The 126,335-nt window shown below is 51.6% G+C and overlaps 1 protein-coding gene across 3 annotated transcripts; it reads right to left on the bottom strand.

The window, feature by feature from the left end:
• Positions 1-5,120: 5,120 nt before the first annotated feature.
• CDH22 (cadherin 22) lies at positions 5,121-76,170 on the bottom strand. Of its 3 annotated transcripts, none has more exons than XM_059896437.1 (11): positions 75,858-76,170; positions 65,916-66,210; positions 53,028-53,147; positions 43,315-43,482; positions 38,719-38,912; positions 35,908-36,161; positions 27,006-27,142; positions 15,583-15,704; positions 15,347-15,464; positions 9,321-9,575; positions 5,121-6,393 (listed from the first exon to the last, which is right to left on the bottom strand). In XM_059896437.1, exons 1-11 carry the CDS (start codon positions 76,110-76,112, stop codon positions 5,837-5,839), a joined length of 2,475 nt encoding a protein of 824 aa, XP_059752420.1. In that variant the 5' UTR covers positions 76,113-76,170; the 3' UTR covers positions 5,121-5,836. The 3 variants fall into 3 exon arrangements, with proteins under 3 accessions (XP_059752420.1, XP_059752421.1, XP_059752422.1); XM_059896438.1 differs by having other exon boundaries at positions 9,321-9,572; XM_059896439.1 differs by having other exon boundaries at positions 9,321-9,572; positions 75,871-75,912.
• Between the last annotated feature and the right edge of the window lie 50,165 nt (positions 76,171-126,335).

Raw genomic sequence — 126,335 nt, 5'->3', positions numbered from 1 at the left:
CAAGGCTACCCAGCAAATGAGGGGCAAGTTTGCAGCGGCTACCTGGACTCTTGACTCCCTCCCAGTGCTCTCTGCACCCAGCTGGCTCATGTGGGCCCAACGCTGGGATCTCTGTCTCCGGGGCCTTCATTTTCCACAAGCCCACGTCGGAGCGCAATGTCCCCAGCACACAGGGGGTTAAGCCAGCCTTGGAGATGGGAGCTGGAGCCCATGGAGTCCTTTCTGACAATAAAGCTAATGAATCCCTCCTTGCCGTTTTCTCTTGCACAATAACATTTAATCATCGTTTGCACAGCAGATGAGAAGTTTGCGGCAGATGCAGTTCTGCGTGAGTGGCGATTTCTGTGAGTGGGCACCTTTCCTGCTGTCCCCAGCACACCTGACAATCTGGGGCTGGGACATGCTGCTTCCCAGAGGGGGTGTGTGTGCTCCCACGTGCCAGGGCTCTGACCCCACACACGTGTGGGAGACGGGCTTCGGAGGCACGTGTCTGTCTGTGTGCATGCTTGGGTGTGGAGTTAGGCACATGTGGCATGGCCGTGGGTGAACCACGGTGGGCCAGCCTGAAGGCGCGTGTGAACAGAGGTGGTTAGGTACCTGAGGACAGGTGGTGTGAAAGTGGAGGTACACACATGTAGGCAGGCAGACGTGCGGGGGTATATACCATTGCATGTGTGTGTGTCCTTGGTGTAGATCCAAGCGCTTGCTGGAGAATGCCTGTGTGTTTAGATGCTTGTGAGTGATCGTGTATATTATGTACACACAGACCTACGTGCTCACACGTGCATACACATCTCCGGGCATCATGCAGTTGAATTTAGATTGTAACCAACAGTTCCCGAGGCTATGTACGCATGCTTTCCTGTGCAAGCATACAAATGCGCATTTGCATTATGAATGCACGCATGGAGCTATGAGTTCATGGGACCAGGCACATGTGAGGGGATACGCATATGTGTACCATGTACCTGCCTGGGAGTGTCTGGAGATACGCATATGTTCATGAATGTGTATATGTGCATGCCTGAATGAGGAAATGTGTTGGCTCCTGGAAGGGTAACAGTGGACACACATGTACGTGCATGTAAGAGAACACAGCTATGGAAGGCTGTGGACAAATTTTGTGTACAAGTGTCAGTGCATACGTGAGAGTGTGCCTCTAGTACGTGCGTGGAGTGCAGGCACGTGACCACGTTTGCAGACCTGCAGGGGAATGCTCTATGTGCATGGCTGCGAGCATGCGTGTGCCTGCAACGCGCCCCCAGCTAGCAACATGTCTGAAGGTACACACGTGCCTGCGTCGTGTGCTGGCATGAGTATGTGGGCGTGCTCATCCCCCCTTGTGCACGCACTGAAGCGTGAACCCTCTTGCCTCTGAGTGAGGGCTGACAGGGTTACATTTTCCAGAGGCTCAGCGGCCAGTGACAGAGCTGGCCTGAGAGCGCTGGCTGGCAGGAGGTAAGTGGAGCTGCTGATTCGTGACCCGGGGGTGGGCAGTCATGACGGCTGGCTGACAGATGCAGCGCTTAGCCGCCCCCACGACAGCAGCCAGCTCTCCGAGCCGCCTGAAGCAGGAGGTGGGAGGTTAGTTCTTGACCTGTGTGCTCGGCGCTGCCTTCCCACTTCTCCGGTGCGTGCCCACATCCACGTGCAGACACACACAGCTTGGGACATACCAGTGACGCAGACCCGGGCTTGGACTCCACCTTGCTGCCCAGCTCTGCCATCTGTCTCAAGTGCCTCCCCTTCTCACCACCTGCTTCTCTCCCCGCCCCACACTCTCCCAGAAACTGCACTCAGAATCCGAGCTGTCCTGGTTCTGCTCAGAATCGTGGTGGGGTGCGTGCGAAACGGTCCCGGCCCTTATAAGCCCTGTATCCCAGAGCTAGCCCCTCCCCAACTGTGAGCCCTGGGTTCCTCATCTATAAAACGGGGCTAATGACGTACCTGTTTAAAATTAAACAAGGCCACTTAAATAAAGCGCTAAACACAGTAAACAAAGAGTCCACCCTCCATGGGTTTTACCTGTATTCGTAATAATTACATACAGGGCTTAGAACAGTGCCTGGCGTGCAGCAAGCGCCATGTACGGGCGCTCTCGTCATCCTCATTACCATCATTGTCATTGTCATTAATATCCCTGGTTCTAAAACTCTTGGCCAATTATATATCAATTCTTGCTCATGACCCTGACTGCTCTTTTATCCCGTGCTGACGACAGTGACGGAGATGATGACGATAAAAGGGAAATTTTTTTCTTTTCATTTTCTCAGATGCCTTGAAAGGGGGGCAGACATGGGAAAAGGAAGGCCCTTTGTTTTCTGAGCTCCGTGATAGAGTCGGGTGTGCCCAGTTAGAGCCTGGAGCTGGGGTGGCTGTGCTCTCTGCGTAACACAGGGAGAGGAAATGGAGCTCGTGGGGGAAATTGGTGGCAACCAATGAGGGCGATGGTTAAAGGCTGTGTACGCCACAACCAGGCCCTTGTCTGTGACCCCAAACCATCAGAAAAGTGTACAAAGCTCACGAAATGCTTGGCATTAGTGGACACCTTGTGGAACCCAGAGAAGGGGCCGGACTCACGTATTTCACTCCTGGGTTGGCTCAGGGCCCAGTGGAGAAGGCAAATGCAGGTGCAGGAGCTGGAAGCAGAGGGGATTAAGGGAACGTGATCTATCCCTCCATCCCCACCCCAGTATTAGCAGAAATCACGGGGAGGCTTGAGGACTCCCACAGGCTGTAGAATGTGGCGGTGAGTGAAGTTCTCCCAGGGCACAGACGGGGGGCATCAGATACTCCCAGGCCACATGCCCAATGCTTCCTGTGTGCCAGGCACTGTGAGTGCTGCAGATGGTGTAGGTTCTGGGGGCCAGAGCGCTCCCATTAAATCTTGGCATCTCCATTTATTAGCTGTTTGATCTTGGCAAGTTACTTAACCTCTCTGTGCCTCACTTTCTGACCTATAAAATGAGAGTTACCTCACTGGGCTGGTGAGGGATTAAAAGAGTTAATTCACGTGAAGTGCTTAGAGCAGTGCCTGGCGTGTGGGAAATGCTCGGTAAGTGTCAGTGGTTATTTCTGCATTTTATCTTCGCTGCAACCCTATGGAGTAGGTGTTCCAGTGGGTGCACTTTTTGGATAAGAAAACGGAGCCCCAGAGAGGGTAAAACGCTTGTCCGAAGTCACACAGCTGGAAAACGGAAGAGCCAGAGGCTCAGAAGGTGACTCTGGATGAATAATGTTTTTTATTTCTGTAAGCTCTTTAACCCTGTGTGACCTTGAGAAAGTCATTCCCCATGTATGGGGTTTGGACAAGATGTTCAGGGGTTTTTGTGACTCTGTATTTGTTCGTCCCTCTGGACACATAACCTGCCTGTAATCTCCTTCTCAGCAGAGTCAGAGTCTGTCAAGGCAACAGTCATATGTGGAAGGAACAGAGACTTGGTATCAGAGGTCCTGTGTTGTCCCAGCTCTGTCCCCTACCAGCTGGGTGACCTTGAGCCCATCACTTTACTCCTCTGGGTCTGGGTCTCAGTTTCCCTCTCTACAATGGAGATGGCAATAACCAACCTGAGAATAGTTGGGATTCTGTACGTGAGAGCTGGCACACATGGGTGAGAGAGGGGATCACACATCACCCCAGTGGTCCCCAAATTACAATACCCATTCATATCATGAGCTACAGGAACCGTTGGTTAAGGCTCCTATATGGATGAGGGTATTGATATGTCCCCACTTGGGCTAACCACACTAACCCCCTATCCCTCAGTGGACTTTAGGAGACATGGTCAAGTTGAACAAAGCATCCTTTCTTAGCCTGGCCTTAAAGGTCTTTTCGCAACCCGCCTCCAACCAGCCTTCCCTGCTCACATCTCACTATTCCTCCTCCCAGTGGTCCAGCTCTGGGGACCACACACCACTCCTGAAGCTGCCACATGCTTCCTGCTGCCCCCCTGCCCCCAGCCTTTGAGGATGCTCTTCTTCTTTCTGCCTGGAATGTCTTGCTTGCTTGGCCATCTCGTACCTCTCATACTCATTCTTCAAGATTCAGTTGGAGTCACCTCCTCTGAAAATTATTCAATCTTTCTTCGGTGTTTCCAGGATCTTTTTCTGTTAATTCTGCTACAACTCTTACCCAGTGCATTGTTATTGGCTGCTTCTGGTCCCCTGCCTCCTGCCCCCACCCAGGTTGTAAGTTACTGGAAGGCAGAACTACTCATGCTCTGTGTAACCTTGCACAGGTTACTAGTTTCTGAACCTCAGTTTCCTCACCTGTGAACTGGGGCTGACAGTATCTAACTTAGGTGAGATAACACAGGCAAGGCACTCAGGACATAATGACTATCTCCGGATCTGTCACACTGGACCTTGGCAAATGTGGAGGGAATGAATGAATGCTCCCTGGGAGGGTAAAAGAATAAGGCAAATGAGCATTTATTTATTGAGCACTTTCAATGTGGCAGGAAGGCACTGGGATCAGAGCTTAACATTCTTTATCCCCTTTAAGCCTCTTAACATCCTTTAAGGTAGGGGCTATCATTAACCCCATTTTACAGATGAGGAAACTGAGGCTTCAGCAGTTGAGAACCTTGATGAAGGATGCCCACCTAGCAGGAGCTGGAATTCACAGCCAGTCAATGTAGAATGAATTAATCACTTGGGTGTGGGGCAGGAGGACAAATAACCTATATCTTATAATCAAATGCTTTCAGAGCTGGAGGCTCTTAGAGGTGACTTAGCCCGGGGGTTCTTAACTTGGGTCCATGGATGGGGAAACTGCTGGGTCCCCAGAACAAACAGATAAGGTCCCCATCACACTCAGTGGCTTCTGACCCTTCCATCTCCCATCAACCCTCCCACTTCATCCAAGTCCTGGAGCTGCCCACCTTGTCCTCTTTTGGCACGCCTGCCAGGTGTCCTATTCCAGTGTCGCCTGAGACACCGGAAGGCTCTCCAATTTCTGGGAACGTCCCTATCCCCGACTCAGAGCAGGAGCAACACCAACAGTCAGGTTTTCTATTTCCTTGGAGATGTTGGGAAAAGGCGGAGAGAGCTCAGATCTGCGAGGCAGACACGCTAGGCTTCTAATAATGACAAAGATAATAACAGTATTAAAGGCTAACATTTATTGAACACCTACTATGTGCCAGGCACTGTCCCAACCACTTGACACATATGAAGCCTTTTAATCCTCAAGACTCTTCGAGGTAGGTTCTGCTATTTGCCTCGTTTGACACAGGAGGAAACAGGCCCAGAGAAGAGAGGTAACTTGGCCAAGGCCAGGTAGCCAGTAAGTGCTGTGGCTCCACGGTACAGTGGCAAGGTGTCCTTGGACAGGTCCCAGCCACTTCTCTGGGTGCCTTTCTCCAACTGTTACCTGCAGGGCCCCACCTCGAGGTTTGTGTGATGACTAAGATGGTCTTTGTACAGGCCCAGCACACAGTAGGTGCTTAGTAAATGAACAGCCCTTCTTTCCTCTTAACTCTGATGGGGCATTCCTGGGGGGGCACTTCTGCAGCGTCCTCCCCCCAGCTTCTCCCCTAAGCCAGGAGGGATCCACGCCACCCTCTCTTCCTGTCTAACCCCAGAGTCACGCAGTGCCCGTTCTCGCTGCAGTTTTAATGATGTTGGTCATAATTCCCGCACTTCTGGGCAAAAGCTGCCTAACCTCCACGCCCCCCCTCCCCCACCCCAGGGGAGGGATGCCGTCGGGGAGTCCGCTGCCCGAACAAGGTCCCCCTCCTGTCCGGCCGCCCTGGGAGGGTTGGGGGAAGGGGGTGAGCAGGGGACGTGCTTTGTCCTGGGGTCCAGTTGGGTCCTGGGCTGCAGGGAGGGCGGGCTAGGAGGCCGGGGCCTCGCCTTCTGGGCGGTGGCCGGCGTAGAGGGCGGCCAGGGGCCGGAACCGGGGGCCCCAGCTGCTGAGATAGGCAAAGTCCTGCTCGGAGCCCGACGAGCCGCTGTGCAGCGAGCTCAGCGAGGCGGCTGGCGAGTCCGCGCCCTCGAAGGCGTAGGTCTGGAAGGCGTCGTAGGGCGGCACCGACAGGTCCCCGTCCGCCAGCGCCACCTTGCGGCTGATGAAGTCCCTGAACACCGAGAAGTCCGGCTCGGGGCTCGGCGGCCCCTGCGGCAGGGAGTGGCGCTCCGAAGGCAGGCGGGCCTGCGGGGGGCTCCCCGCGCCCCCGCCAGGGCCCACGCCGCCGCTGCCGTCGCCGCCGCCCTTGAGCTCGCCGAAGTCGTAGAGGCTTCGCAGCGCCGACATGTCGTAGGCTTCGGTGTCCTGCTCGCCGCCCCCCTCGTCGTTGTATTTGATGACGTTGTCGCGCATGTCCTCGTCCTCGTCCGAGCTCAGGTGGCTCTTGTGGTGGCGCCTGAGGGTGAGGATCAGCAACACCAGCACTGCGCAGGAGACAGAAGGGGGCGCGTGAGGGCCGAGCCCCACCCAGGGCAGTCCGGGGACCACCCCTCCCCTCCTCCCCAGCAGAGCTGGCTCAGCCTAAATGGTCATGCAAATTTCCTAGATTTCTGTGCAACAGTACCTTTCTCACAGTCAGACCGTAGCTGGCTATCTGGATAGGTAGTGAGCTGCCCATCTTAGGAGGTGTGCAAATCAAGCCTATGCCACCACTGGGGGTGGGGTGGGGACAGAGAGCAGTGTTAAGAGATTTCATGGGTGTTGAGGGCTGAACCCAACCTCTGAGGTCTCCATCCTTAACTCTATGAAGAGATACATCCCCCTGAGGTCTCTGGGTGCTGGGGTGGGGTGGGGGGCGATGGGAATGGGGCAGCTGAGGTCTGGGGGGAGTGAAATGTCCTTGACCCTGACCTCTCTTTCACCCTTGCCCTCCTCTGTCCACTCCAGAAGCCCTGATCACCCTATTCACCCTTTGGGTCTCTGGTCCAGTTATCTCCTGCAGGAGCCCTTCCCTGAGAGCTCAAGGCCGGGTTCAGGATATCACCTCCAAGCTCCCCTGATGAGGGGTTCCTCTCTATCACCCTGGTTTGGACCCTGGACCAGCATCAGCATCTCCTGGGAACTTGTTAGAAATCCAGATTCTTAGGTCCTGTCCTAGATCTACTGGGTGGGGCCCAGCAGTCTGTTTCAATAAGGCCTGCAGGTAATGCCCAGGCAGCTCAGGTTTGAAAGTCACTGCTCATTCATAGCACAGACCCTGCCATGTTAACATGTCAGTCTCACCCCACCTCAAAATACACACTCTGAACTGCCCTCGAGGACCTGGGGAACGTTCCCCTAGAGTGGTGCCTGGCATGCAGTAAGCAAGAGAACCATGCTTGTTGAATGAATGACTGAATGAAGAATTGGACGGAGACCTAGGTGATGCAAGGATGAGATTTTTTTGGCTTTCTTCACTTGCCTTCCAGGACTCTGCATACTCTTCCTCCTCCCACCTCACTGATAACTCGTTCTCAACCTTATAAGCAAGCTTCTCTTCTCCTCTCCTCTCTGACTTCTTAACATCAGATGTCCCAGGACTCAGTCCTTGGTCTTTTTTCCACACCCTCTCTCTTGTCGCTTTCCTTGTCTCGTGGCTTTAAATTCCATTTAGAGGCTGACAACTCCCATATTGCAGCCTCCAGCCTGGACTTCTCCCCTGAAATCTAGATTGTACATCCAGTTTCCTCTCCAGCAAGTCCTTGGGGTTGACCAGGAGAATCGCAAACTTAATGTGTCCAAATTTGAAAGAATAATCTTTCCCCCTTCCCACCCTCAGTCTCCCAGTCTCAGTGATGGCAACCCCAACTTTCCAGTTACTCAGGGCTTTTTGTCTCTTTCATTCACTGATGAATCCCAGTGCCTAGAATAATTCAGCACATGGGTGGGGGTACTCACTGGATGGATAAATTAGGAACCGATGAGCAAATGAGAGGATTAAATGGATAGGTGGGTTGATGGATGGACAGACATGTGTTGGGTAGGTATCCTATCAGGCACTGGATTCTTCTTGCAGCTCCAAACAGCTCAGGCCAGGCCAGTGGCCAGAACCAGCTGCGAGGGCCATGGAGCAGGGTGCTGGCTCACGACCTAACAAGGTGGATCATGACAGGGAAGGAGGTGGGATCCAGGGACAGGTTGGGAGGGAGGAAAGGTGTCAGGAGAGAAGTGGGAAAGATGGATGGACAGCTTCTGAAGCTGGAGGCCGGGAGCTGCGGAGGGGGATGCCCGTGAGAGCAGATGGTGGGGAGTGCGGGCAGCAGGCGACAGATGTGCCAGGCCTGATCAGTGATTCCGCCCGTCACCTTTAGAGCACTGATGTGCACTTTCTTCGTTTGTGGGCAATTAGGCAGAAATTTGTTTGCACTGCCTCAGAAAATGAAACCGCTGTAAAGTGCATCCTCTGGAAAAAGGGTTTCTGAGCCATGGGCTGGGGAGCGGAGAGGAGGGGGGGCCTCCCAGCTAGGAGGGGCCTGCCCAGGACCTCTTCAGGTCCCAGGGGTGGGCGGTGAGGCGTGGGAGGCAGCTGAATCTCCCAGGGAACTGAGCAAACCTGGGATCTGCCATCTGGCCCTTCCTTGAGTTCCTCCAGCTCTGGCTGTTCCATGAAGTCCAGTAGTCAGGACTGAGGTGAGCCCTTTCTGCTTTAACAGTGAGAGGTGGCATTGTGGCCACCTGAATCCAGTTTAGCTCCTGAAAATTGACCTCTTCCCTGGGGACACTTTGGGGGTTCAACTGGCTGCTGGTGGAACTGATACCCGAGTAGACTTTGCCCCATCCCCAAGTGTCTTAAGATTTTACTCCAGCTGCCCCAAAGTTTTGCCCCCAGTTTAGATTCCTAGCAGGTGGGGTAGTTAAAGGAGCAGGGAACACAGGGTGAAAAGACCTGATTTCAAGTCAGAAGATTAACTGAGTCCCCTTTTGCAAGCCACTTAATGACTCTGAGCCTCAGTTTTGTCATCTCAAAAATGGGGATGATATATCTGGCTGAGGGGTTGTGAGGTTCACAAGAGCCCTTTTTTTTACTAAAAATACTACATAAAGACTAACATAGGACAATAGACATGAGAGAATTTTTAAAAATAGGCTTGGTTTTTAAAAATTAGAGAGACTTTGGGCCATGTAGAGGGTGGGCCAGCATGAACTTAGTCTCAGCTGGGGGCTGACACCTTCTGGAGTTGGTGGTAGGGCTTGTCTGTACTTAGGAGACTTCTCGTAGGAGCTGCAGCTTAGAACTCGGACATCAATCAAGCCAGCCCTTCCTAGGACGGGGAGGGCAAGTGAGATCCCCATGGGGGCACCTCAGGAAGGAAATCCAGGGCCCAAGGATGGGGACCAGTCGGGCAGGGGGGCTGGCTTTTGGCGGACTCACCGATCAGGATGAGGACACAGACCAAGAGGGCGATGAGAGCTCCGGGGCTGAGGGAGGCGGCCATGACAAAGGCCGTGGTGTTGCAGGACTGGATGGTGCCGGAGCTGTCGCAGCCACAGATGCGGATGGTGAGCGTCCCCGTGCTGCTCAGCGTGGGCGGCCCGCTGTCCACCACCAGGATGGGCAGGAAGAACACGTCCTGCTCCTGCCGGTTGAAGCCCATGTGCTGCGTGTGCACCGCGGCTGTATTGTCTGCTTCGAAGAAAGGGAGTGGTGTGTGACTTGGGTTCAGCCTCCCCCGTCCCAGCCACCTCCCGATTCCACCTCGGGATTTGCCTCGCTCTGCCCCCAGCTACTGTTTCCCAGCTGACCCATGGGTCTATTCCCTGATCTCCCAAAATTCTGTTACCGGCTCTCCCCAAATTCTGCCCCCAGCTGCCTGAAGGTCCTGTCCCCAGCCATAGAGCCCTCAGTTCTGTCCTTAGCTGTCCTAAGCTTCTATTCCCAGCTGTCTCAAAATTCTGTTTTCAGCTATTCCAAGATTTTGTCCCCAGTGGTGCCAAGGTCCTGTCCCCAGCTCTTCCAAGATTCTGTCCCCAGCTGGGCCAAGGTCCTGTCCCTGGCTATGTCAAAAAAATATTTTTTTTGCCTTTTGTCTCAACAGCCTTTTTTTCTTTCGGATTCCACCCCAGCTGTCCAATGCATCCTGACCCTGGGGTCCTGTGGTCCTTGGGTTGTGGCTTCCTGGGCACTGACAAGTTCTGGGTCATCAGAGAAGACTGGGAACAGGGGCTGGCACCTGCCTTTGGCTGAGGCATCTTTCTGTCAGGAGTCTCTTTAAGAGCTGAGCCTGGAGGGCCGGGGGCATGCCCCCTGGGGCCTGATGAGGACACCCCAGGGTACCCAGGTCACCTCACCCGTCTCCTTCCTTTTGATGCATAATGGCCAGAGGGGACAGTGAACTCACATGAGTCATACTCATCGCACTGCTTCGGCCTCGTGCTGGGAGTGCCAGTCAGGACTCGGGGGGTGGGTGTAGAACACGGGCTGAGGTGTAGGCGAGCCCACTTCCCCCCCGCCTCGTGACTCCTCCACACCTCTCCTGCATGGGCCAGGCCATCACTGACCCTCTGTCATTTTGGTGGCTGCCGATGTGGTAGTGGAGAAGTACTCAGAGCCCAGCTGCCTGCCGCTCCCATCCTTGACAGCCAGCTCCACAAAAGGGGTCCTGCTTCCTGCTGGGGGCCCAGGCCTCCCTCCTGAGGCCTTCTCTCTGCCCTCGCAGGCTTCAGGCTGGTCTCCCTGACCTCAGACTTTGACAGCCTGGGTCCCTTCCCCAGCTTTGCGGTCCCAGTTAACTCAGCCTCTTCCCCGCAGCCCCCAAATCAGTGCGCCTGCCTGGCCTTCCCCATCATGAACACAATGCAGGAAAAAGAGCCCTTGGAAGGGCTGACTTGTGACCTTGGGCACACCTGAGAAGTGGACCGGAGGTCCAGCTGAAACAAGACTGGTCACGGGTTAAAGCTCATGTGATGGGCACATATGAGTTCATTGTGTTATTTTATCTACTTTTATACATCTTTGAAAATTTCCATTAAAATGTTAATAACTAATGCTGAGTTGGTCATTTACTAGCTTGGGAAACTCATTTAGCTTCCCTGGATCTCAGTTTCCTCATCCGAAACGGAGGAAAATAGCATCACGTAGGTTTGAGGATTAAACAGTGTAATTCGCACATAACCCTTAGAACAGTTCCTAACACGGAGAAATGCTCCATGAATGCTGGTTGTTAATTTTTTCACGCCCCACCCCCACGTGCTACACCCCACGCCCGCTCTCTGTCTAGGCTGCCCTGCCTTTATTCACTAAGTTCCCGCTAGCTGGAACACCCTCTCCACTTTCTTGCCTGGGCAAATTCCTCATCCGTCATGCTCCAGCTAAATGTCACCTCTTTTCTGTGGCCTCCTTTCTACGCTTCCCTGGGAAGGAAGGATTTATGGCTTCCCCCTCCCTGCTCTGACTGTGCAGGCGCCACGCACACTTCTGTTACAGCACTTGTCATGCTGTGTTAAGGTAGCGTGTGCCTGTCTCTTCCCTGGCACTGAGCCAGCCTTGAAGAATGATGCTTGAATGAACCACATCTTTTAGGGTAACTGGTGGTCCTGGGTCAGCTCCTCAAGCTCTGGCTTGAACGCTAGCCCTCCTGCCAAAGGGTGAGTCAACCCCAGCTGTGACAACATCTGCCTTCCCCTGGGAAGGAAAGAAAGGCTCAAGAGCAAGATGAGGAAAAGAAGGAATGGTGTGGGACTCCTTTGCATTGGCTGCATACTTCTTATGTATCAAGGACCTGGGTAGATACTTTAAATACATAGAAATGTTTAATCCTCACAACCACCAAGAGTTGTAACATTATTCCCATTTTATATACGTGGAAGTTGAGGCTCAGAGAGAAGGGACTTGTCTGAATTTATCCTGTGAATTGGTGGCATAGCTATCTTTTCCAACCATCCATCGAATCATCCATCCATCCATCCATCCAATAAATCTTTATTGAGTAACTACTCTGTGCTTGGCACCATGCTAGTCATGGGGGGTGGGGAATAATGGGGAGCTAAATCAACCATAGTCCTGGATCTGGCCTTATATTCTGATGCGAGAGACAAAGGTTAATCAAATAAATTCACAATTTAGTCTACAATTGCAAACCATGGTGAGTGCTAAGAAGGAAAAGTATAGGAAGAGCACCTAACAGAGGATCTGACCAGTCTGGGAGATCAGGGAGAACTTTTTGGAAGAAATGATATTATTGTGAGCCCTGAACAATGAATTCTAGGAGAGGGAATAGTCCATGCAAAGGTCCTGAGGTTAGAAGAGGCATAGGAACTCAAGGAACTGAGAGCAGTCCTTGGCGGCTGGAGGGATGAGGGTGATGACTAGAGCTAGTCAAGAAGAGGCTGGAGGGGGAGGCAGGGGTTCATAATAGAAAGTCTTAGAGGCCATGGTAAGGAATTGGGTTATTTTCTTAAAGGCAATAGGAGGCCATCGATTGATGGGCAAAGAAGCGACCTAGTGACATATCATCCATCTATTCAATAGCAAATACTAATTAAACACCCTCTATAGGTCAGGATTATTCTAGCCCCTGAGGATACAGCAATGAACAAGACAGACATGGTCCCTGCCTTTGCTAAGCCTACCTTCTAAGCAAGGGAGCCTCTAATCTAAAATACAGCAGTGGATGTGGAAGACCAGTTAGGAAGCTATTGTGTGTTTTAGATGTGAAATAGCAGTGGTAGTGGAGGCACAGAGAAGTGGACAGATTTGAAAAATGAGTGGCTGGCTCTGACTCAGCCTCTAATTCCCAAAAGCAAGAACAGAGGAGAGGAGAGGACATATTTGTTTCTCAGGGTTGCTGTCTTTGGCCATGGAACCATATGTTTGGAGAGCTCTGGTCCCTGCTACTCTTTCACCCCATAAGAGGAAATCCCTCAGCATCATGCCTTTACCTCTTAGCTGCCCTCCTGGGCAGCAGCTGGCTTCATTTGGGGAAGCCAGTGGCCACCCCAGGCCCCTACCCCACCCTTCTAGGCAGGATCTGCGCCCAGCACTGCATCCATCCATCTGGCCTGACATACATCAGTGTCAATCCTGGCTGCAAAAGCAATATTTATAAATCACGTTTCCAAACTGGCTACAGATTTGTACAAAGAAACAGATGGCTTGGGGTAGCCGTTTGTCAACTGGGATATTTATATGGTGAGGAGGAGGGGGCTTGGCACACCGTGGGAAGGGGCCGGGGCACTGGAGGAGGAGCCCTTTCCGGGCTGTGCTGGCCTCAGCACGCTGCTGCCAGCCTTGCTCCCAGGGCTCGTACGCAGGTGGTCACACTGGATGGGAGCCCTGGTGGCCAACCCAGCCCCCAGCCCCCAGCCCCCGTCAGAGAGAGGCAGTTGGGGCAGAACCTCAGGCTCCTTGGGTTGGAAAGATTGTGAACTTGGCGAGGTCAATCCAGGGCTATTTGTGTCTCCGGCGCTCAGCTCGGGGTACCACTGCCATAATGAGCAATCAAGGCAGCACTAGTTGTTAAAGTTGTTAAAATATTGAACTACTTCCAAAAAGGTTTAAATAGCCATGACTCTTGAGTCCCCCAAGTCCTTCCCTGCTGCCTCAGCCTCTCCCTCAAGCACACCCCCAACTTTAACACGATCAAGTCACTAAGGGGTTAAAGCCTGGCTCAGCAGAGGCTCCATGGTCCTACTCCAGATTACTTATGATCAGGGTCCTTTCTGATGGATTATCTGAGCTGCACTGGTTGTTAAATATTTTTAATATTACTCCTGGAAATACAGATGGGTCTGGCTTCAGAAGCCACTGAGGGAAGGGGTGTCAAGGTCTTGGGGGTGATCCCAGACCTGGAACAGGATCAGAAGGAACCCACATGATCTGGCCCCTAGTACCTCTCTGACTACATCTCCTCCAGTACCATCACTCACTCACCCCAACTATGCAGGTCTTGAACATCCCAAACCTTTTCCCACCTCAGGGTCTTTGCACTTGCTGTTTCTTGCACTTGGATCATTCCTTGCCCAGCTATCTGCATGGCTCACCCCCTCACTTCCTTTAGATCCCTACTCACTATTGATTCCTTCAGAGAGGCCTTCCTAGATCACCTTATTTAAAATAGCTTCTACTCTTGCCTTGCTTTATTTCCTCCTGTTTTGTCTAACACATGTTCTTGTTTTTATGTTTTTCTTTGGCCACGCCGCGTGGCTTGAGGAATCTTAGTTCCCCGATCAGGGATCAAACCCGTGCCCCCTGCAGTGGAAGCTTGGAGTCCTAACCACTGGACTGCCAGGGAATTCCCTAACACATATTTTTGAATACCTACTATGTGCCAGGCACCCAGGGTCCAGCACTGAATAGAACAAAGTCCAGACTCGTGAAGATTGCATTATTCCTCCCTGCCAGCCACTTATCAACCCCATCATAATATTTATTTGTTTAATTTCTGTTTCCCCTCTCTAGAATATAAACTCCACGAAGGCAGGGATTTTGTCTTGCATGCCGCTGCATTTTCAGGACCTAGAACAGTGCCTGACATGTAGGGACTGTGTTTCAATAAATGGTCAACAAATAATTGCTGAATGAAGGAAATGCCATGTGCTAGGTACTGACAATATACCTCGGTAACCCACATCTCACTGGGACCACCTAGCTGCCTGGCCGGCATCTTCGGCCCCATTTTACAGATGATGAAACTGAGGCAGGCATTAGGGTTGCATAGAAAGCTTTCAACTGAGCCTGGGCTGGGACCCAGGTCCCTCACTCCCAGTCCATTGACCACCCCGTCCCCCAGTCTACTCCTCAAAGGTTCAGACTTCAACTTCTCACTGAAGGGGAACTTGCAGGGGTGGGTCTCACAATGGGATCAGCTCAGGATGGGAGGGGCGGTTTGCTTTCAAGGTAGCGAGCAGGAAGCACATTGGAACTGAGATAGGTGTGGGTTTGAGTCCCAGTCCCGCCACTGACCCCGTATATGACCCTGGGTAGGTCCCTTATCCTCTTAGAGTCTCATCACCTGCAAAATGGGGGGAGGGGTAAGAAAGCCACCTCCCAAGGTGACCGTGAGGATGCAAAGAGAAATGCGAGTGGGATAAAGCACTTTTTAAACGGAGGGGTGGGCGTGTGTGCGTGTGGCTCATTCCAATCCTCACTTAGATCAGGGGCTCTTTCCACCCTGGGTGCTGGGCCACCCTCCCACTCCTCATGTATTCCCTCTCTATGTCTTTCCATCTACCATTCTCTATCCTTGGGCAGCCCTCCTCCACTCAGCCAACCCACCTCCTGCTTGTTCTTCAGGGTCTGGCTAGCAGGCCGGGTAACATCTCCAGCTTGGCTCAGACTTTCTGTGTGATCTTGGACCCACCACTGGCCCTCTGGGCGCCTCTATAATATGGGAAGGGGTTGGGGAGGCTAAGCCCCTCCCTCCATGCATCCTAGGATTTGGTTGTTCTGAGATAACTCACCTTGGATGTTGAGCAGAGAGAAATGAGGGTTGCTGGGAGCTTCAGGCACCAGGCGGAAATAGAAGCGGTGCCCGCTCTGGGGCTCGTCTCTGTCTACCACACTGATGGTCTGGATGAGCTGAAGGGTGAGGAGGGGGCAGGGAGCTGATGTGAGGCCAAGCCCACTCCGGGCTGGAGTAGAGGGTGTCCTGGCCAGTCCTGGCAGCGACCCCCAGTCCCCAACCCTTCCGTGCTACCTGGCCTGGCTCGGCATCCTCACACACAGCTGCCTCGTAGGGTGTGGCCAGCTCTGGGGGATTGTCGTTCACATCCAGGATTCGGATCCTTAGGGATGCCCGGGATAGCTGGGCATGATTGTCTGTAACAAGAGCACAGCCGTAGGGTGGGAGGCATCAAGCGTGAGATTTAGACGACCCCCCCATCTACTGCTAGGACAAGAGTAGGCAGTGAGGTCACACTGAGAGATCTGTGGGTTGATCAAGCTCATATTAGGACCAGGACCAAGGATGTCTGGCTAACTGGGTCATCACCACCACCACCATTGCTATCATCATCACCACCATTAGATCATCACTGTAACCATCGCCATTACTGTCACTATTGCCACCACCACCACTGCCATTAGCACTGGTACCACTAGCATCATCACCACAACCTCCATCACCATAATCATCAGTACCACCCCATCACCATCACCATCACCGTCACCATCTCCACCATTACTACCTTCACCATCACCATTACTAGTACCACTACCACCATTAAACCATCACCACCATTAGCATTATTATTGCCACCTCTACCAACATAACTATCAGTACCACCATCACCATCCTCACCACTATCACCACCATCACCAATGCCATCACCACTCCTTTGTTACCATCACCATTAGATTATCAATACCATCACCATTAGAATTATCACTGCCGCCACCACCACTGCATTGCCTAATACCACCTTCCTCATCTCTACCATCATCACAAACACTAAGGCCATCACTCTCACCACCCTTACCACCACCATCACCCCCCTGTGGCCACCATCATCAATATTACCACCATCATCATCACCAATCATTCACTATCTCCACCATCTCCACCACAACTTCCATTACCAGCCCCACCAATACTACCATGACCCCCGCCATCATCACCCACATCACTATCACATCACCACCCCCCACTCCCACCTCCAACAACACTACAATCAACATTGCCATCTCCATTCCATCACCGTGGAGTGCACAGATTTCTCCTGGAGTATCCATATCCGTTATTTCAGGTATCCTTGCAGAAATCCTATGGTTTGGTACAATTTCTATCCCCATATTGCATAAGGGAAACTAAAACATGCGAAAGTTTAAAGAATTGGTCAGCTGACAACTGAAGTCCCAAACCTCTGCTCTTTTAAGACCAGATCATGAGAGGGCAAGACAAGTCCACTGGAGAGGGGTCTTCGCCAATGTCCTCAGCAAAGCCACGAAGTCCCCACTCCTCCAACTGCAATGTCTTGAGGTCAAGGCCTCTGTTGTATTAATCCCTGGGTCCCCAGCATTGTGGGATGTGGCACAGAGTTGGTTCTAATAGATTTGTTGAATGAATGAATGAAGCCTGGAAACATTCAGACAGAAAGAGTCTTGAATTTCAGGCATGGCTCTGTCTCTGACATAGTGTTTGACCTTGGGTAAAACTTTTCCTGCTCTGTTATCAGTTTCCACACCTGGAAAATGAACAGAGCATAGTGATTAAGAGCAAGGACTTGGGAGCCAAGTGGTTCCAATCTCAACTCTGTCACTTAGTAGCTGTGTGATCCATGCCATGGCACTTGACCTCTCTGTGCCTCAGTTTTCTTACCTACAAAATGGGGCTACTAGTAACAGGTTGGTTAAGAGGACAAACTGAGTTAATAGGTGCGAAGCACTTAAAACTGTGTACATAGCACATAAGTGTTACATAAGGATTTGTTAAATCAGCAGATATCCTTGAAGGCTCCTTTCAGCAATGACATTCAGTGACTCTAGGCTGTTGGGATACCTCATCCGAGCCTGTCCTCTCCGAGAAGCACCCTGAATGTTGGCCCTTTATAGCCCCCCACTCAGACCCCCGAGTGCTCACTGGTGCCCTGTCCTTAGCTATCTCAGCCATGAGTTCATTACTGACGTTCTACCCGCCAGTGAAATCAAGGACATCCCCTGGGAGAGGAAACTACCCCCTTCCGAGCAGTGACTTGATGGCTGGGTCTCTGACCCGGCTGACAGGGAGCTATTTTGGGGGCAGCCTGGAAGCTTCCAGGCAGCCAGGAACCCCATGAGTTTTGGGGGCAAGTGGGGGCTGGTCGGCTGCTTCCTTCTCTGAACTCAGGGCCCCACTGGATGCCGACTGCAGCTGCTCCTGTGTTGATAAGAAGAGAAATGGCGATTGGAGGCAGGTGCGGCCACCTCCTGGGGGGGGGGGGGTCAGGGAAAGGAAGCGGGGGGAGGGGGGAGTCTTTAATTAACTCAGACCCCGACTCCTCTCTGGAGCTCCCCTTAGGCAGGGGTGCCTTATCTTCTCAGCTCACCCAGATCTGCTGCTTCAGCGATTAGAGGGGGCCTTTCCGGGGGCGGGAGATGGGAGTCGTGACTGGGAATGTCGGGTGAGGTGTTATTTTTAAGAGTGTTTTGCCAGAGAACTTAAACAGCCAGCCGGTGGGTGCTTAGGAGGGGAGGAGGGGAGGAGGGGAGGAGGGGAGGAGGGGAGGTTGAGGTCCGCTGCCTGGATCAGGCACCTCTCTCCCCACTGAGGCAGAAGGAGGGTACGGGGTGGCCAGGGCCCCCTCCCCTGCAGTGGGTGCGGTGTGCAGGGCTGGAGGGAGAGACAGGGTCCTATGGGGCCATGCAGAAGGGGGACCTCAGAGTAGGATAAGATCCTCAGCGGGCAGACACCCTGCTGGAGGGCTGGATCCACTGCTGGTGAGACCCCCATTATTGTACCATTCCTCTGGGTTCTGTTGGGCCTCTCCTACCTCTTTTTTCCCCCAGCTTTATTGAGATGTAATTGACATATAACATTGTGTAAGTTTAAGGTGTAAAATACACGTAGATATTGCAATGTTTGTCACAATAAGATTAGTTAGAACATCCTTACCTTACCGTCTTGTTGTTGTCCTATCTCCTCCTTTCAAATGTCATGGGTCACCTCTTGGGAAGGCCCTGAATCCTTTTTGGCATGAGGATTTGGCAGATCTGAGAGGCAGGGCAGCCGAGAGGTGTGCCTCTACGCCTCCAAAGTTGCCACCCACAGAGCTTATCCCAGAGACCCCTGAATTGGGGGCTTGCCTGGACCCCCCAGAGCTTGTGGTCCAGCCCTAAGTCAGCATCCTGTGCTCTTGACATGGCAGTCTTCAGCTTGGCTATTAGAATCACCTGGGAAGCCTTTAAAACGTTCTAAGCCCAAGGCTTGGTCATTGATGTTTTTTTTAACAGCTCCAGGTGAATCTAATATGTATCAATAGCAAGTGTTGCAAACTACTGCCTGGGGGTGACTGGCAGGTGCTGGGGGAGGTCCAACCTGGCATCTCGCCTCTGATTGGCTTCCTCCAAACCCCTCCCCATCACAGGTAGCATCATTTGTAATAACTGATGATAATGCATAATTTTTACCAACTTAAATGTTTCTGGTATAAAATAAGAAATCCATCAATTAATTAACCTTCCTCTTAGTGCAGGACTTTCCAATTTATAACAAACTTTCTTATCTATGACATCATTGGATCCTCAAAACAACCCATAATGGAGGTCTTGTTAAACCCATTTTTTTTTTTAATTTAATTTTTGGCCATGCCACATGGCTTGCAGGATCTTAGTTCCCCAACCAGGGATCGAACCTGGGCCCTGGCAGTGAAAGCACTGAGTCCTAACCACTGGACTGCCAGGGAATTCCCTAAACCCATTTTGTAGATGGAGAAACTGAGGCCCAGAAAGGGGCAAGACTTTGTCCAAAGCCACAGGCAAGTCAGTGGCAGAACTGAGGTTGGGTCCTATGTCTCCTGACTCTAAGTCCAGTGCGTGGTCTAGATGCAATTCCAGTGGGCCCTCCTGCTGCCTGAATATTTGTCCATCCAGACGCAGCTACGGCTCAGACCGAGGCCCAGGCTGACCTCACCCAATGCCCAGTGGCAGGTGCTGTCTCCGGGGGCTGGATCCCCCATGGAGCCCACGCCCCTCCCTTGGCATTTCAGTTCAGCTGACTGACATGCAAATTAGTTTAATTATTTCTTCTTCTGAAGTAAATTATATTTTGCAGTAGCTGCAATATGTTGTGTCAGGCAAAATTACATTCAATATTTTTAAACTAATTGATGCAGCCTTGAGGAAGGCTGATTGACAACCCAGAGCTGAGCAGGCCCGCAGTCTTAACCGATTCCTAAATTAAAATTAAACGTGCTTCAGCCTGGTGCTTCCTCTCTGAGCTGGCTCACCATTAATCCGAGGAGGAGTCAGGTATAGCCCTGGGGGGCCGAGGGGCAGAGGAGGGAGGGCAATTCCTTGGGTGCCTTGGGAAGAGAGCAGGCTTGGGCGGGAGAGCTGCCGTGCAGTGTGCGCAGGCCCCTTACCTTCTTCGGGCCTCAGCGTCCCTTATGTATAACAGACGGGGGATTGGATCAGGCAATTTGAAACTGAGACTTCTGGTTTTTGCTGACTGTTACAGTTTGAGCGCCTCCTTTGTACCAAGAACACAACATTGAACAAGACCAACACGGCCTCTTGGTCTAGTGGCAGGGACAGATATCACTCTAGACTGTGATAAAAGTAGAGAGAAAAAAGTCCAGGACTGTGAGAGTATGAGGCAGGGGTTCCTAGGTTCCTACCCTGGTGAGGTGCAGGGATATTTGCCCTAGCGTAGGTGACGTTTAGGCTGAGATCCAACTAGGAAGTAATCAGATGAAGGGGATGGGAAGGAAAGTGTGCTCCAGGCAGTAGGAACAGCATGTGCAAAGGTCCTGGGGTGGGAGGGGAGGCTGTAGATAGTAAGATTCTGGATTCCTTCTAAGGAAGACCCCCACCCCCTAGCAGTTCTTAACCTGGTGTCTGGACCAAACTGGACTTGGAGGGCTAGAGGCCAGTAGGAAGTGTAGAGGTGATGGGTCCTGGCCTGGTGACCCTGTTAGGGAACTCCTAGGGATATGCTACTGCCAGAAGGACACAAGCAAACACATATTGAGCATCTGCCATGGGCCAGGGTCTGTGCTGCCTCATTTCATCCTGTCAACCATCGTGGGAGGTAGGGATTTGAATTATTGCCGTTTTGCTGATGAGGAAACTGGCTCAGAGAGGGTAAAGAACTTGCCCGAAGTCTCACAGGGAACCATCAACGGAACCTGGGTCTGGGTCCAAAAGGGGAGTCTTAACCATCAAATGGTACTGCCTTTCTGACCATCTTCAGCTGCCAGAATCCGACTTGCCTCAAGGCCCCAAACAAATGTCTCTGCCTGCTCCCGGAAGCTTTCCTTGACTGCCCTAGTCCTGGGCAATCAGACTATAAGCCCAAGACCTACATGCCCATAAGGCCCTTGTGATCTTCCTCCCTGGCCTCGTCCCTCACCTGGCTCTGCCTTTTCCTCTGCTCCAGGTTTCCTCCTTTCCCTCCTTCAGATCTTTGCCCAGATGTCTTCCCAGAGAGACCTCCCCTGATGACCTTATTTAAATTTGTTCCTTGTCATCCCACCAGCTACCCACTTCCCTGCTCTACTTTTCTCCACAGCACTTATCCAACACCCGCTATATTTTTACTCACTTAACTTGCCCATCATCTATCTCCCTCACCAGAAAGTAAGCAGAATTTTGGTCTCTTGTGTTTGCTGCTGTATCCCCAGCCCCTCTGTGCATGGCACACAGTAGGTGCTTAATAAAGATTTAGCGAATGAATGGATTTCACCGTCTGTGGCATCCCTGACTATGCTGGGGTGCTGTGGAGGTGACAGGGAGAGACTGAGACCTCTGGATGGACTAATTCTGTGAGGGTTTCACGCCCCCCCGCCACCCAGATCCCACCATCTAGGGAGCAGTCAAGCTGTGTGACCCTCTTCCTGCCTCTCTCTCTGGACCAAGCTTTTCTCATCCGTAAAGCAAATGGAGCTGGACTCTGAAGTTCTCCTTGGCTGTCACAGAGAAAGTCAGAAGCCCACAGAGAAAGAGAGAAGTGGGGTCGCAAGAGTGGGAGTGGGAAGGAGAGTGAGAAGTGGGGAGAGGGGGGAGGAAGGGAGGCAGAGAGGTGGGGGGCAGCTGGAAGGTACCTCCTTGCAGTGCTGCAAGGGTGGGAGGAGCAGAGCCTGGACCCTCTTCTCCACCGTCCCCTCAGCGCCTCCCTCCTCTCGAGGGAATTAAATTGCATCCAAACACCAGGCTCTGATTAGCGCTGGCCAGCTGGGCAGGAAGATTTATCATCCCAATTACAAGCTGGCCAAGACAAGCAGGCAGGACGGCGAGGGGGGCTGGGTGAGCAGGCGGGAGTGCTCCAGGGGAGGGGCCTCAGGGCTGCCAGGGGCGGTCGCCTCGCACTCCCTGCCCCGTCCCCACTCACCTCCAGTGGGAGCATGAGGTTAGGGTGCCCTTCTCTGTTTCTCTGATTATCTGTTTGGCTTCCACGTGGAGACTGGAGGTTTGACCTTGTTGGGGTGGGGATGTTTGGTCCTCTGAAGGGTCCTCTCAGGAGGACTTCTGGGTAAAAAAGCGGCCCTGGAATTGGGGGGTGGGGTGGGAGAAAGTTTTCGTCCCTAGGGCTGAGTTGGTCCTGATACTCTGGGCTGTCTTATGAGACTCCATGGACATCACAAAAATCTTTGTTCCTGGTGGCATCTGTTAAGTACCTAGGTGGCACAGGATCTCGGGAGTTACCCAATCCAAGAGGAACCCAGGCCTCATTTACACACCTCTGGTGACGGGGAGCTCACTGCCTTCTGAAGCAACCCCTTCCATGCAGGGCTGTGCCAGGCCTCTTCCCCAGATGGCACCACAGTCAGCCTCCCTGGCACTTCCTCCTGCCCGTCCCCACCCTGCCCTGCGCTCTCAGCACACGTCCAAGCCCGAGTCTTCCTGACAGCCTCCATCTGTTGCCTGCTCCGGGCTGCCCCGCTCCTGTCCGCCCTCCCCCACCAACCCGAGTGAACGCTGGAGACTGCACATCTGACCATCTTCCTCTTCTGCTCTAAAGCCTGCACTGGCTCCCTGTCGTCTCCAGGAGATGTCCGGCTGCTCACAGGACATCTGAGGTTCTTCCTGTAGAGGCCCAGTGAGCTTCTGCACACTCACCTCACCCCACCTACTCCAGCCATTCTCTGGCTCCAGCCTCTGGCCACACCAGTCTCTCCATTCTCAGAATGGACAGGGGTCTTTCTGCCGGCCAAGGCTCCAGGCCTGAGCATGTGGGGCTCTTTCTGCTGGGAGCTCCCAAACCCCCTTTCCTTAGCCTTTGAGACCCAACTCAGATGTCCCCTCCTCTGGGAAAGTCTCTTGCCTTCTCCTCTAGGGGGGCAAGTCCCTGGCTACACCTCCTGAATGCCCACCGCCCCCTTCCTTGCACTCTGCGTTGCCACTGACAGTTGATGTGTCTCTCTCTGCCCACCTGTGAACTCCTGAGGTCAGTGGCCAAGACTTTTTATCACCAGATCCCAGTGCCCGGAGCAGGTGGGTGACAAGAGGCCCTCAGCAGACACTTTATATAAAGCATTAAGCACAATATCTGGTATATTGTGAGCTTCAAATAAATAGAAGCCACTGTTATTAATAGTTAACAATAGAGTTATTATCCTTATAGCTATCCAAGACGGTATCATTTAATAGATGAGAAAACTAAAGCAAGAAGAGGGGAAACGACTGCCCAAACTCACAGCTGGGAGCCATGCCACTAGAAGCAGTTTTTCTCCATCATGTTGCCCTGCCTTCCTAACTGGGCGGGCAAGCCCATTTATCCATCCATTCAGGAAATGTTTATACACACCTACTGAGTGCCAGGCCCGGTGTGAAGGCTACAGATACAGATGAGACCCTGCCCTCATGGAAGGTATTGTTTCCCGGGGAAGAGAGATTAACTAAGCACGCACACGAATGCATATATAAATCATAAAGCGTGCTCTGTGGTATGAAGGAAAAAATCAGGGGGCTGTAAAACCGTGACTTGGCCTGGGGTGACCCAGATGGGGAAGCTCTAGCTAATCTGGTTAACTCTTTGCTGTCCGGGGCAGCTAGAGACCACCCCTCCAGACCTGGAAGAGGGGGCCGGATGCAGCCCCCTGACACCGCCCACTCCAGCACTGGCTTTCCAAGTCTCCCCCCTCCACCCCGCCATCTCTTTGAAGACTGTCCCTTTACAACTGCCCTTTCCACTGAAGGATTCAGACACAAATTGTACTTTAAATTCAATATCGGTCATTAATATTTCATGATTACAAAACGTTAAAGATAATGTCAGTGGAAGGAGCGTCTGCATGGGCAGAATGGATGACTCAGAAGTTTGGGGAGGGGGGAGCCGGCATTCTAAGTGGTTCGGGAGTCTTTGAGGTAATCCGGTGTGACAGGTGGCTGCTCCCGGCTGAGTGCCGCATCCTCCAAGGTGCTGGCAAAGCTCAGCTGCTGTGTATAAATATTTCCCCTCTGATTCTTGTCACCTCATGTTTGTTACACCCGGAGCAGGCGGGGCACCGTGACCCCACCACCATCCCCTGTTTCTGAGGAAGCCAAATGGATGCTTCAGCAGGAAGGCACGGGTGTTGCACTTGGGGTCCCGGCTGGCTGCTGGGAGCCCTGGCCCTGCATGGACTTGCTCTGTGACTTCGGGGCCATCGCTGTTCCTTCCTGAGCCTCTATTTCCTTGGCTGTAAAGTGGGGATAATAATTTGTCCTTGTCTCACAGAGATGGCAAGAAGCCGGAGTGGGTGGATTATTTGCGACACTCCTGGCTTCGTGCCTGGCACCAAAGACATATGACTTGAGGGGCATCTGGGTGACAGCGGGCTGTGCAGTCAGACAGGCTTGCGCCGGGAATTTGGACAAATGACTTCACCTCTCTGAGTCTTAGTTTCCTCATCCACACACTGGGGATAACGGCAGAATCAACACCTGATAGGTGGGACGATTCAATGAGCACAGCATTGTAAAGTGCCTGGCACAGAGCTGGTGCTTAAGCCAAGTGCACAGAGTCAAGATCGATAGATACCATTAACTGAGAGCTAAGTACTAGGCTAAGTTCTTTCCATGTATTATCCTATTTAATCCTCCCACCAGCACTGTGAAGTGGGAACCTTTCATTTTCCCATTGATTAATATCCTCGGTGAGGGTTGGGCAGGGGTTGTGAATTGCAGCTCAGAGGGGAGTGATCTCTAGCCCAGTGACCAGTCCCTTCCTTGCAGAGACTCATCTCCTTCCCCAGCTCAGTTGCTGGGGAGGGTTGGGGCTTGGGGTGGGGTCCCGAGAGCAGAGTACCAGGAAAAGGGAGGCCACGTAGCAAAGCTGTGGAGGAAACCGGGAACACTTGGTCCAAATCCCGGTTCTGCCACCGCATGTCCTTGGACAAATCTCCTAATGATCTGAGCCTCGATTTTCCCATCAGTAAAATGGGTGCTGCTCTGTAACAGATCATGATCAATAAAGTACGTGCTAGAAAGCATGGAGCTCAGTAGCTATTAGGTAAACATTGTAAAATGTTTGTGGGGGACAGTCCCCCGGACACGCTCTCTCCTGTGAAACGGCAGCACTGCAGACTTCGTATGTGGCTCTAGCTGCTTTCTGAAAGAGACTCGCTGGGTAGAAGCACAATGCTTAACCCCAGAACGGCCTTGCTAGTGGTGGGCCTTTGGGTGGTGTGACAGCTGGTAGAGGAGATGTATCTGGGGGTAGGGAGAGGAGGCATCTCTGCCCAGCAGCTGGGCCAGTCCCCATGGTTGCCCAAGGGGCAGGTTCAGGGAGGTAAGGAGGGGGAGCTGTCTTCTTTCCAGTCCAGCCACCACTTCCTCTCCAGCCACCTTTGTTATCTCCCTTTCATGCGGTGGAGAAGTGGATTCAAAGGCTCGGGAGCTGCAGGCCCTGAGGTTTGAGCCAGCTTTGTATTTTCTTTTAAACCGAATTTGAAAGAGACGAAGGGAACTTCAGCCTAGGGACTTCCTTGGCTGGAATGGGCTGGTGGGGCCTGGGAAGTGGGAGGCACCAGCAGGAGGAGGAGGAGGAGGAGGAGGAGGAGGAGGAAGGCCACCAGGAGGCCTCGAAGGGGCAGGAGGGGCTTGGGGCTGAGGTATGCAGAGGGGAGTTTGAATGGCGCCCACCCCACCCAAGGCTCAGAGACTCTGAGTATTCCTATTGTCACCACTGCTTCCTGGAGGTTTGCTGGCTCCTGAGACCTGGAGAGCTGACAGGGCGGGGGAGCTTGCAGAGCAGGTCCAGGCAGGGGCAGCGGCAGCATTGCTTTGGTTGTGGAGGAGGCCTAGAACTGCCCTCTCCCCACTCCCGGGGTGCCGTGACCCTCCACGCTCTTAGCTCCTCACCTCCACGGCCTGACTTGTCTGGACCCCATGTCCGAGGGCCCCCTCTTTCTCTCTCAGCTCACACTCCTCCCCAGCTGCGCCAAATTGCATGTCTCTCTCTCTCTCACACACACACACACACACACACACACTTCCAGAAACTCAGGCCAAGCACCTTGGAGTCATCCTTGACCCCTCTCTATCTCTCCTCTGTACCATCCCATCAGCAGGTCCTGTGGGCTCTGTCTTCAGCCTGTCTCCCAAAGCTGACCACGTCTCACCATTAACATGGCTAATCATCCTGGGCCAGGCCACTGTCTCATCTTCTGGGCACTGTCGCATGTAACTTCTGGCTGAGCCCCTGTTCCCCCTCCACGCCCCCGCCCCTCCTCAGAGCTCCCAGTCTATTCGCAATGCAGCAGCCAGAGGTATCACGTCAAGCAACCTCCCTCCTCTACTCAACACCCCCCAGTGACTCCCACCTCATTTGGAGTCAAGTCCAAAAACCTTGCAATGGCTGACCACTTTGCCCCTCACCAACCACACTGTTCTCCTTGCTGTTCCTCCAACGCTAGGCAAACTACTACCTCAGGCCCTTTGCACTGGCTGTTCCCTCTCCTTGGAACACTCTTCCCTCTGACGGCGGCATGACTCCCTCACTTTACTGAGCTCTCTGTTGAAATGTCTCCTTTTCAGAGAGGCCTTCCCCTAAGAGAAACAATCCCCTCCCGATCCCCTTCCTCTGCTTTCTTCTTTCCCAGTTTCTTGTTAGCACTTAGCATCAGCTGACATGCGTACACCCTTTCTCTCAGTTTGTTGATGGTCTAGCTCTACCCCATGGAGAAAGGAGTTTTTCTATCTTGTTCAGGGCTGTATCCCCAGCCTCTAAAAAAGGGATTGGTGTGTAGCAGGTGCTCAATAAATGCTGAGGTAAGAAAGCCAGACCCGAGACTGGCCCTGATTTTTTGGCTTGGGAACCTTCCCAGATCTTTGTTCCTGCGGGTCAGCTTCTGCTGACCACTGCCCCACCCCAGCTTTGCCCAGTTTCTTACTCTTTGTCCCGCCCCCAGCCTTTGGCCCCTCCTCCCTGGGCTTTGCCCCGCCCCAGCTCCACCCCTCAGTCATCGCCCCTCCCTCCCATATTCACCCCGCCCCCTGGCTCACCCGCCTCCATGGCCAGCACAGTGATGTTGTGCCAGCCGGCAGTCTCTCGGTCCAGACCCTTGCCGGTTACGATGGCGCCCGTGTCCGCATCGATATCAAAAATCTGGTCCAGATCCGAGTCGCGGTCAATGGCGTACCTGAGGGAGGCAGGGCGGGGCTGATTGAAGGTGCCCTGGCGCCAGTGGAGCCTGTGCCCATGTCCCTCCACCCTACCCGCAAAGAGGAACCACCTGCCTGGGAGACACAAGAAGCAGAGGAGTGGAAATGGATCTGAGTTTGCATCTCAGCTGCACTGGGTACCTGCCATGTGACCATGGGCAACCCTCAAGCTTTCTGAGCCTCAGTTTCCTCAGCTGGGTAATGGGGCTAATGATTTGCGTCCCACGGTCTTTGTGAGGGCTGGAAGAAGGCAAAGGGCCCAGCATAGAGTTAGCACTCGCGGGATATTTGATTCTTATCTTTCTGTAAGAGGTGACCCTAGAGCTGGGCTTGAGAAAGGGCCAGGACGGCATTCCAGGCAGGGGGAACAGAAGCTGCAAAGGGCGGGTGAGAACCGTACGGGTGAGAATTACTTAGGGAATGGCAAATGGTGCAAAAACGGCCAGAACTGGGAAGTGGGGAGGAGGAGGCATCACAACAGGCAGAGTGCAGAATTCAGGGGGCTGAGTGTCCTGGGGCGCCAAGGGGGATTTTGAGCAGGAGAGAGTGGGTCGGCTCTGTAGCTCTGAGGCTCTCCGGAGGCCCCAGACAGGGCACACGGGCTGAGCGGAGGCGGCGGGAAGGGATCTGGGGGGATGGCCGCCGGCCCCTCCCCGCCAGCGTAGCACGCCCGTGCTAATCTGCGGCTTTTTAGTTGCCGCGTGAAAAAGCCCTTTGTTCCGCCTTCTTCCCCGGCCTTTGTGCGGCTGCTCCAGGCCTGAAAGGCCCGTGTCCAACACATGTCTCGGGCGGCGGCGGCCCAGAGAGGCCCCGCCAGCTCTGCCCGCCGCTTCCCGACGCTGATAGTGCGGGAGGGGGTTGCCGCCAGGCTGCGCGGCCGACGAAGGCCCCTAATGCCTAGCAAGGGCTCTTTGTGAAGCGGGGACAAAGGAGCGTGGTGGGGCGGGGCGCCCCTCCCCGCTTCCACCAGCAGAAGGAAAGGGGCCCTTCCCCCATCTTCCAGAGCAGGGAAATTGAGGATACCAGAAACACCCTCCGTGGGAACCCGAAGCCCTGAGATGACCCTTCAGTGGGGCCTTGGCTGCATTACCAAACCTCTCTGGGCCTCAGTTTCCTCATCTGTTGAATGGGGATAATGATGTCCAGTGGGACTGCACAGATCTGGGAGCAGCTGGAGCTGGCTTTGAATCCTCTGCTTCTTATTCCACCTGTGTGACCCTGGACAAGTCACTGGACCTCTTTGGCCTCTGTTTGGTTGTCTGGAAAATAGGGTGATTCATACTCACCTCACACTGGTGTGGGTTAGAGGAGGTAATTCATGGAACTGGGCAGAGGTGACAGCCCTTATTCTTTTCATATTCACTGTTGTAGTGGAAGTGGAGGCTCGTGTCAAACTGAAAAGGCCTGGGCACGTGGGTGTAGTGGGCATTACAGCCCATCTCCTGAGTCCCTAGTTTATTGCCCCTTCCTGTCCCTAAGCTGCTAAGCCTATATTCTCCTTGGCCCTGATCAGCCTGGGTCCTCCTGACCTGGGTGAAAGTGTGTGGGGAGGTTCAGATCCAAGATGACAATTCCTCTCACCGGTATAGCACTTAGCAGTTTGTAGCTTACTTTTCCTCCAGCCATCCCTCCCTTCGTTCCTTTATGCCTAAACATTAACTGAGTGCCTTCTCTGTGCTGCTGTGTGCTAAGCCCTGGGGATAAAATGGCAAACAAGACAGACGACGTCCCTCCCTGCCTGGCATCTTGTGAGGCTGATGTGATCTCATTTTGCAGATGGAGACACTGAGGCTCAGAGAGGAAACTTGCCAAGCTTAGGGCTGCCAAGTATGGTTGTGCAGGTTGTGTCCTGCACAGAGTTACCAGGCTGAAGAGGGGAAGTGGGGGTGAAGTCCAGCCAGTGTTCTGCTTGCCCAGCCATGTGTCCTAGCCCAGGGAGCATCTTCTCAAAAGGCGACTTTTTTCTTATTTACGAAAGGTGCCATACGGGCTAGTGATAACCCTGCCCAAGGTTGCACAGGGACTGTCACAGAATTGGAATCTGTACCCCAATATGGGCCTCTACACCCAGAGTTCTTTCTAGCGCATTGAACCATCCAAAGTGGCAATGCATGGAGTCTCAGGTTGCCTTTGCCCCAAGCCTGGCCTGTAGGATGTTTGGGTCCAAAGGAGGTAGAACCAGACTCTGAGTAGTGTCAGCTCAGCTGGAAGGAACCGTGGAGACCTCCTCCTGATTTTACAGGTGGGAGAAGTGAGTCTAGAAGAGAGCCAGGGGCATGACATAGCCTGGGGCTCCTGATCACCTCGTCAGGGCTGGGCGTGAGGCCGGGCTGGTGGGAGGATGCCCACCGCCTTCTTGTTTCTCTTCCCCTCTCGGCTCAGACCTGTTTGCTCTCTTCTCCCTCCTCCTCGTCCTCCTCCTCCCACTTATTCTTTTTTGTTCCCTCCTGGAGGGGAAGGGGGGGCTGGAATCTAAGTGGAGGCAGCTGTTCCCAAGGCCATGGGGCGGGAGCCGCGGGGAGCCTCCATTAACCAGCTAAAGACTTGGGGCTGCAGGTCAGTGTGGCTGCCGAGCCCAGGTGGCTTTGTTCCAGCTCAGGGAGCCAGTGAGTGACTGGGAGGGAGGGGTAGAGGGCATGGTGTGTGGCAAGGAGTGTGGCCTGGCAGACGTGGGGGCAGCGGGGGATGCTCGTGTACCCCTCACGTGTAGGTGCAAGAGTTGTGTGTCTGTGTTGTGGGTGGAAACTGTGTGTGACACTGTGTTGCAGTTGGAAGGTACAACAGGCAGCCGCTCAGCCCTGGGTCTGGCTCCTCGATGTCCCCGGACAAGTCACTTCATCTTTGAGCCTTAATTTTCAGCAAAATGGAACCGATTTTACTCCCACCTTGCAAGTGGTTGGGAGGATTAAGTGCCTAGCTAGGGGATAGGTGCCTAGTTGGGTTCCAGGAAAATGACTCCCTGAGTGAGAACTATTGTTATTCTAATGAGCGTTCCGAAATGTCTGGTAAGGGGGACACAGGTGACCCTTCAACCAACCCAGTGTGTGGTCTGCGTGCCTGGGGGTGGGAGGCACCATGTATGGACATGGCAGCATTGCCAGCGGTCTGAGAAGGACAGGAGGCATCTGTGGTCTAGAAGGTTCTGCTCAGTTCTCACTGTCCTACTTCTCATTTGGTCAGCCAGGATCTGGAGGGCAGGAAGGGGAACAGCAGCAGGTGTGGGTAGAAGAGTGCAGTGACAGAGTGTGGGTATGTGTCTGCTAGTGTGTGTGTGCGTGTGCACATGTGCAAAGAAAGCCTGGGAATGACAGTCAGGAGTGCAGATCTGGTGGCCATCTGGCTAGGTTTGAAACCTAGCTGTGTGACCCTGAGCAAGTCACTCAACCTCTCTGGTCTTTGGTTCCCTCTTAGAAATGGCGCTAATAATAATACCTACCTCACAGGGTGGTTGTGAGGATTAGACAAGTACTACCAATAAAACACCAATAAAACACTTTTAACAGCGCTGGGCACCTACCACATGACGTATGAATTAGCTCTTATTTTCATTTGCTCAGCAAGACTTTGTGACAGGCCTGTGTAAGGGCTTCACATGCACGAGCTCCTCCAGTCCTTGCAGATAACCGTCATCACTGCCGCTGCCATTTTACACATGAGGAAACTGAGGCTCAGAGAAGCCAGGTGCCTTGCCTTGGGTCAAAAGGGCTGGTTAGTGGCAGAGCCAAATTCCCAAGCCACGTCTGTCTGTCCAGATTTCCAGATCTAACTAAGAGCACCCTCCTCAGGACCAGCCAGGTATACCTGTGGGTGCTCCCACACCCTGGGAACAGCACAAAACACTGCTGTTGTCAAGGTCAGGGTGAGAGAAGTGGGGAGGGTACTTCTTCCTGCCTTGAGTGCCCATGTGGGTTTTCTCCACATAAATATGTGCATATATAGCTCACACAGGCATGGTAAATATGAAAGTCTGCAGATTCATGTGTATCCAGGCTGCCCGGTGCTCCTGTGTCCGGGCTCGTGTACGTACACGTGTACACGCAGCAGGCTGAATGATGCGGCCCCCACCTGAGCTACTAGTGGGGGAAACTCTTCAGATGCAAAAGGGGCTGCTCCCCTGACCCAGGGATTCTTCTCTGCTCACCCCATTCTGTCTTCGACTCTTTCCCCTCCCCCTAACCCTTTTAAAGCACACACTCAAAGCCTGCACATGACACCTAGAAATTTGTGTGTGGTTAGTTCTGGTTGCAGAATGAAGGGGAGAAACAGGTGTACAGAGCACCGAGGAAAATGGTAATGTTCATTTCCTGAGGACCTGTTATGTACCAAACACTTAATCCTCCCTCCAATCCCAGGACCACCGAGCATAGAACCTGGTCCATGATAGACATTTAGTACCTATTTTTTTGAATAAATGAATGAGGCAAGAACTACCATGACACCCATTTTAGAGATGGGAAAACTGAGGCTTGGAGTGGGTGCAGTGATTTTCCCACAATTCTACAACTGAGCTAGGATTCATGATTCTAAAGTGCATGTACTTTCTGCTGCACCCCACTGTGGACTGCTGGGAGGAAATGAAGTGTTCGCTCTCTCTCTGGTCCGGTGTGGGCTTTCCTGTTTTTGGCATTCAAGGAAGACTCATGAGGGGGTTGGGGCTGGTAGGGCTGGGGCTGGGCTGATAAACAGCTGGTCTATCTGCAAGGCTGCCTAATCCAGACATGGGCCCATCTGAGCCCTCTCCTCCTCCTCTCAAAAGCCTTCCAAGACTTCCCACTGCCTAGGGATAAAGTCCCACACCTTCATCTGACATTCAAGGCCCTTCACAGCTTGTCCCCAAGTGCCCCCATGACCTCATCTCCAGCCCACCCCCCTCACGTGAGCTCATCCAGCTGACCTCCCTGCCCCTGAACTTAACCTCCTGGCTCCAGGATTCTGTTCCTGCCACCAGGCCCTCACTATCACTCCACCCTGGAGTGCTGTCCTCCCATTCCAACCTCGTCCTCTTCATCCTTGCTCGGGGGCCATCCCTCCTTGGTGCCCAGAGTCCTTGCCCCTGCTTGGAGCTCCTTAGTCCTTAGCCCCTGCCTCAGCCCACTCAGGCTTAGGTCTGTCACTAGATTCACTCACACGGGGCCCCAGCCTTCCCATCGCCCCCATCTGACTCTCTGGGCCTCACGCACAGGGAAGGGCACAGTGTAAGGTTGGAAATAGTTCTAACTAAAAAGAGAGTCAGAAGCGGGAGTGAAATGGCAGGAGGCTGGACTCAAGAAGCAGACAATCATGGGTTAAATCTCATCCCTTCCCCTTTCAGGCTGAGTGACACTGGGAGAGTCACTTCTCCTCTCAGACCCTCAGTTTCTTCATCTGTAGAATGAGTTAACATTCTGAGGGCCAAACGCCACAGTATGAGGCATCTTCCACTCTCTCCAGTGCAGCGACTCAGAAAAATCACTCTGTACATCTGTATTTCTGTATTTCCCAGGTGCCTACTATGCTAGGCAAAATCTCCCAGGATACCACTTCATTTCCAGGAACGCACTAAGCTTGTTCCTGCCTCTGGACCTTTGCACTTGCTGTTCCTTCTACCTGGAAAGCACTTCCCCACATCTTTGTTTGGTTGGCTCTCTCCTGATCATTCTGATGTGAACTCATTTGCCAGCTCCTTGACAACTTAAGCCAAAGTAGCCCCCTGTGGCCCCAATCCTCCTTATCCCATTACACAGTAGTCTATTTTCTTCATAGCTCTTATCAGCAATGATCCCTTTTAACCATTTGTTGATGTGTCTCAACAGCTACTTGTTGACTGTCTGCCCCCGGCCCCAACCGCCCGCAAACTCCATGAGGGGAGGGACTGGGTCTTATCACCGTTGCCCCATTTCCTGGATCAGTGGCTGACATGACATGACTCAATGCGTAGGTGCTGACTGAGTCTAGGACCTTTGGAACTGAGGGAGCTGGAATATAAGCCGGGCTCTGGGCCGCACATGTGGCCTGTGAGGACCCCTTCTCTGGCCTCCCATTTCCAAGTCTGTCCCCTATGGACTGGGTGCTCCTCTCCAGCTCTGCCCTTGGCTGAGTCATCTCAGGCCTGGCTCAGGGCTGGGCATGGAGGAGTTGGGTAAATGTTTGTCGTATGAAATTGGACCTGTCTGAAGCTCCTCACCGCCCCCACATCTGAGGGGCCCCAGGGAAGAGGCAGCAAAGAGAGATGAAAGGAGGTGAGAGCAGGTTTCCAAGTTGGCCCTTTCAGTGCAGATAAAAGCAGGGGGGGAAGGGAAGTCAACGGAGGGCGGGAGGGAGAGGACTGAGAGGGGGTGTGGAGAGCGGTACTGGAGAGGAGGGGGCCAGGCAGACTGAAGCAGGGACCTGGGGGGCAAGGGTGAGGCTCCTACTGCTGGTTCTTAACTCCTCCCCTCCCTGGGCCTGAGTTTCCTGCCAAACATGGGTGATAATGCCCTCCTGGGAGAGGTCTGGGCTGAGCCAAAGGCTGATGGGGATGTTTAAAGACTGTACCTACCAGTAGCAGGGATGGGAGGGCAGTGGAGGAGTTCAGAGGCAGTGGAGGGCAGTTTTGGCCTTGAGAAGGGTGGAGGCAACCCAGGAGGCATTCTGGACCTCTGGACCAGTCTGAGCCCCTTGGCCTACCTTTGAGGCCTGCCAGACTTCTCTCACTAGCTCATCTCCCTCCGCCTCCTGTAGCTATCACAGTCTACTCTTTTCCAGGCACACCTACCACTCCCCTGCCTCCATACGCCTGCACCCGGGAATGGCCTTCTCTTCATAGTTATACCTGACCAGGCTCAGGTACCCAGCTTAGTTCAATTCCTGCCTCCTCTAAGAAGTCTTTCTAGACCCCTGAGGGTAGCTCCTAGTCTGGAAGCGCATGGGTAGTTAAGCAGGATGGCATCTTTGTGTCCTCACCTCGGGTTGCCATGTAAGGTTGCACAGCCTGTGCACTGCACAAATCTGAGCCATTCACACGGATGATGGTGGGAATGTTACGCATCTGGAGTTATGTGATGCAGAGATCCTCAAAGCAACATCCCTTCCCTCTTTCTCCAATGCTCAGCACAGAGCTAGGTACATTGTTGCCTGAGGGATCATTCACTGACTATATAACAGGGGTTTTAGGGAATAAGCAGGAAGCTCCAGGCTCTTTTTCCCATCCATCCAACAATGGCCATCCGCCCCACCCCGACCTTCTCCTCTGGATCACTTTCTATCTGACATTCTTCCAACCTGGGCCACGGTCGGGGACTCCCTAACCGCTGCAGCTCTCAAACCCTTCCTGGGACACCGACAGTACCGCAGCATCCCCTCCCCTCCACCCACCTGCCCCGCTCCCTGCTCTGCCTCTCTCTCTGTGTCTGATTCTATTTCTTCCCCTTTCTGGCTTTCTCTCCAAGTCTCCTCTCTCTGTTCCTACAGTGCCAGGTAGGTCCCTCTGTCCTTTAGTTACTCCTGCCCTCTTTCCACCGGCTCTCCTCCTTCTCTGGTCACTTCCTCTCATTGTTGGTCTCGCTACCCCTCCATGAGTCTCTTTTCTCAGTCTCTCTCTGATTTTACATGTCATTCATTCACCATGCGTCAGGGAGTGTCCACCAAGCACTAGGCAGTGGGTGAGGTGCTGAGGATACAGCCGTGAACACAGACATGCATCCCTACCCTCCTGGTGCTTATCTTCTAGGGGGAGGGACAAACGAAGTCATCAGGAAAATGGGTAGCAGGTTAGCTGGTGATGAAGGACAAAGGAAAATGGATACGAAGTGTGGGGACAGGTTGAGGTGGGGTTGACATTTTAGAAAGAGTGGTTGGGGAAGGTTGCACTGAGAAGGTGATGCTTGAGGAAAGTCCTGGAGGAAGTGAGAGGACCAACCATGGGGATATTAAGGGGGAGAACATTCCAGGCAAAGCGATCAGGAGCTGCCAAGGCCCTGGGGTAGAGGCAGGCTGGGTGTATCTGTGGAGCTGGGCGGAGGCCAGTGTGGCTTAGCAGAGTGAACCAGGGAAGGAGGGTAGTGGGAGGTGGTGTCTGAGAGGTTACAGTGAGGCCACACCGCATAGGGTCTGGGGGGCATTGTGAGGGTCTGGGCTTTTATCCTGAGCCTGAGAGGTGCCTTTGTTGGGCTTTAAGCAGAGGAGGGCCACGCTCTGATTTACATTTGGATGGGATCAGTCTAGCTCCTGTGCCCATTCTAGATTGAAGAGGGGTGAGGACAGAAGCAGGGAGTCCAGCGAGGAGGCAGTAATCCAGGCAGGAGAAAGAGGTGGCTTGGACCAGGGCGGCGGAGGAGGTGAGAAATGGCCCGATTCTGCTGATGTTTTTAAAGCAGAGATGACAGGGGTTGCTGATGGAGGGAGATGTGAGAGAAAAACAGAACTTGAGGATGGTTTTCAACATTTTTGACCTGAAAAGCTGAAAGGATGAAATTATCTTTTTTTTTTTTGGTGGAGGACTGAGCTTGAGCCCAGGTCACTGTGCTGTGTCTGTCACACCTGGTTCTCTCTCCTTATCCTGGGTCCCTTGTCTCTCTGCGACTGTTCTCTAACCTGTTTGCTTTGTCTCCTTGGCTCCCAGCCTGTTTCTCTCCATCTCTGTGTCCATCTCTCTCTCTCCCCTCCCCCCACACCATTTTTTCCCCCTCCCCTCCCCGCCCTGCCCCCTCCCCCTCTGCCCGCCGTCTGTCCGAGGGCGCTGGCGGGGTAGCAGGCAGCAGGCGTCGGCCCCGGGCGGGGGTCTCACCGGACGGGCCGGTTGGCGGCGTCGGGGTCCCGCGCCGTCACCACGCCGACCAGGGAGCCCACCTGCGCGTCCTCCTGTACCTCCAGGAGGCCGGAGGGCTGCTGGAACTCGGGGGGCTCGTCCACGTCGGTCACGGCCACGCGCACGATCGCCTGGTCGCGGAACGTGCCCAGGTCAGCGAAGCGGGGGTCCACGAACTTGTTGAGCGCCTCCAGGACCACGGTGTGCACGGGCTGGGACTCGAAGTCCAGGCGCTGGTAGGGAGGAAGCAGAGGGCCGGTGAGTGGGTTGGGGTCTGCTCAACACCTCCAGGCGGACAGATCCCAAGTCAGGGGGGATGGGCCCCGAGAGGGCAGAGCTGGCCCAAGGTGACAGTTGACTCAGCAGGGGCTCCGGAGTATCAGGCTGCGCCGCGGAACCGGCTGTCCAAGACCCAGACCAACCCTCTCTGGTTACAGGTGGAGAAAGTAAGGCCCAGCTGGGGACAGTCTTGTCCAGGGACACAGGGTCAAGTACTGACACCCAGACTTCCTGCTACAGGGCACAGTAGGTTGGGGCATTAATTTATTAATTTACAAAGCACTATGTGCCAGTGTTCTAAACATAGCGGCTCATCTATTTTACAACATCCCAAAGAGGCTTGTATTATTATTATCATCACATTTTACATATAAGGAAATCGAGGCCCAGAAGGCTCTGTAACTTGCCCAAGGTCGGCTCCCAAGTCCCAGGCCCATGAGAGGAAAGGCACTGGATCTGCTGCTCACTGGCTCTGTGTCTGCGGGCAATCTATTTGGCCTCTCTGGGCCTCAGGTGGGAGGGTTAAATGACACGTTCCTGGTATATACCGGTGGCAGCTGCTAATGTGAGTTGAGCCTGATAAGCCTGGCTGCCTTAGAGCTTTCCTCAGAGATCTGGCTAAAGCCATGCTGAGCCCTGCTTCTCATCAGAGAGTGCTGGTGGGTGACCCGCTGATGGACAAGCTCCATGGCTGTATGGGCGCTGGCCTCCTAAGGACAATGCCTTAGAGCAAAGAGAAATTGCACTGGTGGAACCACAGGCGCCTCCGTTACATGGTGGGGGAGCTATCTGAGCAGCAGGGGCCACCTTCCTGGAGACCTGCCCTGTGTGTAGGGACCCTCCTTTCCTCTCAGAACCTCCCATCCCCTGCCCCCTTCTCCAGCAGAAAAAAAAAAAAAAGAAGGGCTACCTCCTACCTCCTTCCTCCATCCTGTTGCCTGGGAAATCAGGATGCAGGGGGGCAGGCGCGGGCCTGGCCTGGGAGTAAGCGATGGGCTCTGGAGCCAGGTCGTCAATCAGGCGGGGGCTCTGCTCCCTGAGCCACCACTGACTCCACAGAGGCACCTCGGGCACCACTGCTGGAGCAGGCGGGAGGGGGGCCCAAGAGCCAGGGAGGAGAGGGGGGGCAGGATAGGGGCAGCACTGTGGATGAGAGCAAATGCTGTGCTGGGGTCCCCAGGCTGGGCTTGGGGCCTGATTCTGTTGCTGTGTGATGCTGGGCTTCTCTGGGCCTCCAGTTCCCCACCTGTGAAATGGGCTCATCTTACAGTGAGGACAAATGGATGTCAGAAGACTGAAAACCACTTAATGCTTAAAAGGGTGGATCCTGGAGCCAGACTGCCCGGACCCATAGCCCTACAACTGCTCTGTAAGATGCACGACCTTGGATGCAAATGTCTGAAGTTCTCAGGGCCTCAGTTTCTCATCTATAAAATGGGCAATAATAGTACTTCAGAGGGTCGTTGTAGGGATTAAATGAGTTAATACACAGAAAGCAGTGGAAGGACTCCTGGCACACTGTAAACACTCATTATAAGTATTAGTATTATATTATTATCCTTGTTGAAGAAACTGGGAGTTTTCTCTATCCTCAAGCCCTCAGGCCAGGTAGAGAGTTTGCTTATTGAGTGAATGAAGGGCCCTCGGGGGGCTGTTTCTGCGGGTCCCAGAGGGCAGAACCTGGGCTGATAGGAGCAGATTTAAGGAGACAGATTCTGGCTGAGTGGGAGGAGGAAGAGCTGGACAACGGTAGGGAGTGAGCATTCCATCCCCGGGCATGTACAAAGGCCTGTGACCATTTGTGGGCTAGGGCAGGGGACTTAGACCTCCCATGGGACAGCAGAGTTGGGGCAGACAGGCTCAAAGGCCTGCGCAGCCCTGAGTTGCCAAGCCCGTGACCAAGTCCTGGAAGATGGATTTTTGCTTTTTTATTTGACCTCCGTCCGCTTTCCCTAGGGGTTGCTGACTTTGCTGTTTTAGCTTCTGGTTCCCAGGCTGGCCAGTGGCTGAGGAGGCTGTTAGACGCAGGAAGGAAAGCACTCTGGGCTCACCAGACCTGGGTTCAAATCCCACTCTACCCTTTACAGGTGTGCTCTGGGGCAAGCCCTTTTACCTCTCTGAGCCTCTGTTTTCTCACTTGTAAAAACGGGCATAATATATTTCCTTCAGAGGGGAACATGAGGATTAAAGGAAACAATGAGTGTGAAGGGCCTGGTATGAACTTGAAGTAGCTCAGCCTAGTGTTGAAGAGCACAGATTCAAATCTGGATTGAATCCTGGCTCTTGACAACTAGCTGTGCAACCTTGGACAAGTCACTTAACCTCTCTGTGCTTCATTTTTCCCATTTGTAAAATGGGAATGACACCATCAGCGTCTTCCCAGGTTGGTCCAGAGTTTCCGGAGAGACATAATCCCTGGAGTGGAGTGGGGTGATTTGGCTACTCAACGGCCCCCCTGACCCTGCTGTCCTGGGGCCTGCCTCCCCCATCCCTCCTGGGGCAGCCCCGCACCTTCTGCACTACGATGATGGCCTCCTGAGTGTCGCTGTCTGTGGTGACCTTGAACACTTGGCCGCCGCTGCCGCTCTCCTCCCTGAGGTGGTAAGTCATGTCTGTGTTTTCACCCACGTCCGAGTCCTCGGCCTTCACACGTCCCACGGCTGTGCCGATGGGGGCCGACTCCTGAATGCTGAACTGGTACATCTCTGTAGGGGATACAGCTGTGAGCAGGGATGGAGTGGCAGCCCCTCCCCCAGCTCCCACCAGCGCTAGGGGAGAGGAGGGGGTGTCTCAGATGGGCTCCTTGGAGGGCAGTGTCTTAAAGGCGCTCCCTGCTTGGCCAGGACTGATGCTGGGAGAGGCGCGTCCTCTGCAGAAACGTGGGACACAGTGCAAAGAGGAGGGTTTTAATTCTCACCCTGGCTTTATTCTCTGATTGATTTGGGAAAATGCCTGCAGTTCTTTGGGACTCAGTGTCCACATCTGCCCAGTGAAGGGACAGAGGAGCACAGTGATCAAGGCTAAGGCTCTAGAGTCAGTCCCAGCTGTGTAATCCCAAGCTTTGGTTTTCCTCATCTGTAGAATGGGAATAATAACAGTGCCTTCCTAACAGCACTGTTCATCCTGCAATTAACTCAGATGATGATGCATGTTAATTGCTTAGCATAGGGCCTAGCACCTGGTGGCTACCCAATAAATGGAACAAATTGCATTAGAACAGTGGGGCTTTGTGCTGATTTTTTTGTTGCTGTTGATGTTAATGATATTGGTTCCTTCATTTCCACATATTTATTTAGTATCTATGATGTCCCAGATGCACCTCTATGCACTGGGGTTCCAGCAACAAGCAAAACAGACCCAAATCCCAGGGCTCACAGTGCTTTCCTCTTAATGGAAGGAAAAAGACACTAAACAATCACATCAGTGAAACAGTACGTCAAGTGGTACTTTGGAGAAAAATAAAGCTGGGGAGGGAAATGGGAGTAATGATGAAGGTGTGTGTGGAGTTTTAAATAGGGCAATCGAGGAAAAGATGACATTTCTGCAAAAGTCTGAGGGAGGTGAGGGAGTGAGTCAAGCAGATATTTCAGAAGGAGCATTCTAGACAGAGGGAACAGCAGGTGCAAAGGCCCTGAGGTGGGTGCAATGCCTGGCATGTTTGAAGAATGGCACAAGATGACCATTGTGGCCAGAGGAGGTGGGGAAGCAGGGGTAAACCGGAAGGAATGAGGGTCAGGTGGGACACAAAGAGTTCCCTGCTCTTCTCCCAGAGCCGAGATGAAGGTGAGGGTGATTTGCTAAATGATGGGCCAGCAGGGGTTGTGGAGATGGGGATGTGTCTCTTGGGACCCCCTCTGGTCTGGATACCCTTGTGTGGAGTGGCTGCCTCTGATTCACTGTCACATAAACAGCCGGGGTGGGGGTGGGGGCTTTAACACAAGCTGACCTCGCCGCTCCCCTGCGTTAACCCTTGCCATAGCTCCCCGCTGCCCTTGGGATGGAGTTGTACAAGCCCCTTGGCCTGCCCTGCAAGATGCTTGCTGCCTGGCCCCTGCTGACTTCTGCAGCCTCATGCCCCCAACCGCCTACCCTAACTTGAGCTTCAATCCAGCTGAAGTTCTTGTAATTCCTTAAGGATGACTTGCTCTGTCCCACCTCTAGACATTCCCTCTCTTTATTCTCCTCTCTGCCTTCACCTCCCCCGTTCCCACTCTTTTTAAGTCTCACTGAATATTACCTCCAACAGGGAAGCTTCCCAGACCTCCAGGCTCTGCTCCTGTGTGTCCAGGGCCCCCAGGCTCATCCCATTGTAAGGATTACTGCATTTCCCTATCATTTTCTGTTTATTCTCTCTCTCTCTCCCCCTCCCTCCCTCAGGGGTGTGAGCTCCTGCAAGGCAGGGACCACATCCCTTATTCATCAGGCATTCACGGTGCCTGGCAGAACACCAGGCTGTCATATAAACGAAATGTGTGAGTGACTAGTGAGTGAATGAATGAAAAGCAGCATGAGATACTAGTATACACTCACCAGATTAACACAAATGAAAGAATGTGACAGTACCAACTGTTGGTGAGGATATGGTACGATGGACACATGCCTTTCTTCGTGGGGGAAAACAATTTGGCTTTATTTAGTAAAATTGAAGATGAGTTTATTCTGCTCCTCTGTACACTAGAGAAATGTATGCAAAATGGCACTAGGACACATGCAACAATGTTCAAAGCAGTATCCTCCATAATAGCCTCAAACTGGAAACAACCCAAATGTCCACTGACAGGAGAATAGATAAATCATGGAATACTATACAGCAGTGAAAATGAATAAATTATAGCTACAAGCAACAACATGTGAATTCACAAACATAATTTTGAGAGACAAAAAAGCAAGACACAAATAATTTGTATTGTGTGGCTCCATTTAGATAAGGTTAAAAAACATGAAATTAAACTATAATGTTAGGCAATGCCTACATGGGTGAATCAACCCTAAAGGAATGGATAGAGAAGATGTGGTATATATATACACAATGAAATACTACTCAGCCATAAAAAAGAATGAAATTTTGCCATCTGCAGCAACATGGATGGACTTACAGGGCATTATGCTAAGTGAAATAAGTCAGACAGAAAAAGAAAAATACTGTATGATATCGCTTATATGTGGAATCTAAAAAATATAACGAACTAGTGAATATAACAAAAAAGAAGCAGACTCACAGATATAGAGAACAAACCAGTGGTTACCAGGGGGGAGAGGGAAGGAGGAAGGGGCAAGATAGGAGGAGGGGATTAAGAGGTACAAATTATTAGGTTTAAAATAAGCTACACGGATATATTGTACAACACTGGGAATATAGCAAATAATTTGTAATAACTATAAATGGAGTATAACCTTTAAAAATTGCAAATCACCATATTGTGCACCTATGATTTATATAATATTATACATCAACTATACTTCAAGAAAAAAGAAAAGACAAAAGAAAAGCAAGGAGGTGATCACAAAAGCAGATGGAAGTTAACTCCGGAGGAGGGTTTGGTGGGAGAAGTTATGATCAAGAAAGGGCTTGAGAGTGGCATGGACATATACACACTACCAAATGTAAAAGAGAGAGCTAGTGGGAAGCAGCCGCATAGCACAGGGAGATCAGCTCGGTGCTTTGCGACCACCTAGAGGGGTGGGTTAGGGAAGGTGAGAGGGAAACACAAGAGGGAGGGGATGTGAGGATGTATGTATAGGTATAGCTGATTCACTTTGTGATACAGCAGAAACTAACACATCATTGTAAAGCAATTGTACTCCAATAAAGATGTCAAAAAAATAAAGGAATAGCTGGATGGGAAAAAAAAAAGAAAGGGCTTTTGGGGGCTTCTGGGGTCCTGGTTGGTAGTTACAGGAGTGTTTGCTTTGTAATTATTTGTCAAACTGGACATTTCTATTTTACATACTTCTGTTTGTATTTCACAATAAAGAAAGAAAGAAGGAGTACATGAATGAATAAACAGGAGTCTTCTGGGGGACCCTGGCCCCTCCGCTCTGCCCTACCCCTTCCGGCTCAGGGCTGGCACAGAGCATCACACAACTGGGCAGAAGACTGGGTGGTCCCCGCCCCTCCACACGGTGCTTTGAAGCTTCCCATCGGTGAGTGGGGCTGGGCTGGAGGAGTGGCTGGGGGCGACTGCGGTACCAGGCTCCCTGGCAACGATGTGGCGCTGGCTGGCGGGCTCTGCCCACCCCGCTGTGCGTCTGGACTGAGGCGCTTAGGCTGCGATGTGTTCTCAGCTAAGGGATTGGATTCCCTTATCTCTTGGGGGTCAGTCCCCTGTGGCGAGGCCTAATGTGAGAGCAGCAGACCTCAAGTAATGACTCGCCCGACAGGAATCAGCCCAGCTCCCCACCGCATTTAGTCTCTGCCAGCTTCGGCGGCTTCTCCTGTGCAGCTCAGCCTGAACCTGGGACAGAGGGGCTGGCTGGGCTGATGGGGAGGTGGGGGACTGAGTGAGAGAAGCCGCCTCCACCCTGTTGTGCCTGGGGAGGCAGAGAGTGGAAAGGCCTCCTAATTCAGGAGCACGGAATCCTGCCCTCCAGGCTCAGAGGAAAAGGGTAAGACCTGTCACTCCAGACCTTGGCACCTCCGTGCACAATTATAGGTGTCACTCGGCTTGGGCATGGCTGCAGCCTCCGTCTATATCCCTAAGGTATCCTTGTATCTGTCCTCCCACCTCCAATGTCCCTTTGCAAGCTTGGGTCAGTAGCAGATCACACACACAATAAGCAGGACAGGGGTGTGTGCAAGGGCCAGTAGGGGTGGGTGGACAGACAGGGGCTCACTCTTGGCAGGAAGCAAGGTGAGGGGTGGGAAGGTAACCGCGTTACTTGGATGTACGGAAAATCAGACAACTTTGAGGCCGTCCCCTGCAAGAAGCGTGGTTGGAGAGGGGGGCAGGGGGTAAGTGCGTGACTTGGATGGATGGACACAGACAGATGCGGGAGTCCCTCTATGGCGGGAAGCCTACAAGGCAGCTTGGGGTCAGTGGGTGGCTTGGAGGGATGATCAGACAGACACACGGATCTGCCTCCTCCCTCTGGGAAGGCCTCACTCACTCTGCGGGAACCGGGGCGGGTTGTCGTTGACGTCGGTGACCACGATGGTGACGGTTGTGGAGCCGGAGAGGCCGCCCAGCTGGCCCGCCATGTCGGTGGCCTGGATCACCACCTCGTAGCGCTCCTGGCTCTCGCGGTCAAGGTCAGGCACAGCCGTCCGGATCACGCCTGTGGATGAGGGAGGGTGAGGCCAGGGATGCCCCCCTGCCAGCTGCCAGCTGATATGGAGACCCCTCCCCAGTCAGAGGCCAGGCTCGTTCAAGTTCAGGAGGGGAGCAGCTGATGCAGAAGACACGGATATGGCCACTGTGCAGGTGTGGGGCCCAGCAGCCACGACACACAGACACACCCACCCCACACACACACGTGCTTCTATAGATATGCTCACAGATAACTCAGATTCTATGGTACACACACACACACACACACACACTCACACACTCACACACTCACACACGTGCTTCTATAGATATGCTCACAGATAACTCAGATTCTATGGTACACACACACACACACACACACACTCACACACTCACACACGTGCTTCTATAGATATGCTCACAGATAACTCAGATTCTATGGTACACACACACACACACACACACACTCACACTCACACACGTGCTTCTATAGATATGCTCACAGATAACTCAGATTCTATGGTACACACACACACACACACACACTCACACTCACACACGTGCTTCTATAGATATGCTCACAGATAACTCAGATTCTATGGTACACACACACACACACACACTCACACACTCACACACGTGCTTCTATAGATATGCTCACAGATAACTCAGATTCTATGGTACACACACACACACACACACACACACACACACTCACACACGTGCTTCTATAGATATGCTCACAGATAACTCACACAGATTCTATGCTACACACACACTCACACTACTCTTTCACACATACACATACACACAACTATCAGATTCACACATACACACTTTAAAACACACCCTCCCACACACTTGTACACATACACACACATTTATATACACACATACTAACACACACTCTCAAACACACACTCACACGCAACACAAAGGCGGTAGAATATAGACTATTGGGTTTACTAAAAAGAGGCGTAGGGACTAGAACACCAGGCACTGTGTGACCCCCCTGGGCTACCGATCCCACCCTTGGGGCTTCGGTTTCCCCATGTGACGGGGAACCTGCGATAACTCTCTGCATGAGCCTGGCCCGTGTCTGATTTGTCTCTGGGTCAGTGGCGCTCAGCCCAGAGCCAGGCCCGGAGTGGCAGCTCAGTGAGTGTTTAACAAAATGAACTGGACTCACACCCACCCTCAGACACACTCACTATGGAGTCACACTTACGTGCACACAAACACTGATATGTCTCACACACGTACTACATATGTAACACACATGAGGTCACTCGCACATGCACAGCTACTGCACACACTTATTCCCCCCTGCACACCCCTCCACAATTAAATCATCCCCCTGCCCTGGGGGTCCCAGCCCCTTCCTCTCAAGCCTGGCCCTAGATTCTCTGTCCAGGCACCAGCTAATCGCTGATCAGACAATCCTGCAAGCTGTTAATGGAAGCAGGGGGAGGGGCGGCAGGAGTTGGGGTGGCCACAAGATTGATTCTGTGCAGGGGAAGGCTGGGCTTCTTGTCTCCCTGCCAGTGGGAGACCAGGGGGGAGGGGGAAGTGGATGAGCCATTCAGAGCCTCCCCCTCCCACCCCCCACCCCGCGACCCACTTCAACCTGCGAGCACCAGGTGGTGACAGGTGGTGCCCAGGCCCTGAGCGCCAGGTGGAGTCACGCACCAGCAGCCCCATGATGCGCCCCATAATACCCGATCTCTCACTCCTGATGTCCCCATACAGCCCCTAGATGCCAATAAAGGCAACGGAATGCGAGGAGAGGCTGGAGTGTGTGTGTGTGTGTGTGTGTGTGTGTGTGTATGTGTGTATGTGTGTGTAGCTGGGGGAGCCAGGGGTGGGCACCTAGGGGGTGACCCTGCTTTTGAGGGATCCCATGGAGATATGGAAAGTGTAGTCTGTCTAATCAGGGGTCATACAGACTCTCTATCAGAAGCCTTCAAGACTCCTCAGTAAGCTCCCTCTTGACCCCTCCTCAGCCGGGACTGGTCTTTCCAAGGGCAGGGGAGACTTGGAAGCAGACGAACTTGGGATAAATCCCAGATCTGCCGTTTGTTGACCATGTGATCTTGAGCAAATCCCTTCACCTCTCTGAACCTGTTTCCTTATCTGTAAAATGGGATAATCACAATACCTCCCTAAAGAACAAGATTCTCCAACTTGGCACCATGGACATTTTGGGCGGGATAATTCCATCCACTAGATGCTGGTAGCAGCACCCTCCCTGCCCAACCCTAGTTCCAGACACTGTCAAATGGTCCCTGGGGACAAAATCGGTTGAGAACCACTGGTTCAGAGTTTCATCTCATGAGGATTGCATGTGACAATAACAACAATAACTGACACTGATGTGCATCTGAGTGAACTGCCTCATTTGATCTTCTCAACACCCCTAGGAGGAAGGTGCTGTGATTATACCCAGTTTACAGATGAGGAGATGGAGGCACAGAGAGGTTAGGTACTGGTCCAAGGTCACACATGTAGAAAGCGCCCAGTCAGGATTCCAGCAGGCACTCTGGGGCCAGAGTCCATGCTGTGGACTGCTCTGCTGGACCACTGTAAGGACAGAGGGTCCCCGCCCAGCCCGCCTGGTATCCCCCCACCCCCCCACCACCAGGTACAAGGGGAGAGCGCAGGCCTCTGACAGAGCAATGCTGTTTATGTGGTCCTGTCTCAGCTCATGAGATAGCCCCCGTGCTCGTCTCAGTCCTAATCAGGCAAGACATGCTTCCAATCACGCAGCAGGCCCCTTGTCCCTTCTCCCTGGTGCTGTACCTCAACACTGGGATTGTCAGAGGGATGCCCTTCTAGGGATGAGGATGGGGCCCAAGGCCTTGGCTGGTCTCTTAGTTGAGTGTTTGCAGTCCTGGACAGCAGGGGCTGTACTGGGAAGGTGGGCCTGTCATGTCCTCTCCCCTGGGGGGCTGGAAGGAGAGAAAGAGCAGAAAGGGAAAAGAGAGGAGAGGAAGAAGGATGAAGGTGGCAGAGAGGGAAGAAGAGAGAGAGAAGAAAGAGACAGACAGAGGGCAATCTAGTGAGCGTTAGAGGGGAAAGAGACAGAGAGCCACGCGCTCAGAGGCAAAGAGGAAGGGAAAGGAGGGGAGGAGAGGGAAAGGGAGACCCACAGAGACAGAAAAAGAGAGAAGGAAAGAGGGGAGCAGTAAAGCCAGAGAGGAATACACACACGCAGGAGGAGGCAGTAAGACAGAGATCCACAGAGAGACAGAGACCTGGAGAGAAACAGAGAGAGAGAAAGAGGGGGAGAAAGCAAGACGAAGAACAGCAAGGGCAGCGTGAACAGAGCTTCTCAGGGACACCAGAGAGGCAGACGGACAGCAAGGGGTGGAGAAAGAGGGTGGGAGGGAGCAAGGAGAGGGCAGACAGATGGACTGATGGGGGAGTGGTCACCGGGCCAGAGACGTGGTAGAGGGCTCCCGGTGTGAGCCAGGCAGAAAGGCAGGAGGGGTGTGGGCCAGTTGAACACCTACTACGTGCTAAGCTTTGTGCGTGTCATTTACACCTAGGATCTCACTGATGCGGAGGCTGGTGATGGGATCGGGGCCGCTGTACATCTATGAGCTTGTGGACCAAAAGCTCAGCGACCCTCACTCTGAGTGGGGCTCGGAGCAGGGGTCTGGCTGAGGTGTACCCCTGTGGTTGAGGAGCCATACTTATGTGGCCGGCCTCCTTGCTGCCCTGTCACTTCCAGCTCCAGGGGAACTGGGGACACTGAAGTCTTCTTACCTGGAAACAGGTCATGAAGCCGTATTGAGTGTGTGATTAGATGCCATCTCTGGGCAAATAGGAGGTTGGTACCCTGAGGCCATGCTGCCTCTGGACCCTGTTCCTGGAGTCACACCCAGTGATAGGTTGCTATGGTGATAGCTCCTGATGAACTAAGCCTGCTGGGATCCACATCCTTGGGTCATCCCCTCCCACACTGACTCTGGCCTTGGCCGTGGGACTTGCTTTGGCTAATGGGACATTAGCAAATGTGACAAAAGCAGAGGCTTGATAAGCCCTTGTGCACTGGGGCTTGTCCTCTTGGAACCCTGAGACCACTGTGCTGTGAAGAAGGCCAGGATGAAAAGTCACGTGGTAGGCCCAGCCATACCAGCTGTCCTAGCTGACCTGCCAGCTGACTGTTGCCATGGGAGTGACCCCCGCAAAAGAACTGCCCATCCATCCCACAGAATTGTGACACATAATAAATCGGTGCTGTTTAAGCCACCATGTTTGGGGACGGTTTGTCATATAGCGGTAGATAGGTTAACAGAGAAATCGAGCTCCCCAGGCCGTCCCTCTTTGGGGCTCACTCACACAGCTGCGTTTCACTGCAGGGTCATCTGGCTGGAAGGTCCAAGATGGCCTCATGTACATGCCTGACAGTTGACCCTGGCTATTGGCCAGACCTTCTCTCATCCTCCAGTGAGCTGGGCTGGCTTCCTTACATGGTAGTCTCAGGCCCATGTTCCAGGAGAGAAGAGTGAAAGCTGCAAGGTCTCTTAAGGCCTAATCTGGGAATTTGCAGAACATCACTTCTGCTACATTCTATTGGCCCGAAGCAAGTCATAAGGCGGCCCAGATTCAGAGGGCAGGGAAATAGATGCCTCCTCTCCCACTTGATGGGAAGAGTGGCACAGTCACTTTACTAAGAGGCCAGTTCAGGGATGCGAGGAACTGATGGCACATTTTGCTATCTACTCTGTTCCACTTCCCACTCCTGATGCTGGGAGAAGCATATTGGAGGCTGGTGCCCTCCTGGGGGGCCTGGGGGAAAATTCCCAAATCAGCTGATGAAGTTGTTCTTAAACCATCTGGCTCTGAAAATTCATTCACTGACCCATTTATTCGACCCTTACTGAGGGCCTACTGTGTGCCAGGGCTACACAGAGTCAGTCATATAAGAGGCACTTTGGGATTTTGAAGGACTTTGGAGTCAGACAGGTATGGGTTCAAGCCTTCTTTCCACCATTTATACGTTATCTGACCTCGGGCAAGTTCCTAACTCTCTCTGAGCCTCAGTTTCCTATTCTGTCAAATGGGGATACCCAGTTGGAAGGGCTGTTAAGAGGGTTAAATGAGACAAAGCTTACAGCAGCAGGTCCCACATTTTGGAGATGCCTTGATGATTCCCCCTCCTCAAGTCCTGGGTTGAGGACCTCATACGTCAGTTCCACAAGGGCTGAGATTCATGTTGGTCTTGTCCATCCATCATCTTATCTATAGGGTCCGGCATATAGTAGGTGTTCGATAAGCATTTTGACTTACTGACCTACAACCATAGACCCTCTGCCCGCCTCTCGCAGCCTGGGTGTAGTTGTCTCTTTGTATTTGGCTTCTCTGTTGGAACAAAAGCACCATGAAGGCAGAAACCAGATCTAGTACATCATCCTGATCAGGATGTGGCACTTACAAAGGTTAGTTTCATTCCCTCCCAGGAAAGCAGACGTTTCTGGCTCAATTGAGAATTTTCAGCAGCTATCTTGAAGTCTCTGAGAGAGAGAGGCTTTCTATTCTTGCTGGGGCGGTGGTGAGCGGGGGCTGGTAATGAGAGCCTGGCCCCGGCTCCCCACAGCCTCATCCTCACCAGTCGCCCCCAGTTCCACTGTTGTCCTCCCCGCCCCCGCCGTCCCCTCCAAACGCTGCAGAAGGGGCCCTGGAGCCCAAGTGACGCCTCATTAGCCCGCAAATGCCATCCCTGTTTTCCCTGTTGGGGGGTCTACGGGCAGGCCTGGCCTTTAAAACACACAAGTTAATTCTTCCTCTGGCACGAGCCTCGTGGCGCCCCGCCTCCTCCCTTCCCTCACACCTTCCTCACAGGCCCCGTTCCGGCTCTGCTCCCTGCTATCTGCACAGCGAGAACAGACTGTACCTCGCAGCAGCTGCTAAATATAGACCCGCATGAGCGGAATATTCCTGGCTGGGGAAATGGAGCTGGGGCTGGAAATGGCATCAGGGTGGCTCCAACCATGGGGCCGAAGGAAAGGGGAGGAAAAATCGGGTCCTTCCTGGGCAATGTCTACAGAGACCCTTCCAAACAGAGAAAGCTGAAGGACCCTAGAAACAAGGACACTGTTTGTGTTTCTTCACTTGCCTTGCCTGGTGCCCACTTTCTGGCTTCTTGAGAACTGTTTCTGCCCTCCCAGGCTCCATGGCCTCCCACTTGCCACCCTCCCCCCGACTCTCTGCAGTGGGGGATGTTCTTTCTTAGAACCTGGCCGTCCTCCTCACTCTGGAGTCTGATGCTTCACCTGCCCACCCCTGCCACCTCCCAGACTCAGTCCTGGCCCTTCCCTTATTTCTGTGTTCTGTCTTTTCCTCCCCACCTTAAAGCTGATCAACTCTAAGGACCTCACCTCCTCAGGTTGAATGGATGAAGGCTTCATCATCATCATCATCATCATCCCCATCATCCCCCTGGTTTACGTTTATGTACCAGGTATTGCACTGAGCATGTCAGTATCTCTCCTAGATACGAAGTGGCTCACACCCTCACTTCATTCAGGACTCAGTCCCAATGTCACCTCCCCAGAAAGGCCTGTCCTGACTTCTTCATCTAAGTCTACTCTCTTACCCTGTTTATGTGTCTTCCTAGCACTTCCTGCTACTCCACATTATGTTGTATGTTTATGTGCTTATTTTCTGTATTTCCTACTTAAATAAAAGCTCCGTGAGGGTAGGGTGTTGGGTTTCCCTGCTGCTGCCTTCCTAGAGCCTAGAGCAGAGCTGGGCAGGTACAGGACTCAATAAAGAGTTGTATTGAATGAATGAATGAACTGTCCCATTTGATCCTCACAACAATCATGTGAGATGAGTATTATTATCTCTGTTGTGTACATGGGGAAACCAAAGCTTAAAGAGCCTCAATCATTCTTGAAGCTTTAGGCCCATATTTCAGGCAGCCCATTCTAGATGTTTCTTTCCTCCTCTTCTCTCATCTTAAAGCCAATATAGTTAAAATTGAATTAATTAGCTCTATATCAGAACCTGGAACACATTCAGTAATTCCTCTGTCCCTAGACAGTTTTCTTAATCCACGTTCCTCCTTCTGTTTCTGTAGGTGGTACCCCTTCCCATCTTAGGTTCCAAAGTTAGGAACCCCCAGATTCCTCCCTGAATATAGTCCCGTACATTCATCCAGGCCTCCAAGGTTTGCCCTTTGCAGAATCTCACTGTCATCCCTCATTCTCCCTCCTCAGTATCTCAACTAACCCTCTCTACCAATCCCGTATCACCTCTGGCTCCCTAACTAGATGAAGCAGGTTAAGGAGTCTGGGTGGGTGCTGAGAAAGGGTGCAGGCTTTGGCTTTTGTCTTTCGGGGCTCTCTGCTGGGCACTCCAGGCTCCTGGGTCTCCCTGAATTCAATTCCTGCCTCTGAGCCACGCTATACAGTGGCAGCCCGAGGGATCTTGTTAAAATGAAAACCTGAGCATGTCACTTCCCTGCTTAAAAGTCATCAGTAAATCCACAGTGTTGGTGAGGGGGAAGGGAAACAGGCTCTCTTGTAATCGGGTCTTCAGGAGTGTAATCTGGTACATTTCCTCATTATCTATCCAGATTCCAAATGCACTACACTCTTTGACCCAGCTTTTCCACTTCCTGAAAATTATCCTGCAGATACATTCACACAAGCACAAAATGATATATGTATGAGGTTATGCACTGTAACACTGTTCGTCGTAGAAAAAGATTGGAAACAGTGTAAGTGTCCATCAATAGGGGACTGGTGAAATAAATTTTAGTGTATCCACAACAGCTGTTAAATAAAAGAATGATGAAGCTCTTTATGTACTGATATGGAATAATCTGCAAGATGTATTGTTAAGCAAAAAAGGCAAGCAGTGTGTATAGTGTGTGTTTATAGCTACCATTTGTGTAAAAAAAACCCAAATACATGTACCTATTTTCTTGTACATGCATAGAATAGCTCTGGAAAGATACACAAGAAAATTACATTGGTTGCCTTGGGGATACAGATTGGGTGGCTGGGGGACTAGAGGGGGTGAAGAATTTCTACTAAATACAAATTTGGACTTTTTGAATTTTGAACCTTGAACTGTATTATCTATTTTTAAAAAAAAACCTCAATATTTTTCAAGTGAATGAGTTCAAGGTCTCATAGGATATATACACCAAGTGGCTACCTTTGGGGTTGCAATTACTGGGGATGAGGGTGGGAAGCCCTTTCTTCCCTCCTTCCTTCGTCTCTTTTAAAAAACATTTCTTTAATGTTTGAATGTTTTCTAAAACGTATTAGTTTCACAAGGAGGAAAAAATAATGCGGATATTATGTGTAAGAGAATGCAATTATAGACTGGAATTCTCAACCCCTTCCCCTAAACAAAACAAACACAAACAAAAACCCCAAACCCAAATCCATCAAACACCCTCCCACTCCACTACCCTTAGAATAAAATAAGTGCTTCAGCCCGCTTCAGACGGGGCAGTCCGGCCCCTGCCAGCCTCTCTACATTACCTCTCAACAAGCCTCTTCTCCAGTCCTGAGTTGCTTACAATTCCCCCCATGCCTCAGGCTGTTCTCTTCCTCCCAGTTTTGCCTGCACCATGCCCTCTGCCTGGAATGCCCTTCTCTGAATCTCGGTCTGGCCAACACTTTCTTATCTTTTGGAGATGGCTGCTCCCGCCTCCAGGAAACTTGCATCCTAATTGCCCACACAGATGCCTGTCCCCCTGCCCCCACTGGACCGCGAGCCCCATGACGGCATTTGATAAACATTCTGTGGTGTCTGATGTCTCATCCCCTGCCTTCTCCTGTCCCAGGGACAGTGAGAGCACTGCCCTTGTCATCGGCAGCCGCTCCCAGCTGTGGGACCTTGAGCGAACCACTTCATCTCTCTGTTCTCCCTGCCACTCTTACGAGGCCCCTCGGAGATGTACTCAGGTTCTAGCCTCAGAGCGAGTGACGTGGGGGACGGTGCGTGGGAGCGCTGCACCATTGCTTGGTGATGGGGGGGGAGGGCAAGGAAGTCAAGAAGCCATCCTTCCCTAACGGTCTCGGCCTCCATCTTCCCATCAGATCCTTAACAACTGCCACCTGAACAGCTTTCACAACTGCCGAAAAGGTGCCTTTCACCGGCCGACGGCCGTCCCCCCTTACCTCCGGCCCCCAGCGACACTTATGACCATGACCGACCCCGTCTGGGCTGCGGACACGCCTGCCTCAGTTTAGCTCCAACGGCAAGAGGGGCCACTGAGTTCAGACCTCCGAAGTCCTTTCAGGGGGCCCATAGTGATAGCCTCCTGCCTTTTTGTTTCCGCACCAGTCTTGCAGGCGCCCCCCACTCTATTTTTTTTTTTTTTCTGTTCCTCGGTCCTTCTCTCTTCCTGCCTGGCCGCCCTCCCTCTCCGCGACCCTGGGGTCTCCTGGAGCCAGAAAGATGCCTCAGTGTCCTCTGTCCTAACCTCAGCACTGTTGGTTGGAACGCTGAGAGAAGACTTCCGCCCGCCCCCTCCGGCCCCGCCCCTTGCGCCACGCCTCTGGTTCCGCCCCGGCTCCGCCCCTTTGGCCTGGCCCCGCCCCTCACCGGTCTTGGGGTCCACGGTGAAGTGGTGCTCGCCATCCAGCACGCTGTACACCAGTCGAGCGCTGCTGCCGTACGTGGGGTCATCCGCATCTGAGGCCATCACCTGCATCACCGACGTGCCTGGGTCCGGGGGACCAAGCGAGACAGGGGTCAGCTGGGGCCGCTGTGCTCGTCCTCCCCATCGCTCCCCATCCCCAGAGAAGCTGGGAAAGGAGACCTAGGCCAGAGGTCACTGAAGCCAATCCCCTCACAGTCCTCATCCCCACATTAAGCCCCAACCCGCTTCCAGACCTGGGGCCTTCCCAGTGGCACGACCATGGAGTCAGATCTGGATTCAAATCTCCCTTCGGTGGTTCCCAGCTGTAAAACTCTGGCAAGGGAAGACAGCCTCTCTGCATCTCAGTTTCCTCACCAGCAAAATGGGGACAGTCCTAGTCCTTGGTTCATGAGGGAACACATTTTAAACTCCCAGTGCAGAACTCAGAGCAGTATCTCAGTGGGTGGTGGAAATGGTTATTTTCACCAATTAAGGTCATCACAGAGTTAGAGCTAACACTGGAAACCAGGCACTTTACTCCCAAAGCAGGGGTCCTTCTACCCATCCCAGCCCCTCCTGATTTCTCAAGGGAATTCTGCCTCCTTCCTCCCACATCCTAATCCCCCCCCATCCCACCATGGGGGTGTGTGGGCATCCCAGAAGGACAACCAAGTTCACTGGGGCTCAGGGGCCAGTGTCTCTTGGGCCCCAGGCAGAAGAGCAGCAGCCAGCTTTCCCTTTGGAGGTAGCTGGCTGTGGGTCCTGGTGCCCTCCTCGCCCCTCCTCCCGGGTGCCCAGACAGTTCCCGCCCCCGACACACACACTTCTCCTCATGCTCTGCACGTAGGCTGCTGGGGAGAGTATAAATTGGATAAAAGTCCATCAAACAGCGGCAATTAAGTTATTGATTTTTGACGCTGCCTCATTAAACTGGGAGCTCCTCTCGGCCTGTCGCAGAGATGGCTCTAATTTGACATCATGTTCAATTTGACGAAAGCAGGGCTTGGGATGTGAGGCTGGACAGGGTGGGGGTGATGGAAGGGGTGGGGGAGGGGCTGAATGGAAGGATGGGCAAAGCTGTGTGGTCCATCCAAACCTTTCCAGATAGGAGGGCATGAGATGCAAGCCCCAAGAGGGAGTCTTGGGGGCTCAGGATAGGACCCAAGGGGGATGAGACTCAGACCTCACCTCAAGGAGATGCCCTCTTCTGGGTGCCCTGATGGTGAGGGGATGGGGCCCAGGCCTCCTGAGGTTCTGGGTAGGATCCTCCTGGTGGGTTGGGCTCCCTGGGCCAGCGGGGCGGCATGCTGGGGGGTGAGGCCAGTTCACTGCCTGGCTAATGAGTGAGGCTCTGGAAGTGCTACTGCAGCAATTCTGCTAAGCCCAGCCGGCCACCCACCTCTCCCGCCTCCAGCCTGGGGCCCTCCATCACTCCAGACAGACACATGTATTTATTTTTCACTCTTTTGCATTTCTCATTTCCCTCTCCGTGTCCCCCCTCCCAGCCTCCTAAACCGGTCCTGCAATGCACCTCTCTCTTTGGTGGCTCCGGCTCTCCATCAACCATGTCAGAGTTGCCTGGAGAAGCTGGGGAAGAGGTTTGGGCAAGCCCCCTCCTTCTTGATGCGTGGTACTCAGGGGTCTCCTATTCAGGGCAAGGGCATGATCACAGGCGCCTCCTCTTAAACAGAGAGAGGAGAAAGAAATAAACCCTATTCAGCACTCACTACATGCCTAGCTTCCCAGCCACTTAAATCCATCATCTCTAATTCTCATAGCATCTCTGAGAGGCAGAGTGGGCCCCTCTAAATTACAGGTGAGGAAAGAGGTCAAACAGGGGGAAAGACTCGACTGAGGGCACAGACTGAGGAAGTGGTGGGATCTGAACCCAGGACTCTCTAAGGCCAAAGTCCTCTGGGAGCCAGAGTCAGCACACACACACACACAGTGACTCTGGATGGTGGCCTGTTGTACTGAATCACAATCAGTGACTCTGCCGCTTATTAGCAGTTTGGCCTTGGGCCTGTCATGAACCCCATTTTTGCCTCAATTTCCTCATTTGTGAAATGAGGGTGAGAGTACCACCAAACTCCTGGGATTGGTTTCAGAATTCAAATAGGTTTCTGTATTCAGCACCGAGGACAGCGCCTATCCCATACTAAGAACTCAATAAACGCAGGTTGTTGCTGTCCTCTCAGCAGACGCTGCATGCCTGTATACACTGGCACAATCAAGCCTCCCTCACAGACAGACTGAAATGAGAGACGATACATAAAGCATCAGGCTCATGGTGGGTGCTCAATAAATAGTAGCTGTTGTAACAGTTATGAGAGAGGGTCTCCCTGTCACTCTCCTCTGCACGTTCCCCTCACCCCCTGGGCAAGGCACAGTGCTGGGCTGAGTGATTCCCCAGGGACAAGGATGAGCGCGCGCTCTCTCTCTCTCTCTCTATCCCTGGCTGCATCCCAGGGACTCCCGCGGGGATGATGGAATCATTTCCCCGATCTGGGATTCTTTATTGCAGCCATTACAGTTAATGCCGACACGTGGGGATGGCAAAGGGTCAGTGATTCACCACTCATTCCCCAAGGCCCCACGCGCCCTCCCACCTTCTTCACAAGTCAGCAGCTCCCCAGAATCGGCAGACAAAAGGGTGCCAGGCTTGTGGCTGCTGTAGGACCACCTTGTGCCATCCCCCTAAGTTCAGCAGATTGCATTTTGCAATGTGCCATCACGGCCATTCTCTCCTTCAGTCCTCACACCAATTCTCTGATGTAGATGCAGTGGTATGCTGGCAAATGTTTAACCATTGGCTCTGGGGGATGGAGGGGTAGGGAGGAATTCCCTGCTTTGTAGTGTTTGCTGATTTCTACGGTGTAAATACTCTCACCATGGCCAATTTCAAGCTATGAATGTGGTATCAAGTGGCTCATAAAACTCCTGAAAATCAATATTTGGCTCTCATGAGCTGATACGAGCCGACTCCAGAACAATCCTGCATCACTTTCATTTTACAGATGAGGAAACTGCTATGCACAGTGAAGGGTGACAATGTAAATTAATAATGAATAATAATGAAACCCATTATTATATACCCTTATTCAATGATAATGATAGATTAGGTTTATTAACTAACTTCTTTGTGCTACATACTATAATAAGCCCTTTATGTATAGTATCTCATGGAATTCATATAATAGAGCCTTGAAGTAAGCTCTATTAAGATTTCCACTTTGCAGATGAGGAAATGGAGGCTGAGTGAAGTTTAGTAATGAACCCCTTTTGCCTCAATTGCATCATTTGTGAAATGGGGGTAATATTACTACCAAGCTCTCAGGATCGCTGTGAGAACTCAAATAGATTTCCTTGTTCAGCAGCAAGGACAGCCCCTGGCTAAATTCATCTGGCAAGGAAATAGGAGAGGCAGGATTCAAACCCAGGTAGATCTAATGTCAAAACACACATGTATCTTGCCTTATAAGGTTGTAGGAGAGGGAATCAGTAGGAGCAGAAGTAGACAGGCAAATGAGAGAAGATTCAAAGAAAGGAGAGGGAGGGAAGGGCAGGGGAATAGCAAGGAACTGGGTTCAGGATTCTCGCTCTCTGCCAGCTGGTTCAAGCCCAGACTTCCAGAAGCAGGGACGGGATTGGCTAGAATGAGCCATTTGCTGTCCATGGTGCTGCCACCCAGTCCTGCTACGCGGGATTAAGGGCCTAATTCCAGGCTGGCATAGGAAGGGCTGCCCAAAGGATTCTCGGGTAAACAGTATCTCAGAGCCCAGGGCTCCATGTGGAATGCTGGCTATGAAAAGGCTGGTCCTTGGAGAGCACAGAAACCAGTGGTTCTCAACCTGACTGCACATTAGAATCTCTTAGGAGCTTTAAAGTAAAACTGATGCTGAGCCCCCATCCCAGACCAATTTAATAGCGCTCTCTTGGGGTGGAGCACAGGCAAGGGGATTTAAAAAGCTCCTGCAGTGATTCTAAAGTGCATTCCAGACTGAGAACTGATGCCCTAGACCCAGCCTTTGATTGAACTGATGAGCAAACTGAGTCACAGAGAGGCTCAGTGACTTTCCCAAGATTAGGTTATTAGTAAGTGGTAGGAAAAGATTCAAACCCACAACACTGTAGCCAGCATGTCACCCTCCTGGACTCACTGTGCCTGTACTGAGACTGGCACCCAGAAGGAAGCAGCAAGGATGACACAAGCCACCAAATCAGCATGAGAAGTTGGACACTCCTACAAAGAGATGCCCCTAACAACTTCATGGAGACTGGGTGGACTTTGGCATCAGAGAGTCCTGGGTTCAAATCCCACCACTTCCTCACTCTGTGCCCTCAATCAAGTCTTTCCCCCTGTTTGACCTGTTTCCTCACTGGTAATTTAGAGGGGCCCACTCTGTCTCTCAGAGGTGCTATGGGAATTAGAGGTGATGGATTTAAGTGGCTGGTGAAGCCAGGCATGTAGTAGGTGCTCAATAAAAGTTTATTCCTTTCTCCTCTCTCTGTATGGTCAGAAGATCTCTGGGTCTGTGTCCTTGGCCCTGAGCAGGAGACCCGTGGGTACCAGTATCAGGAGGGAGGGGGCTTGCCCACTCCTCATTTCTAGTTTACCTGGTTTCTGACATGGTTTGTCATGGGGCCAGAACTGGAATCCATGCTCTGGCTCCCAGGCCAGAATTCTTTCCCTTCTTGTCCCTTTAACCCTTGCTGTCTGTGAAATCCAACGGAAGCCCAAAATTGGGCCCCAGGACCTCCAGCTGCTCAGGGAGAAGGTGGTGTCATGTGGAGTGGATGTCAGGGATTGAAGACAAATTCTCATTCCAGCCCTCTACTTGGCTCTCTGTGTGGTGGTGGGAAAACTACTCGGCCTGACTGGGCCTCAGTTCCCCTTCCATAAAATGGAGACAACACTTTACCCTTCCTGCCTCCTGGGTGAGGGATACCCCTTAATAAGACGAAGGAGATGAAACGCTCTGGAAAAGAATAGAGTCCTCAACTGAGGTGACCAAGTGTCATGATTATGAAGATGTTTGTAATTATTATCATCCTGCCTCTTCCTTACCTCCCCTTGCCGCCCTGCTGGGCCTGGGGAAACCCTTGGCTCCCATTTAGCTTCTCAAACATTTATGAAACATGAGTCCCACCCCCTGCTGCTGCCGGAACTGCATGGAATGCTTTCTATTAAAAATTAAAAACCACTTGTCGAGTCCCTGGGAACATTCAGATTACACAGGAAACAAGCCCCTTCTCAAACTCCCCCCTCACCACGCCCCTCCCAACTCCCTCTTTGCTCATCGCTTACAATGCCAGCTCACTGGACTGGCCTCAACCGCACTTCCGGCTGCCCACCCAAGGCAGCCTAATGCAGATGAATGATACACAGGAGATTCAGGAAAGTGGCTGCACGGGAAGGGGAGGTCGGAGGATAGAGGGGGAGGAGGCAGGTCCAGAGACAAGTGACAGAGAAGGAGGCACAGAGACATGGAGCAAGAAAGTGGGTCAGAGACAGAGAAACAAGGGACAGAGGGACAGAGATGCAGAGAGATGGACAGAGAGAAAGTGAGAAAAACAGAGGTACCCAGACACACAGGGAGAAATTAGGACAGAGACAGAGAGATGAGGGTAAGAGAGGCAGAGATATATAGAGAGACAAAGAGAGAGAGAGAGTGGGACAGGAAGAGGTAGCCACAGACTCACCCAGGCAGGCAACACTTGCGTGTGTGTGTGGATCTCATCTGTCCCCCTGAGAGAAGGGACTCCCCTACTATCCCTAACTGAGTCCCAGAGGCTCTTCTATCCTCTCCACGTTTAATGGGACCCTCTGTGGAGTAGTCCGGTCACCCTGTTTGTTCGGGACAGCAACGTTCTAAGTTCCTGCAGTAGCATTCCTCTGCCAGTTGCAGAAAGCAAACAGTTTTTGGCTTATAATTCAGTTCCATTCAGTCACCCAATATCTACGGAGCACCTACTACGTGCTAGACCCTTGAGGGCAGGATGGTAGATTTGTCACCTTTGTACCCACTGCCACGTGGGCACAGGGCCTAGCATAGCGAGGGTGCTCATGTTTGCTGAGTGATTTGTTGATGGAAAAGACAAAGAAAGACATGGGGCCGACTCCTGAGGGCCAGGGCCTCTGTTCTTCTCTGCCACCTCTCTCCACCAGAAACCTCCTGTCCCATTTCTCCCCATCCTGGGTGGTGAGAGCCAGTGCCGTTGCTAGGCAAGGAGATATTGCACATATAGATCTTCCTGGACTTTAATTAAAAACATCTTTAGAAGTTGTCTCTGCAGAGGCCAGCGATTGATTCCTGGCTTGGGCCTGAGGGCTGTTGAGCCATACTCTCTCCAGCTGCAGAGGGACAATCAGAGGCTCCCAGCCAGCCACTGCCCTCCCCAGATGAGACCCTTGGGGAGCACACTGCCTCCTGCCTCCCTCCTTTCCTCTCTGCCACCATCCTCCCAAGCACGGGACCTGGGAATCAGATAGTGTGCCCTCCCAATTTTATTTCCCCTCCCCTCTTGAGCCTCAGTTTCCTCAGCTGTAAAATGGGGGTGTCAACATTTAACCTAAGAGAGTTCCCGGGAGGATGAAATGAGATTAGGGATATGAAAGTGCTTTGCAAGCTGTAAAGTCCTGTGCACACTAAAGAGATGGTTGTGACTGTTTCCCATGTACACAGAGCCAAGTAGTTTAGGTTCTGGTTCCAGGTTCTGGGTCTGGTTCCGTCTCCAGCTCTTAGTATGGAACCTCAGGCCTAAGTTACTTTATCTCTCTCTGCATTTATCTCCTCATTGGTAAAATGAGGATAGAAATACCTGCCCTGCTTATTCCCCAGGACTGTGAGAATAAAGGGAAATAGCTTTGTGAAAGCAGTGTTGGCCGATAGCTATTATTTAGTGAATGTCCCAAGAAGTGCAGACTGTACTACAAAAGTCTTTTTCCATCTATTAAAGATGCTGCTCACAGAAGGGACTGGAATACATGGGAAAGCAGCTGTGGCAGGGCCCCTGCCCATTTCGACAGTCTGTTGAGCCCCAATCCCATGGCCCAGTAATGCCCATCCTATGGTATATGTGCCACCACATACACGTTGTCCTTCACCACGTTCTCCTTCCTTTGCTCCCAGCAGACATCACTAATCGACTGTGGCATTCTTTTCTGCTGAGCCCAAATGAGACCTCAGACTCCTCAACACAGCCCTACAGTCACTACCAGTTGATCAGAGTTGGCACCACAGATGAAACTGATCTGCTACCACTTTGAGGTCAGTGGCAGTATCTTGCTTATCTTTGTATCCCCACATACCTAGCGAAGTGACGTGTACAGAAAAAAAAGAAAAAAAAAGTGACATGTACACAGTAGGAACTATTATGTATTTACTGAATTAAACCAACTGCTTATTTTTCTATCCCCTTGGGGCTATATATATATAAAGTAGGTGCTAATAAATGTTTGCTTAGTTGGGTGACTCATCTTTGCAACCCCTCCAGAGCCAAGTACACTGGAGGCCTTGTATATAATGGGTGCTAATAAACATTTGTGGATTTAATTCAATTACTTATCTTTATATCCCCTGCAGTGCCCAGAATAAAGTAGTGGCTAATAGATGTGTGTTGGATTGAACTTCTCATTTCTGTATCCTCAACAGTGCCAAGTATTTTGTCTTATACATAGTTGGCATTAATAAATAGGTGGAGTTGAAGTGGGCACAGGAGCTCTGTGAAATTCTCTTGTGGTCCACTGGTCGGGTTGCGACAGCCTAGGGAAGGGGGTCTAGCCCCCTAACATCAGGAGATTATCTAGTCTAACTCTTCTCTACCAAAACTCACTCCCTTGTTGATTTCACCCAGCCTCAAGCTTTAAATTCTCTCTCTGCTGATGACTTCCGAAGTTGTAACTCCAGCCCTGATCTTGCTCCTGACCTCCAGACTCAGAGATCCAACTGTCCCCTTGAGAACTCCACGTGGACTTCTAGTAGACATCTCAATCTTAATGTGTCCAATGATGAATTCTTAATTTTGTGCTGCAAACTTGCTCTTCCTGGATCATTCCCCATCTCAGCAACAGCAGCTCCATCCATATAGTTGCTCAGGTCAAAAACTTCAGCATCATCCTTGTCTTCTCTCTCTCTCACTTCCCACATCCAATCCCTCACAAACCCTGTTGGTTCTACCTTCAGCATACATCCAGAATCCAAGTCACCATCACCTCTTGCCCCCAAGACTGCAGTTGTCTCCTCGTTGATCTCCCTCTTCTATCCTTGACCCCTACAGTCTATTTTCAACATGGCGGCCAGCAAATCATCTTTTAAAAATCTGCGTTAGATCATATAACTCCTCTGCTCCCGATCTCACTCACAGTACAACCAAAGCTTTCAATGGCTACAAAGTCCTATGTGGTCCAGCTTCCGGTACCTCTTCTGACCTCCTTGGATCCTCTCCCCCTCATTTACTCTTCTCTTCAGCCACACTGACTTCCTTGCTATTCCTCAAACATGACCAAACACGTTATTCCTCAGGACGTTTGCACTCGCTCTTCCCTCTGCCTGGAACATTCTTCCTCTAGCTTAGTGGTTCTCCAAGTGTGGTCCCTGAACCTGTAGCATGAGCATCACCTTTGACAGCATCTTTGTTAAAAATGCAAACATTTCTAATAGCCCAGACCTACTGAATCAGAAACCCTGGGGCGGAGAGGGGAGCCATCCGTGTTTTAACAAGCCCTCCAAGTAACTTGGATGCACAATAAACTTTGAAAACCACTGTTTCACATAGCTCCTTTGTCCATTCCCTTGGTTCCTTCAGATCTTTGTTCAAGGGTTCTCTTATAAAAAAGAAAGGCCTTCCCTGACCCCTCTAAAATAGCACTCCCCCAATATAACTCCCAATTCCCTTATTCTTCACAGCACTTACACCACAGGGTGCATTTATATGTTGACTTGTTTATTTCTTTCCTGTCTCTCTCCTTGCTCTAGATGTAGGCTTTCTAAGAATCCCCAGTGCCTGGAACAGTGCCTGGCACAGAGCAGGCACTCAGTAAACATCTGGGCGTGAATGAGCCCCCTCCGTGCTCAGAAGGGAATTTGGGGCCCAGAGAGGGGCAGGGACTTTCCCAAGGTCACGCGGGGAGCCAGGCCTCCTGACTGTCAGAGGCAGGACCCGCTTCGCTGCATTAGGTTCAGCATGGCTGGCGTGCCCCTCCTCAGAAGCATGGCTCATTGGAGGCCCCCGGCACACTTCCCTTCCCTTTTAAGCTGTGAGTGGTTTAATTTGTGAGCGCTGCTGCCTTTCATGTTCCAAGCTGTGTTCCCGCTCCTTCTGATGTCCGAAGCCGCCCAGACTCTGGTGCTGCTTGTCGGCCCCGCCCCGCTCAGCCCAGATCAGGAGGCTCAGTAATTGTGACTGATTTTCAAAGCCGCCTGGAGTCTCCGTAAGCACCCCGGTGTCGGATTTGCTTCCCCTTCAAAAAGTTGCTCAAATGAAATAAACTAATTTAATTTCTGCTTCCTCTTTCCCCCTCCTGGGTTCTCCTGGCTTGTCCTAGTCAAGTCCCCACTTTTTCCTGAGCGGAATGTCAGAGTCAGTGGACCGGGAGAGGAAGGTGAGGCAGGGCTGGGGCTCCTTGGGGCCATGCTCATGAAGCTGGGGGCTGGCACTGCCTCCTACTCTCTGGGTGACCTTGAATGAGTCCTTGCCCTCTTCTCGGTCTCACTTTCCCCACAAGTGACACAAGAACCTTGCTGCTCCAACAGCCTGGGAGGCAAGCCCAATTTGCTCAGTCATTGACTTGCTATGTGACTGTGGGTACATCTTCTCCTCTCTCTGAGCCTTGGTGTTCCCATCTGTTCAATGGGGATGTTGACATCAGTCTTGCCACCACTCAGAGTTGAAGTGAGAGTGAAGTGGTGATGGGCAAGCCAACATGGCGCATATGGGGCTGCACCTCCCTCTGGACCCCTCATCCCCACCCACTCTCCACCCCACAGTAGAGGGAGATTTCTAAAATGCAAGTCTGCCCACGTTACTTCCTTGCTTAAGCCTTTCCCAGGTTATGTGCTTCCCTCAAGTCCTTCGCATATGATTCCAGCTTCCTTCTCCAGCCTTATCTCTCTCGTCATCTTTCTGGCCTTTTCCATGCAGAAACATGCAGTTCAGTTTTGGGTGAAGAGAGAGAGGGCCACGTCTCCTTCGGCCAGAGTTTGAGTCCAGGAGTGAGGGCTGCTGGACCTGGGAAGTCAGGGGTTTAAGCTACTTCTCACTTGCTGTGTGACCTTGGACCCATCACTCCTGCTCTGAGCCTCAGTTTCCCCACTTGCAAAATTGAGTTCTAAGTACTCCCTGGGTCTTTGCCATGGACAACCTCCAGATTTATCTCTCTAGCTCAGACCTTGCTGCTGAACCTGTATACTGAACTGCCTTTTCCAAGATCTCTCCTTGGCTTTCTAATAAATACTTCCAACTTAGCAGGTCTGAAACCAAACTCCTGATTTCCCTCCATCCCCCCAAAATCTGCTCCTCCCACTGTTTCTCCCATCTCAGTAAATAGAGATTCCATCTATTTAATTGCCCAGGTCAAAATCTCGATAGTCATCCTTGAATTTTTCTTCTCTCACGCCCCACATCCAATCTATTAGCAAATGCTTTCGGCTCTACTTTTGAAATATATCCAGAAGTTGACCTCTTTTCAACACCCTTGCTGGTACCACCTTGTTCCAAGCCACCATCATTTCCTGCCTAGGTAACTGCAATATCCTTCTCAATGGGCAATCTGCTTCTGCCCTTACCCCCACCTCCCCATCTAATCTTCATGGAACAGCCACAGGATCCTGTTAAAATTAAGTCACATCACGTCACTCTTCTGAACAAGCCCCTCCACTGACTTCCCAGCTTGCTGAGCCTAAAAGGCAAAACCCTGACTATGACCACGTGGCTGCATGATCTGGTCGCTTTTCTGCTTCCCCTCAGAGGGAATTCAACCTTGGGACCTTTGCATGTACTGTTCCCACTGCCTGGAATGCTGTTCCCTAGGGCCCATGCCCTTGCTTCTTTCAAGTCTTTGCTTCAGTGTCATCTTCCCAGACCCATGATCTGTTAACTTGCTTCCCGCCTGTCTTCCTCGGCCAGAACGTCCCCTCTGTGAGAGAGCAGGGAGGCTGGTCTACCTTCTTCTCGCTGTGTCCCCAGTGCCTATGCATATTTGTTCAATGAATGAATGAATCCGTTCAACAGACACATAGCCTGTCACATGCACACACGGGCCTTAATGGCCATGCACGTGCACACCTGTGCACGTGTGAGATGCATAGGCGCACCAGGCACGCGTGCACCGTGTGTGTGTGAATGCCAGCCCACATCCACATTCACACCCTCGCCATTCCCTGTTCTCCCACCATTCCTTTGTGCTCACCATTTTCTCCGGTCCACTCCCTTCTCTTCTGTCACCGGCTGCCCGCTCACTACCCACCAATCTGCCAGATCGTGGTCCAGTCTGGAAGCCAGGGCTGACTGCACTCTTCCCCAAGAACCCAAATTCCCCCAGCCTCTGACATGTAGCTGCAGAGCTGGAAGGCCAAGTGAGAGGCAGTGCCAAGCCCTCGGCCACAGTCTGTCAGCGGCAGGACGTGTTCTAGGACCTAGGGCCACTGTTCCCTGTCCAGTCTGGCTTGCAGGTGACTTAGCCTAACGCGGTGGGGAAGGTGGCAGCTACTGGCTTGCCCCTCACGCCACGACTCCAGCTTCTACCAGGAGCCCTCGGCTAGGCGGGGCCTTGATGGTCAGTCCACTACCTGTGGGCCCTATGGTGGGGGAAGGCAGGTTCGTCCAACCTTTCCTTTCAGTGTCCCGCTGCTGCGCAGCTGTGTTTCTGAGGATGGCTGTGTCTGAAGGCTTCTTGCAGATGTGTGCTTCGGTGTGTGTCCTGCCTTTTCTATTACAACTGTGTGTGTGCGGCGCCCCTGGTGTTTGCAGCCACACCTGGGTAGAGGCGGCTGAATCTGTGTCTGGGGGCTCGGCCACCTCTGTGAGCCTGTGTCCCCAGGTGGCTGGGTCTTGGTGGGCTGGGGCTTCCTGTGGGCCGTGGAGGAAGCCGTCTGGACGTTGTCGCGTCTGGCTGTGCCCAGGCCTGTCTGTGGCTACGCTCTGGTGAAGCCCGGCCCCAGGATGGTAAAAATGTCTGGCTGTGGCTTTTGCCTGTGTCTAGGTAGGTGTCTGTGCATAAGCTGCATCATGTGAGGGGCTGTTTCCTGGGTGACGTTGCATGTCGCTGTGTCTAGTGTGAGGCCATGTGTGGTTGTGTGGTGGGGTCTTGTTTCAGCTATGCCCACTCTGGTTGATTTAGGTTGTAGGTGTGCCCACGTTCAGTTGTGCCTGCATTTGTGTGGGAGTTGCGGCCAAGGGCTGTGCTGTGTCTGGGTGAGTTGAAGTCTGGGGAAGGGCCGTGTCCAGGGGGACAGCCATGCCTGTGTGTGTGACCGTCCCGATGCTGTCCATGCCTGGGGCCGTACCTGAGCCGGGCTGTGCACAGGTGGACAGCTGAGCTTGTAAGTGGGTCTTGCCTGTGTGATTCTGTGTGGGTGTATAAGCATGTCCAAGTACGTCTCTGTGTCTGCACATAGGTCCATGTCCACATAGGGACTGTGCCCGTGTATGTGCCTGAGATCACATGTGTGTCTCTGTACAGAAGTGCAGCTGTGACTGCCCGGACTGTGCCTGAGTCCGTGTGGGCACCTGGGCTCACACCTATACCCTGTCTCCCCTGCCCCTCCCCGCAGCAGGCTCCTTCTCACAACCTGGCAGCTCCCCTTTCCCCGCTCCCCGGCTCACCGCGCCCCTCAGAGCCGGCAACCCACCTGTGGGCGAGAGCTCGGCCACGCTGCCAATGTAGGGGCCGTGCAGGAAGCGGGGCTCGCTGTCGTTGATGTCCTGCACCTTGATGATGAACTCCGACTCAGGCTCCAGCAGGCGGTTGGTGGCGCGGTCCCGAGCTTGAGCCCGCAGCGTGTAGAAGGTTTTCTGCTCCCGGTCCAGGCGCTCCATGGCGTGGATGTCGCCCGTCAGCTCGTCGATCAGGAAGATGGTGCCAGCGCCCTCGCCTGAGATGGTGTACTTGATGGCTCCGTCACCCTCGTCTGAGTCCGAGTGGATCTGGGGAGGCAGGGAGGAAGGCAGGGTGGAGGCTGGGGTGGGAGCTCCTCTTGGCGCTCCCCCTGCCCAAGTCCCACTGGGGGCCTGTGCCTAAGCACATCTCTTCTTTGACATACCCATTCTTCAGTGGAGACACTGAGGCTGGGGAAGCCACTCGTCATCCCAGTCCCAGGCCTCACTGTCTGGTCTGGAATGTTTCACTAGTCCGCCATGGCTCTTCCTGCTCCAGCCCTGCCCCTGTAATCTACCTTCCCCTCTGCAGCCAGAGCTGTCGGCCTCAGGGGCAGATCTGAACACGTCCTCCCCTGCCTGCAACTCTTCCACGGCTCCCTATTGCCTTTACAAAGAAATCAGAACCACCTCACAACTCTCTGCTTCTTCTCTGAGCGCCCTGTCCTTATTTCTCTGTCTACTGAAAGGCTACTCATCCTGCGAGGCTCAGTTCAGACGCCACCTCTTCCCAAAAGCGTTTACGGATTCCCTCCCTGTGCCTACCTCCAACCCCACCATTCCCCTCCAAGATCTTTGCAATACAGCAAGTCATCATTATCATGTTCGGCCTGTAGGATTGCTGTAGCCATGCTTCTCAAATCTTAATGTGCATGCAAATCACCCGAAGATCCTGGTAAAAAGCAGATTCTGATCCAGGAGGTCTGGGGTGGGGCCTCAGAATTTGCATTCCTAACAAATTTCCAAGCTGCTGTCCATGACCTCACTCTGAGTTACAGGTCCAGGATCCCTAGGCTCTGAGCTCCCGGAGGTATTTTCTTACTCATCTGGTACCTGGAGAGCCAGCCTCAGGGCTTGGCACAGGGTGGGGACAGGGAGTGGAGGGACAGAGGGGGAAAGGGAATGCAAACTGGAGGCGCACCTACTATGTGCCAGGCAGTGTACTAAGCAATTTACATACTTATCTGGTTCAGAGTTCTTTAAAAAAAAAAAAAATCCCTACTACGGGACTTCCCTGGTGGTCCAGTGGTAAAGAATCCTCCTTCCAATGCAAGGGATGCGGGTTGGATCCCTGGTGGGGGAACTAGGTTCCCACATGCCGCGGGGCAGTGAAGCCCGCGCGCCACAACTACTGAGCTTGCGCGCCTCAACGAGAGAGCCCGTGGGCCGCTAACTACAGAGCCCACGCACTCTGGAACCCGCGTGCCACAGCTAGAGAGAAGCCCGCGCGCTGCAACGAAGAGCCCACGTGCTGCAACGAAAGATCCCGCGTGCTGCAACTAAGACCCGACGCAGCCTAAAAAAAAAAATAAATAAAAACAAATAAAATACATATTTAAAAAAAATCCCTACTAGAGTAGGTTTTGCTATCTTAACTTTGCAGATTTTTTTTTTTTCATTTTCCCACTGAGGTTTAGAGAAATAGGATGATTTGCTCAAGGTCAGACTGCTGGAGGAACCGGCCTGGTCCACAGCCTGGGCTTTCTCACTCCATCCTCAATCCTCCTGGGAGGAGCCCATGGCGGCAGAAGAGGCAGTCCAGCCTGGTCCAGCCTCGGCTCCAGCATCACCTCCCTGTGAGTCCTTGCACGAGTCACTGTACCTCTCTGGGCCTCAGTTGCCTCCTCTCTAACATGTGGGTCATAATAGCACCTCCTCCTAGAGGTACTGGAGGGCTAATTGAGTGTAAAGTCCACATAAAGCCCTTAGCACCTGCCTGGCACCAGGTGACACAATATGTAACAGCCAGCCCGGCAGAGGCACTGCCCATGGAGTGGTACTGCAGCAGGGCCCCTGCTGGTTCAGGTGGGAACCCTTTGGATGCTGGATCCCAGAGAGGTCAGAGGGGCTGAGGAAGCTGAGGCAAGGGAGAGGAAACAGACTATTTACCACAGGTAGGGAGCTTTTTCACTATTTTAACAACCGGTACAACCATACCATTTTGTACTAGCTGAAAATCAGCCCTGCCTGTGACATAATCAGTGTCCCATAAACGGTAGCTATCATTATTATTATATTATTACTAAATGTTAGCTATATATAACTGGGATTTAATCCAGGCACTGTTAAGCTCCAGAACCCAGGCTGTTTTCACTGCACTGAGATCTCCTGGGCAAGGAACCAGCAGAAGGACTGTTCTCCCAAATAGAAACACCCAAGTCCTTATCCTCCAACGTCCAAATCTCTGAGGCAGCTCTGAGCAGAGGAAAATGCATCCAATGAAGCTGGTGACCTTGGGCAGGTCCCTGCTCCTCTCTAAGCTTCCGCAAAGATGGCGCGTGAACAAGAGAATCCCTAAGGCCCCTTTCGGGCCAGGACGGCATGTACCCCAGCCCACTCAGCAGGATAACAGGTGCCAAAGAAGCCACCATGAAGAGGGATGAAAGCCCACCCCTGCCATGCAGGAGGAGCCTGAGTATAAATTCTGCTGGTGGAACTTTGTGTCTGAAAGGTGGATTATAGAAGTGCCATTTGGAAGATTGAATGGTCCATAAACATTTTCATATTTCATTAGCCGATTAATGGGCATCTCTCTCTTTTTGGCGAGTCTGCTGATTCTCAGCAGAAATTGCAGGGAGTAAATGGAGGCGTTGGGTGGAACCTTTCCGGGTCCCTGTCCTGTTATAGATTGCCCCAATTAATGCCCGTCCTGGGCTCCACTGAAAAGCCTTCTTCCTGTCCAGTTACTGTTAATAGATTTCTCATAAGTGGCTGGATTGTAAAAACCTCATAACTCAGTTTAATACCCCCAATAAAATTATCTCAAGACATCAGCCCTGAATCATCGGCAGTGCTGGGGATGAGGAGACCTGTCTCTCCTGTTTGCTGTTTATGCTCTTCCTCCACCTTTGCCCAGGGGAGCTGGGGACAGGAGAGGGCAAATGTGTTCCCTTTTAGGGTGCCTCCACCCAGTTCCCAATCAGACCTGTTGCGGGCCTTTATTTAATCAGTAAACATTCCCAAGGAGTGTGGTAGAATAGATACCATTTGGGGGAATGCTTAACACCTGTAATCTTATTAGTCTTCATCACCGCCCTATGAAACATTATTATTATTCCCATTTCTCAGATGAGGAAACTGAGGCACAGGGAGGGGAGGTCATTTGCTTTGTCACCCAGCTAAGTGCAGGAAGCCAATCTCCTGATCCCATGGCTCACTAATGTTGTGATCAACCTGCATGGCTTGTTAATTTTACCCCTCTGGGTCTGTTTTTCCACCTGAGAAATCAGATCAAGTCCTACCTCGCACAGGTGTGGTGAAGATGAAACGTGAGCATGTTGGTAATGACCTACACACTCTGTAAGTGGCTGTCTCCTTCCCTTTCTGTCTCCATCATGTCCCCGCTGCCCTTGACATTTTATCTCAGACCCTGACCAGGGATCACCTACCATTGAGTATGGGGGAGGAGGGAGTAGAGCCCAGTAGTGATGTCACTGATATTCTTCTGTAAAGCATGACACAGAGCTCACAGTGGGGTCCAGTGGCTACTCTCTGGGGACTGCAGAGTCCAAACAGGGCTGGTCGGCCTGCGGAGGAGCTAAGAGCTCAGAGCTGCAGATTTGGGCTGGGTTGGGGCTACTCGCCCCACCTGCCTGGGTCCTGGCTCTGGAGTGGAGAGGAAGTGCCTGTGGTTCTACTCCAGGAGGATATTTCTCAAGAATCTCAGCTACGAGGCTGGAGGATGGTGCTCTTATTTACCGAGCGCCTACTATGTGCCAGATTGCAGGCCTCTGCAGAAATCTAATTTAATTTTGTGGCATACGTAAATGTCTCCCCATTTTCCAGGTGAACAGACCGAGATGGGCTTAGTTCTGTTGGATTCCAAAGCGCAGGTTGGTCCCTCTGCAGCCTTTGGAATCTGGTTAGTCCACTTACAACGTTTCTGGCTAAAGAAGCGGGAGAAAGGAAGATGGAGTGGGCTACAGGGCGTTCACTGGGCTTCACGGCTGGGGGAGAGGCCTGTACCACCCTGTACCTGCAGGCCGTGGTTATCGGCGGCCTTTTCAATCTGAGCCTCTATTTCATCATTTGGAAAAGGACTTCACGACACAAATCAGGAGAGGTGATGGGCCTTGTATTCAGGAATGGCCGAGTGCCGGCGTCAGCTTTGTCACCCACTTGTTGCCTGGCCCTGAGCAAGAAGCTACCCTTCTCTGAGCCTCAGCTTTCTCATCTATAAATGAGACTGATAATGCTTCCCCATAGAGTCCAAAGATTCATCAGATAATATGTGGGAGCTCCTGGCACATAGTAAGTGCTCAGTAAAGATGAGTTTTCTCTCCTTTTCTGGCACCTGGTCTCAGAAGAGATTGAGGGTCACCTAGTTCATCCCCCCATCTCCTGACACAAGAACCACAGGCTCAAATCCTGACCCACTGGAGACACAGGGGCCATCATGTCTTTTAAACTCAGCTTGTTTCCTCCTCAGGCAGCCCTCCCAGATGCCTTCCCATTTGCCCTCCCGCCGCTCTGTATCCCTGTCCCATGCACACTCCCCTCTGCTCCACACTCCCCTGTATCACCTCTGTGTTGCAATCTGTCTCCTCAGTTGTCATGGGGCTCAGGGGCAGGGAGTAACTTTGATTTGTCTTTGTCTGAACTCCCCACGCCTGGCACACGCTAGCTGTCCTGACAATGCATGCAGAGAAAATACAGGGGGAGTGGGACAGGTGAGTGTGAGTGTGTGTGTGTGTGTGTGTGTGTGTGTGTTAGACAGTGAGCTCCCTGAGGATCAAGCATATGGCTGTTCGTTGCTCCCTGGTCCCCAGGATAGGCCACAGCACCAAACATTGAATACGTGAATAATGAAATATACAACTGTCATTAGAATTCTCCAACTGTCTGCTGGGATTTCTGGAGGATCCAGTCACTCTGTTAAATCCCAGGTGCACATGAGCTAGACTAGGAAGGTCAGTCACTGGGCACACTTCTAGACCCCCTACTGTTACCTCCTTGATAGCTCATAATGATCTTGTGACTCAGAGATTATCCTCTCCCCATTGTACAGATTGGCAAGCTGAGGCTCAGAGAGGGCCCATATCGTACCTAAAGCCACACAGCTAACAAGAGGCAGCCCAAGGCCTGTCTGGCTCCACATCCTGGGTTCTTTTCTCTGCATTGAGTGTAGACAGCCCCTGAGGGAATTCCCCCTCCCTAAGCCCCAGCCCTGGATCATAAACAACATGAAAAACACCACAGTGATGGCTTCTCATCCTGGGGGGCTGAAAAGTGGGATTTACGAGGCCATTAATTACTTCCTCCTAATTAAATCAAAATTAAATGTGAGCAGAGGTACGTTTTCCTTATTAAAGACAATTAAACGGACAGTGCGGCTACACAAATAAAACGAGTCCAGGATTTAAACGGAAAGCAAATCAAATAAAAAGCCTCCCCTGGAATGAGGGGTTTGTTCATGCCTGTGCTACTCGTAAACCAGGAGTTCATCAATTTTCTTTAAATATTAGCAACTTAATTAAATCTGCTCTCTTCCTCACCTTAATCCTGCCGTATATCTAAAATAGATCTCACCGCCCACAGGAGTTGGTCATAAGTGCTGACCCCATAATTCTCTTTAAAAAAAAAAAAAGAAATTAAAAATCCTACAAAATCCACATGCAGCCGACAGAAACCTCGGGGGAAATTACAGTTCGGAAAAGGGATTAGTCCAAGTACCCAGATTGTATGGAAATGTTGGTAGGTTGCTTTGAGGGTGGGTGTTGTGAGAAGGTGAGGGGAAGAGGTGAGCCAAGCTGCCGGGGGTGGGGAGTAGGGGGGGCAGGACAGCAGAGGGAGCTGTTGGTGTGGGGCCCTGGTGACAACCACGGGGGCCAGTGGTTCCTGCAGGTGCCGACAGGAGCCTGGCGGTGAGTGATGGAGGAGGCAGTTGCAAAATAGGTTACCGTTGGGTGCCCGGGGTTCACTCGGCTGATGGTGCCGTTGCTAAGCTACCTTTGGAATTTGGCAAGGACAGATGCTCCCTATGGCTCCCTGGGGCGGGGGACCGGGAAGCAGTGAATTAACTGAAACCGTGGAGAAGTCCTTTTTCCCTGAAGAGCGAGAGAGAGTGGTATGAGTGTGTGTGTGCATGCATGCACACAACCACTTGAACAAATGTGGGACTTGGCTGGAAAGGGGACAGGTGGTTTTTTAAAAGGCCGAGCTCATATTCCTAGAGCGAGGGGTGGGCTGGCAACCACGTCCCCCTACTTTGCGGTGAGAAACTAGGACATCAGGTTGCCCAGAAGGCTTTCGAGATTGGGGGCAGGGGTTCATAATATCTATGCATACTCTAGGTGGTAGAAATAACAGGTGAGACTCATCATAATAAAAGCTAATACTTACTGAGCACATACCAGGTGCTCTCCAGGTTCCTGACATATGCTAACTCATTGAATCCTCACCGCAACTCTTTGAGGAGGTGCCAGGTATAGCCTCACTCAGCAGATAAAGAAACTAAGGCACAGAGAGGTTAAATAATGTGCCACGGTCAGAGAGGGAATCAGCAGCAGAGTTGGGATTTGAGCCCTGGCAGTCTGGCTCTGGTTGGCCCCCCTGAACCACACACTACACCACCTTTCACAAGAAAGGGTGCTTTGGGCACATGTTTGCAAAGAGATGGAAACTTCTCTCTCCTTCCTGCATGGAGTGCTTTTCTGGAGGTGGCCTTGAGAGTAAGCAAGGAGGGGCTCTGGGTGAAGATGATGGAGGGGGAAGACAACGTAGACGTGACAGCAGTGGGGATGCTGCGAGAGGCTGGTGTGAGGAGAAGACCCCCGGGGCCGGGCACAATGTTTGGCTCATAGAAGATGCTTAATATAGGACGGTACTGTACAGCACAGGGAACTCTACTCAATAATCTGTAATCATCTATATGGGAAAAGAATCTAAAAAAGAGTGGATATATGTATATGTATAACTGACTCACTTTGCTGTACAGCTGTACAACATTGTAGATCAACTATACTCCAATAAAAATTTTTTAAAAAAATTGCACTGGGCCCAGACCCGGTGTCAGGAGAGCCTTGTCTCTTGGGGTTGGTTATACCACCGTGTTGGTCTCACCCCACCTCTGCTAATCAAAACTCTCTGGAAAGCTAACTGGCCTTGGCATGATGTTCTCTGCCTCTAGCCTCAGCTTCCCCATCTTACAAGGAAGGGACTTACTAGGGTCCCCCCATCGCCGACAGACTGTGATTCAAGGCAATAGGGGTGGCGTTTGACTCATGATGATAATGGCTAGGTGGATGCAGGTTGGAAGTGGTGAATCAGCGGCTGGTTTCTCTCATCTTTTCAGGAGGTGAGTGGCTGAGAGGCCTTCTCAGAGCCCCAGCTTCCAGGTAGACAACCGGGCTGAGGTGCCTGAGACCACTACAGCTGACATTCAGGGAGATGTGTCAGAGTCCTTCCCTGACTTTCTGGGGTTTCCTGGACCAAAGTCTCTCTCCCAGGCCTGGAGGTCTTGGAGATGTCTGGAGAATCAGAATACAGGTTCCAATCCTGGCTAAGCCACTTGCCCACTGTCTGCCTGCCCTCTCTGCACCTCAAGTTCCTTGCCCACAAAAGGAAACGATTTCTACCTTGCAGTTTAAGGGTTAAGTGCTTCATGTGGGAATAATGAGAAAACAACAATAAACTAACAACCAGGCCACAGGCCGAACACTTTCTGTGCTGTTTTCTTCTTTAATCCTTTCAACAACCCTTGGAAGTGGGCTCCCCTAGCCCCACTTTTACAGACGAAGAGACTGAGGTCCAGAGAGGTGAAGTAACTTGTTTCAGGTAATATGGTTAATGGGTTGGTTGGCAGAGCCGGGCCTCGAGCTCAGGCGTGTTTGGCTCCAAAGTCTGCATCCCTAGCTACCTCACCATTAGCTATTGCCCAGCTGACACTGGTTCCTCCTTCCCCCTCCCCTCACCACATTCTACCAGCCCCACCATCTCACCGCCCTGGCTGGAAGTCAGGAGTCCTAGGCTCTGCCACTAGTTTGCTGGGTGACCTTGAGCAGAGACATGAACCTCTCTGTGCTCTGTCAAATCTTCACTTTGCTCTGTTGTGGGGATCAACTTCAGCCACATGTATGGAGGGGAGAGTAGTCAAGGACCAGGGATGACCGTACCTAGACCAGTGAGAATCTGGGTTTCCTGCAAGACAAACCCACAAGGTTTACATCAAACTTTCCTCTCCTCCTTGTCGAGGGTCCTGAGCCATGAGCCTTGAACTGAGCAGCTTGGTCAGCCTCCCAATTCTCAGACTCATTTAAGCACACAGGAAATTCCACAGTTGGTCCCCCCTCACCTCTGCTGACCAAAACTTCCTGGAAAGCTGACTGGCCTCGGCAGAAGCCAGAGAACTGTCCCTGGGCACCGCGCTGCTTTTCCTGCCCTATAAACACCCTCCACCTCAACATCTCAACTGCGGACAAGTCTCTGAAAAAGCCAGGTTCCGTCAGGCCTCTATGTCTTTTGATAGGCTATGCCCTCTTCCTCATCAGCCCAAACTCCTACTCATACATCAAAACCCAGCTCAGGCATTTAGAAAACACTTCCATGAAGCCAGCCAACACATACCATTTATTAAATGCCTACTCAGTGCCAGGTGCTGACCTGTGAGGCTTTTTATGTACCAGGGTGTCTTTGCCACTCTGGGGAGCCCCCACATGGCAAAGGCTGGATCTCACTTGTCTCTGCCTCTCCAGCATTGCACTCATGAGGGGCTCAGGGATTAAATGGATGAACAAAAGTCCTTCTCAGCTCCTTATACTCTTAGGGCACAGATCTTCTGCCACGTTAAGCAACATTTACTCAGAGAGTTTGAGAAAGCAGCTTTCATTCATTCATTCATTCATTCAATGAACAGTTTGTGAGCAATGTCTGTGCTAGGCACTAGGGATTTTATGGTGAGCAAAACACACAATCTAATAGAAAAGACATGCATTAATTGCATAATCAAACAAACACACGCATAATTAAGTGTTATGAAGGAAAGATACAAGGACCTAGGAGGGCACATAACAGGGAGGGATGGCCACATGCAGAGGGGTCTGTCCCAGCCTGGTGTGGTCAGGGGCAGCTTCTTTGAGGAAGTGGCATTTGAGCAGAGGCCTGAGTGTGAGATAAAGTAAGCAGCAGAAGTAGTAGAACGGAGCAGGACAGAGCAGTTGAGGGAGGCAAACAATCTAGATAAGGGGGGACGGGGCTGGCAGGAGCCTGTGGGGGCATCGGAGGGACCATCAGAAGGGTGTTGTGGTCGGAAACTCAGAGCGAGCGCGGCAGCAGATGAGGCTGGAGGAGGAGCCGGATCCTTGCAAGCAGTGGGAGGGAGTTTGGATTTGACCTCAAGTGCATGGGAAGCTACTGAAGAATTTTAAACACAGTGGGGACAGTTTGTGTGTGACATGATCAGATTTGCAAACTCGTTTCTCCATTCTAGATGCATCTAGCTACAAGACGGACTGGGTTTCCCTCCCTACTAGTACTCTCTGCTCTAAGATGCAGAAGGAAGAGGGACTAGAGAAGGATGTGGAGTAGGGATGGGAGCAGAGTGATGACCCTCTTGGCTGCTCCTGACCAGGGGCAGCTGGGAGGAGGCAGCGGGGACTGGGATTTGGGGGGGGGGAGGGGAACTGGGGGTCCCTTGCGCCTACCAGCGGGCGTCTCCAGGGTCCCAGGCGCGGGACAGCGGGTGCGGGGTGCCACTTTACCTTGCCCACGTACAGGGGCTCAGTGCCCGTGTACTCTTCCACCACGAAGAACTGGTTCCACACCCAGCCGCGCTTCACGCGGCCCGCGCCCGGCGCGCCGTTCTGCGCAGCCCCGGACGCCGAGGGCGCAGGCGTGCCCGCCGCCCACAGGGGTCCCGGCGGCGGCGGCGGCATCAACAGCAGCAACAGTAGCAGCATCGCGGGCGACAGCGCCGCTCCCACCCGGAGCCCCCGACCGTCGGGCCGCGGCCTCATGCTTGGCCTGCGAGGGGCCCCGGGCCCAGGAGCATGGACGGGAGGTACCAGGGCGTCGCCGCTTGGTGGCAGGACGGAGCGGCGCCGCGTCACATGGCGGCCTCAGCGCGGCCGCCGGGGCGCCGCCCCCGACGGGGCACCCGTACAGGCCCGCGGCCCTGAACGCCGCCCAGCCGTGGAGGCGCCCGGCTGGAGGGGGAGGGGGAGGGGGCGCGGCCGCACCCGGGGCATGGACGGCCCCCCGGGGTCCCCGCCCGCGCCCCCCTGGCGCCGCCGCGGCCGGATCACCAGGCAGCGCCTTGGCAGCTCCGGAGTCTGGGGTGCGCCATGGTCCCTGAGCGCAGGGGTCCTTCGGGGACGAGAGGCCTTCCGGGCCAGGAGCCTGCGAGAAAAACAAGAAAACATCAGAGGAGGCTGTCTGCGGGGACAGGGCAGGTTGGGTCTACCTTTTTGTCCTTTAGGTACTAATTAAACACCTACCATGTGCCTGGCACTGTGCAGCGTGGGGCAAACAAGACAGAGTGGTTCCGGCCTTCTTGGCCCACGGCCTAGTAGCCCTGCCCCTCCCCCTCCCCCAGCCCTGGATGCTTCCTTTCCACTCCCACCGCACACCTCTCCTCTCCCCCGCTCTCCCAGCACGCCCCCTTTCCTCACAGCCCCCGCATCCAGCCCTTTCTTGGTGGTTCTGGGCCAGCCCGGGTGCCCAGAGGGGCAGGGACCTTATGAGCTGCTTTCCCTGCCCCCTGGCTGACAACCTCTCCAGCCCAGCCCACCCCATAGAAAACCCCCATCCTAGAGAGGAAGTTGCCCCTTCCAGAAGGGGTGTTCAAGAGCTCCCAGGACCCAGGCCTCCTGGGGGCATAGAGTCCAGCACGCAGCCCCCCACCCACCACTCCTGCCTCCCCACAGCAGCACAGAGAGGTCATTCCATCCAAACCAGGGGCCCAGGGAAGGCCCGCTGACCTCATGTGAGTCCCTCCACGCTCCCTTTCACGGGTGGGGCACCTGAGTCCCAGAGGGCCTTGCTTGGAGGTTCCCTCTGTGGCTTTGGGCAGGGTCACATCCCCCCTGAGCTTGCCTTTGGGTGTCTCCACACTCCCCAGAAAAACCTTCCTTTCCCAAAGTCTGAAAGACACTTCCCCTTCCTGGACCAGCACTGCCTCCCCAGATCAATCCATCTCTCCTTCCCTCCCTCCATCAGATTCTGCTTTCAGCAAGAAAGGATTTGAGGGACTAACTCCTACTCAAGCCATAATGATGAATAATGGCTTAATGTGGGTGTTTACAGGGGACAGCAATGCTGCTTTCATGGAGGAGTTTCAGGCACTGAGAAGCATTAGCGGAGGTGAGGGGCTCAGTCCCCACTTTTCCTCTCCCCAAGCCCAGTTCATTTCAACAACTCCATTCCGCTGAGCTTTGACTCTGTGCCAGGTTTGGGCTGGATGCTAAGAAAAAGATTAAACATATATACACTACCAGATGTAAAATAGATAGCTAGTGGGAAGCAACCGCATAGCACAGGGAGATCAGCTCTGTGCTTTGTGACCACCTAGAGGGGTGGGATAGGGAGGGTGGGAGGGAGGGAGATGCAAGAGGGAAGAGATACGGGAACATATGTATATGTATAACTGATTCACTTTGTTATAAAGCAGAAACTAACACACCTTTGTAAAGCAATTATACTCCAATAAAGATGTAAAAAAGATTAAATAAGCTCACAGTTTAGTGGGATGAGAGACAAGACCCCCAGTAACGACCTAAATGCCAGGTTGTTTGTGATCAGAGCTGTAAAAGGGTGTGCAACCTGACACCTGTGGGCCTCAGGGAAGGGAGTGGGCACAGCTGTCTGGAAGTGGCAGGTGGGTGGGAGGGCATCAGGGCTGCTTCTTGGAGGAGGGGGCATCTGATCGGTGGGAAGAAAGGGATGGGCATTCTGACAGAGGAGTATGCAGCCAGGCTAAGGGTGATCTGGCTAGTTTGGGGAATCAGGTTGGAAACATGAGGTGTGTGGCTAAGCAGAGAATCTGTGAGGGTCTGACCTGGCCCCAGCCAGGTCCTCCTGTGTACAAAGGAAGTGGCTGGACTCTTTGGGGCAGAAGACATGCTGATCACTTCCTGTGACCCAGAACCACAGCAGGTAATTCTTCTACCTTTAACTCAGTAACTCACAGGAGTCACAACAACTGTGAAAGTTGGTGTCTTATACCCATTTTGCAGATACTCGACTCCCCAGTGCTCTTTCCCACTATCAGCTCCAGAATTTCTTTATGGAAGGGGTTCCAGGGTAGGGAGTCATCTGTTGGGAGGTGCGGGTGATGGTGCATTTCAGGGCAATGAGAATAAGAAAACATCAACGGTCCATAGGGAAGAGCAGAGGGGAGGAGTCCTGAGCCAGCCCTCTTTCCCTGTAGGACCCACCCTGAATTAATGGACATCAAGAAGGCCCACGACCCTGCTGTGAGCATCCGCAGCTCCCCTGTCCCACCCCCTCCTCGCCCACTCCATGGGGTCTAGGGATGAAGGCACCGCCCAGGGATGTTGGTGGACCTCCCCCCACCCAAGTGGCCCCCTCTCCGCAATCCCTGAGCTGTGCTGCCGCCTCTGGGGATCCAGCGTTGATTCCCCACGTTACGGCCTGGGCTGGTTGTAACGAGGCTGGAGTCATGGGTGAGAAGGAGGCGCCGCTCCGAAGCCTTCATTTCCTGGAGCTTATGACTTCCATGCGCGCTGCAGGAACTGGTCCCCAGGCTCCATCAGGCAGTTTCAGGGCCCATCACAGCCTTGCAGGGACGCAGAAGGGAGGGGCTGGTGGGAGGGAGGGTTTGGGGGAGGCTGGGGCCATCTCTGGGGAGGCCTGGCGCAGGAAGTGGGAACAAGGGGAGATCCCCCAATGTTTGCAGGCACCCTGTTGTGGCTCTTTCTCCCTCCCTCTCTCCCTCCTTTCCTTGATTTCTTTCTTTATAACACCTTTTACAAGAGGGGGACATACTAAGATTCAATCATTCATTCATTCATCATACATTAGCATCTACTACAACTAGGGAAACAGAAATGCATTTCATTTACTCATTCAACACACTTGAAAAACAGTTTCTCTGTGTAAGACAGCAAGATGCACTCAGCTGCTCAGCTATACGACAGGAGAGAGATGCATTTCTTCTGGTTATTCATTTACTCTTTCTACAAATATTTACTCATGCCTCCCTGATGCCAGCCCCTGTGCACTGGAGACAAAGCAATAAAAAAGTCCCAGCTCTCATGGAGCTGACCTTCTGGTAACAAAGGAATGAAATCTACACTATAATTTCGGGGATTGATAAGAAGGAATATAAAGCAGGAAAGAGGGAGGAAGAGGATGATGGAAGGACTGGGGTGTGTGTTATTATAGACAGGGTGTCAGGGAGGATCTCTCAGAGGAAGTGACATTTGGCTGATCTGGAAGAATGAGAAGGAGCAGGGTACAGCAAGGTTCGATGCAGAGGGAACAGCATGTACAAAGGTCCAGAGGCTGGAACACGCTGAGGAACAGTAAGGAGGCCACTGTAGCTGGTACAGAGCAAGGGGGTGGTTGAAGATGCATCAGGAGAGGGCGGGTACAAGGCAGACTGGAGGAAGGAAAGCAGTGTCCATTTTATTCTGAGTGTGCAGAGAAATATTAGGAGGGACTTTATACAATAAAAACCATGGGAGACTGAAATGGCACATGGCCGTAATCACGAATTTCATGATGCGAGTCCTTCACCTTTGGAGGGCTAGGCATAGTGGGTTGCAGAGTAGGGACAGCATCACAGAGGAGGTGGCACTTGGAGTTAAAGCACAGGAGGGATTTGGATATGTGGAATTTAGGGTGTTGGGGAGCAGAGGGAGTGCTCTGTGGAAGGGCTACAAAGGTCTGAGGTCAAATCCCACTTTAGAAAGGGGCAGAGTCCAAGAGTGTTGTCCAAAGTTGCATAGGATACTTGGTGATGGAGCAGGGCCTCGAACCCAGGACTTGGATTCCCCTTGGAGGAGGGTACCTTTGAGGGGATGGGAAAAGACGCCCCTCTGGGTGGATGCAGCCCAGTGCCAGGAGGCACGCTTGGCAAGACAAGGGTGGCTGCATCTCCGTGCCCACCTACCCCCTTGTACAGGGCGCATCCTGTGCTGTCATTTGAGGGACGAGGCCCTCACAGCCCCATCCCTCCCTCCCTTCCTTTCTCTCCTGCTCCAGCTGCTTTTCCCAAGTGGGTGTCAACTACAGGACCCTGTCCTGGCATTCCAGGTCCTTCAGCGGAGGCAGCTGTGGCGCCTTGGAGCTGCGTTTGGCTCTGCTGGGCCTCCCTGTGAGATCTTGGGCATGTTGGTGGACTTCTCTGGGCCACACGTCTCAGCCTACTGAACAGTTGTTTAATCCCAAATGGAATGAAAAGCCGAGCCCCAACCTTGCTCAGTAAATGTTGGCTTTGCCCTGTCTGCTCTTCAGCCTCACCTCCTATAATCCATGTGCCCTCGGGCCCACGTAAGTGCGTGTGGTTCCTACGTGCGTGTGGGCACAGGTCTGCAATCGTGGATGCCAGTGCATGTGTGTATCTGGTGCCCATTCCTTCATTCCACAGATATTTGTGTTTCCACTCTGTTCTGTTCTCAGCACAATGAAAAGAAACAGAGTCCTTGCCCTTGCATGTCTAGTGGGTTCGGACGATAAACAAACAAATAACATGTCAGATGATGGTAAGTGCTATGGAGAAAAACAAAGCAGGGTAAGGGGCACAGGAAGTGCTGGATGGGGATTTTCTCTCTCCCTCTTTCTCTCTCAATCATGTATTATAAATGATCATTTATACAAGGTGGTCAGGGAAGGCCCAGCAGTGAAAATGACATTTGAACAGAGATCTGAAGTGAGGGAAGGAGAGAGCTGTGCACATAGTTGGAAGAAGAGCATTCCAGGCTGAGGGAACAGCAAGTGCAAAGGTCCTGAGGTCAGTGCATATTTGGTGTGCAGGAGAAAAGCAAGGAGCCCAGTGTTGCTGAAATGGAGTGAGTGCAGGGGGGAAGCAGGAGATGAAGCCAGAGAGATGTGGAGCTGGGCATCAGACCCTGCAGGGTCTCCTTTGGGTTTTTCTGAGTGAGATGGGACCCAGTAGGAGGGTTTGAGCAGAGGAATGACATGATCTGATTTATGTCTTAAAAGATCACTCTGGTTGTTTGGCTTCTGTATTCAAAATAGAGAGAAGATGGGGCTGGGAGGGGGCAAGGGAGCTATTTCAGTAATCCAGACGAAGAGTAAAGGTGGCTTGGACCAAGTGGGAGCAGTGGAGGTGCTGAGAATAAGGCTGTATCACAAGATATGTTGATGGGTCAGAAATGGGGTGTGAGGGAAAGAGAGGAACCGAGCATGACCACATCTGCAGCCTAGGCGACGGAAGTGATGGGGTGTCCTTTCACGGAGCTGCAGACAAGCATGGGCAGAGCAGATTTGGGAGACAATCAGGGACTCATTTGGACATATTACAATCAAGTCTTGGATGTGCTACATCCAATGCCTATTAGACATCCAGCAGAGACGTTGAGCAGGCAACTGTACTTAACAGTCAGGAGCTCAGGGGCGAGGTCCCGGCTGCAGATACCAGTGAGGGAATTTGGATGATATTTAGAGCTGAGACTGAGTGAGCTTATGAAGGAGTGAGCGTAGATGGGGAAGAGGTCCTGCACCTCAGCACATAGAGATCAGGGAGATGAGGAGGAAATAGCGAAGGAGGTTGAGAAAGAGGGGAGAGAGGGGGAGGGGAGGGGAGGAGAGAGGAGGTACCTTGGAAGCCCATAGAAGAAAGAAGGAGGCATTAACTGGTGACTGTCTGTCCACCTTTGCTTGTGTCAGTTCCACTTTACATCTGTTGTCCTGGCATAACTATGAATAGTGTCATACCCTCCTTTACTCTCAGATTGGATGATAAATTATATGGTCATCCTACTGATAGGTCAAGTCAGATGCGGACTTTGAATTGACCATTGGATTTAGCAACACGGAGGTCATTAGTGGCCTTGATAAAAGCTATTTTGGTTGAGTGGTGGGTGTGCAGGCGTGACTGGAGTGGATTCAGGAGAGACTGGGAAGAGAATAGGTGGAGACACGTGTGAGTGGGCCGCAGCCTCTCTAGGGATTTTTGGAGGTTCGTTTTGCCTGCTCCCCCAGCTCCCGCCCCTACCTCAGCAGTCTGGCTGGGTTTTATGGTGTGTAAAGAGAGCGATGGGAAATATAAAAGATGGGCTGGCTGCTAAAGGCTAATTCATTCCCCCATTCTTCTTTCTTGTTTCAGTTTTCTTTTGATAGCCACTTTCCCACAGCTTGACCATGTGTACAGCCCCTCCACTCTGAACAGTGATTAGTCTAAGCCAATAAGAACCATGCCCCCATCCCCACCAGTGATTGGTCTAGAAAGTATCATGTGACATAATTCTGGCCAGTGAAATATAACTCCTGAAGAGCGTCTGGATACATATTTTTTACTCTTTAAAAAGAGATGCCTTGAGGAGAAATTTTTTATTTTCTGCATGTGTGAGAAGGTGATGGCCAGAGCAATAGCAGCCATTTTGGGACAATGAGGGGAGCTACTCCAAGAGGCCAAAGGGACCTACTAAGAAATGATGGAACAATCTGTATCCTTGATGATATTGTTGAACCACCAAAGTTATCCATTCTGGGCTTGGATGATCCAGTTCCAGCCCCACTTCCTCCACACTCTCATTCTCTCTCTCCTCTGAACCCCCTCAGACCTCTAAGCTGGGTCTTCCTCTGGGGTTTGGTGTCAGCAGTGATGGCAAGATTCTGGAGGACAGAGATCATGCCTGTTCCTTCTTCCATCCCTCCCTGCTCCTTCCCACACACACCTGGCAGAGCCAAACAGGGAGCTGGGGTCTGGGAGGGACTAAGGAGAATTTTGCCTCAGATAGATTTGGGGAGCTGCTTGGGCAACATGCCTTTCCTTCTCACTGAGGAGCTGCTAGACTTGCTGATTTGCTGCGGGCATCACTGCCACTGCCTACATTGTATACTATCAGAATCTGGGCTGGGTGACCAGCATGTCCTTTCTTGATTTCTCAGTGCCCTAGTACCATTGCTGCCAAGACTGTATCACTGCAGGCTCAGTGGCTCCAGGCCTTCCTTTGTCATCTGGCTGTCTCCCTGGGGTCAGAGGAAGGAATTCTTATCCTACCCATCCCACATTTGTTTCCCAGACTCTCACTCTGCCAAGACCAAGAAGAGGGGCTGGGTTCAGTGACCCCACAGGCAGGACAAAGGGGAGACTTCATGGTGCAGCCTGGGGCTCCTCACCCCTGCCTCCTCCCCCAGATTCCTGATAATCTTCTTAGCCCCTATCTCTGGGGCAGAATTTAACATTCAGGGGACCTAAAGCCATGAGGTCCAAAGTCAGACCACGGTTTGAGTCCCAATTCCATTGTTTTACTGTATGTATGATCTTGGTAATTTTCTCCATTTCTCTGAGTCTCAGTTTTCTTATCAGAAAAATGGGGATAACAGTGCTTACCTTCTAGACCTAGTGTGAGGAATAAATGAGATGATGCATGTGAAGGGATCCACAGTGTTCGGCAATAAATTTTAGCTAGTATACTGATAATGGCTACTGTTATTATTATTATTTCTGGTCACTTGAAAAATACTACTGGACTCATTATGTACAAAGTATCCTGACCAGGTAAAAGGGGTTCATAATTATCTGTCCACTCAGTCACTCATTTATTCACTCATGCATTTATTTAACAACTGTGGATTTCCCTGGTGGTCCAGTGGTTAAGATTCCGCGCTTCCAATACAGGGGTCTCGGGTTTGATCCCTGGTCAGGGACCTAAGATCCCACATGCCACACGGTGTGGCCAAAAAATAAACAAATAAATAAATATTTAACAACTGCTATGAGCCCATGAGTGCACCTTGTTCCAAGAAGAGTGAAGACTTGTACCGGGTCAGGGTATTTCCTCTGGCTCCAGGGCTAGGCTGGTGCCTGGGGGATGCAGGAAGAGGCAGCTCATTCATTTGCTCATTCATTCATTCACTCCCTCCATTCTGCACACTGGTTTGGCGTGTATATGTCCTTTCTCCGTGCCCACCTGGCTCCCAGGTCTGCCAGTGGGAACTGTGTCTGGCAGCCTGGCTCCTGTCTGCCCTGCCCGAGTCCCAAGGGCACCATGCCGGCTGGATCCTGAGCCCAGATCTCTCTGTGCTTGGCCGCTGCCTTCTCCCTGGGGGGAAATCATCTCTAACAGCTCAGTGCTCTCCCTCCAGGCCAGAATGGACCCCGGAGTAATGCAGGCGCCGTTGAGGTGTGGAAGGGTGCTGGGCAGGGTCACCTGTCCCTGCTCACCTCTCATTGCTCCCCCGCCCCCTGCTCCCAGGAAGGCACGGTGAAACCATAAACAAGAGAGCAGACCAGTTACGGCCTTGGCCTGCCTTGACACCCATGAGCATGTGTGTGCCTGAGCACGTGTGTGCGCTTGCATCAGTCATGGTGTGTGCAGGGGAAGCACGCGTGTGCACTGTATCCCAGCACCTAGAACAACTTCCTGCATGTGGTAGGCGCTCAGTAAGTGGGGAGCGAGTGACTGGATGGGGGCCTGCTCTGTGTGGGCCGAGTCCGTGGGCTGTCCCTGGGGTCTTGGGGGTGATGCACGCGTCCTATAAGCTCAGCGTTATATTGCTAGGTGGGGTGGCGACTGCCTCTCTGGGTGTTTTTGTGGGGGGTCAGGATATGCCAAAGCTTCTGGGCTTGGTAGCTGGACCATTATCCAGGGTGGCAAAGGTGGAAGGTCAGGGGAGAGGGACGAGCAGAGCTGGGGCCATATGTACCCCATATACAGGGTCAACCCATCTGCAAAGGCTGGTCCAAGGGCCCCCAGTCTTGCCCCCAGTCTATGCTGGGCATGCTGCCAGATGCACCTTCATGAAGCTCAGCTCAGTCTGGAAGGTTCTTTTCAAAATTTTCCCCAGCTCCCTTTCACCTTCAAGATAAAGTCCAGACTTGGGCCTGGCATTCGTTAGTTACCATTCAGAGTAATAAAGAATTTTTCCTGTTCAATGACTCCACACAGACATAGTCCTTTGAGGTGGGGACTGTTATTTGCCCTCATTTTTCAGATGAGGAAACTGAGGCACAAAGAGTTCATGAAACTTGCCCAAGATACAACCGGGAGGATGTGGAGCTGGGATTTGAACTCTGGGCTGTTGGCTCCAAAGCCTGCACACGTGGCCACTCAAGGCCCTGTGAGATCTGGACGCCCCACTCTACGTTATTGTCACTGCATCTTTTCATGTACTCATCTCTCTGGGCAGGTGGCACCAGCCACTGTTGACTACTTTTGTGCCTCTAGGCCTTTGCTCCTGCTGTTCCCTCTGCCAGGAATACCCTTCTCCCATGTTGCCCCACATCCAACACTGACCCACCTCTCAGGGCCCATGCCCTCTTCTCCAGGCAGCCTGTCTGCCTCCCCCAATTCACCCACCCCCGACCCCAGTGAGCTCACTTGTCTGAGTGCTGGCTCAGAACCACACTCTCTCGTCTCAGTCTCAGCATCCTGCCAGCTGGCCGTGGGCACCTCCCTCACTGCTCTCTGCCCTTCACCTCACACCTCTGTACCATGCTCAGAGTGGGTGCTACTGAATGTGTGAATGAACAGATGAAAGAATGCATGGCTGGATGGATGGAAGGCCAGGTGGTGGGGTTGCCTGGTTACGGCCACACCATCTCCCCTGAGACTGCCCTTCTATGGCATCGTTTCCTTCTGTTTGTTCCATTCATTGATTCATTAAATATTTACTGAGCACCTACTCTATGCCGGACACTGTGCTGGAGGCTGAGGATGTAGCAGTGGACAAATCGAAGTCCCTGCCCCCATGGCCTTCTGTTCCGTGTGTGTGTGTGTGTGTGTGTGTGTAAGGAGGAGATATTCATCAATCCAATCATCTCACAAGTAAATGTACAATTACCAACGGGGTCAGATTCCACAGAGGGAAAGTACAGGGGACTCCCACATTTAACAGGGGCACAACCTCATTAAGGATGGGTGGGGCCGGGGAGGGGCAGTTCCTTGAGAAAGGGGTTTTTGAGCTGAAACGTAAAGGATGAGAGAGACATGCTGGGGCCCAGGTAACAGAATGTGCAAAGCCTCATTTGAGGGTCTGAAAATTCAGGGGCCAGAGCACAGCGTGTGAGGGGGAGAGGCAACGTACGAATGGGCTTAAGAAGTTTGGATTTTTAGCTCAGAGCAATGGGAAGGCATTGAAGGGTTTTTAGCAGAGGAGTTGTGATCAAACTTGTGTTTTGAAGGAGATCACGGGCTTGAGGCTTAAAGGACAAACTGCGCATGTGCAGGACCAGAAGCAGGGGCCCCAAGAGGAGACGGTGGCGGTGTCTGGGGGAGAGACGCTGGTGGTGGCTCAGACCAGGGAGGCCGTTGTGGGATGGAGAGAAGGTGACGGATATGAGATATTTAGGAAGTGGACCAGTCTTGCTGATGGGTCCGACGCAGGGGATGAGGGAGAGCGACATCGGGCATGACCCCTGGTTTTTGTTTTAAGTGACATTTATTGATCACCTACTAAAACCCAGGCACTGTTCTGGCACTTTATGGGCATCACCTTGCTTATTCCTCACAATAGCCCCCTTCACAGTCTCATTTCACTCTGATAAGAATGCAGGGGCTGATGGGACCCAGTGGGGTTTGTCCCAAGCTTTGTTCCTTTGGGGGAACAGCCTTGGCAGACCAAAGGAATAGAGGAGGAAGAAAGGGAGGCAGGTTGCATATACTGAGCTGATTCTGAGTCAGTGAGAATGATGATAGATAACATTTTTAGAACTTTTACTGTGTGCCGGGCACAGTGCCATCCAATTAGCTAATAATAAGAGGTAACACTAAATTCCATGCAGGACACTTTATATCAAGGATCTGATTGAAATCTTGCAACAGCTCTCTTTAAAATTTCTATTACAGAAGAAAGGACAGTGGCTCAAAGAGGTTGAGGGACTTGCCCAAGATCACACAGCTAGCTAGTTGGTAGTTGTGGAATTCAAATGGGTTGTGGCAGAGGGAGGGGCATGAGGATGGGCAAAGAGGTGTTTAGTGGCTGCTGGGAAGGAAGGAAAGGCCTGCATTTTGCTCTAAGCATGGACTATGTCCCTCCCCCCAAACACCTCTTGACACTGCTTACCCGAGGCCTGACTGTCTACTGAAAGCGTGACCTCCCATGAAAGTTATGAACACACATGTGTATGCACGTTCACAACTACACACACATGCACACACACACACCTTAGCTGCCACTGCTCACCTGCCCCGGGGTGGCCACCTGGACCCTCCACCCCAGGTGCCCGGGGCCTGCACCTGTCTCCCCGCCCTGCCCCCGCCCCCCCCCCCACCCCGCCCGCCTGCTGGTGCCGCAGGCAGAGCCTGCTGTACATCATGTTGACAGTAGAATTTACATCCGAGCTGCTGTTTTACACCTCGCCCTGTCAGAACTCACTGCAGCCCAGTGATCAGGACAAATTGAATACCATCCTGGCCGTGTCAATATTTATTCCATTTTACAAATGCAGCCGGATGGGGGGCAGGGCCCTGCTGTGGTGCCAGCCAAGCAGAGCCCCGGGAGGTCCTTCTCCCTCTCACGCCTGAGCTGCTCCCTCCTCTCTCTCCTCCTCCCCTTTCTCGACTTCTGTAATCAGTCAGAATTGTGAAATTCGACATTCGTACCTAAAAGTGCACAAAACATAAATGCAGAGTTTAACAAATAATTATAAAATGAACCCCATGGATCACCCTTTGATCAAAACACTGAAAATTGTCCCTCCTTCAGAAGCCCCCCAACTGTGTCCCTTTTTGACCATAACCTACTGCTTCCCTTCTCCCTGGCTTTTACGATAACCAGCCTCTTGCCTTTTTATATGCTTTATCATCTAATTATGCCTTCCTAAAGTCTTAGTTTAGTTTTGTTTTGTTTTTAAACTTGAGATAGATGGAATCATGCTGTATACACTCTTTTGCATCTTGTTTGCATTGTGTTTTTGAGATTCATCTTTGTTCTTTGTGTTTCCTTTTCACTGCTGTATAGTACTCCATGGCATGAGTATACCATGAGTTATATTTCCATTCTAGTCATTCTCCTTTTCCCTCTGCTTTCTTCCTTTCTCCTGCTCTTCTTTCTAGTCTGTCTCTTCCTTCCCTTCTATCTTCTTCTCCCCCTGTATTGCCTCCTTGTTTGTCTGTCTCCCATTGTTCTGTCTGCTATATCTGTTCATATCACACACACACATACCTGATCCCAGCTCCTCCATCCTACCAGGGGCCTGGATATTCCCTCTGGGTCTCTCCCTCCCCCACCCAGTTCCTGAAATACGTGGCTCCAGCCACAGGGAGGTTTCCCCAGACCTGAGTCTATTAAAGTTTATCTGTAGCAGAGGATCGCTAGGGACAGAGACTGGGGGTCCACAGCAGGGTCCTTTGCCCCTGTGCATCAGCTTCTATTCTAGCATCCGTAGGGGAGAAGTCCTCACCCATCACCCTCACTCAGACAGTAAAACACTACCATCTGGGCTGGGGTGAGAACCGAGGTGGTCCCAATCAGGATGCACCTGTAAGATGCACAGATGAGTTGGGAGGGGGGATTGGAACCGGGCCGGCCAAGGGTGAAGCCCCACCCTCAGCTCTGCTCACTCAAGGCCTCTTGGGGCACCCATCCCAGACCTAGCAATGGGTCTCACCCAGGGCATAGCAGAGGAGACCAGCTGGCTTGTGGGGGTCCTCATAGAGTGGAGGGCCCTCCAGGGAGTCATTAAAGAGACTGCTTGGATACCCCAGGAGCATGTGTGACACATCTCATTTCCGCCCTCATCTGTCTTGGAGCTGCGTTGATGATGCACATATTCAGGGTAGTTAATTTTTACTGCAACCCAAGTGGATGACATTAAGGGATCTGTCCCTTTGCAGCACAGAAGGAAGCTCGCCAGGCTGGAAGGCAAGTGGACTAGGTTGGAGCTTGGCTGTGATCCCACCGTGCTGGGTGACCTTGGGCAAGTCCCCGCCCTCTCTGGGCTTCTGTACAATGGAAGGTCAAACTGTGGTTCCCAGGGCTCACCAGAGGACCTGCTAGAAGCAGGGTCATGTTGGCAGCATAACAAGAGGGACTCTTAAAACACATATCCCCAGGTCCCTGGGGCATCTGATTCAGTAATAGTGATAATAATATTAATAGGCAACATTTATAGGGTTCTTTCTACGTGCCAGGACTTGTGAATTTCATGAAATAAAAATAAGAAGCTGTGCTTGTTAACCGCTGTGCTAAGCACTTTACAAGAGTTCCCTTGTTTAATCTGTGCCACAGTCTGTTTTATTATTATTATTTTACAGATGAAGACATTGGGGCACAGAGAGGTGAAGTAACTTGCCCAAAGTCATAGCCAAGAAGTGGGGATCCAGGACTTGAACTAGGAAAGTCTGGCCCCAGAGCCTGTCCTAGGTCTGGGACAGCTCCCTAGCAGGTTCTGATGCTGACCCGGGAGCCCATGGACCAGGTGGTCAGAAAGTTGTGTAACAAAGATCAAGCATCATGTACCTACTACGTGCAACATGTTTTCACAGTGATTCATCAAGATGTGTGTGAAGGGCTCATCCAATAAACAACCAGTGCGAGCTCTTATTATTTTAAGCGAGCCTCACCCTATCCTCCTGAGATGGCTTTAGTCTCTCCAATTACTGATGAAAAATAGAAGTACTTAAGAAGAGGTGGCTTGCTCAAGACACCATGTGGCTAGGATCCAGCTCCAAAGCTGTGAGCTTTCACCCTAGCAGACTGCCTCCGTGACCCCACTCTCCCCTGTTCCTTGTAATAGATACTGAATTGCATCCCCCAACTCTCTGGTCCTCAGTCTGCCCATCTGTAAAATGGATGAGTTGGGCTAATGGGCTGGGAATCCGGCATCCCAGTTTTTGCCCCTAACACCAAGTGTTCTCGGGTAAGTTTCTTGCTTCTCTGGGCCTCAGTCTCCCCATCTGGAAAAGAAGGTTCTGTGATCCTCTTACAACACAGTACACAAAAGCTGTTTTACAACAAGCCTCCTGGTGATGGAAAGCCTTAGGTCCGCTTCCCTGGAAACAGGCTCCAGGGTAGAGATTTGCTTCCGGGAGGTTTATTGAGGAGAGTTGAAGGGAACACTGTGGCAGGGGTGAGAGAGGCAAGGCTGTGCAGAGGGAGAACTTGAACTGTGAGACTGTCACAGCAGAGGCCCCAGCTGCTTCCACGGGGCGCTCTGGAGCTGGGATGCTCCAAGTTGAGGCAAGGGGCCCGGCCTTTGAATCCATGCATCTACCAGATATTGGACGTGACTTGTCCACCCCTCCAGGGGGTGTGACCTTGAGCTAGACAGCTCCCTTTGGCTGAGGGCAATCCTGGTGAAGGGGCTCAGCTGAGGGCTGTCGGCAGCCACTGTCACAGCTGTCTTGGGCGGTACGCTCCACTACATAAAACTGGCTGAAAAATCGGGGCCTGACCTTGGTTCTGGAGATGACAGCAGACAAGACGTGGCCTGAGCCCTGGGCTTAGCCAGCTGGGCCGGCCCCGCTCGGAGCCCTGTGCCCCAAGGCTGCTGCCCGCTGTGATCACAGCGGGATCAGCGCCCCAGATCTCGCTTAAACCCTGGCTGCCACCACCTGCCTCGCGGCTCGTCTCCCGCGGCTCCCCGAGGTCCCAGTGATTATGCCACTGAAAATTCCGCTTTCATCTTGTCAACCTCGCAGTAAATTACAGGCCCCGGGAGGTGTGGGCCTCCTCCTTAACCAAGATTCAATTCCACTTAGCTGCCCCTCTTCCCACCCCACACACGGGTTCCTTCCCTCCTACCACCCCAGGCTCAGGATTTATGGCCTCTCCTTGCAGGCAGCTGGTAGCCATGGCAAGCTCCTTAGGGAGGCCTCAGGCTGGAGACTCGTCAGCCCCAATCTCCAGTGTGGCCACTTCCTCCTAGAATGGGAGAGAGGACAGGCCAAGACAGCAGAATAGGCTTCTGGAGGCCAAGGCGGAGAAACAACAGTAACCCCAGCAATAAAGGAGCACATTGATGCTATTCCATCTAATCCTCACACTAACCATGTTGCAAGACACTACCATCACCCCCATTTTAGAGATGGGCAAACTGGGGGCAGGGAGCGTGGGGTCAACTGCCAAGGTCCCATACCAAAGAAGCAGTTGACTCCAGGGCTGTGGCACTTACTACCGTGGCCACCGCCTCTTACCCCAACCACTGTTCCTGGAGGGCTGCAGTCTCTTAGAGGGTTTCAGGCCCTCTTAGACCTTGACCCACCCATCTGACGTCTGATGTCTCTTAGATCTCAGCCTCTGCTCGCATTCCTCTGGGGATGGGGAGATGCCCGCCTCTCTGAAGGACCCATGTCTAATGATTAGACACGGTCTCCAAATCATTGATCAAGACCTGTCACCTCTCAGAAGCATTGTTTTGGCATTTAAGGTTCTCTGTGATCCAGGTGCCAGCTCCTTTCTGGAAACTTACTTTTTGTGGCTCACCAACACGGTAGGCTTCCTGCGGTGGTGGTGGTGGGGCGGGGTTGGTCTCCGCCCTGCTTAGGGCCCAGCTCTGCCCCTGGGTCTTTCCATTCCCCCAACCCCTCACAATTACTACCCCTCTTCATTCCTATCCCAGAATATCAGAGCTGGAAATCCACTACTTTCCTCATTTTCCTGTTGGAGAGAGGCTCAGAGAGAGGATGATTTCCTTAGTGCACAGGGGGAGCTGATAATGGGCCCAAATCTTCTGCCAGTGGAAATAATAAATAGTAATAAAATAGCTCACATCCATTGAGTGCTTGACACCACCATCCTAAGCACCTCATGTGTAATCCACTTAATTCTCGAACAACCCTACAAGGCAGGCCCTATTTCTATTGCCATTTTGTGGATGGGGTGAGGCACAGAGAGGTCAGGTGACGTCCCCAAGGTTGCACAGGTGGTCTGACATCAGAGCCAAGCTCCTCACCAGGTGCTCCCACCGCTGCACTCCGCCTGGCTTTTTTGTGAACAGTTGAGCAGACAGAAGATGCCAAGAGGAGCCAACATACCAAGGAGAAGTACAGGTGGCTGCTTTGTCAGGGAAACTGACCTGTCACTTGCATTACGGGGCCTGGGGCCTGAGGTCAGCACTCCCCCAGCCCCAAGTCTGCCCATTCGGGGTTGTCACTTCCCACCTTCCCTGCAGCTTCCCGTCCAAATCCCCAGGGACTTCTAGCCTTGCCACTTCTTCCTACTGGACTGCAATCCTGGACCCCTGGAGGCTAGGCCAGGATCTGACGCATCTCTGAGCCTAACCCAGGGACTAGAACATAGTAGGTGCTCAATAAAGGCTCGTTTTCCTTCTCTAAGGAAGTCACACGGGGCTCCCTGTAGCAGGTGACATTTGAATTGCTCCTTGAAGGTTAAGTAGCAGTTCACCATGTAGAACAAAGACGAAAGGGATAACCAGGCAGAGGGAACTACTTGGGTGATGTCTTGGAGGAAGGAATATCCAGAGTGCGGGGCGGGGGTGGGACTGGGAGGTGGGGAAGAGGGTAGAAAGGTAAGGTGTGGCCAGGCTGAGCACCTTGGCAAGGGGCTGTGTCTTAACTTAGAGGTGGAAATACTCATTATGACCTAGCTTTGCCTAGAACAGATGGGAGAAGGGAACAGGGAGAGAATATTTCTCACGGGTCCTACATCCCCGTGCTGGGACTGCTGGAGCTGAAAGCTGCAAGCCAGTTTGGTCAAATCACTCCCCAGACTAAGAGCAGGGCCTCATCTGGGGTGACAGATAGGCAGCACCGATGCCAGGCCTGAAGGAGGTTTCACTTTCTTCTCTCTCCTGACAAGCGATGGAGCTGGCAGATAGGGCATTTTCTTCCCTAATCTCCTGTCTCAGGCTGGAACAAGAAAGCAAGCCGAGCTCCTTGTTCAAACCTTAATCCTCTCCTTCCTAAGTTTAAAGCTATAGATTTGAGTCATGGATTCCCCAGCCCTTCCTCCAGGGGACACTGACACTGCAACTGTTGAAGAAAACAGAGCTCACACATAGGGCTATACTGGAGGGGCTGCATGTGGGGAGTGGTGAGACCCTAAATACGAGTTCTTCTTTGTGGAGAAGGCAGGAACTGGCGTGGGGGGGAGTAGGCTTGGGAGTTGGACCTGGACTGGACTTCCAGCTCTGCTACTGCCAGCTGTGCGACCTCAGTCAGGCAAGTCGCTTCACCTCTCTGAGCCTCAGCATTCTCTCCAGTAGAACAGGGGAAATAAATCCTCCCAGGTTTGTTGTGAGGCTCACATAGATGAATATCAAAGTAATCCTCTGGAAAGAGTTAAGTGCTATAACCAGGTGAGGTTTGATGATTATTATCCACAAGCGAGAGTGGATCAGAGCTTTGAGAGTGAAAGATAATAATAGTGGCTGCTATCTCTAGAGCTTTAACCACCAGCCATTACTACCCCAGGCTGAGCCCATTATAAGCATCCATTCGTGGAATCCCCACCCCACCCGCCACAGAGGTACGCACTATTATTATCCCTATTTTATAGATGAGAGAACACATCTCCTCTTTCCTGTTTCTTGCTCTTTTCAACAGAGAAAATGTCTCTTGTCGGAGGACAGGCCCCTCATCTGGGTTCGGAAGCCCACTCACACCTTCCCGGCATCTGAGAAACCTTACACTACAAATTCTCCCTTCTCCTGCCTTATCTTCACCTGTCTCTGATGGGCTCCTGGCATTTACATGTGCTCAGGAATACTCCATCTTAAAGCAAACAAAAATAGGCACACACCTCTTGACACCTCTCAGACCCTTCCCTTAACAGCAGAACTTCTCTGCAGACTGGGTGTTCTCAGGAACTCCTTTACTCACCTCCCACTCTCTTCTCAACCCACTGCCATCTGGCTTTCATCCCCAGCACTACATCAAGACGGCTCACAGAGGTCACCAATGACCTCCATCTTGCTAAATCCAATGGATGTTCTCCACTCTTCATTTTACTTGACCTCTCAGCAGCATTTGAAACATGAAACTAAACAACTGGGTTCCTTCCCACCTCTCTAACAATGCTTTCTGCATCTCCTTTGCAGGCATATCTGCCTCTATCCCATGTTCAAACTCCTCAATCTCTTCCTGGGCAATCTCAGCCATGCCAATGGCTCCAATCACCATCAATACTATGATGACCCCCAAGCTTAGTCTCAACCTCCCTTTTGAAGTCCAGAGATAAAAAATACAATTGCTTCTCAATACTTCCACTTGGATGCTTCTGAGAGATCTCAAACCTAACATGTGAAAAACCAAACATACGTTCTTCTTCTTCCATGCTGGTCCTTCTCCTGGGTGCCCCATCTCAGTGAATGGCATCCTTATATGTCAAGTGGTCCAAGCCAGAAGGCTGGAAGTCATGCTTGACAACTCTCATCCCTGCAGCCCCCATGGGCAATCTATTATTAAGTCTGGTTCACTTTACTTCCTAAATAACTCTCTAAGTTGACCACTTTGCATCATCTTTATTACCACCCTAATTCAAACCAGGGATTCAAGATGATTCTTAGATTCCTGGCTTAACACTGTATGGTGTGACACTTACCGTGATGGAGCAAATGAGGGAAGGAAGGGTTGGGAGAGGAAGCAAGAGTTCCTATTTAGGTATCTTATGTTTGAGACATTGACGAGATCTGCAAGAGGAGATAAGTAGCAGGCAGTTGGGTGGAACAGTCTGGACTCCAAGGAGAAGGGATATAAATCTGAGATTCATGAGCATGTAGGTGGTATCTAATGCTGAGGAAATGAATGAGATCACTTGGGGAGAGACAGAGAGCAGACCCAGAAGTGATCCCTGAGGCACTCCAACATCAGAGATGAAATAGAGGAGGAGAAGGAAACAGAAAGACTGAGAAGAAGCTTCCAGTGAGGTTGGGGGCCATCCAAGAGACTGTGGTGTCATGGAAACCAAGAGCATTAACTAGAGGTCAGCGTGTTGAAAGCTGCTGAGAGGTAGAGTAAACTGAGGATGAAGAAGTGACTCCACTAGGCAATGCAGAGGTTGTCAGTGGCCTTGATAAGAGTGTTTGATATCTGTCTTCCTTGCTGGACTGTAAGCCCTATGAGGCAAGGGGTGTCATTTGTTTGCTCACACTGTACCGCTACTGCTTACTTAGCCCATTAGCATTGCTTTCTGGCATGTCTGGTTATTTTTGACTCTGTGTTGGCCATTGTATTGGTTGGCCAAAAAGTTCGTTCGGGTTCCTTATGTTACAGAAAACCCGAACGAAATTTTTGGCCAGCCTAATACTTGGACTCTTATTGTTTTTTAGGAAGAATTTCATGCCTAGAATAAAGGTATTTGCTTCTAAAAAGGATTTGCTTTTGGCTGTGGTGCTACCATACTGGGATTGCTTTAAACAAAATTCGAGGTTTGAAGTTCCCTGGAATGCCCAAGTAGTGTGGATGAGGCTGCCAATCTATGATTCAAAGCTGGGTTACATTTGGTTCACCCTTACTGCAAGGGTGAAGCCCTCCAGAGTCCCAGCTTATTTCGGTGAGGGTCTCCTACTTGATTACCCACTTTGTATGGGCCATGGACTTTGATTTCAATTCCCTTTATGCTGGGAGATCATCAAAAACAAATTCAAAATTTCCGAGATCAGCAAACGCCCTCAGGACAAAAACAGATTCTGTGCTCTCAAACTTCTCTGGGTTTCTCTTTTCCCTTCAGTTTTGACCTAATAATTCCTGGTAATTCCTTACAAAGAGCTTACTTGTCAGCTCTTTGATGATTTAATAAGATGCCTTTCCTATTTTATCCAGTATTCTTAGCTCTTTTCAGCTGAAGGGTTGTTCCAAAAAACCTAGCCTCCTGTTTCTAAACACAGAAATTGCTAATCCCTAGAGCTTGGCAACATGCATGGCACGTTGTAATGACTCGATGAATATGTGTTGATTGAATGGATGCAGTGAGCCCAGGTCTCCAACATCCCATTCTTTCTAATGTGTTGGACATCACACTCCCAGGCCAAGATACTAACAGAGGGCTGTGGTCAGAGCACTGAGCTGTGCAGAAAGGTAGAGCTGTGAGCTCAGAGCGAGGAAGATCCCTGTGGGATGCGGAGGGACAATAGCAGTGGGTTGAGGACAGAGCCAGAGGGAGCACAAAGATGGAAGTTCATCTTGACAGATGAGCCATTGGGTTGGGAAAGGAGGACTCACAGGAAGTGACATTGTAAGTAAAGGCCTGGAGTGAAGTCTGGAATGTGTGAGGGATCCAGGAGCTAAGAGTGGGCAGTGGACAGAGAAGCAAGGACCAGCCAGGGAAAAGTTTTGAAGGCCAAGGGAGACTTCTGGGCCCAGTGTGAATATGGAACCAGAGCGCCGGCAGGGGCAGCTCCCTGCAGCCAGCAGGAGGGGGGAGGAGAAACAGCTTTTGTTGAAATGCACACATGGTAATTGCTAAGAAGAGTATTTCCCCTAGTTTAAAAAGCTTTCTCCTCTGAATTTTCCTTGGTCTCAGTTTCAAAGGAATTTTAATTGCAAAGAAAATGTTGTCATCTCCCTGTGGGGGGGAGGGTTCCATAGCTTCGAACAGTCATGCCTGATGCTGATTCTTTCCCATACTGGGGATTTTCACGCTTTGGCTGCGTGGAAGCTGTCTGGGGATTGGGTAGTGTGGAGGGAGGGGTGGGCGTGAGACAGGCCTCCCTGTACCTTTCTGGAGCTGGGAAGGCTGGGTTTGCAGCCCGGGGTCTCCTGGCCTGAGTCCTCCATGAGGGTCTCTGGTGCCAATCGGATGACAGTCCTAATTCCTTTCTCCTCAGATCCAGTGGGTTTATTTAATTAATTATGTTCATTAAACAACTGGCCTCTCAGATTCTACCCTTGATCCACTGTAGACTATTCTCCACATAGCAGCCCATTTGGGAACCAGTTTGGGAGTTTCTTAAAAAGTTAAACATAAATTTACCATATGATCCAGCAATTCCACTCTTAGGTATCTACCCAAGAGAAGTGAAAACATAGGTCCACATGAAGATCGTAAGCAAATGCTCATAGCAGCATGATTCAAAATAGCCAAAAAGTGGAAACAATACAAAAGTCTATCAAGGGACTTCCCTCGTGGTCCAGACTCCACGCTTTCACTGCAGGGGGTGTGGGTTAGATGCCTGGTGGGGGAAACTAAGTTTCCACATGCAGTGCAGTGTGGCCAAAACAAACAAACAAACAAACACAAAATCTATCAACTGGTGAATGGAGAAACAAAGTATGGTATAGCAGCACAAAGGAATACTATTAAGCAATAAAAAGGAACACACCGCTGATATGTGCTATCATGTGGAACGCATCTCAAAAATATTACACTCAGTGAAAGAAGCCGGACCCAAAACAAAACAAAACAAAACAAACACATACTGTATGGTTTTGATTATGTGAAATGTCCAGAACAGGCAAATCTACAGAGACAGAAAACAGATTAGTGGTTGCCTGGGGCTGGTGGTGAGAATGGGGATTGACTGCAGGATCTTTCTGGGATAAAACAAATGTTCTAAAACTTGATAGTGACAGTGGTTGCACAAGTCTGTAATTTACTAAAAATTATCAAATTGTATGCTGACAATGAATGAATATTGTAGTATGTAAATTATACCTCAATAAAGCTGTCAAAAAAAAAAGGCTCTCATTTCTCTCAGCATAAAAGTCAGAGCTTCTACAAGGCCCTGCATGGTCTGTGATCATGGCCTCTTTGATTTCATCCCCCCTCCCACCCTGTCCCTCCCTCCCTCCCTCTGCTCCAGCCCCGCTGGGCTTCTGGGTTTTCCTTGAACACGCAGACGTGTTCCCACCTGACAGCATTTGCACTGGCTGTTTCCTCTGCCTGTAATATTCTTGCCCTAAATATCGGCAGGGCTCCCTCCCTTATCAATTTTAATATCTTTGCTCAAATATCATCATTTCAGTAGAAAGCAACCCAATCACTCCATCTGAAATTACAGCCCCTCTCCAACCCCCTTTTCCTCCTCCTGATTTTTCATGGTGTTTATCACCTTTTCATATATGATTTACTTATTTATTATGCTTATTGCTTGTTTCTCTCTCATCCCTAGCATATCTGCTTCACTGGGATAGGAATTCCTGTCGGTTTGATTCCCTGATGTACCCTTAGGGCATAGAACAATACCTGACACAAAAAGGAGTTCAACAAATATTTGTTAAGTGGAAGAATTAATAAGTGATTCAACAAACGTTTTCTAAACGCCCTCTCTGTGTCAGGAGCTGAGCATACAGCAGTGAATGGGTAAAAAAACTCTCACCCCTAAATGGCTTGCGTTTCAGTGGTAGAGAGACCATAGGCAAGAGCAAATTTTAAACCAGTAATGGAAGGCAACCCCGAGTCCCATCACCAAGAAACCACTGAGTGTGATAAACTTTACAAAAGGCTGTTACGGGAGCAGGATGAGGGAGGGGCTTCCTGGAGAGTGACCCGTTGGATAAGTAGGAATTGGCCATATGGGGAGGAGGGAAGAGGGTTTCAGGCCCAGGGAACAGCATGTGAGAAGGCCCAGAGGTCAGAGAGGAAATGTGTCCTGTTTGGAGACACGTAAGATGTTTATTCCAGTTGAAACCTGAACTGAAAGGGGGAGTGACTGTAATCAGGGTTACAGAAGGGTCACTTAAGAACAGAACAGATTGGAGGGGCCCTCGATGATTGCGGGGGAGCTAGACAAGGGCCTTTAAGCCAGTCTGGCTGGGAGAATGGACAATCGCAGGTGATGCATTGGATGTGGGTGATCGGAAAAGGGAGGGAACATGGATAATATTCATAATCACAGGACACACCAGGAACCTGAAACACACGGTGTTTCCACAACCGAAGTGGTGCATCCAGGATTCAGACACAGACCAGAGATGACGTTAGGTTTTCAGGGGTGACCCCAGGCTGCTGGCTTGGATGAGTGGTAGAGCCATCTGGGGAGACGGGGGTGGCAGGGCTGGGGGTGGGGGAGGAAGATGCCAAACCCACAAAAAGTGTGAGGTGCCACACAAGTGGAGGTGCCAACTGTACCGTTGAACGTGTGGGTCTGGAAGCCAGAGAAGAAATGAAAGCCGGCAACAAGTGATTTGGGCATCACACACCCCAAGACACCACCCTGGCTCAAGCATGGGGAGTGAGAAAAGGCCAAGGTCAGCTCCAAGGTTTAAAGGGTGGCCGAAGCACAGAATGGGGTGTTAGGATGATCCCTTTGGGGAAAATAAAAATAATATAAAGACACATGTGCTGGAGTATGAACAAAACATTTTTCTAGAGGGAATTATGAGACAGGGGGATCAGGGTTTGCCTCTGGAGAGCGGCTGGAGGGCGGGGGAGGGGCCCTCTGGACCCAGCATATTCCTGGACACGTGCTTCACGGGCCACATCTATTTCAAAAAAACATCAACGAGGAATAACTGGTGAGATTTCAAGTCATTTTGGTTCATTTTTCTCTGTATACTTTTTTGTATTTTTAAACAAATGGAGGAGCAGGGGGAAGAGGAGATGGCAAAGGTGATGGAGAAGGAGCTCTCAGAGAGGCAGTTAGAAACCAGCAGAGAGAGGGGTCTCGGAGGTCAGAGGAGGGAGATTTTGGAGGATGCCGTGGCCACAGGCGTCCAATGTCGATAAAGGACCAAGGTGATGATGGTGATGGCGCAGGGATCGGAGGTGAGGAACCGAAGCATCGCAGTATAAGAGGCCGTGGGGACCCTGGGAGAGTTGTAACAGGGAGGGGAGCCGACGCCAGGTTGGAGTGGGTTGAGGAGTGGGAGGGAGTGAAACGGAGGCAACTTGATCAGTGGGGCTGGGAAGGGAAGGAGGGAGGGGGCAGTAGCTGGAGAGGAACGTGGCGGGGGAGGGAGGGACTTTTAAAAGAGAGAGAGTTGAGTGTGCTCAGGCTGATAGGGAGGACTATAGAGCCCGCGCGCTGACACGCTGAAGACTGGGAGCAGAAGCAGGAGAGCGGGGCCTGGAGCTCGGGCAGAGAGAGGCTGGCTCCTCTGACAGAAGAGGAGGGGAAACGGTGGAGCTGGGAGCACGAGTGGGGCCTCTGCTCCCTGGGGCCACCTCTCCTGCTCTTTCCCATGTGGCTGTGGCCTCCTGGGGCCAGTAATGGCTTTGCATCTCAAGTACCGCTAATCCAGGCCCAGGCTTCCAGGCCCCTTGACTCAACTGATTGGTCCACTGGACGGGGCAAGGCAGCCTCCTGATCCAGCTCGTCCCCTGGCTGCCTGTGTGGCCTTCAGCAAGTCCTCCCTACCCCTGCCCTGGGCCTCAGTTTCTCCTCAAAGACCCAGCTCCAGGATCCTACAATTTCACGGTTCAATGTCCCTGCCAGTCCCCGCCTCTGCTGCCTCAGCCTCTGATGTCCCAATTAAGGAAAACTCAGGAGTGGGGAGGGTGGTCCTCCCAGCTGACACGTCGAGCCTCCTGTCCCAGAAATGACCTGGACACCTTTCTTATCACCAGAGGACACCTGCCACTTGGAATTTTGTGGATTCTGGGCTCTGAGTGCAGACTAGCCCAGTTGGTTTTTCCAAATATTCTTGCCCTAAACCCCCATGAGCAGAGGGGGACACCACTGCTGGGGCAGGGTGTGTGCTGGGCTGAGGAAAACCAGGGTCTGGTGGAGACTCTGCCCCAACCCAGCTGTGTGACTATGAATAAATTCTGCATGTCTCTGGGCCTCAGTCTTCTCAGCTGAAAACTGGACAAGATCTTCGCTCACACGAGGTTTTAGGTGAGGGTTAAATGAGATAATGCATGTGACACTTCTAGAACACAGCAAAAGCTCAGTATAGGACAACTATCATCATTATTAATAAGCCCCGCCGTGATCTATTACAACATCTGTGCTAGAGAAACACCAGCATGTGCTCCAGGAGATGTGTACATAGTTACAGAAGCACTGCTGCTGATAAGGGAAAAAGAGAAAACATTCTACATGTCTCTTGGTAAAAGAGGGGACACATAAAATAGGCAATTTTCGTACCCTGGAACACAGCCACTTAAATGGAATGAACCAGATCTATCAACATTGATAGCTTTCAAACACATCGCAGGAGAGAAAAAAGCAAGTTGCCGAGCGATGATATATCTAGTAGGAATCCATTAACATTAAAATAATACAAAATAATGCTACTTATTTTCTGTAGGTACATGTCATGTATGCTCAAGTATAAAAATGGTATGCAATGATACAGATCAAACTCATCACAGGAGTGGTTTCTAAGGAAGTGGGGAAGAGACCAGATTGGAAGTGGCGATAAAGGGGACTTTAGTTTCATCAACAGTGTCCTGGTTTCTAAGAGAATGGATTCATGTATTTCTTATAAAATTAATTTTTTAAAAGAAATTAACTTTAAAATATTCCTGCCCTGCCTATTTCACAAAATTGTTTGGAGGACCAAATTATATGTGCACAGAGAATGTATAATTTATTTTCTAGCTGATAGAGCATGTTTTTACCCATGTGACCTTACTCCATCCTCTCAATGAGACTTTGAGGGATGGATTATAATTTGTGTTTTAGTGAGGAAGAAACCAGGGCACGGAGAGGTGAAGTGATTTTTCCCAGGTCACAAGTATGGCATGTGGGGACAGAACTGGGATTCCGGACTTTCTTTTTTGGCCAGGCTTTACAGCATGTGGGATCTTAGTTCCCTGACCAGGGATGGAAACCGTGCTCCTTGCAGTGGAAGCGCCGAGTCTAACCACAGGACCCCCAGGAAAGTCACGGGCCCCTCTTTCTACTTCTTCAGGCTAGGGTGAAAATGCCTTTTGAACTGTCTCCGGGCCACTGGTGTCTTAGGATAATCATGGTGGAGGCACCGTCCTGACTCCGAGCCCCCTCTCAGGAGGACCTGCAGCCTCTGCCCAGCGGTGCCACAGCCCCACCTGAGCTGGCCCCAAACACCTCAGCCACATGGTCTGGGGGCTGCCCTCTGTCTGGAGACCCTCACCCACTAGTTTCTGGGAGGTAGTGTTAACATAGACCTTGAATATCAGACTCAGAGAGACCTGGATTTGAATCCCAGGTCTGTCACTTACCAGCCTGCAACCTTGAACAAGCCACTTCCTTGCTCTGCAAGATGTTACCTAGTTTGCAGGTTGCAGTGGGCAAAATGTACACAAGAAGTGCTCCGTGAATGCTGGTTCCTGTTCTTTACCTCTTCCCACAGCTTTCCGGACTCTAAGCAGGGTCCTGACTCACCCCTGAACCCAGTGCCAGGCACAGTACATGACATAAAGCAGGCACGCAGGGAAGCTGTGGCTTGGCTTCTCATAGGATTAAATTATTGATGACAAAAGAAAAAGTCTCCACCATCTAACTGGTGTGGCAGACCCCACTCACAATCAAGGGCCAACTTGAACTCTACTTTGACGGCAGCGGGAACCACTGAAGGTTTAATCAAGAGAGTGATGGGGTTAGCTAGGTCTCAGAAAGAACGCTCAGTGTGGGGTATGGCTTTGGAAGGGACAAGCCCAGAGGCAGGGAGACCTGTGACGAGGCTCTGAACAGTTCAGGTGACAGATAGGGCCCTGAGGTCCCGTCTAATCCTGTGAGATACCTGGCGGACTGGGGAAAGCCAGGGGAGAGTGGGGTGGCCGGATGGATTTTGAAAGATGCTAGAATTTTATAGGAGATTGAGATGAAACACATGATGTATATGAGAATGTGTTTCATAAACTTTTTAAAAAATCGCATATCCCCACCCTAATGCTCTGTTGTCAAAATCACAGGCTTTCGTGGGCATACAGCTTCCCAGGCCCTTTGTATTCAGAGAGCATCCACAAGGTCTCAAGTAAATTCCCAGCTCACCTGAATCACTTGGCAGAAACAAGTTTTTATGTCAACTCACAAACCAACTAGTGTAAGCCCTCCGACAAACACAGCACGTTATTGCGGAAGCAGGTAGCCAGCAAAAAAGGAATGGTCCGCTTTTCTTTTTCTTGTTTGTCACAGACACATCTGTTGACCTACACCTGGCATTCAGGATACTATCACAAACGCCCGAAACTCAGCCTCAAGGGACAAGCAGGAAGGGCAGGTGGGAATATGGACAGCGTTGAGAGAGAGAGAGAGACTGAAGTTTATAATAAAAATAGCAGCTGCCAGTTTTTGAATGCTTACTATGTGCTGGGCGCATGCACTAATTCTTGTATCAGTCTCTGACATGGGTGCTATTTTAATGTACGCCTTTTACGGGTGGGGGAGTGCAGACCCAGGGAACCGAAGTATTTTACCCACAGTCACACAGAGGGCAAGTGGCAGGGCTGGGGTTTTGAGCTTGTCTAGTCCACAGTGACAGCTTGGTCTCATCACCAGACTTGATGACTACCAATACTTTCCTTTTTGTCTCCAAAGATACTGATAATGATGTTGCTTCATTTATTCATTCAAAAAAGTAATTATTAGAGGGCTTCCTCTGTGCTTGGTAACAAAGAAGGAGGATGGCAGGGAAGGGCATGGGCTGAGGTCCGGAGACAGAGGTGTGTGTGTATGTGTGTGACATGCCCAGACACCCTGGACTTGGCAGGTGAGACCCACAGTAGGTTAGCCGGGGTGGGTGGGGAGCAGATCGGGGGAGAGAGGGGTCCATAAACAGTGGGTGTAGACAGGGGTGGGGCAGGAGTGCAGGGAGAGAGCAGAGACAGAGCCCCGCTTCCTTATTTATTACCTCTGGGCTCTCAAATGCATGACTACTAGGCAGAAGTGACAAAATAAAAAGGGAAAGGAAAAAATGCCAGCTACAGCCAGAATAAAATCAGGGCAAATAGAATAAAACCTGACAGCCAAGTATAAATAAATATTCGTAAAAGAGTTAAAGGACAGATTAAAATAAAAACACCAAATGCAATTCTTACCCCTTGACAAATGCAGTGCGAATTGGGTTCTTTTAATCAAATGTTTGGCAGGTGTATGAATTATTTATAATTCAATATCAGGTGGTTAAATGGAAAATGGAAGATGTACCCATCATCTTCTCAGAGCTTATCCGCCTCCCCCAATGAGTTTTTCCCGGAAGAGGGGGTGGGTGATGGTCCCTCCCCCATACCAGGTACCAGGCTGGACGCTGGAGCCCATAATCCCTGCCTCGTTCTGGGCGTCGCCATTTGTCAATCTGCCTTCCTGCTGCTCAGAGCTTTGTTCCAAAAGGAGACCCCTCAACACTGGGGACAGGAGAGGCAGCAGCTGACCAGGTGTAGGGGAGCTGGGAGTGCAGACACCTGGGTTCTTGTCCCCAGCTTCCGCAGACTCCGAGGATGCCTTTGTGCAAGTCTTTGCCTCTCCCTGAGTCCTCCGCCCTCAAATGAGCTTCGCTGCTGCCATCCTTCACTTGGCCACCTCATGTTTCCCTTCCAACATGTGGGCCTCGCCACATCCTTCTATGGTGGGAAGCATGACAACCATCCCCATTTCACAGAGGAGAAAACCGAGGCTCAGAGAGATGCCTGGAGGTGTCTCTGGTCGCACCATTGGTATGAGCTCCATTTGGGGTTGGAGCCCAGGTCTTCAGACTCTGTGTTCTCTGGGAGTGCTACTCTGGGAGGAGATGGAGGTCTGCAGTCCAGGTAGAGTGGACAGGGCCTGAGCTCCAGAATCAGACAGACCCAGGTTCCACCTGCAGCTCTGAACTCGCTGTGTGCGTGACCTGGGGCATGTTCCCTAACGTCTCTGATCGTCCACTCTCTCCTGTGTACACTGAGCTAGTGACGATGGCTGCCCTTGGGGCTATAGCCAGGATTAACCGGGTCACCTGTGCAGTGCCTGGTCTCCATGAAACCCCGAGAGTGCTGTTACTGTAGCTATGGGAAATCACCCTCATTTTACTTTTTTTTTTTTTCTTTTTTGGCCACACCATGCAGCCTGTGGGATCTTAATTCCCCGTGCAGGGATCGAACCCGGGCCCTCGGCTGTGAAAGCTCGGAGTCCTAACCAAGGGACTGCTAGGGAATTCCCTACTCTCGTTTAACCGATGAGAAGATGGGCCCAAAGACACAAAGCGACTTCCCAAAGCCATCCAGTGAGTCAGTGGTGGGGAATCGAGGTCCCTGGGGAGGTGTTTGTGAGGAGCTTGCGTGGCAGGATCCTGCCTTCACCCCCACCCCCAGGTACCCACCCACCCCTGACCCTGAACAGGACCCCACTCTCCCCCCACCCCCAGACCTGCCCATGGGACATTCTGCTCTTGTCTGTGCCCACTTCCCATTTGTCTCTCTCTTTCACACACACACACACACACACACACACACACACGTGCGCGCGCGCACACACACACACGCACCCTGTGAGTAAAAGCAAGAGCAGAGAATTCCATCGCAGCCAAACGTTGACGGCCTTCCCTGAGCAGCAGATGAATGAGACCTTGCCACTAACAAACGGCTGTCAGAAAGGTGGGAGAATGAAGGTAATTAGTCCCCTTAATGCCGATTTCAGACTAATCTTTCACACTTAAGGAAATTGTTCCAATGATTTTCTTATTTTCAGGGGAGCTCGTTAAGTAAGAATTAGAAAAATAGATATGGTAAGGAAAAAGAAAATGGATTTCATGATGACAAGCTGCCTAAACATACCGAGAGGGGGGCTGGCTGGGCCAGGATGGAGTGACAGATCCGGGTCCTCCTGGGACAGGTGACAGTTGGTGTTCCAGGGCCCCTGGGCAGGATGGAGACCCCTGGGGGTAAGGGTCCAGGGCCCACAGCCTCAGCGCGCTGGTTGTAGTTGATGTATTTGGGCCCCGTGCATCTCTCCAGCCTGTGCTCCTGAGCCCTGGAGGGTTGGGGCAGTGGGCGAGGCGGGGCGGAATCATTAGAAAGCTTCCTCAACATCTGGAAAGACAGAAGTCTTTGCTGGCATCCAGGGTCTGCTGCAGGGACCTCAGCACCTTCTGGATCCTCTGGGGAAGCTAAGGCATATTTATTGATTGCCTGCTGTATGCAAGTTGCTGTGCTGGGCACTTTTCCTCTATTTCTTCCCATAGCCGCACAGCGCAGATGTGTCACTATTCTGTGGAGGTGGAGTAGAGGTGCAGAGGCAGGCCTGATGGTGTTCAGCCAGCACTACTGTTTTTGTTTTTGTTTTTTTTCCAGGTGTCATCTGCTCTGACTGGTCAGTGCCTGTGCTGTGCCAATTGTTAAATATTTTGACTGTCAGTCGCCCTCCGTCATATGACTGGGCCAAGGCCACAGGGCTGTAAGTTCCAATCTGCGATTGAAACCCTCGGTGTCCCACACCAAAGCATCCACCTTTCCTGCCCCTCCAGGCCACCTCTGTGTAATGAGTCCCAGTGGGAAGGAGGCTTGGAGGGAATGACTTGGAGCTAGGAGGAACTGTGTACCCGGGGGAAAAGGGGTAGCTTCCTCAGGTGGGAAAGTGAGAGGCAGGGCCCGTTGGAGAAGGAAGGATGTCCTTGTGTCTATCCTTCTGGGATGGGTACAGGCCATTTTTTCCCCCACTCCCTGCCACTGCTCACTCCTGCCTCCTCATCTTTGCTGAAGCTGTACCTGCCCCCTGACCTGTCTATGGCTTTCTCTTGTCTCCAGATCCTCCAGAGCCTCTCTGGAGACCAGCCCAGATCATTCCTAGGCTTCATCCCCAACAGCCTCAGATCTTCTCTTCTTCACCTCTGAACCTAATAGGGACCTAGCAGTCCCTGGTTTTAGCTGCAATGCATTCTGGGAAATTCACCTTACACAAAAGGTAGTGACCTTCTGTGTGTGGACCAGGTTAGCATCAGCAGCAGAAACTGCCAGGCGATTGGCTCTGACAAACAGAATTGCCCTCTAACAGGCCAAGTGGGAAAATGTGACTCTGTGAAAATATCAATATGATATGTCCTCTCGGGTCATGGCTGGGTCATGAGTTCAAGTCTCGTCTCCCCGCCAGACTTCCACGACATAACCCTCTGTTGTGCAGAGGTTGTGTGATGTTTGGAGAAAACTCTTAGAACAGTGGTTCCCAACCAGGGGCGATTTTGACCCCCAGGGACATTTGCAATGTATGGAGACACTTTTGCTTGTCACAGCTGGAGGGGTGCTACTGGCATCTAGTGGGTGGTGCTACTGTGAAACATCTTGTAGTACACAGGACAGTCCCCCCCTCCACACACACAACAGAGAATTATCCAACCCAAGATGTCAATAGTGCCGAGGCTGAGAAACCCCTCCCTAGAGTCATTTGATGCGATGTCCCCATTACATAACTTACCCAGGAGGTGGGGGGTAGCACCCAGCTCTTCTGACTGTGTCTACCCCTGGGATTCAACATGGAAAGGGCAGTAGGCCTCCAAGTCAAAGATTCAGGGTTCTGACACTTTTTGTTTGCAACTCAACAATCATTGCACTTCTATTCTGTGCCAGGCATTGTGCAAAGTGCTGGGTACTCAGTAGCAGACAAAATAGATCCAATCTCTGCCCATTTGGAACTCACATTGTAGTGGACTTTGAGCTGGGTCGCCTTAGTCTTGTCTCTTCCTCCTCTGAGCCTCAGCTTTCCCATCTCTAAAATGGGCACGATACTATGTCTCTCCTTGTTGTTGTGAGGCCTTCAGAAATTCAAATCAAATTGCAACCATAGGTCCTTGATAAACATTGAAGTGGATTGACTGCTTCTCCTTCCTGGAGAGGACTGGGCAGGTGGTGGGGAAGTTTTCCATTGAAAAAAAGAGATGGGGGAGAAAACGAAGACGTTATTGAGCCCTTACTGTATGCTTCTCACGGATGCTCCTAACAACCCTGCCATTTGGGTGTTCTTTTACTCAAAGTGCAGATGAGGAAGCTGAGGCTGGGGCAGGGGGTGCGGGGGAAGAGACAGCTTCAGTCGGTCAAGTGTAGCGGCTGGGATTTGAAGCCAGCTCTCCTGTCTCTTTCAGCTCTTCCTTTTTTGTAATCTCCAGGGCCTTTTAAGATGGTGCTGGGCAGGGAGTTGAGGTTTGAGGCTGACCAGGCCTGGCCTTCAAGCCTTATTCCCCAGCAACCCCCGGGGTCTCGGTCTCACCCCATTAGCGCTGCTTTAAAAAGTGCGGACTGACCAGGGCGCATTATTGCCCACATAAATCAGGCAGTTCCAAGTACGGAACACCTTTAAACAAACAGCTGATGGGAGTGAAGTTCCAGGATCATTATTAATAGCTTTTCATTTCGGTGGCCGCTGTGCTGTGACATGCCTTCCCAGCAGAAGCCCCGCACAGCCAGCCCCCGATTGGCTGATCCCCGAGTCCGCCAGTCAGAATGAATGACTGTACCTTTGTGTTAATTGTGGAGCCCAAGCCACACGCGGAATGCTAATAGGGCCAAGTGGGAGGGGGCAGGTGCCAGTCTCGCCTGGCTACTGGGCAGGAAAGGACCCCACCTCTGGCTCTCCTCCACAACTGCCAGCAGCGGGATCTCTCTAACATACTTATCGGAGCTCCACCCTCCTCTGCTCAAGAAAGCTCCATGGTTCCCATGAACCACAGCCAAGTCTGGACTCCTTTGGCTGCCATACAGGGCTTTTCATGTCTCGTCCTGTCCATCACTCCAGCCTCCTTGCTTGCATTCCCACACCACAAACCTTGTACTGCTTAAACTCCTATTCATTCATTCATTCATTCAACATTTACCGCACCCTCTGAAGGATGCGGGGGACGAAGCTGTGAGCAAGATAGACATGGTCCCTCATCTCATGGGGTTTAACATCAAGCAGAAAAGACAGACGTTTGCGGGCTCTGGACCCCCAGGCTGCCTGGGTCCATATGCCAGTTTGGCTCTTCACTATCTGTGTGATGTTTTGTTTTGTTTTTTTAATTTTTACTGGAGTCTAGTTGCTTTACAATGTTGTGTTAGCTTCTGCTGTACAGCAAAGTGAATCAGTTATACATGTACATATATCCACTCTTTTTTAAGATATCTGTGTGATCTTACAGCCCAAATAACCCCTTCTGGGCCTCAGTTTCTTCATCTGTAGAACGGGAATAAGAATAGTAGCTACCTCATTGGGTTGTTTGAGCAATGAAATGACTAAAAATATGGGAAAACATGTAATATACTATCATTTATTATTGAGCACGAAGTACTCAATAATTGTTAGCTATTATTATCCTTATTAACTCAGGACTGCATTAAAACAAATGATGATTGGGCTTCCCTGGTGGTCCAGTGGTTGAGACTCTGCGCTTCCACTTCAGGGGGCACAGGTTTGATCCCTGGTTGCGGCCAAAAAAAACAAAACAAAAACGATGACGATGACTAAATAAAGTTATGGGGGAGCAAGTAGGGCATCAAACAGGGGGCTGGTCCGGTCTGGGGCTCTGGGAAGGGTTCCCTGAGGATGTCCGATTTTCTCAGGCTGGAGGGGTGAGTGGGTGTTAACTGCAGTGGTGGGGTGGGGGAGGGAGAGCGCGGACAAGTGGAGGGAACAGCACCGGTAAAGGCCCTGAGGCTGGATGGATTGCGGAGTTGAGAAACCTGAAAGGCAGCAGGAGGTTGGCGCATCAGGAGTGATGGGGAAGGAGGGCTGAAATGAGGCTAGAAAAGCAGGCAGGGGGCCACACCACAAAGGGCCTCGCGGGCCTTGTTAAATTTTAAATTTTGTCCTGATAGTGATGGAAAGCTGTTGAAAGCTTGTGAAGCAGAGGATCGCCATCAACCTTATCCCATTTTTAAACACCCAGGCTGTTGTGCGTGTAAAGCAGATGGGCGCCCCTTACCCTGCAGGGACCCTCACAGGGTGGCTGAGAAAGAAACGGGGAGATGGAAGAAGCAGCTGTTGTCCACGTGAGTGATAATGGTGAGCCGGTCTCGGGTGGGGGCAGGGAGGATGGAGGGGAGAGGGCTGTTTCTAGAGATCTGCAGGAGGCAGAATCCTCAGGACACAGCAGGAGTGCTCCGGGGAGGTAAGGGAGAGGGACCTGTCGGGAGGATTCCAAGGAGGACCCAGTGGTGATGTGGGGAACAGAGGCGGAGTGAGTCATGTAGGTTTGGAGGGTCAGGAACCATGAGCTCGGTTTGTGTACCCTGGTGGTCATAGGCCTCTGAACCTTTGCATGCGCTGTTCCTTCTCCCTGCAATGCTTTTCCCCCATCTTGTCTGATGGGGGATTTTTTATTAATTGCTCAAAGCCAGGCTCCAATGTCACCTCCGATACATGAAGCTTCCCCTGGCTGCTCTAGATTTCATGTCTCTCTTCTCTTTTCCCTTTGCCCAGTATCAACTCCCTTCTCTGTCAGCAACTTCTCTGTGTTAACTCACGACTTCATTAAAAGGTAGGATAACAACTGCAAAAGAAAGGGACCGGGAGCAAAGACAGCATCACGCGCCCCTCCCAGCACCCTGTACCTCACTACCTTGTCCATTTCACTGTCCCTTTTGCTGTTTCTACCTCATCTCCCCCATATGCTGGTGGGGCCCAGAGCTTAGTCCTTGGGCTGCTCGTCTTTTCTGTCTACACCTACTCCCTAGGTCATCACATGCGATCCCACAACTTGAAACCCCATCGATTTATTGATGATGCCCAAGTGTCTGCGTCCAACTCAGATTCCTCCCATAACCCCAACTCCTAAATCCACCTGCCTGTTCAACGTCTCCACTTGGATGTCTAAAATGCACTCCAAACTCATCATGTCTAAAGCGGAACTCCTGACTTCTATCCCCACCCCTCACCAAATAATAGTAAAAGAAAATCAATTTAAAGCTGCTCCTCTTCCAGCTTTCCCATTTCAGTAACTGGCAACTCCATGATCCCAGCTGCTTCCGCCAAAAGACTTGCAGTCCTTCTTGACTTCACTCTATCTCACACCCTCCATCCAATCCATCGGCAAATCCCGCCAGCGCTACCTCAGAATAGATCCAGAATCTGACTATTCTCACCACCTTCTTTGTTCACAGCCTGGTCCAAGCCACCCTCATCTCTCACCTGGGTCACTGCCTCCTCGCTGGTCCCCCTGCTTCTGCCTTTGCCCCCTACAGACTGTTCTCAGTGATGGTGTCAAAACATAAATCAGATCATAACACTCCTCCTCTCCAAATTCCTTGGGCCTCTCGTCTCACTCTGGATAAAATGGTTCATAAGACCCAGCACGATCTGGCCGCTTGTTACTTCCCGACCTCCTCTTACCATCCCTGCTCCCTCCCCATTCCAGCCACACTGACCGTCTATAGCTGTTCTCTGAATGTAACAGGCATGTTCCCACCTCAGGCCCTTTGCATTTGCTGCTCCTCTGGCCTGGAACACCCTTGCCCCTGATATCTGCATGGTTTACTCTTTCCCTTCCTTTGGATGTCGGCTTAAATGTGAGACCTTCCCTGAGATAGATAGAACTCAACACTGTCTGATATAGCATACATTTACTGATTTATTATCTGCCTCCTTGCCCTTTAATGGAAGCTCGTGTAGGAGCTTTGTCTTTTGTGCTCAGGGCTGTATCACCAGCACTTAGAATGGTGCTTGGCATATAATAGGTGCTTGGTGGTCATTTCTCGAATGACTCTGGAATCATTGTTTTGAACTCTCTGTCTACTTGTTTGTCTATTTCTTTCTCTTCCCCAGTAGACAGTAGGCAGCAATGGAGCCAATTCTCTGCTGTTTTTCTAGTATCCAACACAAAGTCTGGAGAGTGGGTGCTCATTAAATGTTTGAATAAGCAAATGAATAAATAATAGGATTTCCAGATGGGATGCCTGGGGTAGTGTGAGGGACGGGTTATGAGACAGAGTTGCCTCCTGGAGCTTCTTACTCCCTGGACCTTCCTGCCTCTCCCTGGGGACCTGGGGCTACCTTGGAGGGGAGGAGGCTAGAAGCTCGAACAAAGGATCTCCAGAGGCCAGAAGGGACAGGGACCGGGATTAGGAGCTGGTGCCGGAAGGATCTGGAGATGTAGGTTTCCTATTGGGGCTAACCTGTGGATTGATTGATGGATTGATTTCTCTTTCTTTTTAAATCAAAGTATAGTTGATTTACAATGTTGTGTTTGTTTCTGGTGTACAGCAAAGTGATTCAGTTTTATATATATTTATGCATTTATATATAAATATATATATATATTATACATATACATATATGTATTTAACCTGTGGATTTCGAATTCTGTTTGAGGTTAAGAAATCTGAAGTTTTAGAACAGGTCGAGGGTTTAGGATTAGAATTTGAATTAAGGTGTGGGATTTGGGAAATAGGTTGAAGTTTTGGATTTAAGATTAAGATTCAGGGTTTTGGGTTAGGGCCTAGAGTTTGGGAGTTGAGCCTGATGCTTGTGGCCAATCGATTTTGCCAATGGGTCAAAGGATTAGAATTTTGGTTGTAAAATGGGATAAAGTTGAGGGTGGCATCAGGGGCCCAATCTGAGGGCATTCATTAGGTTTTAAAAGCATCTCTGCCAGGATACCATAAGACAGAAACTCACATTTTATAACAAAGTTCTAGAACGGTGATTCTCCACCAAAGATGATTTTGCCACCCAGGGGACATTTAGCAATGTCTGGGCTCATTTCTGGTTGTTGCATCTGGAGGAGGGGAACCATTGGTATCTACTTAGTAGAGACCAGGGATGCTTTAAACATCCTACAATGCACAGAGAAGCCCTCCTCAACAAAGAATTATCCAGCCCCAAGTGTCAGTAGTGCTGAGGTTGCGAAACCCTGTGCTAAAGAATTTATCCATTCTCTGAAGGGTTAGTCAAGGGCTAGTCCAGGTGGGCCAGAGCGCTCAGGATATGAGTGTTCAGGGCTGAGAGCTGGTGTAATGGGGCCTGAGTTATAGAGTGAGGTACAGGTGCCCATGTCTCCCTCCCCATGGATTCAGCTTCTCACAGCCATCTCTGGCTCTGGTGGACTCAACAGGAGAGGAGGAGGGTAAGGGTGGAGATGGGATTCGTGAAGCTATAGACAAGCAGGGTGGGAGCTGTGGAGAGGGAGACCAGCAGCCTCGGCAGGGTCGCAGAGGCCCTAAGCCGGGTCCATGGGAGGCTTGGGTAGCGGGGGAGGGACAGGCAGAAAGTTGTAGAGAGACGGCATCTGGAGAAGCTAGTGTCTGAGGCACCTTTTGCAACTTGTGTGAGTGCCTTGTTCCAGATAGAATCCATAGAATAATAACAACGACAACAACAACATAACAACAATAGTAGCTAACATTGGCATAGCACTTACTCTGTGCCATTCTAAGTGCTTTACGTCTGTTAACTCATTTTTAACCTTCCCACCAAACCTATATGGTAGGTACTATTGTCTTCCCCATTTTACAGATGAGAAATTGAGGCACAGAGTGGGTAGGTTGCCCAAGATCCCTTAGCTCTGCATGGCGGAGCTGGCTCTGCAGTTTGAGCTTAAAGGCTCAGCATTTGCGTCTGCAGTAGAGGGGTTCAGGGTGGGGGCCCCCCCAACTTCCCGTGTTGCCGTTTTCCTCTGCCATCTGCATACGTGATCTCATCACACCCCTCTCAACAGTCTCCTGAGATGGGTGCTATTATTACTGCCTCTGTTTCACTGATGAAGCAACGAAGGCTCAGAGAGGTTAAGTACTTCTCAACACAGCCAGGTCTGCCCAACATCAAGGTCACTTCTGCTTCTCTACGTTACGGCTTGGGGTGCACCTCTGCACAGCCCTCGGTGCCCACCCTTGTGGCCTCATTTGATCTTCACAAACAAGGCTCGGACCGCAGGACCCCTCCACCTTGGCACTGTTGACATCCTGGGCTGGATGATTCTCTGTGGCAGGGGGCGGTCCTGCTCCCTGTAGGCTGTTCAGCAGCACCCCTGGCCTCTACCCACTAGATGCCAGTAGCACCCCTGTCAACCAGACTGTTTCCAGACACTGCCAGATGTCCGCTACGGGTCCAAGTCATGCCCCCTTCCTCCTCACCATTAAGAACAACTGCCCCAGAGAGAAGGCAAGGAGGATACTGCTATGATATAGATGACTGTGGAAAGTAAGACCTGGAGAGAGGTAATGTCTTGCCCAAGGTCACTCGGAGAGTCGGGGCAGCACTGCAAGTAGGACCAGGCTCACTCCAGCCAAGAGGAAGCCTTGCTGCTGAGCTTTCCTGCTGGAGTCGTGCTCTTCCTGTGCAAGTGCTGAGTGCCAACAATGGGACAGGAGCTGGCCCAGGCTGCCCATCCCACGCCAGGGAAAGGTCCCGCTGGGGCAGCCTGACCTTGCCCAAGCCCTCTCCAGCTGAGCTGAGGTGGCACTCACCCTGCTCCCAGCTTTTGTTCTGTGAACACAATTCAGGCTTTAATATCAAACAGACCAGATTTCAAATCCCAGCTCTGCTACATCCTTACTGTGCGATCCCAAGCACAATACTGAACATCCCTGACCCTCTATTTTCCCATCTGAAAAATGGGCAGTTTGGACTAGAGTCTTTCAAAGACCCAACTAGCTCTGAAGTTCTGGTTCTCTGACAAAGTAAGGTATCATGTTTTAGCCCTAGCTGTGCCCCAGCTCAAGGTGGCACTTTGGACAAGTCACTGACCTTCTCCAGAACCAATACTTGAGCCAAAACTTGAGCCACACAGAACTTCTCACTGCTCTCTAAACTATGAATACTTCCCTTTCTTTTCTTATGCTGCCCCTCTGAAATGCTATTTGCTCCATTATCCACCTGGAGAACTCCTATTCATCCTTTAACACTGAGCCCAAGTCACTTCCCCCACAAAGGGTGTGTGTGTGTGTGTGTGTGTGTGTGTGTGTGTGTCTTCCCCAAAAGACTGAAAGAGCCCTCGAAGATGGAGACTGGGTGTCCCTAGTTCTCACATCCTCATGGCCCACACAATGCCTGGTACAGAGTAGGTGCTCAATAAATGTTGAATAAGTAAGAATGAATGAACGGAGGGAGTAGATGGTTGCCAAGACCCTGAGCGGTTCCAGCACTCTAGAATCCAGGGAAGGAAGCCAGCCTCTTGCTGTTACCCAGTCTCACATTCAGAGAACTGTCCCCACCCCCAGTCCCAGCAAGTGCCTGCTGGCCCAGCCATCCACAGTCTGCAGACCCAGCGAGCACCTTGGACAGCTACCAGACACGCCCCCCCCCCTTTTTTTAAGTGCTTTTATCTTCAGTGAAGCTGCCAATATAGGGAGCTGTCTGTGCAGACCTGCATTCCCACATGTGCATGGAGACATTTACTAATAGAAGAGGCCTTGCTTCTTCCATTTTTCAGTCCATCCCAGGCTGAGGATTGGGCAAGGATCTGCGTTGCTCATGTTTATGCTTCTGAATACGCAGCCTCTGACTAGGGGTGGATGGTGGGCGGGGAGCGGGGGCGCGGTTCGGTACTGCGGTATTCCCTCCTCCTATTATCTCCTCCAGGAATCCGTCCTCCTCTTCCTCTAAGCCACACGTCCCCACATCGCTCTCAACCCCCTTTTCCAAGAAGTCCTCTGACTGAAGAAGCCAGCTCTTAGTTCCTTGTTGGTGGGGAAGGGAGTGAAGAGAGAGAGAAGCGGTCTGTGCTCTTTGAGACCACCCATTCAATAGGTATTTTCTGAAAAGTTATAAAAAACACGTGTATTAAGCTTAACTTCTCAGGTCCTCAGTTATTCACGTGTAAAATGGGGGTAGGAGTAGGTAAGGATTCATACAAGCTCAAGTCCTTAGAGACGGCAGTTCTATGGACTTCTATCAACCCCTCAATGCAACACATCAACTCCAACCTCCACTGACGAACAGACATGCATGTCTTAGTTCAGCTGTTTCCTTCCTGCGTGACCCTGGTTAAGCCCCTTCCTCTTCTGTGCCTCTGGTTGCAAAAGATGGGGGGGTGGATTCTGGTTTCTAAGTTCTGGTTCAACTCTGGGGGCCTGAGTTTCTAGGATTTTATAATAAATTTACCTCCTTTTTCCTCCAACCCAAGGAAGGGGCTGGGGTCTCAGAGAGGAGATGGAGAGGGACCAGAGCTTCCTGGGGTGGGCAGGAGGGTGTAAGGAAAGGATGCTCTGTCCCAGCCCAAGTGTGAGAGACGAGTTAACAGCTCAATTGTTATTTCAATTACACAGATTATTTGAAAACAATGTTATGAGTTTCATCACTGACAATCCCAGGAAATGGCTGCTATGGCAACCAGGGAAAAGAATGGCCCTGACCAGCCAATCAGAAGTTCCAGTCATGCCCCCAGTTTGTACAAACTCTCTCTCCTCCCTGGGGGTCCCTCCCATCCTCTGCTTGGGGAGGAGCCTTGGGAGGAGGATAAAAAGAGAGGGGCAGGTGGAGGGACCACTCTGTAAAAAGGAAGAGAACAAATGAGGAAACTGAGGCCCAAGGAGAGGAGGGACTCCAGGAATTATCTGTTTCTCCCAAATTTCTTCAAGGGCAAGGACCATGCCTGGTCCTCTGTACTTTCCCAGTGCTGCAGTGAGCAGCGGATCCCAGGACACACCCTCCACTCCCTGCTCAGCCAGCCTGTGGGAGGGAATTCTCTGAGACCCCGTGACAAAGCGTCTTGGTCCCCCTCCATCATAGGAACCAGCAGTTGGTCTCACCTGTCATTGGCAGGAAGAGAATAGTCATGCCAGGAGGGAACCTCCACTGGGCCACAGAAAGGGCAGGTGAGACCCTCAGGGCTCAGAGGTGCTACTGAGAGCCCTGGATCCCTTTCCCTGCTGCCCTCTGCAGAGGCAGCCTCTGTGTGCAATGTGCCTGGGCCCATCCTTCTCCAAATGAAGCACTCCAGTGATCTCCAGAAAAAGCCCTTTTACTTAGAGAGCATCCCGTGCTCTCGTTATTTAGAAAGAGGCCAATTTGACGGGCAACTGGCTGGACTCTAGCGCTGCAAAAACCCAATTCTGAAAGCCCATCTCCTATCCTGCTTGAGCCTCCCTGCTGCCCTATGTCCCTGAATCCTTCATCAGTTTTATTTGACAAACCCTTTTCTAGAGTTTAGTAGGTACCAGACACTGTTCTAAGCACTTTACAAATATTAGCTCTTTTAATCCTCACCGCACCCTATGAAGCAGGTACTGTGATTATCATTCTTATTTTACAGATGGGGAAATGAGGTGGTTAAGTCACTTGTTCAAGGTCAGGCAGCTAGGAAGGTGCAGACTCAAACCCAGGCAGTCTGGCTCCAGAACCCAAGATCTTGGCTACTGTCCTAATTCCTCCTGACAGAAGATGGTCTGGCTTGAGTCTTGCCTGATGGCCAGAAGACTCATAAAATTCAACATCTATTGCTTCCTCTTCTTATATCAGGAACCCCCAAGTGCTTGTCCTGAAGCTCACGTGCCCTCTTTTTGTATCTTCTCCATAGGGGAATGATGGACAGACAGGTACAAAGAGGGCAGCTGGGGATGTTGCTGATAAGTGCATATTCATAGATAAATGCAGGCTCCCATGGCCCACTGTTCTGATCTGGCTACAAGATGCAGAGGGTCATCTTCATTAACTTGATACCTATAGTGAGCAGGGCACTGTGTGCCCCTTATCTCATTCATTCCCAGTAACAACTCAGCAAGGGAGGTCTTACTCTTCCCTCTTTACAGATGAGGAAACTGAGGCTCAGAAAGTCAAAGAGACTTGCCCAAGGCCACCCAGCCAATATGTGTCAGATGAGGATGGGTGCCCAGATCCATCTGCCTGTCTGCTAGTAGTACAAGACGTGGTTCCTGTCCTTGAGGGACTGTCAAAGAGTCAAGACAGCTAACAATGGTTCGTGAAGGACCGGAAGGAAGCGCTCACGCTAAATGGGTGGAAGAGCTCAGCCCAGGTGAGCAAAGTTCCGCAGGTGAGAATGGACCTTGGAGCAATGGCTTAGCTGGACCAGGTGGGTGTCAGCACTCGGCCGGTGACCACGCTTGGGGCCTCGAACGCCAAGCAGATGGTCTGGAGCCGATGGGCGAGGCCACGGGGAGCCATTGCTGGCTTAGGGCCTCTTTCCCTCCCTCCCAAGGCGACCTCCTCTCAAACAGCAGAGCAATTTCCCAAAGCATTTTCTCTAATTTGTGATTGTTTTCCTAACCCAGAAGCAGCAGTAGTCTCCAGCTTCTCCCAGCCCACGAATCGAGCTGAGCTGCCAAAGCTCCTGGTCTCTGCCCCCAGTCCAGCCCACTTGGGCACCTATGAGTCCCTCCATCCCCAAAGCCCCCCAGGGTACTGCACAGGCTGTGGGGAGGGTCTTGTGGGCTGACTGGGTTGATGCAGAGCCCCAGGGATGGCTGTGGAGCTGAAGCCACTGCCTGCTGCTCGACAGAGGCTGGAGAGCAAGGTCTGGTCCCTGAGATGCGGGCAGGCAGGAGGGCTCCACGAGGGAATGGGGCCTCAGAGAGGAGAGGAGGGTTCAGAACAGGGACAGATATTCCGTTAGAGAACAAGGGAAGTACATGCAGAAAGTGGCCAGGAGCTAAGTGAAGTGGTAGGTACTCTGCGAGGGACCTGGGTGTCCAGGAGGGGATGGGGCCCTGTGAGAGGATCTGGGGCTCCAGGAGGGGGGGTGCTCTGCAGGGAGCTAGGGCTCTTGCAGAGGGGAGCGAGAGCTCTGCTGGGGCATCTGCCGTGAGAGGAGAGGGCTTCCACAAAGAGACCAGGGCTCAGAGAAGAGGTGAGGGCTCTGAGAGTGGGGGATTCCGGCCAGGGGCTCCGCTGAGAGCCTGGGATTTGCGAGGAGACTGGGAATCTTGAGGAAACAAGGCTCAGAAGAGAGAAGAGGGGCTCAGTGAAGGGATCAAGGCTAAATCCAGGGGGGGGAGAGGCTTTGGGAGGGGTCAGTGCTGTGTAAGAGGCGGGGTGCTCAGAGAGAAATGTTGGCTTGTGAAGGGATGGAAGCTGAGTGAGGAGAATGGAGGGGCCCTTCCTCTAAGGGTTGCTTTGAGAATTAAGGTGCCCTATTTTGTCCTGGCTCATCCCAGCCACAGGTTTATCTGCTTCCGCCGAAGTTCCCCTCACCGTGGTCCTCCGTTCCTCCGCCCCGCCTTCCCTACCTTTCTTCAAGGCAAGTCCTGAGTCCTTCTCCACTAACTGCACCATAAATGCACCAGTCTGTACTCATCCCCTCTAAGTCACCCCTATAGATTTTGTGTCCCCCTTTAGCCCAAACACATGATCAGGTAGGTACTTCAGACACCTGTAATGATCAATAAGGCAGTCCTCCCTCCAAGCTAACCACAGTCCCTCCAGCTGCAAGAATAGAACACAGCTGATCTGCAGACCACCTTATTTCGGGGCATCCTCCGTACTTTGGAGACATAAAGTGTCCTCTCAAATTTCTTTCTTCTAGGTAAAAGAATTCTGGTCCCTTCTATTGGATTTTCTAATCACTATCTTTATTATCAATCAAGCATCTCTAAAGGCTTGTGATAAGGTTTTACCAGAGCCTGGCATATTGTAGGCTCACAAGAAATGTAACTTGGATGGATGAATAAGTTGGAGGATCATGGATGAATGAGTGTGGATAAATGGATGGCAGAAGATGGAAAGAAAGGCAGTGGTACCTCTGTTGTGGATGACGGGTGGATGGATAGAGGGGTGGAGGAGGGGGAAGGAGGGGTGGACTGGGCAGATGGATGTTTAAATGGAGGCGGGTGGGCAGGAGGAAGACGGATTGGATGGTGGATGGATGGATGGCTTATATGGGAGGCTGGATGGATGAATAACCTTAGCTGGCATCTCAGCTTTTCCCCATATCTCCCAAATATAGACCCCCAAAGTGGTTGATGGGATGCCAGTTCTCCCAGACACCCAGGCTTGAGACCATCATTTTTTACTTCTCTGTCTTCCTCATCTTCCACGACCAGCAGTCATGTTGATCCTATTTCCTCGGTGCCTTTTCCCTCTGGCAGCTGTTCTCCACGACTTCATTCAAGCCCCAGCCTCACTTGTCTCTGGGACGATTTCAGCTGCCCCTGCCTGCTGCTTCCTTTCTCTTTCCTTCAAGTCGATCCTAAAACAATGCCATCAGCGTGATCTTCCTAAAGCTCTAGTCAATAGCTCCCCATGGCCTGCATCCCCCGGCCTGGAGGATGAATTCTGAATTCTGCTGAATCCCCCCTTTCTCAGCCTCTCTCGTTCCTCCCTTTTATGGTCTCGGTGCTCTGGTCACAGCAGGCAATGATCTGTCACCAGACGTTCACCAAGCTTCCCCGCTTCGCTCATGCTGTCCCCCAACCTGGGATGCCCACGCTGCCGCCTCTACCGCCGCAAAGCCATCCTAGACCCCAACACACAGCTCCACAGCCGCCACCCTCTGATGAACCTTCCCTAAGCCCTTCAACCAGATATAGACCACAAGCCACTTCAAGACGCATTTATTGAGCACCTACTATATATGTGCCCAGCTGGCTAGAGGGCCCTGGTGGTAAGAGGTGAAGATGAGATACAGGATGAGAAAGACACATTCTTTGCCTTCAAGGGGATACAGCGTGCTTGTGGAGGCGCCTGTGAGTGTGCACACTGACACAGAATTCAAAGGAAAAAAATAAGGGCAAAATAGTGGAATATTAGTAATTAAGGCTCATGGAGCACTTAGCATGGTCCCAGCACTGTTCTAAGGACTTTATTAACTCCTGTAATCCTCTCAACAAACCTCTGGGGTAGGTACAGATGAGGAAACTGAGGCATGGGTGGGGCAATTTATCTGCGGTCATTCAGCTAGTAAGTGGCAGAGCCACGGTGGGTCTGTGCTTTCAACAGCACACAGTAGGGTGGCAGAAATAGAATCGTGGGAGGAGGATAGATGGAGAAATTCATGACCAGGCTCACTCTGACCTCCCAGCCCCCTCCCCCACTGGGCCATAACCTGCCTCTCTGCCAACCTGGTCCTCTTCCTTTCAAGCCCAGGTGGGAGGATCATTTAAAAAAATGGAAATGAAAATGGACTGAATTAGAGGCAAAGGGGTCAGTCCCTTGCTGAGACACTGTAGGACCCTAGGCAAGTTCCCTTCTCCCCCGGGGCCTCAGTTCTCCATCTGCATAATAGGGTTGGGCCCATCCACACTAAAGATCCTTTCAGCTCTGACATGCTTAATCCTAAACAGCTGCTTGGATGACAGAAGAATCCCTGGGAGCCTCTTGGCCTCGGGGCCTGGCTGCATCTCCCAGGAACTCCTCCATGTCCCTGAATACAGGATTTCAGCTCCTGGTTCCTGTGGGCTCCACTGTGAGGCCACTGTCCTGTGTCTGGTCCCCTGAATCTTTCCAGCCCGTCACTGCCCATCATCTTGTCTGCCCACTGACCTGTATCTGTCCGCCTCGGCTACCCATCCATCAGCCTGCCTGGGGCCCCTCCACCTTGCGTCCCCACCTGCCTGGTACCTGTCACTCTGCCCATCACGCACACACAGAGTCCACCTCCTCAGCCCCAGTGCCTCGCTCTGCAAGCACCACGGTGACAACAGAGAGATAGGGTGGGGCTGTTTCGCTCATAGAGAAGCCCAGTCTTCACATCAGAACCTGCTTTCCAGGGGCCAAAAGAGTTCTCTGCCATCGGGCATCCTCTCCCTTCCCCGGGGACCCCCAGCCACCTCCTTGCTGGGCCCAAGGGCTTCTACTTGAGGAATCTGGTCAGGGCCACATGCCTCCTGCCAAATATGTCCAAGTGGTCCCCGAGGAAATCATCGGACAAGAGCGTGAAGATGTTTGTACAAGGATGTTCATTGCAGAATTGTTTGTAATCGCGAAGGACTGGAAACAACCCAAATGTCCAACTGTGGGGGCTGGTTGAATGAATTACGGTCCAGCCACACAATGGAGAACCGTGCAGCTCTTAAAAAATGACGATGTGGATGTGTATTTATCGAAACGGCAAGACATTCACAATATATTATAGAGTGAAAAAAGCAGGTTACAAAGGCCTATGTATAAAGCAAGATGCCATTTTTATTTTTTAAAAATCCAGGCATGGCAGAAGGATATGCACTGAAGTGTTAGCCAAATGGTGGATCATGGCTAATTAAAGATGCTTTCATATACAAAAAGACACATACATGTATATACATACATATAAATTTACACACACACACACTTATGTAGTCACTCTGTATTGAAGACTTCCTACAAGCCCAGCGCTGGGCTAAACCCTTTGTCTATATCGTCTCATTTACTCTTCCCTACAATCCTACGAGGCAGGTTCATTAAAACCATTTTACAGACGAGGAAACAGAGGCTCACTCTGTTCGTTAGTAAGTGGCAGAGCCAGGATTTAAACTTGGCTTTCTCTGACTCCAAAGCCCGTGCTCTTAATCAGTAGGTTGTCATGTTTCTCCTATTGTTTATCTGTAACTTGCCTGTTAAAAAAAATAACATATATTCACTTGGGAGATAAAGAAATGACAGAAGTTAACAAGACAAGGAAAAAATGAGGCTGGCAAAATATACACAGCAACATGCCCTCAATCTCTGGGGTCTTTGGCAGCTTTTCAGCAGGTTTGCCCCATCGGCTCATCCTTCCCTCCATCCTGTATCGTGGGCTGGTCCAGCCTGCTGGAGATGGGCCAGGCAACCCTGGGTAGGGTTGGGTCTTAAGCACTGTAGGCTTCACTGCTGCATGGACTGAGGCCCCCTCCTCAAGCCCAAATTTGATTCAGTGAGGGTAGTGAGCCATATGTCATATGCCATGCTAGACCCTGGGGAGACCAAAATGGAAAAAACCCAGAGCCTGCCTTCAGGATCTTCTCATCCATGGCTGGGCTTTTCAACCTCTGTACTATCGACATTCGGGGCTGCATAATTCTTTGCTGTGGGGCGTGTCCTGTGCATCGCAGGCTGTTCAGCACTCCTACCCACTAGATGCCAGTAGCAGCTTCTTACCCAGCTGTGACAACCAGAGAAGTCTCTAGACATTGCCAAATGTCCCCTGGGGGCAAAATCGCCCCTGGTTAAGAACTGTGGAGCCAGTCGATGATACAAGGCAGACAGGAAAAACAAAACAAAACAAAACAAAACAAAACCTAAACTAATTGCTAGGGGGCTCAGTGTAGATGGAAGTCATCTGTGCCTGGATGGATCAGAAAAGGCTTCCTGGGATGTACCTGTCCTTGAAATTTGAGGGTCCCTCAAGGTTCTTTGCATTCTACAGACTTATTCTGGGGGATCTCATCTGTCCTTGTGGCTTCAAAGATCTATTTCTGGCCTAGAACTCTGAGGGTGGCCCAGTCTTTTCTGCACAACTGTCCATCGGGCATCTCCACTGCACGTCCCACCAGCATCTCACATACACTCTGTCCACAGCTGGTCTCCGCCTCTTGGAGACCCACATAGCTTCCCAAGTCAGAAACAAGGACTCCTCCTGTCCCCCACATCTACCAAATCTCCCAGCCCTGCGCATCCTACTCCTCCAACCTCACCATCCTCCTCTACTCCCCAGACCTGGCCACTGGCAGCTCCGGACCCCATCTCCCCCACCAATCCGTTCTCCATCCAGCAGCAAAGTGAGGCTTCTCAAGGCGATCCCATCATGCCACTCTCCTGCTGAAAACCCCTCAGTGGTTCCCCAGGGCTCTCAGGATGCAGTCCAAGCTCCTCCTCGTGGCTCTCAAGACCCACAGGACCGGCTTCCGCCCACCTCACTGGCCTCGTTTCCTGTAACCCCAACACCTGGACCCCAGGCTCTCTGTGCTCCATTTCAGCCAACTGAACTTGCAGCTCCTCCAACATTCTCTCTCAGCTCTGGACCTTGCACTCCTTGGCCTGGAGCCTGTTCCCATCTGCCCACTGCCCCGCCCCCTTCGTCTCCTAGATAGCTGCTAATCAACCTGCAGGTCTCTGCTTAACCACCACTTCCTCCTGGAAGCAAATGCTGGCCCCTCATTGGCTCTTATCATGGTTTATGAGAATTGTTTAATTGTCTCCTTCCCAGGACCGTCAGATTCCTGTCGGCTGGGATCGTGTCTGCTTGTTCTCCGTTGTATCTCTAGCATTTAGCACAACGTTTAGCACATAGTAAACATCTAATATGGATGTGTAAAATTATATTTTAAACTGGATAACAAATGGATGGACTGTTAGACTGACGGCTGGGTGGATGCAAGGTACTATTTGAGTTGGGTCTTTAATGCTTTGAAAGATCTTCAGGGGAAGGGCATTCAGGTAGAAGGGCAGGTGTGGCTGAATGCAGGAGTGTCGGATTGGAGGCACAGTGGGAGATAAAGGAGGATGCAGACGGATTACAAGGACCTTGAATGTCACGGTGCAGAGTCCGGACTTAATTCAGTAGGCGATGGGGAGCTATAGGAGGGTTTTAATCAAGCAAGTGACACGATCCCACCTGCGTTGGCGAAAGATCGCTCTTCTGCAGCAGGGATTGCGGTGGGGAGGGGATCAGAGGCTGGGAGGCGAGGGAGGAGGCTGCCACAACGGCTTAGGCAAAGCCAGTGAGGTCTGAGACAGAGCAGGGATCGTGGGATGGACGGGAGAAGAGAAAAGAGGTAGAGACTAGGGGGAAATGAATCCGGGAATCTAGAACGTGTTCTGATGCCCCAGCCACATGCAGGCACTGGCCAGTCCCTTGAAGGATCCTGAGGTCAGAGACAGATCCTGGTGGTCCTGACTCATCTTCACCCTCCTGCAGGGGTGCAGGCAGCCAAAGTCATGCACAAAACCAAACAAGAGGAACAGCTGCCTTCAGCCCCATGGAAACCAAGGGACACAAACAGAGGATAATAACAGTAACAAAACCGCTTCATTGTTTGAGTGTCCTGTGTGTCGGACACTGTGCTAAGCATCATACATACTCATGCACATGTAATCTGCACAAAAACCCAATAAGGTAGGTATTACCATTTTCCCCCCCATTTCACAGTGGAGGCAACTGAGGCTCAGAGAGGCAAAGTAACTTTCCCAAAGTCACACAGCCAGCAAGTCACAAATCCAAGCTGGTCTGACTCCAATGCCCATGTTCTTAATCAGCTATTTATATTACACAAAAGAGGGAGCTAGTAGCAGAGGATGGCTGAAGGCTGTGGGTCTGATGAGGGAGCAAGAAGCTCCCATCTTAATCTCTATGTGACAGCAGGAAGGGGCCTGCTGATGGGGTATGGAAGGAGACATGGGGCAGGAAGGGAATCCCTCCAGGTCCCTGCACACCATGTGTTCAGACCCAGACTCCCGTATCCAGAAGGGTGTCCACACTGTTAGAGAATTGGGCTAAAGAGTAAGTAGTGTGTATATCCTTAACCCCCAGTTGGGCAACTCTGTGGGAATTTAAAAAAATATCCTCCTCTGGGGGCATGTAGTGCTACAGGCCCATGGCCAGAGGGTATATGAAACCTATTTTGCAAATTAGAGAATGGTGTCCCTTCCTCCAAAGGAAGGACACAGTCTGCCTTTAGGGCACCTGATTTGTTGAGTGGAGCTTAAGATGGATTTCAGCCCCTAGTCTCTTGTACTGAGTCCCCTTAGACAGTCAACAACCTACCCAACTGTACACGACAGCCATGCCTCCACCCACCTTGTCCCGGCAGCCACTCTACATCATTCTCAATGAGAAAAACATGCCCTCTGGCAGATACCTAGAGCTCAGACCATTTTGCAAACAAGTTTCTTGTTAGTCCTTGTCTCCTCCATGGGAGAAAAGGCAAAATTCAATTATGCCCATTGCCCTGATGAAAAAGTTGAGGTCAGAGCCTGTCCTTGGTAGTTTAAAAAAGAAATCTAGGCTTTCTCTAGAGAGACCTATATCAAAACACAAGATTCCAGGAAGCAAAGGCCTCTAGTCAAGAGCCCCATCTTAAGGGCACTCTGAGGAGTCCCGTGGGGGTGTGGGAGGTGGGAGGCGTGGAGGGTACACCCACCTTCTCTGGGGGCATGAAGCTTTTCTTCCTGAGCTTGGCCTGAGGCCTGGGTCTCCTCTTGGACTGACAGGGGTGGATTCCCTGTCCCCAATCCCTAGCGCCGCCCTGTTTGGGTTGCCCCAGGACAGGATGGGGAAGCCCCCAGGCCTGAAACCCCAGCCCAAGGCAACTCCTTATGTTCTCCTCTTTCCTGGAACAACACTGACTCCATCCTCAGCTCCCACCCCCTCCCAGGCCGAGCTGCACTGGCTGCTGCTCTGAGTTATATAAACGGGAATCACTCACTCTCGCTCTCTCTCTCTCTCTCTCTCTCTCTCTCTCTCTCTCTGAATACCTGAGGCTGCATTTCCGAATGGAGCTTCCTGATGGAAGAAAAAGGGGGAAAAAAAAAAAAAAAAAAAGAACAGAGAGAGAGGCAAGGAGATTTAATTGGCTGACTCCTATATCGCCCATGTGGTAAA

This window comes from Balaenoptera ricei, chromosome 15 (genome assembly GCF_028023285.1).
Source record: "Balaenoptera ricei isolate mBalRic1 chromosome 15, mBalRic1.hap2, whole genome shotgun sequence".
Lineage (NCBI taxonomy): Eukaryota > Metazoa > Chordata > Mammalia > Artiodactyla > Balaenopteridae > Balaenoptera > Balaenoptera ricei.
Note: the sequence above shows the minus strand (reverse complement) of the source record. Positions and strands in the feature narration are given on the sequence as shown.

Excerpts from the sequence above, each read along its gene's own strand:
- CDH22 (XM_059896437.1), bottom strand. The coding sequence starts at position 76,112 with ATGAGGCCGCGGCCCGACGGTCGGGGGCTCCGGGTGGGAGCGGCGCTG. Across the intron at positions 43,483-53,027 it reads CACCGTGGACCCCAAGACCG|GCGTGATCCGGACGGCTGTG; the intron begins GTGAGGGGCGGG and ends CCTCATCCACAG. Across the intron at positions 38,913-43,314 it reads CCCGCCCCGGTTCCCGCAGA|AGATGTACCAGTTCAGCATT; the intron begins GTGAGTGAGGCC and ends TATCCCCTACAG.